The 114192-nt window shown below is 34.9% G+C and overlaps 3 protein-coding genes and 1 pseudogene across 3 annotated transcripts; all 4 read left to right on the plus strand.

Moving 5' to 3' along the window:
* Positions 1–38147: 38147 nt before the first annotated feature.
* LOC109156611 lies at positions 38148–39618 on the plus strand (annotated as a pseudogene).
* A 2208-nt stretch (positions 39619–41826) lies between these two features.
* LOC109156616 (F-box/FBD/LRR-repeat protein At1g13570-like) lies at positions 41827–80730 on the plus strand. Its single transcript, XM_019304469.1, has 5 exons — positions 41827–41906; positions 42686–43230; positions 43314–43478; positions 43571–43873; positions 80594–80730. Exons 1-4 carry the CDS (start codon positions 41867–41869, stop codon positions 43847–43849), a joined length of 1029 nt encoding a protein of 342 aa, XP_019160014.1. The 5' UTR covers positions 41827–41866; the 3' UTR covers positions 43850–43873; positions 80594–80730.
* On the plus strand, positions 62737–64072 carry LOC109156593. The gene is made up of 3 exons (XM_019304445.1): positions 62737–63444; positions 63528–63620; positions 63794–64072. The coding sequence occupies exons 1-3, from the start codon at positions 62737–62739 to the stop codon at positions 64070–64072; spliced, it is 1080 nt and encodes a 359-aa protein (XP_019159990.1).
* An 18872-nt stretch (positions 80731–99602) lies between the features above and the next one.
* Positions 99603–104143, plus strand: LOC109156594. The gene is made up of 3 exons (XM_019304446.1): positions 99603–99948; positions 100414–102471; positions 104064–104143. The coding sequence occupies exons 1-3, from the start codon at positions 99603–99605 to the stop codon at positions 104141–104143; spliced, it is 2484 nt and encodes an 827-aa protein (XP_019159991.1).
* The last annotated feature ends 10049 nt before the right edge of the window (positions 104144–114192 follow it).

Below are 114192 nucleotides of genomic sequence, written 5' to 3' on the forward strand. Positions count from 1 at the left end.
TATCCATCCATCACTTAGCCGTTAGTTTTGAGGGTAAAATGGTCTTTTTTGTCCAAATCCCTCACCTACCACTGGATTCAATCAGGTAGATACTTCGTTGGAAAGGAGAAGCTGCAAAATCCTCATTTCTTCCTCAACAAACCTCCTATATAGTTGCTGCTCATAGTTATGCAACTCCATAAACAAATCCCTTAACTGCTGGGCGCATTTGTAAGCTTCAGTTCCAGAACAGACCACCTTTAGTTCAATATCAAGGTAAATGTACTCGTGTTTTTCCTAAGGAAGAAGCCACATGAAAAGCCTGAACAGCGAAAATCCAAATAAGTTTTGCACAAGGGTATGAGAGGTGTTCAGTTACTAAGAAACCATGTCAATGCAGACAAATCATATTTCATCACATATTCACATAAACAATAAATGGTTGGAGCTTACCTGAATTTTGCGGACTCCACTCCCGAGTGAGGTCAGATGCATTCCATGCTTTGAAACACTTTCAATTACAACCCATGGCATGCAAAAACAGTTGAACAAACAGAAGATAATCACAGACAGTCGGGATGACTATGATTCTATGAATGTGCAAGGTAATTTGGCATCTAAATGGTGGCATGATCAGCAAAGATTTAGAAGAAAGTAAGTAGTCCAGGTCTTGAAATCCTTCGTATTACAAAGGAATTCAAAACAACATTCGCACTAATTAAGACAGAAGTAGCCATTAGCTTTAACAATACCGTACAATTTTTTCAAAACAAATACAATTCGAACTTTTTATTCAAATGATTAATATACAGAACCAAATTTCAACATCAAAAACTTTACAAGACGCAATTAACATTAAACAAATTTAGGCACATGTGCAACTACCATCTACAAGACTATACGGCCAGTCTCACACACATGCCAACATATTTAGAAGATTGTGGCTTAAAACAAATTGCAATGTTCAGGCACTAATGGTGGTACTGTAGTACAGCAACACTTCAGTTTCTCCCTATTAGATCTGTCTATTCATTCAAACCACTCATTGTTCACTGGAGAGAGAGACAGAATGAGCGGCGGAGCTAAGAAAGCGGTGTGGATAGTGACGGCGAGCATGGCCGCGGTGGAGGCGCTGATGACCAGGGCTTCGCGCGGCATGAGGACGCTGCACCAGCATGCGAAGAGCAAGGTGGAAGCGTCCTACTAGGCCTGGAGATCCTCGTTGGCGCTACCGTCATCGACGGTGGTGTCCGGGAAGGTGATGCGAGAGGTGAAGATGAGAAAAACTGAGAGGAATTTCAACAGAGTCATGGACGTTAGCTGCTTGGGTCCTAGTACTGTTAGATTCTAGTTCCTGGCCGGCGATCATACGCAGATTAATGTATGAACATCCGATGAAAATTATTTCAGCTTCTCAACGGTATCATGCACACTGTCGGAATCTTCCTCTGCGACTTGAAGCCCGGCAACGTTCTCGTCTTCCTTGGAAAGTACAATGGCGGGCACCGCCTCAAGCTCTGCGACCTCGGGCTCGCCATGTTTCCCGGCGAGGAGAATGTTTACCGCGATTCCCATCGCTGGACGTTGCCGTACGCGCCGCCGGAGTCTTTAACCTGGAAATTGTACACGGAACAAATGATATCCGGGCGATGGGCTGCATCTTCGTCGAGATGCTCACCGGGAAACCCATGTGGCAAGGCGCCAACAAACACGAGTTAGCCATGAAAATAGCGCTAACCAGCCCGGAAATACAAAACCATCTCTCCCCTGCGGCCAAGAATTTCTTGAAAATGTGTTTAGTGAGAGACCCACGACAAATATGGACTGCGGAGAAGCTAGGCAAGGGAGGAAAAGAAAGCTAGCTAATGAAAAGACTATTTTGCCCCCTAAACTAACAGTTAAGTGACAGATAGATAACAAAAGGACCATTAATAGAATTAATTAGAAAGACAAGTGTCTTTATTGTCCAAATTAAAAGTCAATGACTAATTTTGAAAAATTGCAATGGTTGGAGGACCATTGCTGGAATTAACTCTATATTTATTACTATAATTAATATCCACACATAAATAACTCAAATTAAGGGCAATATGTTAAAATAGATCGTTCGGAATCAATGCTTGTCCAATAACGAGTAAAAAATTTAATTCTTTCAAGACATAGAATACGTTATTCGGAGTTAGCTCTTTCCTGGAGATCATTTTCAGAATCACTTTGCCACATACTTTCCACAATAGACTAAGGAGAACTTCTCATCCACACCTTTTCTCCATCAATGGTCTTGAAGGTGCTAAATTGCTAAACAACTCTCGTTTAGAGCAGATGTGCCTTATTGCATTGGTGTTGATGAACTATTCAAGTTGGTTTGAGCCCACCAGCTTCACCTCAGTCACCATGAGCAAGAGGATGATTTTGGCTTCCTCTTGATCTCTTTGTTTCACCATGCTAGCTTGAGAATTCTTATTCTTCTTCTTTAGAGCCTTGCAATCAGATGGCTTGTGGCCCATCTTGCGACAACTGAAGCATTTCTCATGAAACTTGTTCTTAGAAACGTCTCCCTTAGAAGAGGTTTTTGCTTGTCCTTTTTGGTATTTTTGGAGCTTTTACTGTGCTTTACAATGTTGGACTTATCGTCACCCATAACAGGAACTTTCCATCACTCCTTATGTTGTCCTCCTCAACCTTGAGCCGAAGGATCATCTGCTCAAGATTCATTTCCTTTTGCTTGCACTTTGGTAGTTCTTAAAGTCCTTCTAACTTGGAGGTGATAAGTATATTTGCCCCAAATCCTGAAGATTATGCCTTGAGGGCTTATGATTGTACTCTTTTTCCCTTAACTACGTTTTTCCCATAGGATTTTCTTAAGTTGAGTTTTTAATGAGGCAATCAGTATAATATATGATTTTACATGATTGAACTTTCCATCACTCCTTATGTTGTCCTCCTCAACCTTGAGTCGAAGGATCAACTGCTCAAGATTCATTTCCTTTTTATTGCGCTTTGGTAGTTCTTAAAGTCCTTCTAACTTCGAGGTGATAAGTATATTAGCCCCAAAATCTTGAAGATTATGCCTTGAAGGCTTATGGTTGTACTCTTTTTCCCTTAACTAAGTTTTCCCCATAGGATTTTCTTAAGTTAGATTTTTAATGAGGCGATCAGTACCAAGATCGTGGTGTGATGTCCAAGGGGGAGTGTTATAAATATAGTTCGGGTTAAATCCGAACCGAACCGGAAAACCGCTGCTTTTTTTTTTTATATTTTATAATAATAGATATATATTATATTAAATGTTTAAGGTGAGGTTTGAAACCTACTCATTTGGTTATAAACTAAGAGCTTTAACCACTAAACTATAACCACATTTATGTCTATATTCACATCTGTATGGTAATAAAGGTATACATTTTTCATTAAATGTTGCACACTTCAAATATAATGAATAAAATTGTCCGTACTACATTCTTGTTAGACTAAAATACCATTATACCGTTATTACACCGTTGCTATTTAATTCTAAAAATTTCATAATTCTATCATTATTATCATACACCCATATATATATATATATATATATATATATATATATATATATATATATATATATATATATATATATATATATATATATATATATATATATATATATATATATATATATATAATTAACTATGATATCTTTTTCCTATTCTTTAATTATCATTTTATTAAAATCATTATATAATTACTTTAATTGTTGATTATATTTTAATTAAATTTCTATGAATAGTAAATCATATATGTGTGAATATATATAAAGATACACACACGTACCAATATATGTGACCAGGTACTAGATTAGAATTATAGATATATTATTTAATTATTGTAAAAACAAAATATAAATTATATCAAAATTGTTTATATTATTAATAAAAAAATATAAATTTTGTTCATCTCTATAATTTTCAAATACGATGATTAAAATTTACTACTTTAAGGAATTGCGAAATATAATTTGAACTATAATTTGTAATTATTTGCATTTATCAATTTTGTAATGTTAGACATAAATTTTTGTGCATCACGCGTACAAAATGCTGGTATTATATATATTTTATAATAATTAATAATTTTAACTCCTCAAGTCTTCAAATCTCAACTCCAAGTTGTAAGTCCCAACATTTGGTGTTTTAATAATTTTTATTTTTCAAATATTAACTATAGATGAATGATTCTTCATCTTGTCATCAACAAAACACTTCAAGTGGCACTCCAAGTGAGCCAACTGAACAATCAGTTAGGCAAAAAAAGAAACGTTCAAATAGTAGACTTTCACCAAAACCGAACCGAATACCGAACCGAAACCGAAACGGAAACCGAATTGAACTTTTCAAACCGAAACCGAAACCGAAACCGAACTCTATTTTAAACCGAATGGTTTAATTTTTTAAAAACCGAAAAAACGAAACCGAAAAAAATCGAACCGAAACCCGAAGTGCCCATCCATATATATATATATATATATATATATATGTATTGCTGTAATATGTAATAAGATCGGAATGATGAAAATTTTTTCCTCTCCCCTTTTTCTCTTCTTATCTGATATGTATTGTTTTGAATAATCATTAGTTTACAGCAGTATTGTTTTGAGTAATCATTAGTTAAAGGCTTCAGAAACCATCATGCTTTTGTCACAGATCTTGTTGAAGATCAATGGGTGAACCTATTTAACTTGAATCAGCATATTTTTTGAATCCACCATCTTAAAGTCGAGAAATCATCCAACTACAAATTTCTTTGCACCAACATCCTTGCTTGTGTACTTGTGATCTATGGATTCCAACCTATATCTCCTTAGTTATAACATATTTATTACACATATCGTACAATGTATCGTGCAAATAGTTGAGCATGTAGTTTCGACAAAGGAAGTTTCAATGTTTCCAAGCCTCAATGGAACTCACAGATTACACATCCATATCCTGTTCCTTCACACAAGGAGCTTTCTCGGTCAAAAACCTTGCCAAGCCGAGAGCAGTCAGGTAGAATAACACCATTTCCAGCCATCTCTTGAAGTTCGATCTGTTGAAATTTTTCGCTTTTCCAACCGAACCACTTGGTATCGACATTGGTACCTGCATTGTAGGGAGACACCATTGGATGCCACCAACGGTTTGTGAACTATTGTTCACTATTGTCCTAGAACGTGTAACATCATTAGAAACATTGTTTCCTTCATTGCCATTGATTAGTTTGAGAACATTATTATCCCCAATGTTATCAATTGGAAATACGGGAGAAGAAATTGATCAAGTCAGTTTTAAACTACTAAGAGTTTTTATTTAAGTACAAGTGAACAAAACGGTCAATTCAAAGAATGAAATCCATGTTGTGTGTCACACACAGTTTTCATAAAATTGATTCACTAACTCCCAAGGATGCTAAGAGCGTTGTAGCGTCAGTCTCCCAAGATAAAATATAGATTACCAACAATATAGTTGAGCACTAAAGCTATATTGTTCTCTGCAAATGTGAACAAAGGTGTTAAATTGTGAGTCTTGAGTGCAGGGAAAATCCTAACTGATTGCTACTTGGATTTTAATCAAATTAATTATCTGTGTTAAGATCAATGTTAAAACATAATAAATAATAAAATCAATGCAGAAAAATAAAGGAACCAGGATATGTTTACGCAGTTCAGAGAACTTCTCATACGTTTGCAGGGTCACTCAAAAGTGAAACCCAACTCCCCTAGATGATCACATATATTACACGGTTGAACAAATTTCCATACTACATTTATGGCATAATCTTTCACACCAACCAATTTTTATCATCTTCTGAGTTGGCAGGAATGCAGGAATCAATGTTCCTCAAATTCTTCACTTTTCTGGACCAATAAACAAAGCTTCCACTTCTCCAAAGAATAACATATTACTTCAAACAGTTATACTAGATCACCGTCTGATCACTAACAAATTCTTGTTTCAATAAAACTCCAACCACTTCTTTGACTTCAGGCCAACATAATTAATATGAGACCTCAAACATAATTAATATGATGTATTGTTATGAATAAATTGTAATAGATTTTGATAAGCCAAATTGTATTTTATAGAACTCCCCAATTTTATTTGGTTAAAGTCTAGTTATGTCATAGACCATGAAAAGGAAATTATTAAATAGAATTAAAAGAGGAAAATAGAAGAGGAAGATGTATGCATATGAAAACAGAAGAGGAAGATGTATGCATATGGAAAACAAAAGAGGAAGATGTATGCATACGATATGTATACTCAAAATCTCATCTACTCTCCTATTCAAAGAAGAAGATTACGTGAATCGAAGTTTGCATGAAATTGTCTTGGAGATCAAGAATCTGTGGAAAGAAAGAAGTACATCAAGAATAATGGAATAGTCACAAAAGAGCTGTACAAATGAAATGGTAGATGCTGAAATATTACCCACAATTTTACAAGGTAAATAAGATGAAATATGGGCGATGGTATTGGGATACAATTTCAATGAGAAGTTGCAACAAGATTTCAGGCGAGATTTTGATACAATTGCAACGAGAAATTGCAACAAGATTTCAGGCGAGATTTTCATTAGACAAAATTTGAGGAGCAGATATGACACAATGTCAAAAGATAAGATAAGATGGCTACAAGATTTTAAATTTGAGATTGTCTTTTTCCAACGGACAAATTCTCAAAACAACTATAAATGGATGAAGATTTGAAGCAAAGATACAGAGAGCTGAACACGAAAAAAATTTAAAAAGTTTTGAACGACTCTATGAAAGTCAATCAAAGTTTATTTTGTTTTAAAAGTTTTTAAAAGTCTACAAAAGTCATGATTAAATACACCCCCTTAAATAATTTTGTTTTCCTAAACTTATGTGGCTTTGAAAATATCAATTTTATTTTTGAAAACCAAAAACTGTAATCATATATTAGAGTAGAGTAGAAATAAGGGGGATAGGTTCCGACATACGTTCTATCCACGCGAATCCCCTTAAGGGCATATACTAAATTGAGACAATCAGATTCCACATGAACCACTTCAACACCTTTAGACCGAATCCATGAAGGAGCTTCCTTAAAGGCTAAAGCCTCTGCCATAAGTATGGGTCCTAAACACAAACCATTGGGCCATTCATTGCTGCTACAAAACCACATGTATGGTCAATTAAACAAGCCCCATATGACGCTGCTCCATTTGCCAGCGAGAGTCTAATGTCAAAACGGAAAATGAGACATGTGAAGGAGGAAGGACTAGGCGCTACTGTATGGATGGCTGGGGGAACACTACACACCGTCTGCCAAGCTTGGACTGCCACCATAGCCTTCTGCAAAACCAATCTTGACTATTCTCCATGCTAACATCTTGTATTTGGGGGGGGGGGTGGGGGGGGGGGGCTTAGATCCTCCATATAACATTCTAGTTCATAGCCCCAACATGCTCATAAGTAGGTACAGCAATAACTGACAACAACCTGTAACCTTGTTATACCGAGTACAACCCCCGTGAATCTCTTGACCAATACCAAGCATCTTCAAAGTCTGGATAGATTGGGACTTTCTTTATGAGGTCCACATCTCTTGGCTCAAACAAATCTGCTAGAATGTCCAAGTCCCAACCAGTACCCTCAATATTCATAAGGCCTGCTGTGACAACTCAAAATTTAATTTTCTAAATTCTATTTTAAGGAATTCCAAAATAGCCATTTTTCACTCTTCCAAAATTTTTTATGATAAAAACGGTGTTGAAATAAATTATTTTGAGCTACTTTTTAAGTAAATCCAATAACAGGACTTATTCTATTTCAAAAATCCTAAATTCTCGGATACATTGCGTACCAAGTTTTTGACCCAAAAGTCAATCTGAGTGAAACCGGGAGAGATCTGAGAAACCTAATTAAACTAAGTGGTTATCTAGAAAGTATTTTTGGAAAAAAATATATTTTGACCCCCAAACTATTTAAAACCATAATTCTAGACTTTGGTCCATGATGATTGGTGAACCACAAACTTCCAACCCTTGTATGATATTTTTGAGAATCAAGCCAATTTACCATCCCACGCTCAACCAATCATTTTAGAATCTCCTAGGGTTTTGTACCCTATATATTCATCCTTATTCCATTGTGTTTCCCTGATTTCCTTCTTTGTCTCCTCACTCTCTAAGTCTGCCAAGAGAAAGAAGAAAACACAGTAAGGATTTCTAGCTCTCTTCTCCACCATTCATTCATCCCCCCTTAAGGTTTCATCTCTTAATCTTCTATCTCTGATGTTGTCTTAAGCTTAGAATGTACCTATATTTGTTTGAGGAAATAGGTGGTGAAGGTGTTAGCATCTGAGAAAGAAAGGAAAGGGAACCACACGAAGAAGAAGAAGAAAGCGGTATAACCCATGGACTCCCACCTCCTTATATAGACTCTATCTTGACAGTTGTTATTTTGACAGGGGAAGTGGATCTTCAATCATATTCTCACCTTAATTCATCCCAGAGAGCAAAAGGTTAAGCTTCCTTATCCCAATCTTATTTATGGTGTGGTAACATCCCAGGGTCTGATTGCGATGCCTAGTGAGGTCATTACTCCTTCTCTGTCATATACCGTGGATCCACGCCTACTGATTGGCAAACACATCAAGGATGTTAGACCTGGTGATGCTCCAGGAAGCTCTGCTGCAGATGTTGATGACAATACCCCATACGGTCGTTATTTGAAGTTGTCCTTACGGTTGAAAGCCCGTGTGTCTGAGCTACAGACTGTTAGTAATATTATCTCGAATCAGCTCAACATTGCTCGCACAGAACTGGGGACTGTTTTACTCCGAATGAGTCTATCTGAGTCTGCTGCTGGTGAAGCTCCTAAATCTGACAGTAGAGGTCCTTCTGCAGCTTAAGTGTCATTTGCCTATAATTTGCAAAAAGAGGGAGTACTATACTCAGGGAGAGTATTGGTAGTGTTGTTTGTTTGGTTGTTGGAAGTATCATCTGGCCCTGTCTGGGTGTTTTTATGAAGAAAGGTGGTCTATTCTCTGACTTTTCCAGCACGGGTTGTGTGCTGATGTTTTCATGGATTGTAATCAAACAATATTTCTTTTTGTTATAAATTGCTGCCAGTCCTGGCCTTTTAATTACGTTTTTTCTATCATATCTTTAGTTGAGTTGTTTTTCCAAATAATAGCCAAAGGGGGAGTTTGTTAGTGTTTTATTTCTTTAAGAAAACCCCAACATATAATTGCCAATATTATTATGGCAAATTAAGATAGGGTTTAGCTTGGTGTTTGACCGTCCCTAAAGAAGACTGATTGATCAGTTAAATCAATAGAAGCATCTCTGGATCAGTTAAAGGAAAGTTTCTAAAAGCTGGCAGACGCGGTTATGAGATGATTGTTTTGGAAAGAATATCAGCGCATCATCTTGTGAGGTATAGACCGAATCTCAAGATCTTTTCCTTCATGAAAAGTCCTACCTTTTACAACCAGAGATATATTTGGAGAGTATCCAAATCAAGAAGTATATATATACATATACTTTCAGAAGTTAGGGTTGCATTGATTGAAGTTGCAACACTCTATACTAAAAAGATACACATCTCTAGTTGCTATGCCTCTTCTCAAGACAATGAGTTCATGGTGATTACGAAGATGAACTTGAGAAGAATCAACATTGCTTAAACAATTGGACGCGAAGATCACTCAGTTGTGGAAACAACGTGGGACTGCGTCATTGAAGCGGACTGCATCAGAGGTAGCTCTCCATTGAAGGGATTTCATTGGACTTCTAAATGTGTGGCTCTCCGACTTCAACAATCCACTAAATCTTTGTAGACTGGGTACTGACCTTGTGTGGGGCACTTGGGTGAGATTGTTCTTCTCTACCTTTGTACATTGGATTCTGAGTTAGTGAATTGGACGCATCGGTGATCGTCCCCAAGATGTAGATACACAATGTATCAAACTGGGTAAACAAACATATGTGTTGATTTACTTTCTGCCTTAGTCTTCTGCATTACGCTATATCTGTATATCTATCTGTATGACTGTCTGATTGAGAATCTGTGTTAATCAGTCCTCTATTCATTTTGCAAGAAAGTAAATCAATAATCCTAGATTAAGAGAATATGCAAAATTACAGTTGGATTAAGAAACATGATCATTATTTGCCAAGTTGCTTAATTAGCATGTGTAAATAACCATTGTGAGTTATTTAAAATTTTGTCAAGAATATGAGATATTTGTTTGTACAGTACATGAGATTATTTGAACACAGTGAAGTGAACTACATAAGCATGAAATATAAGTTGAGTTTATGAAGTGTATTTCAAGTTGAAAGAGCATGATCAATACTTCTTATGTATTTGCTAGGAAGCTTTGTTAAGTATGAAGTGGTATATTGTATGCTTGACTTATAGTCAAAGAGAATTTGAGATATTCTTTATAGTAAAGGGCATGTTTAGCATATCATGAATTAAAGTGCATAGTGGCTCTAAGTAAGCCTAAGTAAAGAGCATGATTTCATATTGTTGCTTGTTTATTGAGTTATATGATAGCATGAGATTGCTTAATGAGTTATATGATAGCATGAGATTGCTTATTGAGTTATATGATAGCATGAGATTGCTTATTGAGTTATATGATAGCATGGGATTGCTTATTGAGTTATATGATAGCATGAGATTGCTTAATGAGTTATATGATAACATGAGATTGCTTATTGAGTTATATGATAGCATGAGATTGCTTATTGAGTTATATGATAGCATGAGATTGTTTATTGAGTTATATGATAGCATGAGATTGCTTATTGAGATATATGATAGCATGGGATTGCTTATTGAGTTATATGGTAGCATGAGATTGCTTATTGAGTTATATGATAGCATGAGATTGCTTGTTAAAGTTTAAGTATATTACTACCCATCAGCTTGAGCATGATTAGTGTATTTCTTCATGATAAGATATGTATGTGAAAGCATGAGATTATTGATGAGTTAAATGATTGAGAAAGTATGCCTATTCGATAATTAGGTTTCAAGCATATAGAATTACTGTTCGGTATGATTAAGTGTTGTTTAAAGTGATTAAGAATACTTGATCTAAGTGTGTGAAACAAATGTTTTCCAAAAGTATATTTTATAGTACTTTACAGGGTTGAGTGGCGTTATACTTAGCTTCGTGCTAATGGGTTGTTTTCTACTTGCTTGTTTGTTAACACCTTTTAGGTGGGCCCAGTTCTTGAGAGCGACCGAGTTAGACTAGATTAGCTTAGTGTGCTAGATGTAGTCCAAACTCTTATTCAGTTATGTTTATTTTGAGACTTGGTTGTAGACTTATCTAGTTTTTTTGAAGGTGCTGGACACTGGGGTTCATTCCCTAAGTTTGTTTAAAGAAGTAAGCTTGTTGATGTTTAGATTCTTTCTCTGCCTGTGCAATCACCGTGTATGGTGATTGTGGCGGTGATACCTCTTAATGATGATTAGTAAGTTTATTATGATTGTTTAGTATCCCTTTCTAAGTTAAGTATGATTACAAGGTTTTAGAAAAGTGGGGTATTACACCTGCCACAACAGTATCAATCAGAGAGGGAGGAACCTCAGTCATAACCCATGGGTTAACCTTGTTGGGTAACCACGGATGACCCCATACTTTGGTGGTCAAGTCATTGCCAACACGCCTTCTAACCCTAGATTTTAATAAACCAGCAGTATCTAGGACTAGCAGTAGCTAGGCCTATTCCCCAAGGGTGCGCCCAAGAAGTTAGCCCTCGGGTAATATCTAGCTTGAAAGACACGAGAAACAAGATAATAGGATAAGTTAAAAAATGCCAGCCCTGCTTACTAAGCAGAGCCAGATTAAAAGAATATAGATGTTAAACCCTAGACCTCTTGCACGTTTTGATATGCTTAACTTGTCACATGCCAACCAATGAATACCTCCCCTATCATTCCCATTATTCCACAAAAAAAAAAAAAAAAACGTTCATACAACGTTCCAAACTCTCACACATGTACTAAGGGAACAAATAAATGAAAGTAGGCATAACCTGAGTAACCAGTTTCAACGTATCAATTTTTGGATGTTTCACATTTTTGGACATGGCTTTCAACCTACTAAGGCACCAATGGATCAAACTAGTTTTACATGTGTATTGCGCGACTGATTTAATGTCCAATGTTTGAATTTAAAAAAGTAATTCAAAGTATATCAATGCAATACTACATAGGAAAAATTCATTATAGTTGGTATTCAACTTTGAATGCTATGTATATAGTCTTGCTAATTAATTGACCAAAGTTCATTTAAATTTTATGTTGTATTTTTTTAATACACTAACATATACATCATATATGTTCAACAATTATTCCAACTCTAATTGAAATGTGATTCGAACCTAAAATCTTCCTTATGGAAATCAATGAGTAAGTTAAGAATGATAAATAGTTGACGAAATATTTCGTTACTAAAGTTTACACAGACGGAATGTGGGGGTATTTAAAAAAATAAATAATATACTACATAATAGAGAAGAAAGTAAAAAAAATAATAAAAAAATAATATTAAAATCAAAATAATAATATAAATTATGTATTTCAACAAATAACCGGACCAACATTTTTTTAACTTCTCTTATAGGTCTAACTTGAAGTAGATATGATATCTTATTTAATCGAGGGATTAAATCAAAAGATTGTCAATTTGAGCCCATTTACGTAGTTAGATGACTAACAAACTGTGGTTTTTTTTTTATTTTTTAAAGCAAACTGTGGATAATATATATATATATATATATATATATATATATATATATATATATATATATATATATATAGGGTCAGGTTCCTGTGAGGTCAGGTCTTCCCGTGCGGTCAGTGCGGCATACACCATTAGGTATGCATAAATGCACCATACGATGTTCGAAAATACACCAAAATGAAATGTCAAAAAATACAACACAAAAAAAAAATACACCACACATAATGGTGTATTTACGAACACTGTGTGGTGCATTTATGCATACCTAATGGTGTATGCCGCACTAACTGCACGGGAAGACCTGACCTCATAGGAACCTGACCCTATATATATATATATATATATATATATATATATATATATATATATATATATATATATATATATATATATATATATATATATATATATATATATATATATATATATATATATATATATATATATATATATATATATCGGATCCAATGAGACCCCTAGTTAAGTGAGATCATGAGATTCGATCCTGAGCATTCATTTTTTTTTTAATTTAACGGTTCAGGTTTCAGAATTTTTTATTTGTAAATGGCTGATCTGTAATATACTTAGGGTAGTTGAGTAATTTTGCACACACATTTATTTCTTTCCTTATCAAAATAGTGATATTTTATTTGTTTCCTTGTGCGTATATTTTTCTTCAAAGCCGATGCTATGCCTTTCTTCTCGGTTTTTCTTATTCCCCCAGAGTCGCAGCTGCTCCCTCTGCCTCGCCACCGCCCTCTGCGCCTGTGCCTCTACCTCGCCACCGGCCACTAGCTTCCCGGTCTCCATCTTCACTCTCATCCCGCCTCAGTCGCCGATCATGAGCCGCCCCCGTCTTCACCACTGTCCAATCACCGCCTCGCCTCAGGTTCGTAGTCTCGTTCTCAACTTCTCGTTCATACTGGATTGGCTAGAGAGCAAACAAGGAGATCAATTCTGTCGGCGATGAGATCAATGTAAGTTACTTCGTGTTTTGCTCCGATACTTCGGTCTCTTAGTTTTACTTTCTTTAATTTGCTTTTTCTGGAAGTCAATTTTGCTTAATTACGTTTTCTTGTTGGAGTTTTAGTTCTGGGGATCTATTGATTGCGAAGATGAATTACTAATTATTTTTTATGTTATATTAGCTTGCATGATTTTCTACGAAAGTAACGATCTCGTGTTGTCGGTGAGTCAGTCGGTCATGGCTGATCTTAGCCTTATCAGTGACCTAGGCAGTTTGAGCCTTTTTCTGTTTCACGTTTAGGTTTTGAGGTTATTATCTGAATAAAATTAAAGAATTTTTCATAAAGAAGATTAAAATCTGTTGATTAATTTCAATTATGTTAAGAAAACAAAGAGATAAGTGAGAAACAGGAATATCTCGTATTCATTCATCTGTTTTCTTCATCCAACATACAATATATGACAATACATATATAATACAAAAGTCATAATGATGGTATTAATAATGACCGTTACATCCGTTATAGAAATAATGTCCACTTGTGATATATTTATAACACTCCCCCTTGGACATTATTTGACCACAATTTTGTCTCATCAAAAACTTGCTAGGAAAACCCTGTGGGAAAAACCTAGAGACAAGAAAAGAGTACAATAGAAAATATATTCATGCCTCATTAAAAACTTCACTAGGAAAATCACGTAGGAAAAACCTATTTGAAGAAAAGAGTTCATGATATATGTAAACACATATGTTGTATTTGTCGCCTCATTAAAAACCTTAACTTAAGAAAACCCTGTGGGAAAAACTTAGTTAAGGGAAAAAGACTACAACCATAAGCCTTCATGGCGCAAACTGCATAATCTTCATGATTTTGGGGTTTATCCATTTAAGTACTTATTTTGCAACATTTTCCCATTTACATCATTATATCATACTCATGCCTCATTAAAAACCACACTAGAAAAACCCAATGGGAGAAAACTAGTGAGGAAAAGAGTACATGATGTGTTGCAAATAGTGCGCAACTGTTAGTCTTTTATGACTTAATCTTCAGGATTTTACGTCCAATCTTCCGGATTGATACGAGTAAATGTACTTCTCGTCTACCCCTGAAGATAACAATCTTCAAGTTCTACATATATTTCAAAAATTTGAGAAAATGGATTAGACAAATCTTCTGGATTGTCACTAAAGTAAATATCTAATAATCTTATGGCTCTTCTAGAGCTCACATAACATTTGTGCAACACAAGTGTTATTGTCCTCATTTTGAACATTTAGGGAAATTCATTGTATAACTAGTTTGGACTTGGCATTGCAGGGATGAAACAAAATAGCCAGTACCCAAGTAGCCTATTAAAACCGTATCATAGTTTCTTACATAAATGTCATGTCTTTGTATCTCGAAGATACCGGAGGATATATGTTAATCATTATTCAAGTATTTCATTTGTAGGGGGGAGCACTAGATTTTGCTAGCAATTTCATCGCAAATATCATGCCTGTTGCGATTATAGAACTTCTGGTTCTAAAATGGTGATCCAACGATAATGAAGTAAGGGACTTCGAGTCCAAAAAGGCTCCTTATCTGCTTCAAGAGATTATTAGGCAACCTTTAGTTTGATAAAAACATGACACTTATGCATCTAGACATGTGAAAAAACATTTTTAGATGTAGGCTGACTGGTGTATATAAAAAATCTTCAAAGAAAAACTCGATCTTCAAGTCAAGATAATACTTATAGCTTTCACAAGCTTTTTATTTCAAAAGTCTCAGCCTTTAAACATGAACTGACATTATCAAGCTCTTTATATATTTCATTGATGTTTACACCATCAATTTTGACTGAGATAATAAATAATAAATAAGTTCATTATCAACCCTTTATCAAGCACACAATGGTACATATTATTCCTTCAATGAGGATATTAACTCCATTCGCAACCCTTTAAAGAGTAAATAATGACACATAATAATACTTAAAAAAATTCTCATTTCGAGAATTATGAATCCATCCAGGATTTCTCAAAATAAATTTAACTGCATATCTAAATTTATTATTCTGCCAATTGTATTATGTAGCGGAACTTAATGTCATTTACCGTGGGAGAGTATATTTGATTAAAATCAATTAAGGGTCTCTGTGTGAACCCATAGGCTACAAACTCACTTCATATCTCATCACCTTGTTATTCTTACTTCTCTTTCATGCACACACCCATTTGTACCCTTCAGGGTTAACGCTTAATGGTGTATTGTTATAAAGAGAATTTATTCATTTTAGCGAGTCGAGCTATGCGTTAATTGCTCCTTTATATATTAAATAGTCATGGCACTTCTGGTGCCTAACTCTAGATCCAGATTATCATATAACGAGCAATTTGTAATGGCAATTGTGTTGTCGACAATTATAACCTTTTTGTAAAACTCTCATATTTGTAAAAGTAATGGCAATCTCTAAAACAACCAGATTCTAGACATTTCCCAAAGATATTTTGATCTGGTCGTTCTGCATCCCTAGTATTACGTTTGTTTGGTGCACCTATAAATTTTACTAGGGTTTTTCGTCATCTTGACAAACGTCTGCAGGACATAATTGTTCAAGCTATTTCAAGAGTGACAATATTTCTTTAATAGATCTAGTATTATGATCTATATCTCTTACACTTCTAGTGTCAATGAGTATCGATAGATATGTTTGGTCCAAGGATATAGGACCTAGTCACTTCATTTATGATCATTATGATCAATAGATTTATTTGGCATATTATTTGCTAAAATCGCAAATAGATTATCTTTTGAACTTCCAGTTCAATCTAACTAGTACATGGATTTAAATAATGAAGATGTTTTTATTCTTATGAAATTTCTTGGCATTCCAAAAAGCTACGAAGTAGTATATTATCTCCCCCTAATGCCAAGAAACAATCTTCATTAGGAATGCAGTCAACGTACCCGATTATATGTATTAATCCCCTATCATGGGCTTTCGGTATTTAATCAATAGACGAACGTTTCTTTGATAGCCCTTTTAGAGGTACGTTGTGGTGGTGATATAAAATAGACTGCGCAAATAAAATAACACAGATAGGGAAATGTTACTTCTGAAACCATGTACTAGGTGAAAAAATGGGGTATAGCAATCCTTGAGGGATTGATTTGTGATATGCAGTGAGTTAGACTTAAAAAAACTTGACTCATAGTAACGCCAAGCAATCCTTCGGGGATTAATGGGACAGGTTGACCATTTTTTGTCAAGATTCATCCTAAAAGGATGACTTAGAGAATTAAAATCCTTAATCTACCTTCTGGGCAAATAAATATACAAAACAATGAGGGCTATAAATTTAAATATCATATGCCCAAATCTCATGTCAAAAAGTTCCTATAGCAGAAACTAGCACTGTAAACATGTCATAGCCTTTAACTATTATCACAATGCAAGCTAAGGTTTATTAGCAACGACAGGTGCAACCTAACCATATTGAGAATTCATGTTATTGCCACACTTATAAGTTGGGTGATGAATTTCAATAGTTATGGCCTATAGCAAATAATTAATTGCCAACAAGAAATAACAAAAGCTCTTATATGAGCCGAATCAAGAAATTATATGCTAAAAGTTGTCAATTAAAGAGAAGCATGCAATAGCATGTGATATAATTGTCCCTTATGTCTTGGACACCAAACTCTCAATTGAGTCATGCACATCCATTAAATAAAGAGTATCATGTTTGGTACACACAAGGCATGACATGACAAGAGATATTGTTTATTAATTCATAAATTAGAAAAATGAGAGAAGTACCGTTCGTCGAAGAATAATGAGCACATGTTCGCTGCCGGGCCCATTCATTCCTATTTCGGGGAGTCAAAAACAGCACTTTTCCAAGCAAGCTCTCATTTTATCTCATTGTTTCATACAAGCATGAAAACATCACAAAATAGCAAGATATACAAGCTGAAAACGACAGAAAATTTCCAGAATTTTGACCTGGATTGCAGAATTTTCTGGGGAAAAGGGTAACACATTTTGACACAAAATTTTGCAGATATGTAGTTCAGCAAGTCTAGAACGTACATAAAAATTTTCATGTCAATCCAAGGTGTGGAAGTATTTTTCCAAAAATTTTCCCAACATTGCTCCAGGCAGAAAAATAATTGGCAGCACACTGCCAAAAGTTTACAAATTTTTCTGGAATAACCAAAGCATATTTTTAACAAAATATTTTTACAGACATCAAATATCACGAGTCGAGGTTCTCCAGAAAAAAAATTCATGCCAAAAGGAGTTCAAGAAGTATTTTTCACGAATTTAATTTTCAAACTGCGCCGGTCAGAATTTTCAAGCAGTAATTGCTGTGTAAAAAAAATTCACAATTTGTTTGCTTCAGGCAAACCAGCATGAAGTGAGTCAATTTTGACTTTTGGAGAGTACCATAGCATTAGAAATAGAAATTGCAAACTTCATTCATGAGCCATTAGGTACCTTAAAGATCAATCCCATTTGAGGTCTTCCAGACCTTATTAGAAAGTAGCCCAGTAATGATCAAATACTTTGTCAAGTAGGGAAGATTTAAAAAAACTCAGAGATTATATTCCCACAAAAAAAAAAAAAAAAAAAAAAAAAAAAAAAAAAAAAACTATGTTGTTGGTTTCTTATAAAAAACATTCAAAATAATTAGTATAATATTTTATGTACTGGAGTACAATATGACCATCATAGTTGACCATGAGACCTGCATACACCAAATATCCTTCAGGGATTGACTTAGGGTCTATAGATCCTTTTAGATCAAATATTCATAACCGATGGTTTAGACCAAAAGGTGTCAAAAAAGAATATTAGTGCTCTAAGTGTTTGCCTTCTGGGCAAAACTACATTGAAAATATGCACTATTATTTTGTTTTGATACTCAGATTTGAGATATTCAAGATTCAAGACTCATGCCATATAATTTTATGATAAAAACTAGCACCATCAATATATATGAATTTGGACAAATAATCATTGACTTCCAAATCAGAATTACGTCAATTTGACATTAGCCATAGAAATTGTCATAGTGCTATTATCATATAATTAGTGCTATGAATTCACGTTCTGGGCAATGCTATGTTTAAGATTTAAGATATGAGATAAATCTCTACATCTATGGCCTATAGCAAATGATTAGTATCATCGATGAACAATAACCATAGTAAAAGAAAACCATAGAGGTAATCACCCATTTTAGCTCAATTATATTCCATAAAGATTGTTTTCAGAAAATTCTGGCCAATTGCATATATAGGTCTAATAACATCCATCACATCAATATATGTATAGATATTTTCTTACTCAGGATATGGATGTACATATCATACACATCACAAAGGGCCATATGCATTAACTATTAATATATCTCTTGAGAGTATTAAAAATGGAGTATGAGTACTTGGGCCTCAGTGACATAGATAATCACATGTTGTGTACTGTAAATTTTACACATACGGCAAAACTAGCAATATTGAAATAGCCAGCAATAACAGAAGAATTCCAAGGCATTGCTTTCTATGTGGAGCTTCTATTCATGCACTGCAAGCTAGTACTCATTCTACAAAGCCAAATTTCTTTCTTGCTCGCATTTAACCATTAACTTTGCACTCATCCAACATATTAACTTTGTACGTAGGTGTAATAGGCAAAAGGAATATGAAGCTATGCAATATTCAGAATCAGGCCCCAGAATTTATGCAAATAATTTTAACCCACAATGGCCACAAATTTAACTGGATAATCACATACTCAAGTAATAAGTAGAATTCATAAGAAATACCGTTTACCAATTTGCTGATCTTTTCGCCGTGTATTCAATGATCTTATCGCCAGAGAAAGATCTTTTGGCCGTGTATATAGTCTGCCTCGGATCTCCAGCCTACATCGAATGCAAATCGCCAGCCAATAGCCGGCGGCGGTTGATGGGTCGTGACGCCTTCTGGGCGTGACCGATGGGAAGCAGGGAGAGAGGAAGGAACGATCGTCCTCGATCTGGTCACCGGACTGCAAAACCAGCCGCCCTCAGTCTTCATCCCCGAAAACCAACTTGTTCTCGATTGTCGGTCGGTTCTAGAGCGGAGAGAACGAGGATCACGCGGGGAAACCGGCCTCACGCGGTGCTCTCCGATCGATGGGGTCGACGATTTGATCTGGTCAAGATCGCCGCGAAGGGAGATCCACGAACGGGGAGAAGCCGTGACGCTTCCTCGGGCGAGACCGGACTGCCGCGATGGACACACCGGTCGCCCTTCTCAAGCGGAGAGAAGATCGATTTGCCGGTGTCAGGAAGGAAGAAGCTGACTGCGTCTGCGGAATCCGACCGTCGTCTGCGGAAACCGATCGCTACGATCGCCGTCTGCCACCTCTCGCCGTAGCCTTGCGGGAAGGAAAACAAAGACGCAGTTACAGAGTAATAGAGGACAGATTTTAAATATAGTAAATTTCCTTTTCTATAAAAAGAATTGCACATAATATTTCTCTGGGGTGATTTTGGTTTTGGGTTGAGGCTCGCCGGCGCCGGAGGCCGTGCGTGTTTTCCCAGAGAGAGGCGAGAGGATTTTGGTTAGAGCAAAGCGCTGATAACGTGTTAAGCAAAACAAAGAGATAAAGGAGAAAGAGGAATATCTTGTATTCATTCATCTGTTTTCTTCATCCAGCATACAATATATGACAATACATATATAATACAAAAGCCATAATGATGGTATTAATAATGTCCGTTACATCCGTTATAGAAATAATGTCCACTTATGATATATTTATAACACATTCCATATTTTCATTAATTATTGGTAAACTGTTTCAATAGGGAATATGAGAAATTATTTGCTGCATACTTTGAACTATAGAAGTATTGTAATACAATTGGGATGGTGTGACACCCCGAAATCCAAATCCAATTAAGGGATTAATTGAGTAATTAATCCTATTTCAATTTGTAATTTAATTCTTTAAATTCCTGAAATTCAATAGTTGGGGGACTAGTATTTGACTAGTCAACTCCAAAGTCAAGTTGTACCTTGAGCTTTGAAGGGAGTTCCCTTGTTCCTTACACTTTCTAAAGTTAGTAAGGGTATTCTTGACCTTTCACCAAGTGTTAGTATTGTAACCTAACCTAAAAGACATCTTCATTTCACCCCTTTACACTTTCTAAAATATTAGCTCTACCTTCTCTCTAGAAAGGTGAGTAGCTTTTCCTTCAAGCTAAGTTGAGACCTTGTCAAGACTTCAAGATTTGCTTCCAAGATTCAACCTTTCACCTATTTGGGCATCTAGGAGGGTAAGATCTAAGTCCATCTTGTGTTTTTAGTTCCATCTTAGATGTCTTTTTCTTAAAAGTAGGATCTTTATGATCTTTTGATTTGTTCTTGAAGTGGGTTTGGAAGGGGAGCCTAGTGAGGACCTTGTTGAGGTGTAAAGTGAAGTCCTTTAGTCTACAAGAGGTAACCCATGCTCTACAAAACCTATTTTGCTTACCTATATGTGATTTCTTGGATTCTACATGTGTTTTGCTATGAAATGTGAGTGTTGATGCATGATCTTGTGAAAATGCATATCTAGAGCTTGTGTTTAGGTTTCTTGTGTGTCATTGCTTGGCATTTCCTTTGATTCAAGTCATTTTGTTGTATTTGGTGAGATTTTGCATGTCTTGGACTTCAACTTGAGTTGGAGATGAAAAATCCGCAAAGTGTATTTTTGGTGGTACAGGTGGTACCCGCGGGCGGAACGGCGGGTAGGGGGCCCACCCGCCGCCCACTCGCGGGGTACAATGTCAGTATAGGCATGTACCCGCGGGCAGGACCACGGGTAGGGGCCTACCCGTGGGCCCACCCACGGGTACGTGATGTTGGTTGTTCGAGATTTGTTCCCCGTGATTCTTTTGACTCGGTATTTGGTCTTTTGACTTCCCGTTGTTCTTTTGTGGGACTATTTGAGTGTCCTTTTTTTTATGTTTCATATGTCTAGAACTATGTGGTAGGTATCCATGTAGGACTTTGGTGTCTTGAATCCTGCTAAGTGTTCAACATTGTGTTTCGTTGAACCGTGGTGAGTCTTGTGTGTTCTTCGGAACTACGTTTGGTTTACCCGTTTGATAAGCATGCTAGTTTGTTGTTTAAATGCTAGCGTGTGTGTTGTTTGTACTTTCCGTTTGGTTGATGATAACTTTTGTTATTCATCGTTGTTGTTGGGGCTGTGACCCATTCCTTGATTGAGTATAGTTTCATATCTTCGTTGTGATCCGTTGATTGATTCCTGTTGTGGTGTGATGCGTGTGTGGCTTAACTGGATTGCACGATTAGTGGTATGGGACACTAGTCACCAAGGTATTGCAGTAGTCCTCGTGGTGGCCGTGACGTGATTATGGAGTTGTGGCCTTTGTGTAAGGTTCACGTTTTATGGGGGATAACATGTGTTATCCGGGCATGTGTGCCATGTTTGTACGGTACCTTGTGTACTATGAATTGGTGGTCTCGTTGGTGGTCGTTGGTGGGGGACGACGGTCCCGGGGGAATAAGGTTGGACTTGGTTGTACAGGGGTCCTGGAGGTAATGGTTGGAAGAAGATATAAGGTTGGGGGTAGCCATAAGGTTGGAACAGGGCATAAGGAAGGCATATCAACTCGTGATGGGTGATGTCACGAGGGCTTGTGTAGCCGTTGTTGTGAGTTCTCTTTCTTGTGACGTGTGTAGTCAAAAGGGCATGTGTTGCTGTCAATAATGTTATATTATTAGCTTTTAATAATGTTAGTATTTGTATAGTACTAGTTGAATAGTCTAGTCAAAGCTGATAATTAGAAGAGGTTTACGTTGTTCATACCTCTTTTAAATATGTAATTGTTATCTGATTAACTCAAGTTTGAAGTATACTTCTCATCTGGTATCAGTAACGCCTTACGTTCGATCCTCCTCTTTTCTCTCCCCTCACCCAAAAATGTCGACAAATTCGTCGGAAAGAACCATCACCACCTCCAACCCCAATTCGACCACCGCGTCGAACTCCTTGGCCTCGGCACATCATTTTGTGTCTATCAAACTCACGTCGCGCAATTTTTTGTTCTGGCGCACCCAATTAGTCCCGTTTCTCAAGGGACAAGAGCTACTCGGATTCGTCACTGGAGAAACGCCCTGCCCGACTCCAACTGTGGCCAGTCCGACACCCACTGGTTCATCCTCCGGTGTGGCCTCGACACAAATTCCGAATCCGGAATACAAGAATTGGGTTCGTCAGGATGCGTCAATTCTCTCGTTGCTGGTGTCCTCCATGGCCGACGAAGTCCTACATCTTGCAGTCGGTCGAAATACCTCCAAAGAGGTTTGGGACTCCATAACCACCGCTCTCGGCTCCAGCTCCCGTGCCCAATGCTTGAACCTTCTCGGGCAATTCCAGTCCCTACGGCAAGGGAATATGACGGCGGCGGATTACATAGGCCAGGCGCAACTCCTCGTAGAAGCCCTCTCTTTGGCCGGCCGGCCTCTTTCATTGGATGAGCAGAACCTCTGGGTTTTCCGAGGTCTCCGCCCCGAATTCCGGAGTATGGCGTCGTCACTTACGGTTTCCGGCAATCCAGTGACGTTGCCCCAGCTTGCCGATTTCTTGATGGCTCAAGAATTCATCGCGGCTGATGATATATCACCTGGAACACCAGCAGCTCTGTATGTTGCGCAGGGCAGTCCACAATCCGGAGGCGGCTCAGGTGGCAGGCGCGGCAATCGGGGCAATCGCGGCGACCAATGGCATGGTGGCGGACGTAGTGGTGGGCAGATTCGTTGCCAGATCTGCAGGGCACATGGACATGGAGCACTTACATGTAACAAACGTTACAGTACACAGCCGGCTCCCCAGGCGAACTTGACGGCCACCGGCGATGATGTGGTCTCGGCTGCCGGTTCATGGTTTCCAGATACCGGAGCATCGGCCCACGCGACACCGGATGCGTCTATGCTTTCCCATGCATCTGAATATAGTGGTGGAGATGTCCTGCGCGTCGGTAATGGCACAGGTTTGCTTATTTCGCATGTTGGATCCGCATCTATTCCTTCCGTGTCTAAACAATTAAATATGTCAAATGTATTGCATGTCCCAAATTTGTCAGTTCCGTTGTTGTCAGTTCAAAGATTTACTAATGAGAATGATGTTTTCTTTGAATTTCATAAACACTGTTTCGTTGTGAAGGATTCGAAAACACAGGAAATTCTACTTAAAGGCCCCACCTCGGGAGGACTATACAAGCTTCCGCTATCCCAGTCTCATTTCGCGTTTCTTAGTGCCCGGACTACTCCAGTGATGTGGCATCGTCGGTTGGGCCATCCTCACAGTCAAGTCCTCAATAAAGTTTTACAAGTGTGTCCTGTCCTTCGCAATAAAACCGAGTCCTTTGGATCATGCGCTGCCTGTCATATGGGAAAATCATCACGGTTTCCTTTAGATAGAGTAGTCAATTCTAGTCGAAATGTACTTGATTTGTTATATACGGATATTTGGGGACCTGCCCCGATCCATTCAAGTAGTGGTTTTAGATATTTCGTTCTATTTGTAGATGACTGTACTCGATACTGCTGGTTTTATCCCTTACGGGTGAAATCAGACATTTATAAAGTGTTTGAGTCCTTTAGAGTCATGGTAGAACGCCAATTCATGCGTTCTATCAAATCTATTCAGTCCGACTTAGGCAAAGAATATCAAAAATTACACAACACCTTTCAAACCCTCGGGATTAACCATAGACAATCGTGCGCTTACACGTATGAGCAGAATGGCAAAGTTGAGCGCCGGAATAGACATGTTGTTGAAACCGGTTTGGCTTTACTTGCCGAAGGGTCGGTACCCTTACAATATTGGGATTACGCCTTTGAAACTGCTACGTGTCTCATAAATTACCTTCCCTCGTCAGTCCTAAATTTTGAAAGTCCCTACTACCGTCTACATAAAGCATCACCCCCATACACGTTTCTACGGGTCTTCGGGTGCAGGTGTTACCCTTATCTTCGCCCGTATAACAGGCACAAGATAGAGTATCGCTCAAGCCCATGTGTCTTCCTAGGTTACCCTCCTAGCTATAGAGGATATAGATGTTTGGATCTAACAAGTGGAAAAGTATACATCTGTCGTCATGTCCGATTTGACGAAACCACTTTCCCTTTTTCAGATTCTACACTGCAGGATAAACAGGAACTGGCATCACCACCAGCTCCGTGGGCAACCGGGCCCATAATAACACCACCCGAACTTCCCATATCAGTTGCCCCGCCCTTGTCAGGGCCCTCACCTCCTGCTTCGGATTCAGCGCCTTTAGCAATAGAAGGCCCATCCAGAACTGCCCCGGTTAAGACTCGTAAAACTAAACGCCAAGCAGCTCCGGTCCAGGAGCATACAATGCAACTGCGGCACATGACTCGGGGCACAAACGAGCAATTTCAAGCTCTAACCACGACAACTGAGCCCACATGTTATTCACAGGCCGTAGGGCATTCCGAGTGGCGGGATGCTATGGACCAGGAGTTCAATGCTCTCCTGCACAACGGCACTTGGAAGCTTGTACCTCCTAAAGCTGACATGAACATCATAGGGTGCAAGGGGTGTTCCGCACCAAACGCACTGCGGATGGCTCTATAGAGCGCTACAAGGCTCGCCTAGTGGCCAAGGGCTTTAACCAGGTAGCCGGAGAAGATTTTTTTGACACTTTCAGTCCGGTAGTCAAACCTACCACGGTGCGACTACTTCTGTCTCTAGCGGTGTCCAATAGTTGGACTCTCAGGCAGTTAGATGTACACAATGCCTTCCTCAATGGCCGCCTAGCCGAGACTGTGTACATGAAACAGCCACCAGGGTACGAGGATTCCTCACACCCCGACTATGTCTGTCATCTTCAGCGCTCACTTTACGGTCTCAAACAGGCTCCACGGGCCTGGTTCAAGAGACTACATGACTTTCTGGTTTTTACAGGTTTTCAGCCATCCAAAACTGATGTGTCGCTTTTTCACTACACGGCTGGATCGTCTCGAGTCTTCTTACTCGTCTATGTTGACGACATAATTATGATGGGAAATGATACAACTCTATTAGATGAATTGCTGCGTCGTCTCTCCACAGCGTTCAAAATCAGGGATCTCGGCACTCCGGGCTTCTTTCTTGGCATCGAAACTCTGGCTCTTAACGGCGGTTATCTACTCTCACAGAAGCGGTACATGGTAGATATCCTAAACCGGGCCGGTATGTCAGATTGCAAGCCGCTCACAACCCCAGCAGCAGTGTCTCACAGTACCACTTCCGCATCACAACCATATGACAATCCGACGCAGTACCGTCGCATTGTTGGGGCCCTACAGTATCTCACTATCACACGCCCCGATCTGTCATTTGCAGTTAATCGACTATGTCAGTTTATGCATTCACCTACTGACGAGCACTGGGGTCTGGTCAAACGTGTCCTGCGATATGTTAAGGGTACTCTGCATTTTGGGCTGCGTCTATCGCCCTCTGCTTCCTCAGCAATTCATGCCTACTCCGACTCCGATTGGGCAGGATGTCCCCTAGATCGGAAGAGCACCAGCGGCTATGCAGTCTTTCTCGGTGACAATCTCATTTCCTGGCTCTCACGGAAGCAACGCACAGTCGCCCGCTCGTCAACTGAGGCAGAGTGTAAAGCCTTAGCCGATGTCTCGGCCGAGGTCACGTGGATTGTTTCTCTTCTTCGGGAGCTGGGGTTACATTCGGGGCAGCCTTCGACCCTGTGGTGTGACAATCTTGGTGCCACTTATCTCTGCGCCAACCCAGTGTTTCACGCCCGAACCAAACACGTTGAGATTGATTTCAATTTTGTCCGAGACAAGGTTACCTCCGGAGAATTTGTTGTTAACTTTGTTTCCACTAAGGACCAGCTGGCTGACATCTTCACCAAACCACTGCCAGGGCCCCGGTTTACAGCTCTTCGCACCAAGCTCAATGTAGTTGCGCACTCACCTTGAGCTTGAGGGGGTGTGTCAATAATGATATATTATTAGCTTTTAATAATGTTAGTATTTGTATAGTACTAGTTGAATAGTCTAGTCAAAGCTGATAATTAGGAGAGGTTTACGTTGTTCAAACCTCTTTTAAATATGTAATTGTTATCTGATTAATTCAAGTTTGAATTATACTTCTCATCGTTGCCATCGGTCTTGTCTTTATCCTTTGTGTTGTGGTTATCCTTTATGGCTTTGGGATGTGTTCCCGTATCTTTGTTGAGAGTGTTGAGTCTTGTGTTGACTATTGCTCTTGGTTTTGTACTTATATACTTATGTATTCCATTTCGAAAATGGCTTTACAACTTATATTTTATCTATGTATGATATTTCACATGTATTGGTGGGTTACCAACATCATTCGCTGACCGGGCGTCGTCTCATGTTTATCTTTGTGATCTTTCAGGTGATGTTTAGACGAGCGCGATGTCTAGTGCCTGGTAGTTTAGTGTTTTTCCTTTGTTTTGGCCTGCGAGGCGATGTAGTGATAGACTTATGGCTTTTGGGATAGTTGTGTACACAATGCAGATTTGACCGTCGTAGCGTTTATCATTGTTGGTAAACGTGGCGTAACACCCCTGTTTGGATTTGCTTTTATCCAGTTACCTTTTATCTTCCGCTGTGCTAGTGTTTTGTTGTGTTATCTGTATGTGTTAAGGCTGTTGTTTTAGCTTGTTTTAGGGGGGGGTGTTACAGTTGGTATCAGAGCCTAGGTTTGAGCCTAGGAAGGAGTTAAGTTTAGACTTTCTATGGGGCTAAGTGTGGTTTGAGACCTTTAAGCGACCTTAAGAATCTAAGTGTTAAGCTTAGGACTCTAGGTTGCGCGGTGAGCTGAGTGTTGCTTCCTGTTCTTTGCTTGTTTGCGATCTTTTGGTAACCGAGTTGTTGTTGTAGAAGTTTGTGATGCCTCCTCGCTCCCGAGCTCGCACCCCGGAGACCCCGACGAACGAGCAGCTCGCTCAGAATCTCCATCAGCTGACGCAGACGATGCAGACGCTCAGTGAAGCCTTGCTGAACAACAACCAAGCTGTGCCGCCTCCTCAACCTGCTGGGCACGGCGATATGGGTCGCTTGGTGTCGGGACATAGGCCGCCAACCTTCGCGGGTGAGGAAAACCAGGTGGTTTTGGAAGAATGGATGAGGGTGTTCGACAAGATCTTCGCGGTTGTAGGTTGTCCCGATGAGAGAAGAGTAGAACTGGCAACGTTCTACTTTTGCCAAGAAGCTGATCTGTGGTGGGTCCACAAAGGTCCGACCTTCCTTGAAGAGTCTGAGTTTGGTTGGTCCGCGCTTAAGGATAGGATGCGCGAGAGGTTCTACCCAGCGCATGTGCGAGCAGCCGTGTTTGATGAGTTCCTTCACCTGCAACAAGGATCCCTGTCTGTGGTTGAGTACCACAAGAAGTTCTTGGAGTTGGTGCGCTTTGCTCGAATGCTTGTGCCTACGGAGCTTGCTAAGGTTGAGAGATTCGTTGCTGGTCTGAATTATGAAGCACGAAAAGCGTTGACGGTGAGTAGGCCAAGGTCCCTTAAGGATGCGTATCTGAGTGCTGCGGATCTGTATCGTGTTCAGCAGCTTCAGAAAGGATCGTATGAGCTAGCTAGGAAGAGGGTTGAGAGTGGAGGTTCTTCCACCTTCAAGAAGCCAAGACAGTGTCATCCTCATCTCAAGGACCTAACCGGATGGAGCAAGGGAATCAAGCTAAGACGGTTGTTTGCCGAAGATGTGGGAAGGTGCACGCAGGCCAAGATTGTCATGGCCAAGTGCTTCGGTGTTTCCGATGTGGAGATCATGGTCACAAGGTCGCGGAGTGCCCCCAGCTAGCCGGTCAAAGAGCGTTGCCGCCACCCCCGGGAGCCGGAAGAGCATCGGGAGGTAGTTCGGTCGTGGAGCAGTTGGAGCTAGGCCACCAGGGAGAGTCTTCATGATGGGGCGTTCGCAGGCAGAGTCTGAGGGTTTGGTGGAGGAGGAGTTGGTAGCTAATCCTATCCTAGCCCATCCTTTTTTTTTGTAAATATCGTGTTCCTTGTTGTCTTGAGTGTTACTTTGTGTTTCGTTGTTGTCTATTTGAGTTACTTGGCAAGCTTTTCTTTGGTATTGATTCTCTTAGAGTTAGGCGTAAGCTCTTCTTGTTAAGTGACTTCTTTAGTTTGGTATATAAGTTTCGTTGTGAAAGTTAGCTATTCTTTTGTGAATCCTTTAAATTTTTCCAAGTATTCTTTGAAATTGAAATTAGGAAATCCATACCAAAAAGTCTCTCTTGTGTAGCTTAAAATTCAAGCCAAAATGTTTAATTGTAGTCTTTAAGTTTCAAACCCAAGCCTATTCTTTGCTAACCTAACCTCTAAACCACTTGAGCTAATTGTCTTCCTTAAAACCTATTCAATTTTAATTCCATTTGGACCATAAATCTTCATCTTTACCCAAATCCCCAAATTTAATCATCTTTTCTCCAATTTTTCCCACAATCCCTAATTCCCCAATTTTTCCCACAATCCCTAATTCCCCAATTTTTCCTTTCTTCTTCTTCCCTAACGTGAACCCCCGAGAACCCACCCCCATACCATCCAACCGCTGACGCACCACCTGCCGCACCACCACCGTCCGCCGCTGTGACGCACCGCCGGAGCTACCCCCACCGTGCCGCCTGGTTCGCCGGAACCAAGAGAGGAAAGCAGCGAGAAGAGAGAAAGAAGAAAAAAAAAAAAAAAGAGAGAAAGAATCTTGGGTCCTTTTGTTGAGCTTTGGGTCATCTTCAATCATGCCTAGAAGGTCAAGTTTGGCAAGAAAAGCGGAATGGGTGGATGTCCATTACCTCGTTCTTGAAGGTAAAGCTTTTGATCCGAAATCTTTTCCTAATTCCTTGTTGGATATGCTTAGATATCAAGGTTTTTGGATGGGTTTCTCACCATAAGGGCCGAGACTTACCCGAGTTTGGTTAAGGAATTCTATAGTCACATGGTTGTGACAAAGGAGGGTGATAAGCTTGAGATCACTTCTAAAGTGAGAGGTGTGAAGGTTGTGTTATCTGAAAAGAGGTTGGCTCAGCTTTTGAGTTTGATTGCTTCAGGAGTTGCTCAGTACAGTGGTCATTCTTGGATTAGTACGGATACCATGGGGTACCGGGACTATTTGAGTTATTTGTTGGGCCGTACGAGTGGTTTCACTCAAGCTTCAAGGCAGGAGAAAAAGTGGTTGTCTGCGGAACAGAGGATCTTGGTTATGTTGGTATCGGATTGTTTGTTGCCTAATAATAACAAAAGCAGTTTGTTGGGTAAGTTGGAGTGCACCTTTGCCTTTTGCCTCAAGAACATGGTTAAGTTCAACTTGCCAGCTTTGATGTTACAGCATATGGTTTTCTGTCGGGATCATAACCGGAAAAGCCTACCGTATGGGATGGTGTTGAGCTGGATTTTGGTTAGGAAAGGTGTAAGCGTGGATGGTTATCTTCCAAAGGCCGTGGGAAAGATGGTGTTGGATGCCACCAATCTTCGGAGTTGTAATCTGTTCCAACTGGATGATAGTGATTACATCACGTTGGAAGAAGTGGCAAGGAAAGCACCATGAGAAAGGGCAGAGTTGGCAACGGAGCTTGGGATTCATGCCGGGAAGTTGAGCCTCGCAGTCCAGAGTTTGGGCGGTGACGAAGAAGTTGAGGAGGAAGCAGACCAAGAAGAAGAAGTGGGAGCACCGGAGGCTGCCGAAGCTGAAGAAAGTGATTCGTACAGTGAGGAAAATCGGAGAAGGAAAGAAGCTCGCACGAAGAGGGAGCATGACGTCATGGCGCATGAGGAGCGCGTTGTCACCTTGCTTCGTCAGCAGAACAGCATGATCGCAGAAGGCTTCACGTTTATGAAGGCGCAGTTCGTCGCAGTGCATCAGAGGCTGGATCAGATTGAAGCCAGTTCGAGCCGCAGAGACGAAGACAAAGAGGAGTCTGAGGAGGCCGAGGAGTCGGAGAGTGAGAAGTTCTAGCTTGTGTTGTGGTAATCCCGTTCGCCTTTTTTTTCCTTGTTGTTTCCTTCTTAGCCGTTGTTAGTTTGGTGGTAGGTTGTTGCTTGCTTTGTGTGCTTGCTTGTTTTTGCTTGTTGCCTTGTTGTTTAGCTAGCCTAGTAGTTGGTGTTTGGGGTTAGTTGTCTAGTTCTTGGTTGTTGTCTAGAAGTCGGTGGTTGTGTTGAGACTAGAGTTCTTGATGCTCAATCTATCCGTTTGTTAAACTCTTGCCAATCCTTGAATTTAAATGCCTTCTTTCTTGCTTTGGAATACTTCTTTGCTTTGGAATCCTTGTGAGTTCTTTTGGATTCTTTGACCAAAAGAGTTTGTTCTAGAACCTCTTGTCACAATGTTGTTTCTTTTCACCGTTTGCTTTGAATTCGTCGTACCCAAGCTTCGGGGACGAAGCTTCTTTGAAGGGAGAGAGGATGTGACACCCCGAAATCCAAATCCAATTAAGGGAGTAATTGAGTAATTAATCCTATTTCAATTTGTAATTTAATTCCTTAAATTCCTGAAATTCAATAGTTGGGGGACTAGTATTTAACAAGTCAACTCCAAAGTCAAGTTGTACCTTGAGCTTTGAAGGGAGTTCCCTTGTTCCTTACACTTTCTAAAGTTAGTAAGGGTATTCTTGACCTTTCACCAAGTGTTAGTATTGTAACCTAACCTAAAGGACATCTTCATTTCACCCCTTTACACTTTCTAAAATATTAGCTCTACCTTCTCTCTAGAAAGGTGAGTAGCTTTTCCTTCAAGCTAAGTTGAGACCTTGTCAAGACTTCAAGATTTGCTTCCAAGATTCAACCTTTCACCTATTTGGGCATCTAGGAGGGTAAGATCTAAGTCCATCTTGTGTTTTTAGTTCCATCTTAGATGTCTTTTTCTTAAAAGTAGGATCTTTATGATCTTTTGATTTGTTCTTGAAGTGGGTTTGGAAGGGGAGCCTAGTGAGGAGCTTGTTGAGGTGTAAAGTGAAGTCCTTTAGTCTACAAGAGGTAACCCATGCTCTACAAAACCTATTTTGCTTACCTATATGTGATTTCTTGGATTCTACATGTGTTTTGCTATGAAATATGAGTGTTAATGCATGATCTTGTGAAAATGCATATCTAGAGCTTGTGTTTAGGGTTCTTGTGTGCCATTACTTGGCATTTCCTTTGATTCAAGTCATTTTGTTGTATTTGGTGAGATTTGGCATGTCTTGGACTTGAACTTGAGTTGGAGATGAAAAATCCGCGAAGTGTATTTTTGGTGGTACAGGTGGTACCCGCGGGCGGAACGGCGGGTAAGAGGCCCACCCGCGGGGTACAATGTCAGTATAGGCCTGTACCCGCGGGCAGGACCACGGGTAGGGGCCTACCCGTGGGCCCACCCACGGGTACGTGATGTTGGTTGTTCGGGATTTGTTCCCCGTGATTCTTTTGACTCGGTATTTGGTCTTTTGACTTCCCGTTGTTCTTTTGTGGGACTATTTGAGTGTCCTTTTTTTATGTTTTGTATGTCTAGAACTATGTGGTAGGTATCCATGTAGGACTTTGGTGTCTTGAATCGTGCTAAGTGTTCAACATTGTGTTTCGTTGAACCGTGGTGAGTCTTGTGTGTTCTTCGGAACTACGTTTGGTTTACCCGTTTGATAAGCATGCTAGTTTGTTGTTTAAATGCTAGCATGTGTGTTGTTTGTACCTTCCGTTTGGTTGATGATAACTTGTGTTATTCATCGTTGTTGTTGGGGTTGTGACCCATTCCTTGATTGAGTATGGTTTCATATCTTTGTTGTGATCCGTTGATTGATTCCTGTTGTGGTGTGATGCGTGTGTGGCTTTACCTGGATTGTACGATTAGTGGTATGGGACACTAGTCACCAAGGTATTTCAGCGGTCCTCGTGGTGGCCGTGACGTGATTATGGAGTTGTGGCCTTTGTGTAAGGTTCACGTTTTATGGGGGATAACATGTGTTATCCGGGCATGTGTGCCATGTGTGTACGGTACCTTGTGTACTATGAATTGGTGGTCTCGTTGGTGGTCGTTGGTGGGGGACGACGGTCCCGGGGGAATAAGGTTGGACTTGGTTGTACAAGGGTCCTGGAGGTAATGGTTGGAAGAAGATATAAGGTTGGAAGTAGCCATAAGGTTGGAACAGGGCATAAGGAAGGCATATCAACTCGTGATGGGTGATGTCACGAGGGCTTGTGTAGCCGTTGTTGTGAGTTCTCTTTCTTGTGACGTGTGTAGTCACAAGGGCATGTGTTGCCATCGGTCTTGTCTTTATCCTTTGTGTTGTGGTTATCCTTTGTGGCTTTGGGATGTGTTCCCGTATCTTTGTTGAGAGTGTTGAGTCTTGTGTTGACTATTGCTCTTGGTTTTGTACTTATATACTTATGTATTACGTTTCGAAAATGGCTTTACAACTTATATTTTATCTATGTATGATATTTCACATGTATTGGTGGGTTACCAGCATCATTCGCTGACCGGGCGTCGTCCCATGTTTATCTTTGTGATCTTTCAGGTGATGTTTAGACGAGCGCGATGTCTAGTGCCTGGTAGTTTAGTGCCTTTCCTTTGTTTTGGCCTGCGAGCCGATGTAGTGATAGACTTATGACTTTTGGGATAGTTGTGTACACAATGCAGATTTGACCGCCGTAGCGTTTATCATTGTTGGTAAACGTGGCATAACACCCCTGTTTGGATTTGCTTTTATCCAGTTACCTTTTATCTTCCGCTCTGCTAGTGTTTTGTTGTGTTATCTGCATGTGTTAAGGCTGTTGTTTTAGCTTGTTTTAGGGGGGGTGTTACAGATGGTGTGAGGTCAGGGTACCAAAACACACACAGCTAGTCATGTGTAAAATCGAATGCAATGTTTCGGAATTCTGATTTGAAAAATTAATATATTCCAAATGAACAGTGGTTCATCTATAGTAGTTTTGCAGTTCTGCTATGCTTTGAAGGATATTACAATTGTGGGGCTGCTGTTTGAAATATAATATTATGATGGTGTGTGCGTAGACAAACATCAGTTTGTGCATTGTACTTGAACGAGTGGTTTTGGCTTGAGGATGGTGTTATAATGTATCTGTTTTTGTGTTTGGTTATGGATCTTTGTTACTTAGAGTGATCATGAGTTTTAATCGTATTTCCAGATTTATTTTATCTCAGGGATCAAATGTTTAGATTCTTTTGTTTCCGAAATGCAAATTTAAAAAAAAAAAAAATTTTAAAAATTTTAAATTCCAAAAAAATAAATATTATTTAAATACTTTACTTATTTTTTTAATATTTTGAATTCAAAAAAAAAAAAAAAAAAAGGGCCCCGCAACCCACATGGGGCTGGCTATGGTTGCATGAACCCTAGTCCATGGGCTTGGTGGGCCGACATGCAAAAGACCGTAAAAAATTAAGCCCAAAAAATTTTGCATGTGCATCTCTTGGAAAAATGACTTTCCAAAAAAAAAGAAAGTCATTTTCCCCCCAAAACATACCTATTTTCTTTGATTAATGCATCATTTTTCATTGATCTCATTTTCCCCCCTCTTGCCAAACACTGAAAACTCAAAACATTTTCCAGATGTCATTTTTCGGATTTCGAAATTACAATTACAACAAAACTACATCCGATGAAACGCCATATATGCTGTAAAGAATTCGTTTTATTACTCAGTATACTAGTATTTACATTCGTGCAATGCACGGCCATATATATAATATATAGAATATACCGTATAATATAATAAGAAGATAATTTTTCTTAGGCCATATATATAATATATAGAATATACAGTATAATATAATAAGAAGATAATTTTTCTTAGGGTAATAAGAAGAGAATATAATATATGAAAATCTAAAAAATTTGAAACGGTAAAAATTACAATTTTATTACACATTACTAAAAATTTATTTGTACATAACATTTTTAATTGTACTTAGAATTGGTACATTTTCGCCACAAATCAAATATGAGTATAGAAAGTTATCCGGTAATATATCGCTTTGTCCTGTTGATATTGCGGTCTATAAATCTCGTAATCTAAAATGCTTGAAATTGTTTGAGCCTTTAGTTTGTGGCTTGTTACCGCTACTCAAAGGGTATACTAAAAGTACATTCATTAACTGTAAATAATAATTGATATTAATTGAAATTATAAGTGAATCATTACATAATTTAGATAATTATATAATAGACAAAAACAAAAACAAAATACCTTCTTTAGTGTATTATTTTTTGTAGAAACCTCTAATCGAGTATCTTCTAGAAATGTTAGAACTATCATATTCTGAGAGTTCAGTTGCAATATTTGTTAATGATGAATTGTCTCCATCATCTGCAATCATAAATCCACCAAATGATCTTTATTTATTATGGTACTAAAACTTAGACACAATAAAATTACATACTTTACACAATAAAATTACATACTTTATTTACATATTGCTACCCAGGTGTCTTCATTCCTTGCACCTACTTCATTCCTTGCACCTACTTTACTAATGTGTCTTCAATATTTTTTATGCTCCATGCCTGTTTTTCGTGCTTGAATTACCTGAAATAACATATAAGCAAACTGCAACACAGGTATTCTAAGCAATATGACATAGGAATAGACTAATATCAACACACAAATCAAAACATAGAAAATAATATAAACACATGTAAAAGAAGTAACCAATATAAATTTAGAGTAATAGAAGTTTTAATGTGAAATATGAGTTTTAAATTGACACTTAAGCCAATATCAAAATAGAAAGCATGAGTAGAATTGATAGCAATGTAATAGTGATACCAATTAAATACATCCAAAATCCATGGAAAACAACATTACAGTTCTAAAACTTTGTCCACACACACACAAACTTCAAATTTGCTTCGTTTCACAGTGTCATTCTTGGACTTCTTATGTTTGTTAGATGAAAAGAACTGGTCCAGAATGCATATGTCTTAAAGATGAAGAGAATTGGTCCAGAATGCATATTTTTACAGTGTCTGAATTTTCAGTCCCATTTAGTTTAGGATTCTGCTGAGTCTGTGTCACTGGACTATTGACTTCATCACCTTTAATTAGACCCTTCTTGAAAAAATTAGATAGTGAATACAATTTAAGTGTTTCAAAATAGAATGTAAATTAACAAACAGAAATATAAAATAATTATCCAACTTACTTTGTATCAGCTATTAGGAAGTCAATCAAATTCGAATATAGGCTTTCTAGCAATGATTTTGTGCCATGTCGAGCAGATTTCGACCACTCTCACTAATGTCCCTGACCAGTACATATTGAAAGGCATTGTTTATTTTGGCAGACTTATGTCCAGTTGTTTTATAGGTGTAGCACCACATGATAAAGAGCAAAGTAACCTATTATAGTACAGATTATATAACTGCAAACAAAAACATAGCTCTTTTAGATAAATCTACTATTCGTATGATAGAAAAATATTATTCGTATGATAAAAAAAAAAAAAAAACATGGTATAAATCTGCTATTCGTATGATAGAAAAATATTATTCGTATGATAAAAAAAATAGAAACATGGCTCTTTTATATAAATCTGTTATTCGTATGATAGAAAAATATTATTCGTATGATATATAAAAAAAAAAAAAAAAAAAAAAAAAAAAAAAAAAAAAAAAAAAAAACATGGCTCTTTTATATAAATCTGCTATTCGTATGATAGAAAAATATTAAAAAGATTGCTTTCTAAATTATTTTTACCTCATCATCCTTGAAATATACATTCTTTACTCTTCATGATTTGGCCACCTCTTATTGCTCGCTTGTGTGCAGACTAATGTCCTTGACCAGTACATATTGAGAAGACATTGTTTATTTTGGCAGAGTATTACGTATGTATTGTATAGAAGTCAGATTGAACTTCTTCATCTCGTCGACCTCTATATATAGAGATGGAATGCTATCAGAATTGTTCTCTTAGAGAAATGAAGAGTCCTATTATTTATGTTATTTCAAATTTCAAATTACTTTTTTTCAAAAATAGAACATATGTATTAGTTGTAAATATTAGTTCTAGAGTGTAAAATGTAAACTGTAAATTCAATTTCATTTTTCCCTTTTCGAGTTCCCAGGTAGTTTGAATATTGTGCACCGGCCATCTTTAATACTCGTAAGTTTCAAAGCAATAAATTAGCTAACTCGTCGACCTCTATATATAGAGATGGAATGCTATCAGAATTGTTCTCTTAGAGAAATGAAGAGTCCTATTATTTATGTTATTTCAAATTTCAAATTACTTTTTTTCAAAAATAGAACATATGTATTAGTTGTAAATATTAGTTCTAGAGTGTAAAATGTAAACTGTAAATTCAATTTCATTTTTCCCTTTTCGAGTTTCCAGGTAGTTTGAATATTGTGCACCGGCCATCTTTAATACTCGTAAGTTTCAAAGCAATAAATTAGCTAACTAATTACGTAATTACCTATGTTAAATCCGAGACTTCCATATGGAATGTTATGCGTGTTATTGACTCTTTGTGTTTCAATAGACTCTTTGTGCTTCAGTAGATTGAGAAAGTAGTTATGAACATATACTACATTCTAATAGAGTATCGTGTGAATAGGCAATTAAATCAGATCAGTAATTTATGTACATAGAACGATACAATATTGAATGGGCGGGAAAATGAAAATTGCAAGAAGTTCTTGCAGTAGCTGGTAGAGATGGAACACACGACCTTGACAAGGCAATGCTATCTCCTGCTATGCCATCTGTCTACCTATGTAAATGTTATACGGAGTATTTGTTTACTCCTCATCCTGATGTTGTAAAATTGATTTTTACCCACGACACGACGTGGAGTGTTGGAAGACATTATTAGGGTTACCAAGGACTTGCCTTGTGCTCCGTCGAAGATCCCACCGCCTCTGTTCAGGTGTTTCCAGCATTATTCGTATTTAATACTTCAATACAAGCTGTTCTTGTGTTTATTTTCTTTGCTATTACTAAAAATTTTCAGTTTTTTTGTTTACTTCAGCTTCAATTTGATCTCCTTTAAAGCCCTTTGTTTAGAAATACTCTGTCCCTGAGACTGAGAGGTTGGCCCTAACCAGTTTCTATTTTCATTTTTTTTTTTTTTTTGGTTTACTTCAGCTTCAATTTGATATATTTGCTTCAATTCACTATGTGTTATTCTTTTTCCATTTTGTATATATTTGCTTTGAGATGAATAGTTTGGGTTTTCATGTAGTAGTATTCATTGGATACGATAGTTTGCAGATAAAAAAATGTCACTGTCAGTATTATTATTATATTATCAAATGGTTAAGGTTAAGTATCATAGAAGGATTTAGGCACAAGAGATAGGGGATTTGGGTGATGAAAAGAAAACTAAAACAAATATTGTAAATTATTCTTTTATAATTGGATTTTCTAATGTTGGTTTCTCTGTTTAATAGAAATGGAAATCTCAGGAAATAGCAAACGGAGGGCCATGGATGATAGATTTATTAACTTGCCAACGGATGCTTTAAACTGCATCCTAGATCACTTGCCTGCTTGAGATGCAGCAAGAACAAGTATTTTGTCTAAAAAATGGAGATACATATGGGCTGGTCACCCGAATCTTGTACTTGATCCCCGGGATATAGCCACTGTCACCAAAAATGATTTTTTTGGAATAGGCAATCTAATTCTCTTACAGCATATTGGGCCCATTCTAACTTTTGATGTCAACCTTTCAGATGTACACATGTCACAGTACCCAAACATTGATCTATGGATACTATACATGTCAAGAAATGGATTGAGGGAACTCATACTGGAGAATTCCAGTAGTGATCTCTATGCACTTCCCTCTTATGTATTCTTGTGTCAAGAACTTACGTATCTGTATATGGCTAACTGTATCTTCAAACAACCATGTGGTACTATAAGAAGCTTTCCAAATCTTAAGGTGCTTTTTTTGACTCAAGTTGCTTTCAAGCCAGAGGTTTCTGCTTCTATCTTTGCTGCATCAAAGCTTGAACATTTGAACTTAGAAAACTGTAGTGGTATGGATCACTTGAAGTTTGATGGCTGTTCACAATCACTTTCCTCCTTAGAACTTAACAAGAATCATGGGGTTAAACTGAGTTGTTTTATGCACTGCAAAAGTATAACCTTTGCATATCTTGGATTGCCAATGGAAGTTGAATCTCTTCACCGTAATGAAAGAATCAATTTAACAAGCCTTTTTGAGCACTGGACTCAAATTTCAAAGCTTACTTTGGATGGACACTATCTCAAGGTGCATTTCCTTTTAAGATTATCTGTGTTTATTTCCCAAATGATATATATATATATATATATATATATATATATATATATATATATATAGGTTTGTGTTTTAATTTTTCTCTATGGTGCAAAGCTTTTGGCTGCAGGTTCAGTTATGAGTGCTCTTCCAGTTAAAGTTAATAGCTTAAGGGAACTTACATTGTTTGAAATTAACTTTACTGATCTGGAACAAATATCTTGCATTCTTTGCTTGCTTCATAGCTCTCCTGGGGTGCATAGCCCTCAAATTTGGGCAAAGGTGGGAAAATGATCCAACATTTCCATTTATTTCTTCCAGTTTTTCTTTCAACTTATTTCAATTTTTGTGTTATAGATCCCTGCAGTGACTGCTGGCGACAACCTTGCTGTACAGTATTTGCAAGAACATAGCGGTATGAGCAAAGATATTAACAGTTTGCAGTCATTGGTGATCAAATATTTCCAGGGGTCAAGAGCTGAAATGCTTTTTGTAAAGCTTATACTTTCATGCTGCTCATCACTACAAAGGATCACTTTTGTGGACAATAGAGTATTGCAGTCGAATTTCTCAAATATTTTGAAAGAGCTGTTGCTGTTCCCTCGAGCTTTAAGGAAAGTGCAAATTGTGTTCTGAACCTCTGGTTAATGTTTTTGGTTTCTCAATTTGAAATAGTCTCAATGAGCTATTGAGACATCTTATGATTTTATCAAGTGTTGGTCTTGCCTTTTCACACCACAGCTTTTTGAGGGTTGGTTTGAATAGTTTCTCCAAAGTCAACTGCACTAGAATGCAGTAAGTGATATTTCTTGGTGTAATACTTTAACCGCCTGTTTGATTTATGGAACAATATTTCCTATTCTACTGCAATCATAATGAAATTGCTTTTGTAAACCCAAACCCCTTATTAGTATTTTTGGGGTTTGAAAATAATAAAGAGTGAACGACAACCCTTGACGATTCCATACCACACCCTCATTCACCACCATCTATACCTTTAACACACCCTAGGGCCCAAAACCACAATGGTGGTTTGCAGTAGTTAGCCACCCGCGGTCGTCCCCAACCTCATCCACGGTCTTCTCATAGCTGACAAAAGCTAGTAACCGCTGGTAGGATCACTCTCCCATATCACTCTCCCATGCTTGGCAGTAAGCGGCTCGCAACCTGCTATTTGGAGTGGTGGTGCACCATGTTGCCTTGCCACCAGTCCATCATTCCTTACCGTATCTTTGCATATTATGACCTTAGATTTTATGTCCCTTCTCATTTTTGACCCATTCCTTTGTACCCTTTGTAGTCTCTGTGCCTTCAGACCATATAATTTATGCATTGTCATGCTTTGGCCTCTAAACTTTTCTCCCTTCTTTACTCTATGCCCAATCTCTTCAGCCTTTATGCCCTCATCCCCTTAACTTCGTTCCTTAGCTCAATTTGCACATTTAACTCTCTTCCCTTCTTACATAGGCCTCCCAATCATTGCCCATGGGCTCCAACATCCTCTAAACCTAATTAATTCTTGAGCTTCCACTCCTCAGATTCATTATTGGAGAGTACACTATGCTCTATACATGAAATTCATCTTGTGATTTTAGTCGATAAATAACTATACAAAATTACAAATACTCAAAAATCATACTTAAAGAAGGTAAATTAGTGAATACTCAAAGAAAAATAATATAATATAGGTTTTCAAAATAATAATAATAATAATATAAAGAGTTAATTCTACTAGAGATCCTTTATTTTGGTGATAATTTCAAATTTAGTTCTGATTATCGCTTTTGTCATTTGACATCTAATACTATTATTTTATGGACAATTTTAATCTTTTTTAAAAATTTTCTTATTTTTAGTAATGGTATTTTTGTCTTTGTATATTTTATTTTATTTTTTATATATTGTTCCGGTTTCAACCGGCTTAATTGGTTTAAAACTTTAGGTAATATTTGATTTCTAGTAACCATATTTTTCACCAATTTTTAGTAAAGTCCTAAATCAATTAAACCGATTGAAATAAAATAACAGAAGAAAAATATGAAAAGACAAAAATGTCCATACTAAAAATAAGAAAAGCCATGAAAAGGACTAAAACTATCCATAAAATAATAATCTAAAATGTTAAATGGTAAAAATAATAATATGAGACTAAATTTGAAAATGCCTTGTCCTGAAACTTCTGGTATAATTAATTCTAGGAAAAAGAGTCAAATAGGCCCTCGAACTTTAGCTTAAAAGTCAATTAGATCCCTAAACTTTTTAAAAGTGCAATTACACTCATCAACAATTCATTTAGGTGCAATGAAACCCAAAAATAAGTTAATGACATGCTATCACAGGTCATTAGGGTTCACACCACCTTTCGGCAGAAAAAAAAAAAAAAAGTGACCGCCTACCGACCAGCGAAATTTCCAGCAAAAAGAAAAGTGACTGGCGCAAATGCTTGTTTTACCTAAATTGAATTGTTGATGAGTGTAATTGCACCTTCAAAAAGTTTAGAGACCTAATTAACTTTTAAGTTAAAATTCGAGAGCCTACCCTTTCCTCTTAATTCTAATATAAAATTTAGAGTTAATTCCAGCAATGGTCCCCTGACTATAATGATTTTCCAAATTTAGTCATCGTCTTTTAATTTGGACGAATTAAACCCTTGACTATCAAAATCGTTCCACCATTAGTCCTTATGTTAATTTAGTGTTAATTAGACGTTAAAACCAGGGGTAAAAGTGTCAATTAGACGTTAAAACCAGCAAGTGTCACGGAGTACAAAATTAAATTTTACCCAAAGACCACATGATCAACAAAATGTAGTTAAAAGCGTAAAATTGATTTTTACCCACGACACGACGTGGAGTCTTGGAAGACATTATTAGGCTTACCAAGCTATGCTCCGTCGAAGATCCGACCGTCTCCGTCTCCGTTCAGGTCCAGCATTATTCGTATTTAGTAGCATTAATACTTCAATACAAGCTATTCTTGTGTTTATTTTCTTTGCTGTTAGTAAAAATTTTCAGTTTTTTTGTTTACTTCAGCTTCAATTTGATCTTCCAGACGTTAAAGCCCTTTGTTTAGAAAAACTCTAACTCTGAGACTGATAGGTTCGCCCTAACCAGTTTCTATTGGTTTATTTTTCACCATGTAGAAGGGAGAAGCTAGTGATATAGTTCAATTCACTCTGTCTTGTTCTTTTTCCATTTTGTATATATTTACTTTGAGAGTTTGAGGTGAATAGTTTGGGTTTTGATGTAGTAGTATTCATTGGATACGATAGTATTATTATTATTATTATTATATTATCAAATGGTTAACTTTTCAAGGTTAAGTATTATACAAGGATTAAGGCACAAGAGATAGGGATTGTAAATTATTCTTTTACAATTGGATTTTCTAATTTCTAATGCTGGTTTCTCCTTTTATTAGAAATGGAAATCTCAGGAAATAGCAAACGGAGGGCCATGATTGATAGATTTATTGACTTCCAACGGATGTTTTACATTGCATCCTAGATCACTTGCCTGTTCGAGATGCAGCAAGAACAAGTGTTTTGTCTAGAAAATGGAGATACATATGGGCTGGTCACCCGAATCTTGTACTTGATCCCAAGAATATAGTCACTGTCACCAAAAATGATTTTGTTGGAATAGGCAATCGAATTCTCTTACAGCATATTGGGCCCATTCTAACTTTTCGTGTCAACCTTTCAGATGTACACATGTCACAGTACCCAAACATTGATCCATGGATACTATATTTGTCAAGAAATGGATTGAGGGAACTCACTCTGAAGAATTCCAGTCGTGATCTCTATGCACTTCCCTCTTATGTATTCTTGTGTCAACAACTTACGTATCTGAATCTGTCTAACTGTATCTTCAAACAACCATGTGGTACTATAAGAAGCTTTCAAAATCTTAAGGTGCTTATTTTGACTAAAGTTGCTTTCAAGCCAGAGGTTTCTGCTTCTGTCTTTGCTGCATCAAAGCTTGAACGTTTGATCTTAGAAAAGTGCAGTGGTATGGATCACTTGGACTTTGATGGCTGTTTACCATCACTTCGCGCCTTGGTACTTTACAAGAATCACGGGATTAAACTGAGTTGTTTTATGAACTGCAAAAGTATTGTATATGCATGTCTTGTATTGCCAGTGGAAGTTAAATCTTTTGGCACTGGTGAAAGGATAAATTTAGCAAGCTTGTTTGAACACTGGCCTCTAATTTCAAACCTTTTTGTGGATGGATACCATCTCAAGGTACAATCTTTTTAAGATTTTCGATTCTTATTTCCCGAACAATGTGTTTAGGTTGCATTATCATTTTTCTCTGTGCTGGTAAGCTTTTGGCTGCAGACTCTATTACGAGTGCACTTCCAGTTAAAATCAACTATTTGAGGGATCTTACACTATTTCAAATTAACTTTACCGATCTGGTACAAGTCTCCAACACCCTTTGCTTGCTTCACAGCTCTCCTAGGGTGCATAGCCTTCAAATTATGATGGACGTGAGAAACTTATGGTCTACTTACATTTATTTATTTCTACCCTACTCTCACTGTTGTGGTTTGAACTTATTTCTGTTTTGTTGTATGTATAGGTTCCGACGGTGACTGCTGACAACAACCTCGTTTTACAGTATTTGCAAGAACATAGCTGCATGAGCAAGGAGATTAACAGTTTGCGGGCTTTGAAGATGAAAAATTTCCAGGGGTCAAGAGCTGAAATGCTTTTTGTAAAGCTAATACTTGCTTTCTGCCCAGCCTTAGAAAGGGTTAGTTTTGTGGACAAGAAAGTAGAGGCATCAGAGGTCTCTAATATTTTGAAAGAGTTAGTAATATTCACTCGAGCTTCTAGAAAAGCACAAATCATATTCTGAACTTGTGACTAAAATTATGTGGTTAAAGTTTTCAATTTCGCAGTTTGAAAATATGTTAGATTAGTTCCAAATAGGTACCATCCCATGTATGAAGTCCCTTATGTTCTTCAAAGAATACCTATTTGGACTTCCTAGCTTCCCCAGACTACATTGTCCTCTGCTGAATGATCTAGAGAAATCCTAATAATTACTCTTGAATTATTAGTGTCCTTCAAATGAGAGGTCTCAACTTCAAACCGCACTGTAGGGCATTGACTCTTTGTTCTTCAGTAGGTTGAGAAAATATGTATGAACAGATATTACATTGTCATAGAGTCAATAGTATTCAAAAAAAAAAAAGGAATAAGGTTCAAATTGGCCACTGAACGTAACCTGAAAGTGCAATTAAGCCACTGAACGAAAAAAAAGTGCAATTAGGCCACTGAACACTCCAAAAATGTGCAATTTCACCTGATAGCAGGTTACTCTCAATTTTAGCAGGCTATCTGCTTACGTGGCAGCTGAGTTGGCATTTTTAATAAATTTTAATTAATTTTTAATAAATTTTAATAATAACTTTTTATTAAAAAAAATTTTAAAAAAATAAAAACGACTTTATTTTATTTTTTATTTAATTTTTTCAATTTTTTATAAAATTTATTATTAAAATTAATTATTAAAAATTATTAAAAATGCCAACTCAGCTGCCACGTAAGCAGGTAACCTGCTAAAATTGATGGTAACCTGCTATCCGGTAAAATTGCATACGTTTGGAGAGTTCAGTGGCCTAATTGCACATTTTTTTAGTGTTCAATGGCCTAATTGCACTTTTTTTTCGTTCAATTGCCTAATTGCATTTTCAGGTTACGTTCAGTGGCCAATTTGAACCTTATTCCAAAAAAAAAAAAAAAGAATTATTAGTGTCCCTCTGCTGTAAATATGTCTCTCCATAATATTTCAATTATTAATGTCACTTTTGAATTATTAGTGATGTAAATGTTGCATATTCAATTTTCAAAATAGTACATAAATTGCCCCACTTGTATTATGCGGCAGGAAAATTTAGGGACAATATTTAAACTATGTGAGGGGTAATATATGTTCGTTTTGAAAATTGAGGGATAACATTTACACTATTAATAATTTAAGAGTGACATTGATAATTGACATATTATGGAAGGATTAAATTACAATTTTCCTTTACTTTGATATTGATATTCGTTGTTGTCTTTTTAACTGGCACTCTGGTTTTAATAGAAATAAATGTAATGTTTAATAACCCAATTTTAATCCTTTATTACATAATTAATATTTTTCTCGTGAGATGCACAGAATAAACTATATTATCATGAATTTAATTAAAAAAAGTTTAAAAATAAAAAAATATTAAAATATACAATATAATAACATAATTAGGTTTTCATATATCTGGCAAGGTAGGTACATTCATAACGTATTTGGTTTATAGGTAAAATAAGTGTAGTGTAATTAATATATACTTTTATAGAATGTCAATACCACAATCAATGTTGAGAAAGACGTTAGGCACTTAGGCACTCGATTTATTTGCTTTTTTTATTTTTTTTAAATTTTTGTAGTGAGACGGTGCGTGAAGAAGTGTAGAGTAGAGGCGGACAGACGGTAATGATGTTCCCAAATCCCAATTGCCTTAGGGCATCCTTAAAAAGGGTTCTTTGCCAAATTTTGGAACAATAAAATGTGATTGGGTTAAATTTTTACAAATGGGAACACAACATTTTATGGAGACTTTCTTCCTGCAAAATGGAGATTTTGACAGGTTTGGTGGGTCCCCCAACAAAGTAGAGAGTCTCGCGCCCAGGCGGGCGCGTGCACCTGGGCGGGTAATTTAATTTTTTTTTGTTTTGTTTTGTTTTATTTTTTTCTTTTCTTTTTTCCTTTTCTTCCATTTTCTCTTTCCTAATCATTTCAACAAAATCCCTTCAAAATTTTCAATAAAAGAGGATGCCCTAAAACTGCTGAATCCCAAATGCCTTGAGACTGCTGTACAGCCAGTCCACTGCTGTTCCCACTTATCTCTCTCAACACTCAACCTCTGTAATTTATCTCTCTCAACACTCAATCTCTATTCTTTATCTCTCTCAACACTCAACCTCTTTTCATCTCTCTAATTCTCTCAGCACTCAAAGTCGCAGACTTCAACACTCAAGCTCTATTCATCTCTTTAATTATCTCAGCACTCAAACTATGTCGACGCTTCGGAGGTGGTGAGTCGCCTCTAATTCTCTCAACCACTTGGTCGACGCTTCAGAGGTGGCCGGAGTCGCCTCTAACACTCTCAACACTCAGACCCAACAACTTGGTTGCGTAGGTGATGCTTCGGAGGTAGAGGCGTGGTCGGCGATTGACGAACAAAGGCGACGACTGGTGAAGGGGCAGGGTCGCGTGGGGTGGCGGAGGCGCTTCGCCGGGCTTCTGAGTTCTGGGTTTTGCTAAACAAAAAAAAAAATGGTTGAGACAGGGTGGCCGACTAGGCGGTCTAGGCGTCACCTAAATCGCCTAGCTGGCCGGCTGCGGAGGAGGCCGATTACGGCCTTCCCCAACGCGGCCAATGCCAAAATGGGGATCAACCAAAATGCAAACACTTAAAATAGCTTACAAATGTCATATTGCATAAAATATGCTAACGTATTTTATACCTTAAAGGATATTGCATTATGGAAACCACCAAATATTGCAAGAAAACTTATCGCAAATATAGTATAAGGTCTTATGTGATTAAGGAGCTTTGGTTCCAAAAATGGTGTTCAGAATGACGTTTTTGAAGCATGGACTTTTGGTCCTTAAATTATGAGTAAAAGACATTTTTGGTCCTAGACTTATAGTGGCTTGGACAATTTTAGTCCTTTATAAAAAAATTTGCCATTTTATGGACAGAGTTATTGTGGCGAGGACATTTTTGGTCCTCCGTCTATATTTTTGTTAGATAACCGTCTGAGAGAGGGGTAATTACGTCAATTTAGGCTATCTCCTTCTATCTATTATATCTATGTGTGTTTTGTTTTCTTCTCGGTCATAATTCGAAGGAGTCAGAGAGTCCAAGTTGCAATAAAGGCATGGTTGTGGGCAAAGCATTTCGTAGTGCAAAACTACAAATAAATGAGGGTCAGAGTAAAGGCATGGTTGTGGGACCAAAATCGTCCATCTCACAAGAAAGAGATAGCCTAAATTGACTTAATTGCCCCTCTCTCATACGGTTATCTAACAGAAATATAGACGGAGGACCAAAAATGTCCTCGCCACAATAACTCTGTCCATAAAATGGCAAATTTTTTTTGTAAAGGACTAAAATTGTCCAAGCCACTATAAGTTTAGGACCAAAAATGTCTTTTACTCTTAAATTATCCTTTAAGGTTTAAATGAATGTATCTACTTCAAGATATTAGACATCAATTAATATGCTAAAAGAGCGAAAAATATATAAGATATTCAGGACATTTTCATGTAAGCTTATTGGTGTATAGAATTTGATTTATGGGTTGAGACAATACTTGAGTTTCCTAATCACCCTTACCACCTCTAGGCATGTGCATATAATATAATGTTTCATACATGTCCTAATAATATGAAACATTGATAATACATTTTTGTTATCTATACTTTCTTCTTTAGAAAAAAACACTTAGCCAATCATTGATTATTATGGTGAAGTCATAAGAGGATCATAGTAATTTTACACTATTCATGTTGCAATTTTTGCCTATCGCATTTTGAAAACTTTAAATTCATCAGGGATTCTTTAAAAAAAAAAAAAAAACACACACACACACACACACACACACACACACACACACATATATATATATATATATATATATATATATATATATATATATATAAGTGACCCGTGACCCATATAATTATGTGATGACTGTGTCTATTAACTACATATCTAAATATATTATTTACTGCTAGTTTTTTTTTAAATAATGGAACACAATGTCATAGAAGGATATCCTTCTATTATGATCAATATTGGGTCTCTGCGTATACCCTTTAACTTCTCAACTCGCTTTATATTTCATCACCTGCATTTTCATAACATCTTCGGGTGTAGATATTTCTTTTAGCAAGTTGAATTGTATGCATTAATTGGTCTTTTCTATCAAAAATAGTTAGCACGCTTTGGGCGCTATACTACTGTTTTAGCTTCTAGATCCAAATTTAAATAATGTGAGCAATTATAGAGGCAAATATGTTGTCGACAACTGTAATAGTTTTATTATAAATATCTTTCATACTCGTGGTAATTTTTATATCAACAAAATATATGTTATTTCCCAAAAGCATTTGAATTCGGTTGTTCTCCTTATACAATATTTTGATTATTCGGTGTACCAATAATTTTACAGGGGGTTTCACCTTCTAGGCGAACGTCTTCAGGATGAAAATCTTTAAATTTCAGGAGTGACGAAATTTCAATAGTAGATCTAGTTTTCACAAATTCTTATTTTTATACTAATAGATTTCCTATGCTTCCGACATATAAAAAATGATAGATATATTTCGTCTTTGATCGGGAATATTCCCCGTCTTTGACCTCCCTATACGTCCGTGCTCCCGTTTTGTAATCGAGTCGGGGTTAAACGGTTCGGGTCATGGTCAAAGTCAACGGGTCAAAGTCAAACCCTCCACACTTGGGCCTATATAAAGGGCCTTAGCCCTTCATTTTAGGGGTTCCTCCCTTCCCTCTCCTGGACTCTTCTCTCTCTAGTCTACTACTCTCCCTCTGCATTTAGAGTCCCTCTCTACTCCCTCTAGAATTGAAGAACATCAATGAATAAAAGAGTCATTTTGAGCCATATTCTCCATCTTCTCTCTACAAATTACATATGTATTATATACATACTACAACACACGGGTGAATACACCTTATCAATCTTAGTTGGGGATTTCAATTCATAAAATTTATATAGACTTAGTCACTCTTTGACATTTCTAACAGATTATTTGTTCAATTTCTGAACTCTTGATTTAGTAAAACTAGTACATTGGTTTGGAGATCTTTTCATTTCTTGAAATTTTCTCGGCATTCTATAAAATTTGGGCTCAAATCCCCCCCTAATGTCGAGAAATGATCTTATAACAGAATATGCAGTCAACGTATCTTTCGATCCCTTATTATGGGCTTCTAGATATTTGATAGTCCTTAGCGATACGCTACGTTGGTGATATAATAAAAAGGAAAATGTCTGCATACTAATACTTAAAAGTTTAACATAGATAGGGAAATGTACTATTCTAAACACATACTAGGTGTTTGTGATATGTAGTGAGCCGTATTTTGATAAGTATAGTAGTATCTAAAATTGGAGGTCCCCAAATAGATAAGTCTTCCTCCATAAATACTTAATTTACCTTCCGGGCAAAACTCTGTTTACGTTTAAAGCTTATCTTAATTAACAAAATATGATGTATAACAAAAGAGTTAATTACAGCATTGGTCCTATAACTATAGTGATTTTTCAAATTTAGTCATCGTCTTTTAATTTGGACGAATTAAACCCTTAACTATCAAAATCATTCCACCAAGGCAGAGTTTGAGTTCTTAGTATTTGAAGGCAGCACAAGGGCTCCTTAAGGAGGTAGTTAATGTCTGTAAAGGAATAAAAATCAGCGCTAAATCAGCCAAATGTGCTAATTCTCGAGCCAAAGTATCGCCGGCGACTCATCCAATGTTCGAAACCGCCAGCGAGGGACAAACCGAAGTCGAAAGTAGCAGCAATAACCGCAACACCGAGTTAACTATTGCAGAGAGGTAGGAAATTCAAATGAGGAAAGTAAAGCTCATAAACATGCTTGAGTAAAGATAAGATCCAAAAAATGAAGGACACGACTGCAAATAGAGATGATATCCCCCAAGATATCAACATCAGGGTCAGAAAATCCGGTGCCAGAGCCATCACAAAAAGTCAAAAACCAGACATTACATCTGCATACCCAACATCACTAATCTCATTCCTTAAGTTCAGAAAGGTTAGCATTAATCATTGTCCTGAATCCTTGTGTTTGGGAAATTTCAAGCGAAGCTTTATCCCGTGAGAAGTGAGTGCATCCATCTCTGAAAACTGCCTCACCCTAGCCCAAGCATCCACCTCTTTTACTAGCCCAAGCATCCCAACTTCAATGCATGGCTCAACTGTAGCTCTCTGAACTTGTTGTGGTTGTTGATGTACCTGAGAGTGGGATGGTTTTCTCCTGCCTATAGTCTTTCGGAGATGCTTATCACCTCTCAAAAATCCCTTGTCCAGTTCAGAGTAGTGTTGAAACTCCAGACTGGGCCGGCGAAGACGCCGGAGAAATTTGAGTTTTTTTTTTTATGAAGGTGAGGGGAAGAGAAATGGAGGGCGATGGGTTTTTGTCCTCCTTGGAGTCGGAGAAGCATGTCACGTTTGGCATCGCCTCGCCGGAAGTTGTCGTTGTCTGAGATACTTCCATTAACGCCGACAGACTCACCCCCTTGGTCAGCCTAGAAATAGGGATCTTGTGCCCGCCGGAAGTCTTCTTGAACACTCTACAGAAAAACACACATAACAGAACCTTTTCACTTTTTTAGAGGATTAAGATCACTTTCTATCACCAAAAATATTATTTAATAACTTACCAATTTGCTTCAACCTCTTAAAAACTAAAACAATACATATACATTTTGGGTTAATCTTTCCCAAACCCCCTAATAAATTAAAACAATTTAAAAAAAAAAAACTAAAATAACAAACCACTAAGATAAGTTTCATTAAATAAGAGCCTTTTGACTCGTTGAGCTCAATAGGTTGAGAAAGTTTATATGAACAGATATTATATGTAACAGGGTCAATCGAATAGTCATGCTGTGGAACTGTGTCCACCTTGCAAGGTAGACACAATTCTATGTTAATAATTACTGAACATATGTTCATAATTATAAAGCTATATATTCATAATCTTTGAACCTCATATTTATAATTATTGAACTCTATATTCACAATTACAAAACTATATGTTCATAATTACTGAATTATATGTTAATAATTATAAAGCTATATATTCATAATTTTTGAACTTCATATTCACAATTATTGAATCTCTATATTCATAATTACATAACTATATGTTCATAATTATGTTCACAACACTATGTTCATAATTATAGAACTATATATTCATAATTATGAACAATTTTGGAACCGTATCTACCATGCAAGGTAGACACAGTTTCACAACATAATTTGTCGGGTCAGTAGTACTCAAAAATAAAATAGGAGCCTTTGGACTTCTCAATACTTGCCCATATTGATGGTCAAACAATTATATTTGTAAGAGGAGCATTGCTCCTATTATATAGAGGAGCTCAAGAGCCCACCAGCTCTTTCCAAACATTTTCAATGTGAATCAAAATGATCCAACATCATTTACAAAGGGAGTCCGTGGCTCCCTTTTGTCTTCTTCTTATTAATTGTAATTTTATTTTGTATATTGTTTTGTTTGGGTGATGATGATGATGATGATGATGATGATGATGATGATGATGATGATGATGATGATGATGATGATGATGATGATGATGATGATGATGATGATGATGATGATGATGATGATGATGATGATGATGATGATGATGATGATGATGATGATGATGATGATGATGATGATGATGATGATGATGATGATGATGATGATGATGATGATGATGATGATGATGATGATGATGATGATGATGATGATGATGATGATGATGATGATGATGATGATGATGATGATGATGATGATGATGATATGATGATTATTATTATTATTATTATTATTATTATTATTTGATTATTGATCAATTCGCCAAAATTTTAATAAATTTAGTCATTTTAACATTTTACCTTTAATCGAAACACCAAAATATATTATATAATAACTCAGTAATTTACTCCAAACTGCTAAAAATTAATACAACACATACATTTTGGGTTAATTTTCCACAACCCCCACTAATAATAAATAAATAAATAAAAACTAAAATAAGAAGACAAAGTTAAACCTTCTTAAATAAGAACCTTTTGACTTCTCAATACTTGCATACAATGATTGGCAGCAATTATGTTTATAAGAGGATCATTGTTCCTTTTATATAGATGAGCTCTCTCTTTAATTATTTCGTGCCATTTTCAATCAAGTATTAATTATCATTTATTTTTTCAATTAGCCTAACTTTCATTCCATTTTTATTTTCAATCAATGATACTTTTCTAATATATAATAATTAGTTAATTATTAATAAAATATTTTATATATTTCCAGTAATATATTCTGTATCATTTTTAATCAAGTATTAATTATCATTTCCCGTTTTATATATATATATATATATATATATATATATATATATATATATATATATATATATATATATATATCATTTCCTTTTCCAACCATGCCATTTTTTCTCATTCAAAAAATTTTTTTATACATATTAATTAGTTAATTATTTATAACAGATTTTTTTATATATTTCTAGTAAATTATTAATAACAGATACCTTTTTCAATTTACATATACAATAGTTAATCCGTTTCCTTTCCTACATAGTTAATATGGGGATTATTTTTTTTCTTAAAAAATATTATACCATAATTTATGTATACTGTGTCATTTTTAATATCAGTGAATTATTTTTCTAATTAACAAATACATTTTTCAATTGTGGTAATTTCCATGTCATTTCTATTCTTAGTCAAATATTATTTTTATACATATCAATTAGTTTATACTATAAATATTAATAAAATTACCGATATATATTTATAATTTATATATGGGAAAATGACACATTTTCTCCCTAAGTTATATACTTATAGCATTTTTTCCCCCTCAATTATTTATGTAAGCACATTAGTCCTCTCAATTATTTTAAAAGTGGTGGTTTTTCCCCCTGATATATTAAATTGACATTTCTACCCTTAAAGTAAACACTTTATTTATTTTACTTCTCCAACAAATTATTGTGTATATGTAGCAATGACCACGGTTCGGTTCGAACTAAACCGGACACTATAGCAATCGAATTAAAACTTTTCGGTTATGATTCAGATCTAGAACCCAATATTTGAATTTCAATTTATTAAATTTATGAACCAAAAAAACTGGATCATGAACCGTTTACCGGTGGTTCTGGATCCGGTTCGCGATTTTGAACCGTCTTTATTTTAAAATTTTATTTTATTTTTTATTTTAAAATAGTCTTAATTCAACAATAAATGTATTTTATTTTTTCAGTTCGGAACATGAACCGACCATTCCGGTTTGCGATTTTAATAAACTCTAAATATCGCGTTTTGATTCTAAATTGTAATTGGAATATTTTGATTTGGTTGCTATAGTATCTGTTTGGTTTGAACCAAATTATAGTAATAATTTGTTGGAGAAGAAAAATAAATAAAATATTTATTTTAAGGGTAAATATGTCCATTTAACATTTTAGGGGGGAAAAGAGCCACTTAAATAATTTAGGGGGGAAAAGTGCTATAAGTATATAACTCAATGGGAAAAAGTGCCATTTTCCCTTTATATATTGCATGACATTTCCAATCAAATATTAATTATTATTTCCTTTTGTAATTGGACTAATTTTCATTCCATTTTTATTTTCAATCAATGATTCTTTTTTATTACATATTAAGTAGTTATTTATTAATAACACATTTCTTTATTTTCAGTAATATATTCTGATCTATTTTAATCAAGTATTAATTATCATTTTATTTTTTAATTAGCCTAATTTTCATGTCATTTTTATTACCAACGAATAATTCTTTTTAATATATATTAATTATATTAGATAATTATTAATATAATGTTTTTTATTTCCAGTAAATTATTAATAACAGATACTTTTTTCCAATTTACATATACAATAGTTAATCCGTTTCCTTTCCTACATAGTTAATATGGGGATCATTTTTTTTCTTAAATATATATTATACCATAATTTATGTATTTTGTGGCATTTTTAATCACAGTCAATTATTTTTTCAATTTACCTATACTATTGTTTGGGCTGTCTAGCCATTTTTCTTTTTCATTTGAGTTAATTTGAAATTATTTTTAATTTTTAATTAAGTATTAATAATCATTACATTTTTCAATTGTGCTAATTTTCATGTCATTTCTATTCTTAGTCAAATATTGTTTTAATACATATCAATTAGTTTATACTATAAACATTAATACAATTGTCGATATATATTTTGGATTTATATATTTCATGTCATTTTCAATCAAATATTAATTATTATTTTCTTTTCTAATTGGAGTAATTTTCATTCCATTTTTATTTTCAATCAATGATTCTTTTTTATTGCATATTAATTAGTTATTTATTAATAACATATTTCTTTATTTCCAGTAATATATTGTAATCCATTTTAATCAAGTATTAATTATCATTTCCTTTTCCAATTGGCCTAATTTTCATGTCATTTTTATTACCAATCAATAATTCTTTTTTAATACATATTAATTAGATAATTATTAATATAATTTTTTTTATTTCCGTTTCATTTTCGACATTGTTAATTTGGAAATCTTTTTTTAAAAATATATCATAATTTGTATATTTCGTGTCATTTTTAATATCAGTCAATTATTTTATACTTTCTCAACTTATTGAAACACAAAGAACCAATAACACCTCCATTAAGGCTCAAACTTACAACCTTCCAAATGGAAGTCCAACCCAGATACTATTAGACCACATAGTCTTGGTACATATCAATTAATTTATACTATAATTATTAATATAATTGTCGATATATATTTAAAATTTATATATTTTATGTCATTTTTAATCAAATATTAATTATCATTTTCTTTTTCAATTGGTCTAATTTGCATGCCATTTTTATTCTCAGTCAATGATTTTTTAATACATATTAATTAGTTAATTATTAATAACATATTTATATATATATATATTTTTATTTCCAGTAATATATTCTGTGTCATTTTTAATCAAGTATTAATTATCATTTCCTTTTCAAATTGATCTACTTTTCATGCCATTTTTATTCTCAGTCAATGATTCTTTTAAATACATATTAATTAGTTAATTATTAATAACAAATTTTTTTAATATTTCTATGTTGAAGTGATTTTATGATACTAACAACTATTATTGTAAATAAGTTTCATGTGTAAATACGATATGTAACCTTTATTCATTTTAAAGTTTTGTTGTGTAATAACTATATAGGAAACATTGCGATATTACAATTGAAAAAAAAATACTATTATTTTATTAATTTCCAAAAACATACTATCAATTAAATAAGATTTGATATTTAAAATGGGTAATTAGCTAAAATAATAAACTTTTAATACACTGTTTTAAAATAACAAATTATTACAAACATCTTAGTAAACAACAAAAGAAAATCTATATTCTCATTTATCAGTAATTCTGATTACAGTAAGATTAATTAATCTATATACTAATTGTGCAAGTTAGGTGTTGCCACATCCTTTACTAACATCCATGTTAATTTGTCCAATGTCTAAACTCACGACTCATCTGTATAATCTTCATCACAATTAAATTAAAAAGAATATGATAGTTGTTAATCCATCCCATGTCTAAACTCATAAATACAATCTTCATCACAATAAAATAAAAAAGAATATTATGATAAAGAATTGGATATGATACATCTACAATTCAATTTTCATGCATGAAATATATTCACAAAATAAAAAAAAAATAAAGTAATTAATAAATATAATATACAAACAACTTGCTAAAGTGCTTACTTGAAATAGTTGCGAAATATTGCATTTTTTAAAAAATAAAACTACCAATAAAATATACTTTATTAAATTTATATACTACTTTTTTAATATATGCAATTGCATGTATATTAATAAGAACTAAATATGAAACTTTTAATTTTCATTTACATGATTGTATAGTAAATTCTGTATGGTACTACACAACAAAGGAATAATCGTTATTCACAGAGATTGAACAATGTTATTGATACATCAACAAACTAAGCTTAAAATTATTCAAGAAAAAAATACAGTATTAATATATATATATATATATATATATATATATATATATATATATATATATATATATATATGAATCTTAAAAATATAATGGTAGTGAATATAAACATGGAAAAAAAATTAATACACATATATTTACGATTCGCACTCTTTTGAGTTGTTATCCCCACAATTAAAATTAGGCATGTCTAATTATGCCTAATATATTGAATGTTAATGGTCATAATTAAAATTAAATATTCACCATAATTAAATTAAACTAATATAATAATATATTCTGCACGGTAAATGTTATTAGGCATGTCTAATTATGCCTGATATATTGAAGTCCTATAATACACGAAAATAGGAATAGTGGAATACTATTAGGATGTAAATGGAGATGAATATAAAATTACTATAATTTGATTTGATTTGAGTCGGATTATGCCTAATATATTGAAGTCCTATAATACACGGAAATAGGAATATATCTAATATAAATGGAGATGAATATAAAATTACTATAATTTGATTTGAATATAATGGCATATAATAATATCTATATATAAATAATGGATGATATTACATAAATGTCTCTAAGTTTTGAGGGAAAAATTTATAGATTAGGATTATTGTTATGCGTATACATACATATATTTGATTTGGACTTGTGTACCAAGGCTTAATATAATGAAATGGGCTATGAAGATATCATGTCAAAATTGTAGCTTAAAGAATATAATATAAATTAGGCAAAATAATTTATTTATTTAAGGTAGAAAATACTAATTTAAAAGGAAATAATAATAATTTAGTTATTTATTTAAGTTAATAGCATTATTATTATTATATTATATTATAGTACGAATATATATATATATATATATATATATATATATATATATATATATATATATTAATTATAAAAAATGCTGTAAAATGAACTATGCTTGTTAAAAAAAACATAGAAACTTGAATGGCATGTACAAATCTCGAAAATAACATACTAACTCTAAGTTTCAGAAAATCTTACAAAATCATCAAAATTACCGTCTTTATCATCCTCGATCGCATCTCTACAATCTTCCATAAAAACTAAACCAATATGGTTCTGTTACAAATGCTTTTCCTCATCAATTTCCTTTTGTTGAAGCAGAGCCTCCTTAAATATCTTCAAACTCATACCAGACGATATAAACTGCAAAACATATTGAAGTACGTGAGAATATAGTTAGAAAAATGTAAAAAATTCATACAAAAAGAAAGCAGAGAGATGATTCTGAGATTCTTTGATTGAAGAAGCCCTTGTATTTATAGGTAGAAAATACTAATTCAAAAGAAAAGTATAATAATTTATTTATTTAAGGTAATAAAATTATTATTATTATTATTATTATTATTATTATTATTATTATTTAATTTAATTTCCATTTGACATTTACTTACCAAATAAGTTTTACTACAAAAGTTTTGGGGGGAAAATTTGTTAGGAGGATTTTACTTATATATATATATATATATATATATATATATATATATATATATATATATAGATATAGATAGATATAGATATAGATATGGTTATTTTCCTTTAAAAGGGAAAATGTAAAAGAATCGGTAGTATCAAGAATTTATAAGATTGTACAAAAATAATAAAACCAAATTGGATATTAATAATTAATCGCCCAAATTTAAAAATAATAAGCTTATTATAACAATCTGTAATCTATACTATATATACAAACAAAATTCTCCATTTTAACTTTCCGATCAAAAGACTCCTACACTATTAAGGTTTGCGTAATATTGTAAAATATGGTAATACAATTCCTAATACAATATATTCTTTCCTACTTTCCTATTTCTACGATTAAAATTAATAATAATAATAATAATAATAATAATAATAATAATAATAATTATAATTATAATAATAATAATAATAATAATAATAATCTATATCTATTTATATACGCAGTATATAAAAGTAAAATTCTCCTATTTTATTTTTCCGCCCAAACTTTTGTAGTCAATTAATTAAATATTTGTATTAGCCTATTAGGTAAAAGTTAATTAGGAATATTAATATGATAAATTGATTAGGAATATCAATATAATGAATTGATTAGGAATATCAATATAATGAATTGATTAGGTAATACCTTAAATAAATAAATACACTTTTCTTTTGAAAAATCTTACAAATTTATAATTCTCATATTTTTTTTGATTTAATTTATAATTCTCATATGTCTCACCTATGAATACAATAAGTTGATAACTAAATAAATTATAAGTCTTCATTTTACATTGCATCCTTCTTTACCCTTGTATGTGACTCTCTTATTCCCTTCTTTCACCGACTGTTAAAAAATCATATTACAACTTTATAATTCACATGTAATGAATATTAATACTTGAATATTAATAAGTTACTAAAAATATAAAAATTACTGATATAAAATGTATTAATACAAATGTAAAATGAAGTTTGCATCTCAACGTTTAGCCGAGATGGAAAGAAATATTAATCTCGGTTATATATTTTATAAAATGTAAAGTTACTGGAAATATAAAAAAAATTGTTATTAATAATTAATTAATTAATATGTATTAAAAAAAATATAATTGACTGAGAATAAAAATGACACAAAATTTATGCCAATTGAAATAGGAAATGACTATTAACAATTGACTAAAAATGAAAAATGCTAAAACTGACTCAGTACATGGAAAGAATAGTAATCTCGGTTATATATTTTAGAGTTAATACTCAAAATAGTCCCTCGACTATGTCGTAATTACTAATTTGGTCCTCGACTATCATTCTTACACAATTAAGTCCTCAACTATACAATTTTTACCCAATTTAGTCCTTTGTCAATTTGACTGTTTGTTGACTGTCAAAAGTGGAAATAAAGTTGTAATTTTACAAGTTTTCTCCTTCCTCCTCATTTAGCAGCGCCAAACCATATAGCAATAAGCTCCGGTTGGGTTCTAAACCTGTCAGCATCGAAGTAGTGGTTATGCATCGGATAGCCCATGAATTTGATTTCCAACGTTTTTTTGACGATCGAAATCTGATCAGAGTGTATTGCTGCATGGTTTGGCGCTGCTAAATGGAGAGGAAGGGGAAATCTTGTAAAATTATAATTTTATCCCGACTTTTAACAGTCAACAAACAGTCAAATTAATACAGAGGACTAAATTGGGTAAGAATTGTATAGTTGAGGACTAAATTGGGTAAGAATTGTATAGTTGAGGACTTAATTGAGTAAAAGTTACATAGTTGAGGACTTAATTGGGTAAGAATGGTAGTTGAGGACCAAATTAGTAATTATGGCATAGTCGAGGGACCATTTTGGGTATTAACTCTATATTTTATAATAAATATAAGGTTTAGCTGAGATGGAAAGAATATTAATTGGGATAGAAATTTTTAATTTTTACACCAAATGTTATTTTATACTAGGAATATAAGGATTGTGTAATTATAAGGTTTAGCCGAGTATGTAAAAAAAAAAAAAGAAGTTAAGCCGAGATGGAAAAAAAAATACTAATATCGACTATATATTTTATAAAATGTAAAGTTATTGGAAATATTAAAAAAAATCTGTATATATATGTTAATGGAAATATAGCTATGTAAAGATATATATTTACAAATGGAAAATTGAATAAAATCGTTTAGTATCCACAATTTATAAGGAAATTTGTGTAATTAAAGATGAAAATGTTCTTGCAATACGTATGAATGATTCAAAATAAATTAATTATGACTGATTTTGTCGCACACTTTTATCTAAAATTATGGGACCCATTGTAATACGTATATATAAAAATGTGTAATTATGTATATAATGTGTAAGGAAGATTTTGCTTAAAGATGGAAAACAAATTAGGCCAATTGGAAAAGGGAATGAATATTAATAATTCACTCAAAATTAAATATGATTCCTAGATATAATTCACATATTTAAAATCTCTAAAGTTTCAGCATGCGTACATCTACACATTGACTATTAATTGGACAATTATTTGCTCGAATTCAAGCAATGATAACATTGAAAAATGCAATCAATCCAACTCAATTCTTCAATTGCATTATATAATATTCGATGTAATCTACTATACTAATAAGAGCCCAAGAGAGTTAGGCCTATAATGGGTAGAAAAAATGACGGTCACAGATTTTAATCAAATGAATGACTCAGATTGATTAAAAGATTGATAAGATTTAAATTTTACATTAAAATTTCCTAAAATACCCACACACCGTTACTAATTCCGTTAAAATTTTAAGAATTGCCCTTAGTTCACCGTTAACTTACTCATTGATTTCAATAAAAAAAAAAAAGGTCTTAGGTTCGAACCTCATCCCAAACAAAGTTGGCATAATTAGTACTCTATTTTACTCTTATTAAATTATATAAATAATAACTTAGTAGCTACAACAAAAAATTATAGATATGCATTTCTTTAATTTAGAATTATGTGTCCACAATGTCTTTATTCAAAAAAAAAAATATTCATTATCAATAAATTAAATAAGAGAAATAATTTGCATTCAAAAAATAAGAGAAATAATTTTATTAGTTATATTGTCTTTATTTTTCTACAATATAAAAATTCTTTATATTCAAATTTATTAATTGATTATATTCACTACATTGTCCTTAAAATGTCTTATTTCAGTGAAAAAAAATTATTCATTATCAACAAATTAATTAAGATAAATATTTTCATTAATTATATTGTCCTTATTTTTCTCAAATGTAAAAATTTTTACATTCAAATTCATCAATTGATTATATTCACTACATTGTCTATTATCTTTTTTGTGCACTATTTTTCTAATTAAATATCAAAGTTATAATACAAAATAATTCTATATATTTATTTACCAAGTATTTTATTAATACCATGAAAAAATTAAAAAAAAATATAATTAATAAAGCCAACCATATTAACTAGAGAGATTTTGTGACAAAGAGTGTATTCAAATCACACAACAAATTGAAGTGAGAACTACCTTACAATGTCCTTGTTTGACAATTAGCCGTTAGCGGTTAGCGTTAGTGGATTATATTAGCGGATTTGACCAACGAATTTATTTAATTATTAACATTGGGTAGAAAAAATGACCGCCAAATTATTAAATCAAATGAATGGTTCAGATTGTTCAGGTTTTAATTTTTTTCTTTTAAGTTTTTCTAATTTATCCTTAATTATATGATTATCCATTTAACTTTTCAGTTAAATACCGTTAATTCACCGTTAGTCTAATTCTAATATTAAAGTCTAATATAGAATTATAACTACACCATCAATCTAATTCTAATATTAAAGTCTTAATAAAACTTAACCACAAATCCTAATGTCGAAATCTCCTCAAACAATATTAGTATATATTTAATATTTTATGCCCTAATTTTTATTTGTTCTTCCTTATGTCCCGTATTTGGTTTCAACCATACCTATACAATTATTTTATTGACAATTATAATCAATCTTGACTATATTATCTTGCATTTGTAAACTTAGAATTACCTATTTAACCCGCACGTGCTTAGCTCAATGGTTAATTTAGTGGGCAGTATTTGGGAGAAGAGACCAAGGTTTGAACCTCGGCGGCGACAGTGCGGGAATTATGTCCAAAGTGGGCAGATTGCTTGTGCGCACCTGCATTTGGTCCTGTCTGCTAAATCATTGAGTCACCGTGATTTACAACTTCCCACAATGCTCTGTCGGGTCGGAGTGTGGGGACCCTTGGGGTTGGGGACTCAACCTTTGGGAGAAGAATTACCTATTTAAATACGCAAATTCAACCTTCAATTATCTATGCATGAACAATTTCAATATAATCTTACCTTAATATACTTTAAAGTACTTATTTAAAAAAAAAAAAAACAAACAAACATTGGGCATTATCCCAATCGCGCAATGCGCATAAAAAACTAGTAATTTATATAATTGACATGTATATCGATCTAAATATTCTAAAAATATTTTAACAAAATCATTCCGTGCATCGCACGGATGAAAATACTAGTTTTTAATAAGAACAACATGATTAACAAAATGTATTTAAAAGCGTAAAATTGATTTTTACCCACGACACGAAGACATTATTAGGGTTACCAAGGACCACCCGCCTTGTGCTCTGTCGAAGATCCGACCGCCTCCGTTCAGGTGTTTCTAGCATTATTCGTATTTAGTAGCGTTAATACTTCAATACAAGCTATTCTTGTGTTTATTTTTTTTGCTGTTAGTAAAAATTTTCAGTTTTTTTTTTTTTTTTTTTTTGTTTTTTTTTTTTGTTTTTTTTTGTTTACTTCAGCTTCAATTTGATCTTCCAGACGTTAAAGCCCTTTGTTTAGAAATACTCTAACTCTGAGACTGATAGGTTCGCCCTAACCAGTTTCTATTTGTTTACTTTCCACCGTGTAGAAGGAAGAAGCTAATGATATAGTTCAAATCACTCTGTGTTATTCTTTTTCCACTTTGTGTATATCTGCTTTGAGGTGAATAGTTTGGGTTTTCATGTAGTAATGTATTCATTGGATACGATAGTTTGCAGATATAAATGTCACTGTCATTATTATTATATTATCAAATGGTTAACTTTTCAAGGTTAAGTATTATAGGCACAAGAGATAGGGAATTTGGGTTGAAAAGAAAACTAAAACAAATATTGTAAACTATTCTTTTACAATTGGATTTTCTAATGCTGGTTTCTCCTTTATTACGAATGGAAATCTCAGGAAATAGCAAACGGAGGGCCATGGATGATAGATTTATTAACTTGCCAACGGATGTTTTAAACTGCATCCTAGATCACTTGCCTGCTCGAGATGCAGCAAGAACAAGTATTTTGTGTAGAAAATGGAGATACATATGGGCTACTTGATCCCAAGGATATAGTCACTGTCACCAAAAATGATTTTGTTGGAATAGGCAATCGAATTCTCTTTCAGCATATTGGACCCATTCTAACTTTTGATGTCAACCTTTCAGATGTACAAGTGTCACAGTACCCAAACATTGATCCATGGATACTATACTTGTCAAGCCATGGATTGAGGGAACTCACAGTGAGGAATTCCAGTAGTCATTTCTATAAACTTCCCTCTTATATATTCTTGTGTCAACAACTTACGTATCTGAATCTCACTAACTGTATCTTCAAACAACCATGTGGTACTATAAGAAGCTTTCAAAACCTTAAGGAGCTTTTTTTGTATCAAGTTGCTTTCAAGCCAGAGGTTTCTGCTTCTATCTTTGCTGCATCAAAGCTTGAATGTTTGAACGTAGAAATGTGCAGTGGTATGGATCACTTGAACTTTGATTGCTGTTCACCATCACTTTCCTCCTTGGTACTTTACAAGAATCACGGGGTTAAACTGAGTTGTTTTATGAACTGCAAAAGTATTCAATGTGCATACCTTGTATTGCCAATGGAAGTTATATCTTTTAGTCCTGGTGAGAGGATCAATTTAGCAAGCTTTTTTGAACATTGGCCTATAATTTCAAGCCTTTCTCTGGATGGATACCTTCTCGAGGTACAATCTCTTTTAAGATTTCGATTCTTATTTCCCGAACAATGTGTTTAGGTTGCATTATCATTTTTCTCTGTGCTGGTAAGCTTTTGGCTGCAGGCTCTATTATGAGTGCACTTCCACTTAAAATCAACTACCTGAGGGATCTTACACTATTTCAAGTTGAATTTACCGAATTGGTACAAGTCTCCAGCATCCTTTGCTTGCTTCACAGCTCTCCTAGGGTGCATAACCTTGAAATTTGGATGGACGTGAGAAACTTATGGCGTACTTACATTTATTTATTTATTTCAATTCTACCTTACTCTCAGTGTTGTGCTTTGAACTTATTTCAGTTTTGTTGTATGTATAGGTTCCAACAGCGACTGCTGACAACAACCTCGTTTTACAGTATTTGCAAGAACGTAGCTGCATGAGCGAGGAGATTAACAGTTTGCGGTTTTTGAAGATAAAATTTTTCCAGGGGTCAAGAGCTGAAATGCTATTTGTAAAGATAATACTTGCGTGCTGCCCGGCCTTAGAAAGGGTTAGTTTTGAGGATAAGGAAGTAGAGGCATCGGAGGTCTCTAATATCTTGAAAGAGTTAGTGGTATTCCCTCGAGCTTCAAGGAAAGCACAAATCATATTCTGAACTTGTGACAAAAATTATTTGGTTAAAGTTTTCAGTTTCGCAGTTTGAAATCATGTTGGATTAGTTCCATATAGGTACCATCCCATGTAGGCGTTGCTTCGGTTTAGTTCTTTTTTTTTTTTTTTTTTTTTTTTTTTTTTTTTTTTCGGATTTTCAGTTTTAAAAAAATTAATCTTTCTGTTTAATATTAGTGTTCAGTTTCTATTTGGTTTTGTTTCGGATTTAAAAATAATGTCCAATGGTGGAGTGTTAAAAATACTAGTATTTTTATCTGTGCGATGCATAGAATGAATATGTTGTAAGATATTAAGAATATTGAATAGATATATAATTATTTAAATTAGAACATCAAATATATAGTGTAATTAAAGATATAGTTTGGATCGTTTATGTATTTTTATGTTATCATTGCTTGAATTTGTGCAAATAATTGCTCAAATTAATAGTTAATGCATGTCTAGATGTACACAAGCGGTGCTATAACTTTGATGATTTTATTTATCATTGTTTAGTATATATCATTGTCTGTAAAATGTTTTTTTTTTTTAAAAAAAAAAAAAACTAAAATAAAAAGTCATTAAGCTAAACCAGTCTTTTGGCTTCTCAAGACTTTGTCAACATTGATGCGCAAGCAATATGTTTGGAAGAAGAGCATTGCTCAAAGCTCCTCTTTCCAAACATTTTCGATGTGGGATCAAAATGATCCCACATCATTTACAAAGGGGAGCTCGTGGTTCCGCATTGTCTTTTTTTTTTTTTTTTTTTTTTTTTTTTTTTTTAAATTTAAATTTTATTTTGTATATAGTTTTGTTTTGATTATTATTATATTATTAATATTAATATTAATGTAATTTTATTTTATTATTACATTATTACATAATAATAACAATAATAATATAAACAATTAATTCCATTTTTTGTCCTAGATTTATAGGTGACAATCCACTTTTAGTCCTTTTTTATTAGAACATCCTCATTTAGTCCTAGTATTATTGTGGCATGACCATTTTTAGTCCTCATTCAACAAAATTGTTGAAATATCATTAAATATAAAGACATCTCAATATATATATATATATATATATATATATATATATATATATATATATATATATATATATATATAGTTAATTAGGCGGGAAGTTAAAGTTCATGATTTTGTTTTTATATATAGTATAGATATAGATTAGAATAGGAATTGTATTACACTATTTTATAATATTATAATAGAAATTTTAACCTAGAACTATAGTACGAATATGAAAGAAGAAAACAAATTCTCATATTCAATTTGGAGAGGCGATGGAGGGTAGACAATATAAAAGGGAGGCTGATTCATTCTCCTGATCATCGATTTTACTCCGGACAGCAATTCCGGCCGGAGGTAATTTTCCAGTAAGCGGCGGTGGTGCGGCAGTTCTGGTGGAGTTCACAGGTACGACTGTAAGCAGTGAAAAATTTAGATAATATTGTTGGACCGTGGTGGATAATTGATTGTTAAATTAATTACTTTAATTAGGCTAATTGAACTAATATTTATTTAATTGGGTTAATTAAATGGCCAATTGAATAATTAATTAGTTTAATTACTTAATTAAATGTAATTGGATGTTGGATTGTTCGGCCCGAGATGACGAAATATTTAATCGAGTTGGACCAGGCTGCTTGGATTAATTGGGTTGCATATAGCGGGTTTGACTTGGTCTTGGCCCACTAAAATTATATGTGGATTATATAATTTTGAGGAATTTGGATATTTGATATTATTTGGAAATTTGATGAAATCATGAACCTGGACGCAATGGTGTCCCGATACGTTCCTTAATTTAATTAAAATAATTAAATTAAGTAAGGAATTAAGAGTTGGTTGGAGATTTTCCCTCACCCTCACCACTATAAATAGTGGTTTCATTTTCAAGAATGGGAGCTTTGAAAATCTGCATACTGAAGCTCTGCCGAAGTCTCGCCAGGATATCGTCTGGAACACGCCCGCAGTTGTGCTGCGTATACCGTGCTGAGGAACACGCCACTTGAACACCAGAAGCCCTTCTTTGAAGATCAAGCTGCATATTAGCCCTTCATTGAGGAACAAGCTACCAACTCCGGAGGCCCTTCAGCAAGGAACTACTCCAGTTCGGCCATACTCCCGAACTTGGCATACTTCCAGTTCAACATACTTTGAACTCGGCACACTTCCAATTCGGCATACTCCGGATTCGGCATACTTCAAGTTCAGCATACTCTGAACTCAGCACACTTCCAATTTGGCATATTCCAAATTTGACACACTTCTAACAGGTATACTTGTAGTAGAGAATCAGAAGACTTCTCATATACAGAGATTGTACCCCTTCCCGTTTGATATATACTTGATACTACTTGTAACCGATACTTTGAATTTTGAATATATACAATTCAAGTTTTTCGCGTTTACAACGACGATCCACATGAGTTCCGTTCGACCACTGCGAATTCCTCTTCGGCACAACAGAATCCTTCGCTGGTTTAAATTCTCTTTGCAACAGCAATTAATCCTAGACTAAAGCTTGGAGTTCACAACTTGCTTATTTATTTAATTCATTAGTCTATTCAATTTTTTTTTTTCACAGAAAAACAAACAAATTTTGAAAACCTTCTACTTTTTGGAAAAATGTATGAAGTTAATTCTAATATGGATTTGGCTTTTCAAATGTCTGAGTTAGCAAAACAAATGGAAAATATGTGTTCTATGTAGGGATGGCAACGGGGCGGGGCGGGGGCGGGGAATGGGGTCCCCGTCCCCGTCCCCGAAATGTCCCCCCATTCCCCGTCCCCGCCCCGTTCCCCGGCGGGGATGGGGAATTATTCCCCATCCCCGTCCCCGCGGGGATTTTTCGGGGACGGGGAATCCCCGCCCCGTTTTGATTCATGCTTACTTTTTTTTTTTTTTTTTTTTTTATTTTAAAAAACACACATAATATAATATGCATTCTTAACAAAACTAGAGAAACACAGTTTTGTTAAGGAAAAATCTTAAATCGCTAAGATGAAAAAAAAAATCATCTACTAATACCATGAGAATATGCAGAGATAGAGAATGAAGAATATAATACATTGATGTTCAATAATAATTTAAACAAATAAACATAGCCTATTTATACAAGATATATGTACGGTATTACGGTAACAATGAACATAAAATGTATGTACCTAAACTAGAATACTAATTACATGGAAATTCAAGAATATGATTAAATATATACAAGAGAGATATTAATTTATATATAATATTAATATTATTAGTCAGGGATTCGGCGACGGGGCGGGGATCGGGGATCGGGGTCGGGGCCGGGGCGGGGAATGCCCTCCCCGTCCCCGTCCCCGTCCCCGGCGGGGATTGAAAAATTCCCCCCATCCCCGCCCCCGTTCCCCGAAATAAATCCCCGAACCCATCCCCGTCGGGGCGGGGAACGGTTTTCCCCATCGGGGGCGGGTTCAATTGCCATCCCTAGTTCTATGTTAGGTATGCATCAAGATAATTCATTTAGAAATAATAATGATTTTGGACTGGCTAATTCAATGCATGTTTTTAATCAACGGCCTATGCACGACCCGTTTTATAATTCTCATAATTCGGGTTGGGAAAATCACCCTAATTTTGGGGATGATAATCAAGATGATTTTCAACCAAATCATCTTGATTCTTCCTGGGGTAATAATCAAAATGACTTTCAACCAATTGACCCACCCCAACCTAAAAAAACATCTTTGGAGGATATTTTACAAGAGTTCATGCAGGTTTGCAATATTCATTATTTCCAACCTAAAAAAACAATATTTGGAAGATTCGCTGCAGGAGTATATACAGACTTGCAATATGGGGCAAGAAGAACATGATCAATGGTTCCAGATGCAACAAGAAGCTTATAAGCACCAAATGCAACAAGAAGCTTATGAGCACCAGATGCAACAAGAAGAGTTGAAGATGAACAACGATTCCAAGAAAATGAAGTTTGCTTTAAAAGATTGGAAGCACATTTAGAGCAAATTGCTAAATTTGTGCAAGGGCATGTGCCAGGTAAGTTACCTAGTCAACTTGAAGAGGCTAAGACTATGAGAAGTGGTGAAATGATTGAAAACAAGTTACACGATAATACCGACTTTATATGATAATTGAAAATTTGCATAATGATGTTGATGATATTATTGTTGAAAAAGATGAGGCTCAATTGCATATATCTGATAATTCTTATGTGCCTCCCAAGCTTTATGTGCCCCCAATCCCTGTTGATGAAAATATTGAAAATACAAGTGGAGGCAAATTCTTCCCAGAGAGTCTTGATCTTGATGACTCCGACGGGATCAAACCCAGATGTTCTGATCGATGATCACGTGGGTGATCTGATGGCAGATTGCATCCATTTTCCATAAATTGCTCCGTAGTTTATCAAAATTTTCAGATCGGTGAATCTGGAGCGAGACTAAGAGATGATCGAAGGAAGCCGATTCTGGTTCTCAAGATGGACACCGGACTAGAGCTCCAATAGAGACACGCCATTAGCACTGGTATGGTTTCAATTACCAAATTTGTCATTTCATTTGTTCAATTTCGAGAGTATATCATGCATCTGTGCGCCGGTAGGAAGGGCGGTAACCCTAGACTCGACGACGAGTCGACGATCTAGGCCAAATCTGGCCAAAGTGAGAATTGAATTAGATGTATTGAAACCTAAAATTGATAGAATATGGGTGGAATTTGTGGATGGTGGAGGCAATTTGAGAGGTTTTTTGCAGCAAATCGTGAGGGAGAAGGTGCCGGCGTACTGTGTCTGTTATAGTAGGTTTGGACATTTTGTGGGGAGTTGCTGATCAATTGAAGAGAGGAACGAAGAGGAAAATGGAACCCAATCAATGAAAGGACAACTTTAACCCTGAACTTGACGCTTAACTAACGCTAAGATGACAGAAGGACTAACATTGGAAAGATTTCGAAAGTCAAGTATCTAAATTGTCCAAATTAAAAGTCGGGATCTAATTGTGGAAACCAACATAGTCAGAGAACCATTGCTGAAATTACCTCTTCTAATAAAAAAGAACTTAAACTGGATTGATACCTATAAATCTAGGACCAAAAATAGAATTAACTCATAATTAAATAACAAAAAATTATAAAAGAATAAACCTCATATTTCCTTTTTATATACTCCGTATAAAATTTAATTTAATATTATTAATAGTTTATTATATTAATAATATAATATAAGCCAAGATGGCATGTAGTGACTTCTCCCATGTGAGAGGTCATGAGATCGAGCCTCAATGTGGAGGTTGGCCTTAACCACAAAAAACACACTTTTAACGTTGGTTATTTTAAGCATACGAGGTCAGTTATTTTTCGACGTGGATCCAAGGGACGTTATAAATTATATGACGTTTCAGACTCAACCAAACATTTCAGACTTCACCATATCCTCACGTTTCAGACTCCACCATTTCAGACTCTCAAATCGCAGGTCTCCTTCCCTCCCGCCGACAAGCTCTCTTCAATGTCGAATATGGCCTCTCCCTGCTTCGCTCACCGGTTGTAACACCTTCATTATTGACGATGCCACCGCTCGGAAGCTCTCCTACTACGAACATGCCATCTTTTCTTGTTCTTTCTTCATCTTCATCTTCTTCTTTTTCTTTTTTGTTGTTCATCTCTTTCTTCTTCATCTCCTACTACGGCACGCCGAATATGTCATCTCCTACTATGATCCACTACTCCGTCACCGCCTACTTCTTCTTCTTCTCCTCTTCCATACCACCGCCGTTGCCGTCCACCACCGTAGTCACTCCGCCTCTGCCACCACCACAATGAGAAAAAGACTAGAATGTGTAGAAATGGTTGAGAATTAGCCAAAATGTGTGCTGACTTTTTTTTGACAGAAATATGCAAAACTCTATTGAGAGTTGCGTTTTTGAATGTATTTAATCCGTATTTTTTTTTGTTAAATACGAAAAACGCATCTCCCAGTTGCGTTTTCACAATACGTATGGAATACGCTAAAACGCAATTGGGAAATGCGTTTTACGTATTATACTTGTAAATATGTAAAACGCAAGACCCAAATGCGTTTTCTTTACCGCCGTACGTCGCCGGAAAATTGTACAAAAACGCATTAACGAATTGAGTTTTTTGAATAATACGTAAAACGCTATTAGCACTTGCGTTTTACCGGGGGTCCGGCACCAGGTACTGTTCATCGTCTAAACGGTTCAGGAAGAATCGCACATTTCTCCGGCGGCCATTTCTAGAAATGGCAATCCAGGGGGGTTCATCCCCACCATTCAGTACTCAGACGCGGAATTTGTGGGGATGGGATTTAACAATAGTGTGGCTATGATGGCCGGGAGGGTCCCACAGCACGTCATGCTCCCAACACAGATGGGTGGTGGGATTGGATCGGATCATGGGAGTGGTAGATCACAGAGTGCATCTGGGCATGGTACTGATGAAGGTGGGGAGGATTCGGTATCGTCGGGCAAGAAAGTGAAACTACACACAACGCAACTCTCAATTGCGTTTTAGGTTGCTTCGCCCGGAAAGTGGCCAGAAAAATTTAACATTTCAAAAACGCATTTACAACTTGCGTTTAACCTATTCGAAGCAAAAACTCACTTGCGAATTGCGTTTTGTGTATCTCGCCGGCCTTCAACTTCGCCGGCGACGGCGAGTACAAATAATTGACAAAAACGCAACTTGGTTTTGCGTTTTACGTATAATACATAAAACGCAAAACAAAGTTGCGTTTTGTGGAATACGGTATTGCCGCAAAAACGCAAGAGCATATTGCATTTTACGTATACAAATACGTAAACGCAACTGCCTCTTGCGTTTTCCTCAAATACAAGAAAAATACGAAATACATCAAAAACGCAACTACGAAAGGTGTTTTGCATATTTTTGTCCAAAAAAAATACGACACATTTTGGGAATTTTGCCTTGTTGACCGCATATTTTAGTCTTTTTCCCCCACCACAACACCCTTCATTCTTCCTAGTCAGTTTAAAATTATTTTGAAGTATTATTTTAATTTGTGAATTGAAAACAATAATTTTATTTTATTTTGATTTTTTTTTAAAATTTATTGAATTGTTATAAATATTTTAAATTATTTAGATTTATTTATTTATAATAGGTGACAATTTTGTATTTTCTGTGAATATATTAGAAGTATTTGTTGTATATATTTTTTTATTTTTTTGTATTATATTAAAATATGTTTCGATTTTTTTTTAATTTAAAAAATAGATACGACGTCGGTTGTTTTCTAAAAAACCAACGTGTTAATATATTTTTTATTAAAATTTAGAAGATACAACGTCGGTTTGATTATAAAATCGACGTTAAATCTTTTAAATTCTTTTGTAGTAGTGAGTATTCATTGGATACGATAGTTTGATATAAATTTTGTTGAAAAAAATAGCTTAAAATGGCATGTTAAGTGGCTATTTTGTGGTACAATTATCAGTGGGGTCCACTTCCGATTTAGGTCGGGTCAAAGTGGATTCGGATACTTCGTAGTGAGACGAAGAGATTGATATATTGTACGCTCAAAACGGATAATGGGTGAATGAGATATTGATTCTTAAAGTAGACTCATTTGAGTTAGAAAATGAAGGAAAAAAGTGGCTTTAGTCCCACATTGCTTCGGGGGGGGGGGGGGGGGGTGCAAATCAAATTCCAACTACACGAGATAGAAAAAAGGCTTGATTCAAGCTCGACCGAAGTTATGCCAAACTTCGGTATCATTTTCCCAACATGCCACTTGTAGTTTCGGCTCAGGGAGCCATTCGGGCTAAGTTATGCCAAACTTCGGTATCATTTTCCCAACATGCCACTTGTAGTTTCGGCTCAGGGAGCCGAAACTGAACAGCAGCAGCAAGTTTCGGCCATATATGGCCGAAACATGTCCAGTCGGTCTTGTGGCCGAAATGTCCTGAACAGGCTGAAAGTTTTGGCCCAAAGTTGAGACCGAACCCTGTACGCCAACGGTCTGGAACCCGAAAGTTCTGACTGTTATGGGGATTGAATTCATCTGTTACAGAATTAATATCCTATTAACTCCAATTTTGAATTATGAATTCAATTCTCAGGTAGTGGCATGCTGTTATAGCTATTGGAGAGCCAGCTTTAAAGTGCCCTAATAAAAGCTATTTAATCCTTCAACCCTATATAAGAGAGGGTAGAGGCAATAGAGTTTTACACAGAAAAATAGAACACGAAAGTTCATCTTTTTTAGCCTTAAAACCTCTCTGCTTCTACTCCTTCAAGCCTTACTGTGTTCATAACCGTGTCTTGCTCGCTCGCCGGATTCTTTGTTTGAGTGCTCAAACATTGAATCACTAGCAAGTTTTATCCTGAGAAGCCTAGGCCACAACGCTCCTAGCATCTTTGGAAGGTGGCAAATAAGGTTTTAAGGAAAGAGTGCCCACTTGACTCTTGCAAAAACTCAACACCAAACACTAGCCAATTTTCTTCATCTTTTCTTCCCTTCTTTCCAGAAAAATAATAGTCATATTTTATTTGATTATTATTTGTTTTCTACCAACGGTTCCAACAAATTTCACTGTCATTATTATTATGTTACCGAATGGTTAACTTTTCAAGGTTAAGTATAATAGAAGGATATAGGCACAGAGATGGGGAATTTAGGTGATATAAAGAAAACTAAAACAAATATTATAAATTATTCTTTTATAATTGGATTTCGTAATGCTGGTTTCTCCTTTTATTAGAAACTAGTATTGTCTGGTGCAATGCAAAGCTAAATATTATAAATAATTATAAAAATTATTTCCAATTGATTAGGATAAAGGAATTTAAAGTACACTAAATATATACCTGAATTACAAATACATTTTAAAAAACAAAACTTTGTATTCAATATTATGTAAAAAATAAAATATTACACATTATATACACTTTCATGGTAAATCACATATTATAACTACTTTTAAGTTTAATTTTAGTACCACTATTATTATTTTGTATGTATTTATTTTTTTGAAAATAATTTTGTATTTATTTTTGAAAACACAATTAATAATATTGATACAAATATTATTTTGTCTACTATTATTATTTTTGTTAGTCTTAATAATAACTACTACTAATAATAATAATAAGCATTGTTGTTAATTTTATTATTATTATTATTATCCGGAGTATATAGTATCATTATTGTTGTTTTTTTTTACTATTATTATCATAATGAATTCTAATAATTATTATTATTATAATTATATTATATTATTATTAAAAAAGGCCAAGGATTAGATGAAGACTACGGTTATGCTCTGTCTCTAGAACTTTCCTGTCGTTTTCCGACATCTCTCACTCAAAGCACCACCAGTGTTCGTCTTAGCTAGATTTGTGTTTCCTAGGTTAGTCTGTTATTATTATTTTTTTCTAACCGTGATCTTGCAGACGCACATGTCACCGCCTAAGGTACTGGAAAGAGCTCTCCATCAGATTATCAAATCCAGTTGAGTCTTCGTTAGACCATCAAATGCGGTTTAGTCTCCGATCATTGATAACTGATAGATTTACACCTCAAATCTTCTACTGATTTAAAGATTTTATTTCAGTATGTTCAATTTAGTGTAAGATTTCATTCAAAAAAAAATTAGTGTAAGAATTTATCATGCATGCATGTACAGGGGATACATTGTGTTTGAGAGATATGTATTCTGTGATTTGTTGGAATCAATTTGTACTTCGTCCAACAATATGTGGTTGAATGCACGGTTCAACAATGAATTCACATATTTATACAAATTTGGAAGCACTGATTTGTTGAGACTTTAAGTGGTAATACAAAACATTTTCTCGGAAATAAGTAGCCGAAATGTAAATTTAATAGTGTTTTCTACATTTAATGAGAGCATCCACAATGGTTGGGGAGAATTGGGGATGATGTAAGAGTGATTAGGAAAGAAAAAGTGGGAAGGGGAGAAAAAGAAATAAAAAAAATAACAAGACTGATTTTTAAAATAAAAAAATTAAAAAAAAAAACATGGTCAGGCGCGCCTGACGCGCCGGTGTGGATGGGTGCCTTCGCGCACAGCAGCCTGTTTTGTCTGATATAGAGAATGCATTGGGAAGAGAAATATCTTTGTATTTGCAGGAGAAATAACTCTACAATTAACCCCATATTATCCACTGGCGTGAATGCTCTAAGCTTTTAAATAAATATTTGTATATTTTTTGAATTTGTAAATCTGTATACTTGAGAAGGCACCATTATTATTTGTATTAATTTCCAACTGTTCGTATTCCCAAACCGTACATTCACAGAAGGCGTGTCGTGTACTGCATAATAAATTCCCATTAGTTCCGCCATAACAGGGCGGGAACTTTTTCTATTTTTAATTATCAAAAAGGTTCTGCTTTGCTATAATAGAGGAATAGAGGATGTAAATCTCAGGAAATAGCAAACGGAAGGCCATGGATGATAAACTTATTAACTTGCCAACGGATGTTTTAACCTGCATCCTAGATCGCTTGCCTGCTCGAGATGCAGCAAGAACAAGTATTTTGTCTAGAAAATGGAGATACATATGGGCTGGTCATCCAAATCTTGTACTTGATCCCAAGAATATAGTCACTGTCACCAAAAATGATTTTGTTGGAATAGGCAATCAAATTCTCTTACAGCATATTGGGCCCATTCTATGTCGACCTTTCAGATGTACACATGCATGTCACAGTATCCATGCATGGATCCATGGATATTATACTTGTCAAGAAATGGATTGAGGAAACTCACAGTGAAGAATTCCAGTCGTGATCTCTATGCACTTCCCTTTTATGTATTCTTGTGTCAACAACTTACGTATCTGGATCTGTCTAACTGTATCTTCAAACAACCATGTGGTACTATAAGAAGCTTTCTAAATCTTAAGCTGCTTTCTTTGACTAAAGTTGCTTTCAAGCCAGAGGTTTCTGCTTCTATATTTACTGCATCAAAGCTTGAAACTGTGGGAGAGTGAATTGAATGAATGTTATTGAGAAAGAACAGAGAGAATAAATAGGGAGTGAACCCACAGAAGAAGGAACCAACACCCAAGACCAAAAGACTAGGTATGGATCACTTGAACTTTGATGGATGTTCACCATCACTTTCCTCCTTGGAACTTTACAAGAATCACGGGGTTAAACTCAGTTGTTTTATGAACTGCAAAAGTATTACATATGCATACCTTCTATTGCCAATCGAAGTTAAATCTTTTGGCCCTGGTGAGACGATCAATTTAACAAGCTGGTTTGAAAACTGGCGTCTAATTTCAAACCTAATTCTTGAAGGATACTATCTCAAGGTAGAATCTCTTTTAAGATTTTCCATTCTTATTTCCTGAACAATGCGTTTAGGTTGCATTATCATTTTTCTCTGTGCTGGTTAGCTTTTGGCTGCAGGCTCTATTATGAGTGCACTTCCAGTTAAAATCAACTACCTGAGGGATCTTACACTGTGTCTAATTAACTTTTCCGATCTGGTACAAATCTCCAGCATCCTTTGCTTGCTTCACAGCTCTACTCACTACTACACAGCAGGCTTTTAACGTCGGTTAAATAGCACTTTTAACGTCGGCTAAGTTCCGAAGTTGTTCTGGGCGACGTTGTATATTCTCTATAACGTCGGCTATTTAGGTAATTAGCCGACGTTGTAGGTATTTTATCTTTTTTTTTTTTAAAATACTATACAACATTGGCTAAATGCTATTAGCCGATGTTGTAGGTATTTTATTTTATTTTTTTTTTAAATATATACAACATCGGCTAATACTAATTAGCCGACGTTGTATGTTTTTTTTTTTTAATATACAGTTTATTTGTCCATTTCTACCCAAAAACCTGCTCAAATTACTCACATCCACAACCACAACCTAAACCTGCTCAATTTCTCACAACCACAACCAAAACCTGCTCAATTATTACACCACAACCACAGCAAAATATGTAGAATCTAATATTTATAATGAAACAAGTAATAAAAGTAATAAATCTCACAATTTGATACTAATTAATAATACAAGTTAACATTATCAAAACCTAATATCAAATTGTTCAATTTACATACTTAACCATACATCAACACATTAAAGAAGTCGGCTCATACGTCTCTTACTTGATCAATTTCTTGTTGAGTGTAGCTCGATCCACGAACTCTCTCAACAATCTACAAAGTTGATAATTATTAAATAATTAGTAAGCTAGCATTTTTAAAATTAGAAAGAGAAAGGTATTATATTAAATTACATGCCTTATCCATTCCCACACATGCTTCTTTGGAAAGAATTTCAAGCATGTATTTCATCACATAATATCCACATGCCGTACTTCCAACTTGTTGAGCACACTACATTTGAATTAAATTACATTTAAAATTTTATTTAATAAAAAACAATAAAATATATGTAGTTTTACAAATGTATAAAATACTTACCAAAACCTTAGTCCATTTTGGTGAACGAGTGGATCCATTGCTTCTCAACAACTTTGCTGAATTGACACACCTAAAATTATAAGAGATTAGTATACATAAATACTTTATGACATCATACATACTTTATTAATTATACATATTAATACTTATAAGTTCACATACTTTTCAACAATCTCTTTGATGTCATCACGTGGCTGGCCTCCAATTGAATCAAACCAATAGATTTCATTAAGTTGAGGACAAATTGCCATCAACATCCAATGGTCACTACAAATCAATAATGTATTAGTTGTAAGTAAATATTATATATAATAAAAGTGTATTATATATAAGTTATTTTATTTGAAACAATTAAAACTTACTTTAAAATATATGACGCTAGATAGCATTGTTTTTGGCCATATTGCATGGTGACGTTGATATACCCTGTCCGTTAATCTATAGTATTCGAAACTGGTTGAATGAAATGTGGATCTAAGAAGCCATATGTGATTTTGATGCCAAATCAAATTTGTCATAAAGACCCCTATTCAAAAATACAATCAATCATATATATTAGTAATATAATAGATGAAATGAAAAATATTATATAAACAAATATAAGTAAAGAACTTAATTATTACCTTATAAAGAACTGCAATATGGAAACATCTAACGTCTCAATCCTTAAGAAACGCATAATCTCCAACGAGTCAAGTTGTAAGGGATAGTCAACATCGCCCACAATACCACGCTCCATCTTTATCACAACATTTTCATCAAGTTTGCGAACAATTTTATATACCTTTAGACATCGAGGACTCAAAGAAGTCGGATCAGCTATAGTCAGATCAACAAAAGGTCGTTGCACACCGAAATCATAAGTCATTTGTACATGTTCAATATAAGTAACAATTACTATTTTTAAAAAGTAAATTAAACACTATTTTAAAATCCAAAAATTTTTAAAATACATACCTCATCAGCTTCGGTATACAACTCAACCAACTTCTTTGGCCAAATAATAAAGTTGTGCAATGCATCCCTTAACAGTTGAACCTCATCAGTTACCGGGTTGTTTTGGGCCAGAAATCATCAAGGACAGTAATATATATTTGCGTTTCATACACTATCAAGGAGGTAGATTATAAATCACTAACATAACTGACCACAAGTCTAAGATTTCTGGACTCATTGCCAAATTCAGGAAAAACATTATCAAAGGTTTTCCATTGAGTAGAATCAGTTGGGTGTCGAAGCTTGCCATCAGAAATTTTTTGATCTGCATGCCATGTTAAGTTTTTCGCGTCGCTTGGATTTGCAAACATACGCTTAAATCTTGGAAGAATTGGGAGATACCACATAACTTTAGCTGGTGGCCCTTTCGAACTTGCCTTACCAACAACATGCTCTCTTATTTTGTACCGAGATGCCCCACAGATTGGACATGCATTCAATTCTTTGTAATCATTCCTAAACAATATGCAATCGTTAGGACAAGCATGTATCTTTTCATACTCCATACCCATGGGACACATAATCTTCTTTGCATCATATGTACTCTTCGGGAGTCCATTATCTTCTGGAAGCATATCGTTTATTAAATCAAGTAAAGCAATAAAGCTCTTGTCGCTCCATCCATTCCCAGCTTTTAAGTTGAATAATTTCAAAACAGCAGATAAGCGAGTATATTTACTACACCCGGGCCATAAAGGCTGTTTTGAATCATTTAATAATTCATCCAACTCATTTGATCGATTTGTGAACTCTTCTCCAACATCACGGAACATTTCGTCCAACCTATCTTCAGACTCATCATCTTCATTTGCTTCGCTGTCAACATACATGTTAGATGTACTAGCCTCTGATCTCTTCCTCCTTCACTGTGCCATATCCATTTTGTATAATTTAGATTAATTCCATCACAAATTAGATGATCATATATGTCCTTGTCACTTAATAGTTTTAGATTACAACACTTCTTACAAGGACACCAAAACGTTGCATCATTATTTGGAAGATGACGTTTTGCAAACTCTATAAATTCTCTAACTCCGGCATCATATTCCGTACTCAACCGAGAAGCTTTCATCCAACTTTTATCCATCACAAGTCAATCTAGGATAATATTAATTCCAATTAAACTTTTGTTAACATTGATTCAACTCTATCTAAAATAATTGGTGAAAATAGACTAGTAATTACAAATATATACAAATAAACCCTAAAATGCAAATAAATTGACTAAAATGTGAAATTAATCAATAATAATTACAAATATATATAAATAAACCCTAAAATGCAAATAAATTGACTAAAATTCGAAATTAATCAATAATAATTACAAATATATACAAATAAACCCTAAAATGAAAATAAATTGAATAAAATTCGAAATTAATCAATAATAATTACAAATATATACAAATAAACCCTAAAATGCAAATGAATTGACTAAAATTCGAAATTAATCAATAATAACTACAAATATATACAAATAAACCCTAAAATGTAAATGAATGGACTAAAATTCGAAATTAATCAATAATAATTACAAATATATACAAATAAACCCTAAAATGCAAATAAATTGACTAAAATTAGAAATTAATCAATAATAATTACAAATATATACAAATAAACCCTAAAATGCAAATAAATTGACTAAAATTCGAAATTAATCAATAAAAATTACAAATATATACAAATAAACCCTAAAATGCAAATAAATTGACTAAAATTCGAAATTAATTAATAATAATTACAAATATATACAAATAAAGCCTAAAATGCAAATGAATTGACTAAAATTCGAAATTAATCAATAAAAATTACAAATATATACAAATAAACCCTAAAATGCAAATAAATTGACTAAAATTAGAAATTAATCAATAAAACTTACAAATATATACAAACAAACCCTAAATTGCAAATAAATTTAATAAAATTCGAAATTAATTAATAATAATTAAAAAAAATTATAAAACTTACCGGAGATGGCTCCGTCAATGGCTGGCGGCGGCGGCGGAGGGCAGGGCCGGTTTGCGTCGATGGCTGGCGGCGGGGAGGAGAGGGTGAAGCGGCGGCGGCGGGGTTGAAGTTGCAGCGGCGGGGAAGGAGTTGCAGCGACAGCGTCGGCGATGTGGACGATGCAGCGGGGTGGAGGACGTCGGCGAGTTGCAGCAGCGGCGGCGGAGGCGGTGGGAAGAAGATGGATGGAAGAGATGGATGCGGTGGGGAGGAGAAGATGTGGTGGTGCGTCTGACCGTAAGTCTCAGATCTGGGCTTATTTATAAACTTTATAACGTCAGCTAAATTATTTAGCTGACGTTATAAAGTAAAAAAATTAAAAAAAAAATTTAAAAAGAATACGATGTCGGCTAGATAGTTAGCCGACGTCGTATTATATTTATTTCTTTTTTTATTTTTATTTTTTAGTATATAACGTCGGCTAAAAGAAATTAGCCGACGTTATATATAAATAATTTTTTAAAAAAAATAATTAACAACCTACGACGTCGGCTATTAATACAGCCGACGTCGTAGGTTATGTATTTTTTTTATATTATTATTTTTTGTTTATAACGTCATTATAAACTTAATTATAAAAAAAAATTTAAATGTTTTTAATGTTGGCTATATGTATATAGCCGACGTTAAACACCCGACGTTGTATGTGAATTCTGTAGTAGTGCCTAGGGTGCATAACCTTGAAATTTGGATGAACGTGAGAAACCTATGGTCTACTTACATTTATTTATTTCTACCCTACTCTCACTGTTGTGGTTTGAACTTATTTCAGTTTTGTTGTAAGTATAGGTTCCGATAGTGACTGTGGACAACAACCTCGTTTTACAGTATTTGCAAGAACGTAGCTGCATGAGCGAGGAGATTAACTGTTTGCGGACTTTGAAGATGAAATTTTTCCATGGGTCAAGAGCTCAAATGCTTTTTGTAAAACTAATACTTGCGTGCTGCCCGGCCTTAGAAAGGGTTAGTTTTGTGGACAAGAAAGTGGAGGCATCGGAGGTCTCTAGTATTTTGAAAGAGTTAGTGGTAATCCCTCGAGCTTCAAGGAAAGCACAAATCATATTCTGAACTTGTGACTAAAATTATGTGGTTAAAATTTTCAATTTCGCAGTTTGAAATTATGTTGGATTAGTTCCAAATAGGTATCATCTCATGTATTAAGTTCCTTATTTTCTTCAAAGAATACCTATATGGATTTCCTAGCTTCCCCTTTCAGTACACTACATTGTCCTCTGCTAAATTATATTGATATTCCCTGTTGTCTTTTTAGCCGGCACTCCGGTCTTAATAGAAATAAATGTGATTTTTAATGACTCAATTTTAATCATTTATTACATAACTAGTGATTTACCCATGAGATACACAAAATAAATTATATTATCATGAAATTAAATAAAAAAAAAATTAAAAATCAAAAGATATTAAAAGTCAGAAGTTACCTAAAATTCTAAACCAATTAAACTGGTTGAAATCAGAAAATTATAAATGTATTTTTTTTTTTTTTGAATGTTACTGGCCCTATTAGTGTATAAATGTATAATTGCACATATATTATTGTAATGACAATCCACTTTTAGTCATTCTTTTTCAGAAAATCCCTATTTGATCCTAGTATTATTATGGCATGATCATTTTTGGTCCCCCACCAACAAAATCGTTGAAATGTCATTAAATACAAGGACATTCCGAAAATGTCAATACAAAGTGGGTTGACCCGCTATAATTTTTATTTTCAATTTTTAAAAAGAAATTCATAATTGGAGACATAAATGTCCTTGTATTTTACGAAATTTAAATAGTTTTATTGATGGAGGACAAAAAATTGTCATGACACAATAATACTAGGACCAAATGATAATCTTTACAAAAAAATGACTAAAAGTGGATTGACACCTATAAATGTAGGACTAAAAATGGAATTAACTCTAATAATTATTATGGTAATTAAGCTAAACATGGACCGTTGGATTTATTTTTATAATAACTATACTAGTATTTTCACTCATGTGTTGCACAAAATAGATTTGTTATATAATTAACAACGAATATTATATAGTGCAATTGATAAATTGGGTTGGATCGATTATATTTTTTGATGTTATCCTTACTTGAATTCGACCAAATAATTTCCCAATTACTCGTGCGATGCACAAATAATTTTTTATTATATATTTAGATTATAAAATTAAAGATGAAATTATACACAATTCTAATATTTAAAAGTGTACATTTATTTGATTATAAGTTTAGTGCAAAAGTATCACTCAATTAATTGAATAATATATGACTCGTTTGTGTGCAATTATCTTTAAAAAAATCGATATGTAATACTCCGTATGATTTATGTAATTATACTAATACTAAAATAAATATGGAAAAAATAGAAATAATTTAATTGTAATTATTATACAAATAAATCCAACAACTCATGTTTAGCTTAATTATCATAATAATTATTATGCAATTATACTAATATCTATGCAGTTATACTTTTATACCTTAAATATATTCCTTTTAACCATATCGCTTTCACTTTTTTCTTCCTTCTCTATATCTGAATGAATTAATTGTAATTATTACAAAAAAAAAAGAAAAAAAAACCAACAACACATGTTTAATTGTAATTATACTTTTTTAAAGGAATTGTAATTTTACTAATATCCATGTAATTATTAGTTTAATTAACATAATAATTATTAGTCAATGATAATAATATATGTGAAATTAATTTCTTAATTAGGTAATTATACCAATATTGTGCAATTATACTTCTATACGCTAGGCGGTCGGCTACCTAGGCGCCGATTAATCGCTCTAGGTGCCCTAAGCGGTCCCCAGGATGAGAGAGCGCCTATAGATTTTTTTAACCTTGATATATATATATATATATATATATATATATATATATATATATATATATATATATATATATATATATATATATATATATATATATATATATATGGTTGCATTCAAATACAAATCCCCTTAAAATACAAACCCCCTTAAAATACAAACTTGAGCTCGTGCACACATTAACATACTTACATGCACACAGGGCGCACTGCCAACAATTTCTGGGATTAGCTCGTGCACACATTAACATACTTACAAGCACACAACGCGTAGGAGGAAAAATCACAATCATCCATCAAAGCTCGTACACACATTAACATACTTACATGCACACTGGGGACATTACCAACAATATCTGCAATTAGCTCATGCGCACATTAACATACATACATGCACACAGTTTGTATTTTAAGAGGGGTTTGTATTTGAAAATAATCATATATATATATATATATATATATATATATATATATATATATATATATATTGGTATGATTTAGGTCGTTATGGTATTAATATTTTTTGTATGTATTTTTATAATAGTACAATTGTACATTACTTTACAAATATTATACTATCATTTTTTTATCAGACAAAATTGTTCTCACATCATTGTCAGACCTGTACGACCTAACTACAAAGTTGTTGATTATAAATACAATTACATCTGGACTCTAAAACAGTAGGACAATACTTCAAAGAATTGACAATGTTGACATCCAACTGGCTCCAATTGAACAAGTTTACACATTAGAATTTTATCAATGCATTAAAACTTCAAAAGAAATTTGTAAGTTAATTTTTACTATATATAATGAGAATAAACTAAATATTGTAACTATATATTTTGAATTATTGATTATCATCCTCTATTGACAGTAATTGTAACAATTGTCATTGATAAACTCTCAAAATAATTTGTCTCAACAACGAGTGTAAATTTAAAAAAAAATCAATGATTTCATTATTGTTGATGAAAAGTATGTACCTCAATTTATTACTCTTATTAAATTAAATAAATTAGTAGCTACAACAAAAATAATACATATGCATTTAATTAATTTAGAATTAGATGTCTATAATGTCTTTATTTAAAAAAAATTATTCATTATAAAAAAAATTTAAAAAGATATATAATTTCATTAGTTATATATATTATCTTTATTTTCTATAATTCAAACATTTCATCATATACACAACAAAGCAAATCTAAAGCTTCATACACCATAATCTCATTGCACGACGAATCCATCTATGCTACCACCAGTAACCCAGTTGCACATGACACACTACCAATATCATGTTTAGTTTATGCTCTGTTTGAGAATTAATATTAGATTTGCCTTTATTCCATAAGTTTTAAAAGTTTAAAAATTTATGGGTGTTACACTGTGAAGCTTGATTTCTTGACTTGTGCAAATCTTATGGATTTGACCTTCTTGGACTGTTAATTCTGAGGTTTATCAGTAACCCATGAGCGAAAGATGTTGAATCTCTATATATTCCCCAGATTCCCTTAAAGGAAATTTGTAAAAACCCCTGAAACTGCTTAGATTACTCTCTAATGAGGTTTTGTGGGGATATTTTGCAATTCTTGTTGAGACACTAAGTTAGAATTTGTAAAGGTGCTTTTGGGGAAGAGTTTAGTGAAAAAAAATGACTGTGAGGGTTTTGTGAAAGAAAGGAAGCAAGAAAGAACACTTGAATTAGTCATCAGTGAACTTTGGCTTTGTAAATATGCATGCTAATGCTAGGCATCGTAGTCCAGCGACTGCATATAATAGTTCTAACAATAAAACAATTTATATATGATATAATCTTAACAGTGACAACTCTTGCAAGATGAAAGTAATTGTTGACACACTACAACAGAGATCTTCTTCAGACCTACAAATGAAATCAAATATATCTTCTCAAGCTACTACACTTGAAGATGTATGAAACAACAAGAACACTGATCATAGAGTTCAACAATATTTTATAACTGGGGATTTTGCCAGAAAACAACAGAATGGAAACTTCATTTTTCTAGGGAGAAAAGACAGCACTATCAGTCTTAAGATTGTTTTCCCTCTATTGACTAATGCCTGCCCATATTTTCTTCTTTCACTCTTTCGAAGCAGAAAGAGGTTTAATTTTAATTTTTAATATTCTGTTCAGCTTAGACTATTTCATACAAAGGGCAGTCTGTTAAACTGAGAGATGAAAATGATAACACGGTTGTTATAGGTCGAAATATTGTATTGAAGAGTAATGAAGCCACGATGCTTTGAATTTTGAAAGCTTTATAATTGTAGTTGGGACCTATCAGTTTGCTGAATGTTGAAATATGTATTCCAATGTAGAAATGTTTGGGAGAGTTTCTATGAAGAAAAATCCAGAGAGAAATGTTTTAGAAAATTGGTCCTTGATTTGCTAACAAGATTTAGACTGATTTTTGTTTTCTACCTATGTATAAATACCTTGAAGGGACATGTAAAGAGGCAATTTTTAAAGTATTGTCTTGCTTTAAATCCTTGCTTACGTTCTTGTTACTTAGCTTGTTCTTTATATACAACAATTTGTTTCGTTCAAACAAGGAATTGTGCTTGCAGATCGAAAGCCAGTTAAAAGTGATAAAACCAACAATACTATCATGTAAGCATAACCAGTCTGCATGAAAACAACTACATATAGGCCTTGTTTGGTAAAAAATTGGCCTATAGGCCAATTTTGGCTTATTTGACCAATATTAATTGTTTGATTTAGTTAAAACATCAATATAAATATTTGGTTAATTAGCTTTTTGCAACTCCAAAAGGTTAAAATTCAAAAAGCTACTCCAAGCAACTTTTTCAATTAGCTTTTTAAGAAAATAAATTATACAAAACAGCTATCAGCTAACAGCTAATTTACCAAACACTTTTCTATAATCAACTAATGTTATCAATCAGCTAACAGGGCCATAGTCTGTATTTTCCAGTTGAATGACTTTGTTTGTCCCAATCCTTCATTCCCCCTGTAAATTATTTAACATTTTTCCCAAATATATATGAATCATAATAAAATATTAGAACTTTGAACGTAATGAGAAGCGAAGTGAACCAAATAATGTATCTGTCCAAATTTTCCTAGAGAAGCGAAAAAAGCAAAAAAAAAAAAATATATATATATATATATATTGACTTTATAGCCAGAGGCATCTGTAATGTTCAGCTTCAATCAGCTAAGCTCCCTCAAAAATAAGGTAATTAAGTTCTAACGATAAAGGCACATGACTAAGGCAAAAGTGCATCTCTTTCTATGTAAGGTTGGCCATCAATTGATTTAAGCTAGATTATATATAATCTCAGCCCTTTAAGGGGTTATCTTGCAAAAATATGCCTCTATTAGTGGCCCAAGAACTCCATGAAACGGAAATAACAAAAATAAGCAACGTTGAGAAGAAACAAAACGGGATTTAACCAATACACATTGTTCAGTAATGACTACACGTTTTCCTCATCACTCAAAAAGAAACAAGAATAATGACTATATATACATGGGCATTTTATGAATTTGTGTACTGTTACATCAAGGATTAGTTTTGTAGACCATTAGCAGTTTAGCACAAGTAATTCCACACTAAAAGAGGGAAGGGAACCAGTCAATTTATAGACCATTTTCAATGGATTTACAATAGTCATCATGTAATTTATCAACAGTAGTTTAACTTGCAAGATAATTGTGGATTCATACCGAAGATTTTAATATACCCATTGCACTAATATGTCTACTATAATTAAATAAAGCATTTGTGTACTGTTATATCAAGAATCAATTTTGTAGACCATTAGCACAAGTAATTTCAAAACTATAAAGAGGGAAGGGAACCAGATAACCAGTTGGTTTATAGACCATTTTTAAGCGAGTAACAAAAGCCATTAAATTTAGCACAAGCAATTTGAAAGTAGTTTAATACAATGCGAAAAATTTTAAAAACCAACAACTCTCAATTTTAAAAAACTACAAATCTTTATAGAATTCTAAATCACAAATCCTTATAGAATTGAAACTCACAAATCCAGAGAAGTGACAGAATGTGACTAATTACCTTTTTATTTTTTTCTAAAATCTCTCTGCTTGTACGATATGCAGCTGCCACACAAAAATTCTGCAATAACAAAGGACACACAATATTAGCATCCAAAAGAACAAAGAATTCACAGTACAAACAGAAAATAGTAATTACCGCATTACCTTAAGAACAAAGAATTCACAGTACAGGAAGAATTTAAAAAACCAACTCTCATTTTTAAAAAAAACTACAAATCCTTATAGAATTTTAACTCACAAATCCTTATAGAATTATAATTCACCATTAGTCTACCCAATTGTTCTTTATTTATAGTAGATATTAAACCCTAATCTTTATTTATTTATATATTTATTTATTTTGCAGACAATACCAAACTCAAAAAATCAAATATTTATAAATTCCTGCTTAATCTATGAATTCCTATTACTCTTTACTCTATAATTTTTAGACCAAATATTGTATTTATTTACACTATTATTTTTAGACTAGCATTATTTAGACTATTATTTTTAGACTACGTATTTATAAAATTACCATCAATTATTTTAGTGACAATTATAATCAATCATAATTGCATTATCTTACATTCGTAAACTTAGAATTATCTATTTAAATAAGCAAATTCAACATTCGATTATCTATGCATGACCAACTCCAATATAATCTTGCATTGATATACTTTAAAGTACTTATATAAAAATATAAAAATATAAAAATTGGACATTATCTCAATCGAGTAATGCGCTTGAAAAACTAGTGTTAAAATAAATCGTTTGAAATTTCTGTGCACTTTACAGGGCGTTTGGTTGGAGGGATTTTAAATTCCCTTCCCACTTAATTCCCACCTAATTCCAAAGACCATTAAATTCCGTAGTTTGGTTGAAGGGAATTACAATTCCATGGAATTGCAATTCCCCAATTTTCATAGAATTAAAATCCCGTGTCCCCCCTGGTATTTTAATTCCTGGGAAAAACAGATAGTGATGAGTCAAAATTACCCCTTCCTTTTTTAACCTAAAATTAATGTCTAACAACAATAATGGACATTTTTGACTTTATACTACTTATTCCCTTTCAATTTCCATGTATACCAAACATTGGAATTGAAATTCCCAGTAATTTTATTTCTGTCAACCAAACACTGGAATTTAAATTCCCACTTTATTCCCAGTAATTCAACTCCCATAGAATTATAATTCCTTTCCCACATAATTCCCTCCCTCCAACCAAACGCCCTGTTAGAGATATACAGTAGTTGTTCAGAGTTAGCTCCTTCCTGGACCCCTATTTTGATTCTATTTGGCCATGCGGGGAACCATGCTGCCTTTCCCCCATCCATCCTTCCTTTTCCTACCTTTGAACTTTATGACCTCAAATTTTATATCCATTCTCACTTTTAACTCATTCCTTCGTCTCCTTCGCAGTCTTTGTACCTTGAGACCTGTTAGATATATTAAATATAATATATTTAATATAATATATATTAAATATAATATAATATATCTATAATATATATTAAATATAATATATCTATATATTATATTTATATATATTGAGAAGAGAGAGAGAGAGGAATAGATAATTTTATTGATGATTAGAAATGCTTGAATAACAAATCTATTTATACTAGATAAGATAATTCAAATGCTAAAATAAAGGAGTTAATGCTCCATGTAAAGCTAACATCATGGCCATGTACTGCACCTATAATTACTCCCATTATTTTTAACCAATTAACTAACTACTTGGTTTAATATTACTAATAATAATAATAATAATAATAATAATAATAATAATAATAATAATAATAATATTATTATTATTATTATTATTATTATTATTATTATTATTATTATTATTATTATTATTATTATTATTATTATTATTATTATTATTATTATTATAACATTGCCTCCTTTAAACCAAGTTGAATATATTGGTCATCCCAATATCCTTCTTCAATTTAAGAAATGTCTCTGTCTTCAACGGCTTCGTAAAAATATCTGCAACTTGACACTCACTCGAACAATACTCAATGTTGATTTGTTTTTCAGCAACCAGTTCTCTGATTTTGTGATACTTGATATCAATGTGTTTACTGCGACCATGAAAGACAGGATTCTTGGACAACGAAATTGCTGACTTGTTGTCACAAAAAATAGTTGTTGGTGCTTCCTGCTTGTGTTGTAAGAACTCCAAAATTCTCCTCAGCCAAACTGCTTGAGTAGCACAGTTTGCTGCTGCAATATATTCTGCTTCTGCTGTTGAAAGTGCTACAATCTGCTGCTTCTTTGACGACCAAGAAAATATGGCTGAACCAAGATAGAAGGCATATCCTGATGTGTTTTTTCTGGTCTCCATATCTCCAGCCCAATCACTGTCTGTGTACCCAACAAGTTCCACAGCTTCATTAGTAGAGTTAAAAAGTCCATCATTACTCGTACCTTTCACATATCTCAGAATTCGCTTTGCTGCAGCCCAATGTGATTCTTTTGGCTCCTCCATGAATCTGCTAAGTATCCCAACTCCAAAAGAAATATCTGGCCTTGTTGCCACCAGATACCTCAGACTTCCAATTAAGCTTTTATAAGACGTAACATTCACATTCTTACCACACTCATCTTTGGACACCTTTAACTTTTCAGCTACCGGAGTTGAAGCTGGTTTGGAGTTTTCCATTTTGAACTTTTTCAAAATATCAGCAGCATACTTCTTTTGTGAAATAAAGATTCCACCATCCATCTGAACAACCTCAAGGCCAAGAAAGTAAGACATAAGGCCCATATCGGTCATTTCAAACCTCTTAATGAGTGCCACCCTGAATTCTGAGATTAGCTTCAAGTTGTTTCCAGTAAAAACCAGATCATCAACATACAGACAGATTAAAACAATATCACCAGAATCAGTGCATTTGACATACAAAGTGTGTTCATGAGGACATCTCATAAAACCACTTTCAACAAAATATGAGTCAATGCAACCATACCACGCCCTAGGCGCTTGCTTTAAGCCATACAAGGCTTTTCTCAACCTGTACACTTTATTTTCCTCCCCTTTCTTCAGAAAACCTGCAGGTTGCTCAACATATATTTCTTCTTCAAGAAAACCATTCAAAAAAGCAGACTTGACATCCATTTGATGCAATTTCCAATCATTTTGAGCAGCAAGAGAAATAACCATTCGAACTGTATCAAGTCTACTTACAGGAGCAAAAACCTCAAAATAATCAATACCTGGTTTCTGTTTGTAACCCTTTGCTACTAACCGTGCCTTAAAACGGTCAATTTCTCCATTTGACTTGTACTTCGTTCTGTAAACCCACTTCACTCCAATTGGCTTCTTTCCAGGAGGTAAATCTGTTAACTCCCAGGTACCATTCTTTTCAATGGCACGTATCTCCTCATCCATCGCCTTAAGCCAATGAGTTTCTGTAGCAGCCTCCTCAAAAGTTAAAGGATCACAATCTGCAAAGAGAGCAAATTGAATAATCTCTTCATCAGACAGGTCACTATCATGACCCAAAACATAATCTTGCAAGCGAGCCGGTAAGTAGCGCTCGCGCTGAGATCGCCGAACTGACGACTCTGGCTGTGAAGGAGACTGGACATGATTTGGAATCGGTTGCTCATCAACAATATTTTCAACAACAGGAATAACAACTGAACTTTCATCTTTAGCTAACCAATCCCAGGCACCATATTCATCAAAAGTGACATCACGACTTATAACAACCTTTTTAGTTTCAGGATTGTAGAGTTTATAAGCCTTTGAAGCGTCACTATAACCAATGAATATGCACTTCTCACCTTTATCATCCAACTTCTTTCTCAATGGATCTGGCACATGTGCATATGCCAAACATCCAAAAACCTTGAGATATTTGATAGAGGGTTTTCTCCCACTCCAAGCTTCTTCGGGTGTCTTATCACGGACACTTTTAGTTGGACACCTATTCAACACATAGACAGCACAAGCAACAGCTTCTGCCCAAAAAGGCTTAGGCAGATTCTTGGATTTCAACATGCACCTTACCATATCCATGATAGACCTATTCTTCATCTCAGCCACTCCGTTTTGTTGTGGAGTGTATCTAGCTGTCATTTGATGCTGAATACCCTTCTTTTTCAGAAAATCATCACAGGCAATATATTCTGTACCTCTATCAGTTCTCAAGATTTTAATTTCATAACCACTCTGCTTTTCAACAAAAGCCTTAAATTGTTTGAAAACATCACATGCTTCAGACTTTTGCTTCAGAAAGTAAACCTATGTTTTTCTACTGAAATCATCAATGAAAGTAATAAAGTACTTACAACCTCCATGTGAGGGAACCTCCAATGAACATAGGTCTGAGTGAATAATCTCCAACTGTTTTGTAGCTCTCCTTGACTTGCCCACAGGGAAGGGATCTCTATGCTTCTTCCCATTCACACAAATCTCACATATACGATCAGGGACATTCACAACAGGTAAATCAGAAACAAGTTCCTTTCTCGCAAGATAGTTTAATCCAGAGAAATGAAAATGCCCAAACCGCATATGCCATAACCAATTATCATCACAAACTTCAGAATTAAAGCAATCAAGGAGAGTATGCTTAATTTTCAAAGAAAATAGTCGATTTTGGGACATATTTACCTTTGCAATCAAAACTCCTTTAGCATCTTCAATGGTACAACACCCCTGAGCAATATGTATCTTATATCCTTTTTCTGACAACTGACCCAAACTCAACAAATTTTGGTGTAGTTCAGGAACATAGAACACATCGGATATAAAATTGTGAGTACCATCCTTCAACTGAATAGAGATTTTACCTTTTCCCAAAATTGGCACCTTTGACTTATTGCCAAACGTTACTTCAGATCGGACTGATTCGTCTAGTTCGGAAAACAATTCTTTCTTCCCACACATATGGTTACTACACCCAGTGTCCAAGAACCATATGTTCTTATCAGCAGAAAAACTATCACTGGTCAAAAGTAAGGTTTCAGAATTCTCACCAGACTTTTCAGCAGTATTTTCAGCAATGTTTGCTTGATTTCCACGATTGTTGTCCTCATTATACCAACAATCTGCAATCTTGTGCCCATACTTGCCACAAATGTAGCAATGAAATGAAAATTTACCTTGTTTGGTATTACCTCCACCTCTTCCTTGGTTGGAGTTACCACGTCCTCCTCCTTGGTTGAAGTTACCACGACCTCTTCCACCAGAACCTCCTCTTCCTCTTCCACGACCTCTACCAGATCCTCCACCTCTTTGATTAGTGCCAGTCACATTAAGGGTGACTTGACTCTTCAAAGCTTCTTCTGCTAGTGGTTCCGATTTTGACGCAATCCTGTCAATATGACTTTCTACCATACCTTTCAGCTCTGCAATTGATAAGAGCTCGGTTTTGTGTGACTCTGTTATTGAAGCCACCACATGGTCATACTTCATCGGCATAGTTCGAAGAACTTTTTCAACCACTGCACCATCTTCAATCGTATCTCCATATAGCCTCATCTTATTCACCATATCAATAAGACGAGTGAAATACGCATCTACTGTTTCTGTAGAGGTCATCTCACAATTATCGTACAACCTTCTCAACGACTGCAACTTAGACTTCTGCGCCCGATCGACTCCTTTGTGTGACACCTTTAAGATGTCCCAAGCTTGTTTTGCTGTTTGAGCACGAGCTAATTGCCCAAAAATGGAATAATGAACACCTTGGTGAATCTGACCCAAGGCCAATTTATCTCGTCGTATAGCGCCTGCATCAGCTCCTTCGGGTAGACCGGGATCAACAAAGTTCCAAAGATTTTGAGCTTGCAAATGTGTGGACATCATAATTTGCCAATAATTGTAATCGAGGTTCCCGTCCAATTTGGGACCCGACCATACAATATTGAAATTTGTGGCCATAATTCACTATGAAAAATACCTCGGGGTTGAAAGGTTGACTGGCTCTGATACCAAATGTTAGATATATTAAATATAATATATTTAATATAAAATATATATTAAATATAATATAATATATCTATAATATATATTAAATATAATATATCTATATATTATATTTATATATATTGAGAAGAGAGAGAGAGGAATAGATAATTTTATTGATGATTAGAAATGCTTGAATAACAAATCTATTATTATAACGACGTCGCATTGACGTCCGACTTAAAAAAAAAATCAGTTTCGATTGCCGTTAATGACGTTATGTTGTGCATAATTTGAACTATACATCCATAACTTCATAACTATACATTCATAATTGCATAACTACACATCCATAACTTCATAACTATACATTCAGAATTGCATAACTACACATCCATTAACTTTATAACTATACATTCAGAATTGCATAACTATACATCCATTAACTTCATAACTATACATTCAGAATTGCATAACTACACATCTATAACTTTATAATTATACATTCATAATTGCATGCACAACTACACATTCATAACTTCATAACTATACATTCAGAATTACATAACTACACATCCATAACTTCATAACTATACATTCAGAATGTGAAATTATAACTTCATAACTATACATTCAGAATTGCATGCATAACCACACATCCATAACTTCATAACTATACATTCAGAATTGCATAACTACGCATCCATAACTTCATAACTATATATTCAGAATGTGAAATTATAACTTCATAACTATACATTCAGAATCGCATGCATAACTACACATCCATAAATTCATAACTATACATTCAGAATTGCATAACTACACATCCATAACTTCATAACTATACATTCAGAAACTGAAAAGCTATAAACTAGAAGCTGAAAACTGAAGAACTGTTAACTAGCTGATTATGCTTAAAAGTGTTCGATAAAATTAGCTTTTTGATAAGCTGATAAATGTAAAAAGACTAAAAATGGAATTTTCATAAAATTTAAATGATGTGATTATTATATTGTTTTTATATTATTACATATATGAGATATATTTAATTTATATAAAAAAAATTTGTTTTTATAATATATATGAGATATATATTAAATTAAAACAAAAGCTTTTTTTTTTAATTGGTAAAGGTAAATGATGCCATTTATTTATGAATGGACGATAGATTGGAGTTAAAAGTTGTGAAGAGTTGTGCAAGAGGATGAATAAAAATATAGGAGAAGAAAAAAAGCTATAAGGATTTTAATTGGGAAGGGTATAAAAAATGTAATTTATTTAAAATAATAAGAATAAAGAAAAAAAAAGTTAAAAAACTACTAGCTTATTTTTGAAACGCTACCTATCATCAAATGCCTCTGCCTCCTCAGACACGGTTATCCTTCTGAGACGCTTTATAGCTTCATTTGGTAGGATAGTCTCGTGTTCAGACCACTTCTATCCTGTTGAATGATCCCAGTAGTTTGCTACTATGTTGAAGAGATCTAAAGGCGGGATCTGACTTCATGCATCATCTTTCAAGGGGTGATTACAGATTTCAACTGCAGGCTACATTATTCCTAATTGTATTTTATACATATATTATAATTCCGATCCAGTAAAATGAATACTCCATCCGTCCCATTTTATGTGTCTGGTTCGGTTAACGAGGCTTGAGCGAAGTTATTTTTAATTCAAATTTTCATAATATTAAGGGTGTGTTTGGTTGATGGGCTTTGTCCATAGGAATGTGTATGAAAGTGATGGTTATTGTTTGGTTGATAGGTTTTTAGAACACTACTATGGGTTTCGAATACCCCATGAATTGAAAAACTCATACCCAAATAAAATAAGGGTTTCATTCCTTTATTCATTTTCAAACACTACTATTGGTAACCATTCTCATTCCATCCTACTACCAAACATGTAAAATAATTTCACCAAAACCCATTGCCATTACCAAGTATTATATACCCATTCCGATTCCTATTCCCATGTGCGAACCAAACACACCCTAAATTTATTATTCGTATACAAAAGTTATATATTTAGAAACTACAGTAAAAGTACTATAAAACATAAAAAAATAAAATTTAAAAATAAGTAAAAATACTAAAGAAAATAAACAATGAATAAAGAGTTTGTTTGACCAATAAATAGTAAGTATGACAGATAAAATGGGACAAATGGAGTAATAATTAAGGAAATTATATTCAAAAAATCAAAAGATGTAAAAGTTAAATTTTAAATGAATATATTTAGATCATAATTGAATGTATTTCCTTATATGATTGTATAATGTTTTGTATGAACACATAATATTTATTAATGTGTGTAAGCATTGAAAATTTAAATAATGTTGTTGGACCGTGGTGGATAATTGATAGATAAGTAAATTACTTTAATTAAACTAATTGGACTAGTATTTATTTAATTGGGTTAATTAAATGGCCCATTGAATAATTAATTGGTCTAATTGCTTAATTAAATGTAATTGAATGTTGGATTGTTCGGCCCAAGTTGATTGAATATTTAATTAAGTCGGACCAGGCTGCTTGGATTAATTAGGTTGCATATAGTGGGTTTGACTTGGTCTTGGCCCACTAAAATTATATGTGGATTATATAATTTTGAAGAAATTGGAATATTTGAATATTTAATGAAATCATGAACCTGGACGCAATGGTGTCCCGATACATTCCTTAATTTAATTAAAGAAATTAAATTAAATTAGGAATTAAGAGTTGGTTGGAGATTTTTCCTCACACTCACCACCATAAATAGTGGTTTCATTTTCAAGAATTAGAGCTCTGAAAATCTGCATACTGAAGCTCTGCCGAAGTCTCGCCAGGATATCGTCTGGAACACGCCCGCAGTTGTACTGCGTATACCGCGCTGAGGAACACGCCACTTGAACACCGGAAGCCCTTCTTTGAAGATCAAGCTGCATATTAGCCCTTCATTGAGGAACAAGCTACTAACTCCGGAGGCCCTTCAGCAAGGAACTACTCTAGTTCGGCATACTCCCGAACTCGGCATACTTCCAGTTCGGCCATACTCCCGAACTTGGCATACTTCCAATTCAGCATACTCTGAACTCAGCACACTTCCAACAAGGAACTCGGCATACTTCCAGTTCCGCCATACTCCCGAACTCGGCATACTTCAAGTTCAGCATACTCTGAACTCGGCACACTTCCGATTTGGCATATTCCAAATTTGGCACACTTCCAATAGGCTTACCTGTAGTAGAGAATCAGAGGACTTCTCATATATAGAGATTGTACCCCTTCCCGTTTGATATATACTTGATACTACTTGTAACCGATACTTTGAATTTTGAATATATACAATTCGAGTTTTTCGCGTTTACATATTTTGGCACGCCCGATGGGACAGCTCTGCCTCTCATCTCTCTACTACTTCCATACCTCTACCTGTGCATCAAATGGCATCAAACAATTCCATATTCAGGAGAACTTATGCCCAAGCTGCCAAGTCCAAGTCTACGCCTGTAGCTAGCCCTGGCACAACCCAGAAAACGCAAGGTCTGCTGACAAGGAACTGCACAAAGGATTTGGGGGTCCAAGTGCCTGAACCTCAGTCCATGGCACGACGTGTGGTTCGAAGGCTCGACAAGGCCCCTGCTGCCTCAAAGGCAATTGCTTTTGTTGGAAGTCCACCCTCTCCCAAGGGAGCTACCGATGGTGGTAGTCCAACTTCTATACAAGGGAACGCTAGCAGCGGGAGCACTTCCCCCGTAACTCCGCCACATCCATTATGGAAGGCTGCACCTGAGTGGTCGCATGTCTACAACGTCATGCCGGCCATGGCGACAAACACAGAGTCTGTGGAGGAGCAATTAGCTAGAATTGCTAAGTCTCTGGAAGGAATGGCTGTCACTCTCCAAAATCAAGAAAAACGGCTTAACACCCTCGATAATAGGGTAGGACGCATCATGGAGGAGCAAGGAAGCCGTGCTCCAGGAAAACAACCCGAAGGGCAAGAAGAGGTTGGTCAGCAATCACCACCACCTCCTGTTAGCCATGCGGCAGGAGAAGCTGCTTCCCACTTACCTGCAACTGAGAAAACTATTCCAGTTACCGAAGGCATGATACCGGTGGATCAGTTAAAGGACTACATAATGGGGGCCATCAAAGGTAAGTTGGATGAAGGCCAACCTTCATATTCCTATGCTAAGCCCTACACACAAAGAATTGAGGAGTTGAAAATGCCCTACGGTTATCAACCTCCTAAGTTCCAGCAATTCGATGGCAAGGGAAATCCCCGACAGCACATTGCCCACTTTGTGGAAACATGCAATGATGCAGGGACTTATGGCGATCTGTTGGTAAAGCAGTTTGTCCGTTCATTAAAGGGAACTGCGTTTGATTGGTACACTGACCTCGCGTCCGGCTGCATTGATAGCTGGCATGATATGGAACGTGAGTTCTTAACTCGTTTCTATAGCACAAGGAGAATGGTCAGCTTCTTTGAACTCACCACTACTCGCCAATGGAAGGGTGAACGCGCGGGTGCCTACATCGAAAGGTGGAGGGAACTATGCCTGAATTGCAAAGAAAGAATATCTCAAAGTTCTGCAATTGAGATGTGCATCCAAGGCATGCACTTTGAACTCTCCTATATCCTACAAGGGATTAAGCCCAAGTCCTTTGAGGAGTTATCCAGTCGTGCTCACGACATGGAATTGAGCATCGAAGCCAGCGGAGGGCTCAACATATTGAACTTACCTAGCTCCTCCAATGCACCTGGAAAACAAGAAGTTAAAAAGTGGAACAAACTTTTTCCAAAGCAGGAAAAGAAAGAAGTGATGAATGTGAAGCTACTCCTATGACAGTCTTCACTAAGGCAACTGAAAGACCTAGGTCAAGATCATTTTCTGGCCCGTCAAGGGGTGGTAGAAGGCCGACAATTGAAGAAAGGCAGGAGAAGACTTATCCTTTCATGAATTCCGATGTATCTCCCATGTTTGATGAGCTACTCAAACTTAGGCTCATTGAGTTTCCTGAAATGAAACGTCCCGATGAAGCTACAAGGGTGGATGACCCATATTACTGCAAGTACCACCGTCTTCTTGGTCATCCGATTGAGAAGTGTTTTATCTTCAAAGATAAAGTCATGGCACTGGCCAGGGATGGGAAAATTGAGCTCGCTGATGCTAACGCGAGCTCGAATCAAATCTCGATCACACCCGGACGGTTCGCTCCGCTGTGCGCTGAAAAGGAAGATGGGAAACAACGGAAGCGTCCACTCCCCTTCATTGTTAAGCACGCTGTCGGTCAAAGTTCAGAACCACGGCGGAACGATAACACATCCGAAGGAAAATGGGTGATTGTCACTCATAGAAAGAAGAAAGTTGAGCCTGTGAAGCATCAAAAGCACATAGTGAAAAGTTGGCTTGAGAAAACCTCAAAAAATACTCATGCCCGCAAATCAAAGACGAAGGGCCATGTCAAACAGCCACGTGCACCAATTCCTTTAGCTCAATATATGCCAAAGGGATTTGATCTTCAAGGGGCAGGCACTTCTAGCTCCTGCCTAAATACAAATGACAAGCCAGAAGATGGAGGTGAATGTTCATCTCCTAAACACATCGAGGATGAGGAAGTGTTAATGCATAAGGCTACTTCCTACTCCACGAAAATTACTTTCAAGGATGAAGACTTGTTACTTGGAGGCACGCCACACAATCGCCCATTATTTGTTGAAGGCTACACCCGTGGGCAAAAACTCAAAAGAATTATGGTTGATCAAGGCTCAGCTGTCAACATCTTATCCCTCCGAGCTGTGAAGGACCTTGGTATATCTACAGATGAGCTTGCCCAAAGTCTTCTAATGATACAAGGCTTCAACCAGGGAGGGCAAAGAGCAATCGGCATCATCAGACTTGACTTAAGAATTGGAAGCCTAAGTTCAGGTGTCCTCTGTCATGTCATAGATGCGAGGACATCTTATAACTTGTTACTTGGAAGACCGTGGATACATGAAAATGGGGTGGTACCCTCTTCTTGACATCAATGCCTTATGTTTGAAAGGAACGGCGTAGTTGAAAAGGTTGTCGCCGATGAAAGCCCTTTCACAGAGGCTGAGTCTTACTTTGCAGACTCAAAGTTCTACATTAAAAGACAAGTTATTGTTGAAGATATCGAGGAAAGCAATGACGATCCACCTTCCCGATCGAAGTCAGAGGGAAAACAAGTTGTAGAGGGAGATCAACACAACACGAAACTCATATTCCCGCTTGCAAGGATTGATACACTCAAAGCAAATGCAGCAAAATCATATGAAGAAAAAAGTGGTGATAAAGTGGGCCAAATATTCCCCGCAAAGCGTACTGAGGGTTTCGACCCTAACCGCTTATAAGCTTCTAGCCAAGGTTGGCTATAACCCCAACGAGCCACAGAAGTTGGGAAAGCTTATCCCAGAAGCCGGTGGTAAAGGCAAGGTGAGTCACCAATAACCTCAAACGCACAAAGGGTTGGGCTATGTTCCCCCTAAACCAGTGCGAATTCTTATAAACAGGGCTGCAAGTAATTGTATCTCCGCGGAGGGAAGCGAGTATGACCCAAAGCTCACTCCTACCAATGATAATGGGCAAGACAAAAAGAAGTCAGTCTTCGACCGAATCGGTAAGGCGGATTCTCAACGCTCAGTCTTTGATAGACTGGGGTCAAGTTCTAAAGCCCTAATGAGAAAGTCAATGCATGATCGACTCGGAGCTGTCTAAGTTGTTAAAGACAGTGCCAATGTTCCTGCTGAAGTGGAACCTCCCAAAAGGCTTAGATGCATGATTCCTTCTCGGATGAGACGAGAAACATATATTCATGTTTCATGCGGTGAAGTGTTGAAAGTCTAACCGAAGACCATTATACACACTCGTGTACATAAAGAGGAAAATGAGGAAAGCGTAGGTTCAAGTGATGACGTACCACCAACCACTCAGGGAGAGGTTGCATCGTCGTCCCATATCACTTTGTGTGATGAGACTCCGATTGAGGGAGAAGATGCAGAAGAGGCACCCCATGAGTTAGAAGAAGGGGTACGAGCCGCAGTGGATGAATTAAAAGAAGTTGATCTGGGAACTCCTGGAAATCCTCGTCCTATCTTCATTAGCGCACTCCTATCTGATGAAGATGAGGAAATCTATGTCACATTGCAGAAAGAATATATTGATGTCTTTACATGGACATACAAGGAGATGCCAGGGTTAGACCCAAAGGTAGCTGTGCACCGCTTAGCTGTGAAGAAGGGGTGTCGCCCGGTTAAGCAAGCTCAACGACGCTTCCGCCCCGAGCTCATTCCCTCGATTGAAACAGAAGTTAATAAGCTTATTGAAGCTGGCTTCATTCGTGAAGTTAAATATCCAACCTGGATATCCAGTATTGTGCCTGTGTGCAAGAAGAATGACCAGATCCGCGTCTGCGTAGATTTTCAGGACCTCAATGTGGCATGCCCGAAAGATGACTTCCCACTTCCTATCACGGAGTTAATGGTAGATGCCGTGACTGGGCATGAGATCCTGTCATTCATGGATGGCTCCTCCGGTTACAATCAAATCCGCATGGCGCCGGAAGATGAAGACTTAACTGCATTCCGAACGCCGAAAGGCATTTACTGTTACAAAGTAATGCCCTTTGGTTTGAAAAATGCTGGTGCTACATACCAACGGGCTATGCAGACAATATTTGATGATATGCTGCACAAAATGGTTGAATGCTATGTAGACGACCTAGTTGTGAAGTCGAAATTGCGCACAAATCACTTGGTGCATTTAAGGCAAGTCTTCGACCGCCTACGGAAGTTCCAACTCAAAATGAATCCCTTGAAATGCGCTTTTGGGGTTGCTGCTGGAAAGTTCCTCGGGTTTACTGTTCGACACAGGGGCATCGAGATTGAGCAAGCCAAAATTGACGCCATAATGAAGATGCCTGAGCCGAGAAACCTTCATGAGCTTAAAAGCTTACAAGGGAATTTGGCTTACATCCGAAGGTTCATATCAAACCTGGCAGGAAGATGTCAACCTTTTAGTCGGTTGATGAAAAAGGGCATCCCATTCATATGGGACGAGGCATGCAAGAACGCATTTGAGAGTATCAAGTCATACTTGATGAAGCCGCCTGTGCTAACCGCTCCTGTTCACGGTCGCCCACTAATCCTCTATATCTCCGCCCAAGAAAGTTCTGTGGGCGCCTTGCTTGCTCAGGAAAATGACAAGGGGAAGGAGAATGCTCTCTACTATCTTAGTAGAATGATGACCCCGAACGAGTTAAAGTACTCCCCAATTGAAAATCTATGTTTGGCACTTGTGTTCGCCATAAAAAAACTTAAGCACTACTTCGAGGCTCATACCATCCGACTTGTTTCCAAAGCGAACCCGGTGAAATATGTTATGGCGAAGGTCGTTCTCTCCGACCGCCTCGCAAGGTGGTACTTATTGTTTCAACAATTTGAAATCATCTATGTGCCGCAGAAGTCTGTCAAGGGGCAAGCCTTGGCCGATTTCCTCGCAGATCACCCAATACCTGCTGAATGGGACTTGTCTGACGATTTGCCTGATGAAGATGTGCTTGTCATTGAAGTCCTACCCCCATGGAAGATGTACTTTGATGGAGCTTTGCATAGAGAAGGGGCAGGTGCTGGAGTCGTCTTCGTCACTCCAGAAGGCGAGGTGTTGCCATATTCATTCACCTTGACTAAGCAATGTTCAAACAACGTTGCTGAGTACCAAGCACTGATACTTGGGCTCGAGATAGCGGCTGACATGAAACAACTAAGAATTAACATTTATGGGGATTCAAAGTTGGTCATAAACCAAGTGTTGGGTCTATATGAAGTGAAAAAGGCGGAGTTAGTCCCATATAACAACTATGCAAAGATACTCATGCAATGGTTAGGGGACGTCACAATTGAACATGTACCGAGGAAAGAAAACAAGCAAGCTGATGCCTTAGCCGCATTGGCTTCAACTATTGCTCATCCTGCAGCCCGAATACAAGTATGTCAAAGGTGGGTGGTTCCACCAATCTTTAATGAAGACGACTCAGTTGATGAAACCGTTGAACTCCCTACTGCCTCAGTGTATGATATAGGTAAGGACGACTGGAGGCAACCACTGGTTGACTACCTCACTGATGGAAAATTACCCGAGGATCCACGTAAGAGTGTGGATATAAAGCGTCGAGCTCCTCGCTTCATCTACTATAAAGAGACATTGTATCGTCGTTCATTTGAGGGAGTCTTTCTCCGATGTTTAGGGGAAGAGGAAGCTTTACAAGCTATGCAAGAAGCTCATTCTGGGGTTTGCGGTGCACATCAATCCGGTCCCAAGTTGCACTTCCACATTAAGCGAATGGGATATTATTGGCCTACAATGGTAAAGGATTGCATAGACTATGCTCGAAGGTGTCAAGCTTGTCAATATCATGCAAACTTTATTCATCAGCCACCAGAACCTCTACACCCAACAGTTGCATCTTGGCCATTTGATGCTTGGGGACTTGATGTGGTTGGCCCAATTACGCCTAAGTCATCTGCAGGGCACGCATATATACTAGCTGCCACCGATTACTTTTCAAAATGGGCTGAAGCCGTGGCATTGAAGGAGGTGAAGAAAGAAAATGTTGCAGACTTTCTCCGTGTCCACATCGTCTATCGATTTGGTATCCCGCGATATATCTTAACAGATAACGAGAAGCCCTTTGACAACAAGTTGATGGACAAGATCTGCAAGCTTTTTGACTTTAAGCAGCAAAACTCATCAGCTTACTATGCAGCTGCGAATGGGCTTGCTGAAGCCTTTAACAAGACCCTATGCAATTTGTTGAAGAAAGTGGTTTCAAAATCGAAAAGGGACTGGCATGACAGAATGGAAGAAGCTTTGTGGGCGTATAGAACCACATACCGCACACCTACTCAAAGCACTCCATACTCTTTGGTGTATGGTGTAGAAGCGGTCTTGCCTCTAGAGCGCCAAATACCTTCCTTAAGGTTGGCTATACAAGAGGGCCTTAATGATGAAGAAAATGCTAAGCTACGCTTGGCTGAGCTAGAAGCCTTGGATGAAAAACGTCTGCAGGCGCAACAAAGCTTGGAGTGCTATCAAGCTCGCATGTCTAGAGCTTTTAACAAAAGGGTAAGGACCCGTTCCTTTCAAATTGGGGACAAAGTCCTAGCTGTTCGCAGGCCCATCATCGTCACGAGAAAAACTGGTTACAAGTTCACTTCAAGGTGGGATGGTCCCTACGTGATTCTAGAAGTTTACACCGGTGGGGCTGTAGACACTTAAATTTTGATAAATATTGATTATTTATCAATATTAGTATATTTGAATATATTTGAAATATTTTGGATAATATTGATATTATCTAATTTGTTAATTAGATAATATCAAAAGAGTTTGAGCTTATCAAAACTCTCTATCCTACAGCTATAAATAGGAGCTCTCATTTCTATGTAATCACACACATCCTAGGAAAAGTGATGTAAACATCTAGAAAAATATTATTCAGGATCACAATAAAAATGTGATACTGAAAGTAGAAGTCTCTCCTCCATAATGATCATGCCTATGCCTATTGATCCAAACCTCCATTGAAGATCAAGCCATTTGAACCCGGAGGCCCTTCAAGAAGAACAAGCTATATATACAAGCCCTTCTTTGAAGATCAAGCCACTTGAAACCCGGAGGCCCTTCAATGGTGGAGTGTTCAAGGAACCAATTGAAGAATCAGAGGATCATCCAGAGACATGTACCCTCACCGCATTGATACTTGATATGTAAATCAGAATTTTGAATTTCTAAATATTTATTCAATTTTCTTTGTTTACAAATTGGCACGCCCAGTGGGACAGCTCTGCCTCTCATCTCTTCATAGGGACTTTCAACCGGTATGGGGGCAAACCCCATATGAAATTTGAAATAGAGGAGGCTAAATGATACTCCTTGGCACGAGTTAAAACGGCCTCATATCTTTCAAGGCTCCTTGGCACGAGTTGAAACGGCCTTATATCTTTAAGTTGTAGTGTCGAGACTTTCTTGCACTACATACTTTCAAGTTTTATATGCTCTCAAGTGGTGTACAAGCAAGTCTCGAGGGGGCATTTGTAGACACTTAAATTTTGATAAATATTGATTATTTATCAATATTAGTATATTTGAATATATTTGAAATATTTTGGATAATATTGATATTATCTAATTTGTTAATTAGATAATATCAAAAGAGTTTGAGCTTATCAAAACTCTCTATCCTACAACTATAAATAGGAGCTCTCATTTCTATGTAATCACACACATCCTAGGAAAAGTGATGTAAACATCTAGAAAAATATTATTCAGGATCACAATAAAAATGTGATACTGAAAGTAGAAGTCTCTCCTCCATAATGATCATGCCTATGCCTATTGATCCAAACCTCCATTGAAGATCAAGCCATTTGAACCCGGAGGCCCTTCAAGAAGAACAAGCTATATATACAAGCCCTTCTTTGAAGATCAAGCCACTTGAAACCCGGAGGCCCTTCAATGGTGGAGTGTTCAAGGCACCAATTGAAAAATCAGAGGATCATCCAGAGACATGTACCCTCACCGCATTGATACTTGATATGTAAATCAGAATTTTGAATTTCTAAATATTTATTCAATTTTCTTTGTTTACAGGGGCTTACAAGTTGATTAGTGAAGATGGTTTGAAGATCGGTCCAATCAATGGAAGGTTCCTAAAGCTTTACCACCCTTAAACTTGGGGTGTCAACACAAGTCGTGGAAATATGATGAACAACTCATCCACCAAAAATGCAGCACGTGGTCAAACTGCTAATGCATCTCGCTTCGTCTATGGGTGGGCCCAAATCATAGACGCTCCTGGCCCGCATGAGTCTAAACTGTGAACGGCTCAACTTTTAAAAAAAATCATTTGAACTACGTTTGACTTGATCTCCTTCATAGGAGTACGTAGGCAGCTTAGAAATCAAACTATCTAAGTTCAGTCATAACAAAAACAAATCCAATTCATGTTGCAAGAGTGGTTTATCAAGACAATCATTCGACAAGTTAAAGCAAAGATGTACGAGTAATTGCTAAAAGTCAAGCACAAAAATGAGAAGCATTCCATTACCAAGAGTTGAGGGAAAAAACAACAACAGTCTTGCAACCAAAAAGAAGAAAACGACTAAAGGAAAAATAACATCACTCAATGAAAAACCTAAAGCTAAGCATGTCATCTTTACATGCCTCCAAGCTTCTCTTGGCCTCATTCAAGCTCTCCCCATCTCCTGGAGTCAACAGAGTCAACCCTTGGATGAGAGAGACTTCTACCTTGGCCTTTGAGACTGAATTCTCAATAGCCTCAGAAGCGATAGAAGTGTCATAATCACAGCCATAGGGGCAAACCCTTCATGAAATTTTAAAGGGAAGAAGCGACAGGATACTCCCTGGCACGAGTCGAAACGGCCTCATCTTTCATGACTCCCCGGCTCGAGTCGAAACTGCCTCATATCTTTTTGATACTCCTTGGCATGAGTCGAAACTGCCTCATATCTTTTCGATACTCATTGGCATAAGTCGAAACTGCCTCATATCTTTTCGATACTCATTGGCACAAGTCGAAACTGCCTCATATCTTTTCGACACTCCTTGGCATGAGTCGAAATTGCCTCATATCTTTCAAGACTCTCTGACACGAGTGAAAACTGCCTCATGGTGGCCTCCAAAAGGTCATGGTACATACTGAGTACGGCCTCAGTTTGTTCCCTTGCAAGGATACTAGTTACAAGAAGTTTCACCTACAAGTATCCATCCCCCAAAAGTCGAGAGCATGTCCAGAAATTGCACATGATGTATGCTGGATTGTAGAGTCCATGTCTTTAGGGACTCGAATTAAAAAAAAGTCCGATTCTCCACTCAAAGTTAAGTCAAGCCGTGCTTAAAAAGTTTACCACCTAAAGGCTAAGACTCAAAGAAAATTGCCATAAATGTACACAAGGCAACTCATATAATATGTATTATATGTATACATACCACGTGTCTATATCATATATTATATGCGTGTGTACATATATTATATGGTAAGGCAATTATACACCCACAACTTATATAATGGAAGCATGGGTTATATATTATATACCCTCACATACCAGTGGCCCACACGACATATACATACCCACACTATAAAACATACATATATAATATACGGCTTATATATGAATAGTGGACCATGTTACTATGTATTATATATAAACCCATTCTGGCAGAAGGGTGAAAAGAAAAAAAAAAGCGAAAAAAAAAAAGCAAGAGCCTCCCATGTTACATATACGTGTATGTTCATACACAATTGCACACTACCCAAAACTACCTTATATAAATGTATTATATATAGGTAATATAGCCACACTACATGCATACTAGTGGACCGTGTGTTTATATTGCATATATGTAATTCGAGCAATGCAACGCAAGCCAGTGCATTACATCAGTGAACATGCAAAGGGACGTGTGGAAGCTCAGTAACCAAAGTTACGGCTCTTGGTGGTTGATATCCAGCATATCTAATCAGTTCCATTCAGTCGTGGTTAAACAGCAAAGAAATTTCTCTTGCTATTTTGGAGCTCCTGTTGACAGTGTCACCGGCGACCTCTGTAGCGGTCTCCTCTGGCGACATGGCTCACTGGCGACCTCTATTTCATGGACGAATGCAGCAACAACAACCTGCCGGGGCAGGTGCTCGGCGACATCCTGGTTGCTTTCTACTCCGGTGATGGTAGCTGAACGCGTGAGTCAGGGCAAAGGTACAAAACAAGCTGGAAAGTCGATTTCCAGGTGTTTCTTCGTCGACATCGCAACGGGAACAAAGAAGTATAGATGAGCGGCGGCGACCTTACGGCGGCTACGGCAGCGTGCCGGACCAACGTCCTGAGGCGACATCCCAGCAGTGGCCTTCTCCGATGCGGTGGCAACAGCGACAACACGCCGGAGCATGTGTCCGGTGACGTGCCAGCAGTTTTCCGTCCCCAATGACGGTGGCCGGTGGCTGGCGGCGTGAACCCAAACAGTGGTGGAGGTCATTCCGGAAAAATCAATTTCCAAAAGGTTCCGGTCCGCTGATGGGGAGCTCAAGAAGAGGCATAGCAAATGTCCGATGCGATATTAGATCGCTAGCATGATTCCGTTCCCTTCATCGCCAAGTACGATGAGAATGGAGAGGCACTATCTGCTGACAAGAGAAGATCCAAACAATGGTGAAAACAACCGGGAAATCAATTCGCGGGAAGCTCCGGTCCAAATGTTTGTGACAATGGCGAGTCCAACACTGGCGAGAAAGCAACGGGATAGTTAATTCCCAGGGAGTCCCATCAAGTGCTATCAATCCTCTTTGTTTGGTTTCTCGAATTTCCATTGTAGATGGAAGCTGCAAAAATTAAATACATACATATATATATATATGGGCAAAAATTAAATTTACATGTGTTATCTCTCCGCTCGTTGAAGGTCTCGCTGAAGATTGAAGATGCAGAATAAACGAAAGGGTATTTATAGTGTTGTTTGGGTGGAAATGGTTCATGTGCTCACCGAAACTATCTCAAATTTGCATTCAATTTGCAGACAGTCTGTTACGTTTGCATTATCAGCAATACATGCATGGTTTAGGAAGACTCCGTTTCCATTTGGGATTCTAATGCTGGGTTGTGAGCAGTTGGCAAATTCCTGGTAGGAGAAGGAAGCTGCGAGCCTAAGCTGTGATTCAAATTTCAGGATTCTTTGAAGAAAAATTAAATTTGATTAGAATTAAAGAAAAAAGAAATGGGCCTTTAATGTTATGTTTGGATACACTATGCACTTCGGATATTGGAATGCTATAAAATATGAATGTTGGGTTACTGTCAAATTGGGCACCTGCAGCCAGTAAGTAGTTAATTGGGCTTCTGTGTGCAAATATGGGCTTTTTAAAAAAAAAGTCAAAATAGCATTTATTGGGTTGCTACAAATATGGACTCTTGGATTACTACGGTTAATTTCGAGACTACCTTCCCTTTGCATTTGAGGCACGTCAAGCAAGTCTCGAAGGGGCAATTTGTAAGCATTGAAAATTTAAATAATGTTGTTGGACCGTGGTGGATAATTGATTGATAAGTTAATTACTTTAATTAAACTAATTGGACTAATATTTATTTAATTGGGTTAATTAAATGGCCCATTGAATAATTAATTGGTCTAATTACTTAATTAAATGTAATTGAATGTTGGATTGTTCGGCCCAAGTTGATGGAATATTTAATTAAGTCGGATCAGGCTGCTTGGATTAATTAGGTTGCATATAGCGGGTTTGACTTGGTCTTGGCCCACTAAAATTATATGTGGATTATATAATTTTGAAGAAATTGGAATATTTGAAAATTTAATGAAATCATGAACCTGGACGCAATGGTGTCCCGATACTGAAAATTTAATGAAATCATGAACCTGGACGCAATGGTGTCCCGATACATTCCTTAATTTAATTAAAGAAATTAAATTAAATTAGGAATTAAGAGTTGGTTGGAGATTTTCCCTCACACTCACCACTATAAATAATTAAATAGTGGTTTCATTTTCAAGAATTAGAGCTCTGAAAATCTGCATACTGAAGCTCTGCCGAAGTCTCGCCAGGATATCGTCTGGAACACGCCCGCAGTTGTACTGCGTATACCGCGCTGAGGAATACGCCACTTGAACACCGGAAGCCCTTCTTTGAAGATCAAGCAGCATATTAGCCCTTCATTGAGGAACAAGCTACTAACTCCGGAGGCCCTTCAGCAAGGAACTACTCCAGTTCGGCATACTCCCGAACTCGGCATACTTCCAGTTCGGCCATACTCCGAACTTGGCATACTTCCAGTTCAGCATACTTTGAACTCAGCACACTTCCAACAAGGAACTCGGCATACTTTCAGTTCGGCCATACTCCCGATCTCGGCATACTTCAAGTTCAGCATACTCTGAACTCGGCACACTTCCGATTTGGCATATTCCAAATTTGGCACACTTCCAATAGGCATACCTGTAGTAGAGAATTAGAGGACTTCTTATATACAGAGATTGTACCCCTTCCCGTTTGATATATACTTGATACTACTTGTAACCGATACTTTGAATTTTGAATATATACAATTCGAGTTTTTCGCGCTTACAATGTGTATTTTGAAAAAAATTTAAAGTATAATTCTATTAATTATAATTTATATTATCATATTTATAATTAAGATAATTGTATTTAAAAATTTAAAAATTAATATTTTAATTTTGTATGATTAATATGATAGATAAGTATATTTATGTATTTAAGCCGATTTCTAAATATTTATGAATGCACATTTATTTAATTTTATAATTATATTTACTTACTTATATTTCATATTATCTTAAGTAACTGCGTTTAGAAATTAATAGAATTTAATTTTTAAATTTATTGTTAATTTAGTTAATTAATAACTATATGTACATAGTTAGACATATTTCTAAGTTTATAAATTTTTTTAATTAAAAGTATGAGTTTAGGAGAATTTCAAAATGAATTTTTCTTTAATGATTAGTCATGGTATCTATCAATGTCTATAATTATAATAATAATCACAATTCTACAATATATATATATATATATATATATATATATATATATATATATATTAAAAACATAATAATTACCAGTATGAGGATAGAGGATCAGAACATTCAATATGGCTTACCAGTACAACCACCACGCCCCAGCAGCCCGTCATTGATACATGCAACAATAGTTCAATCGGTATGTTTTTTTTTTTTGAATGCAGTTCAATCGGTATGTATTATCTCTAAATCTCTAAAAGCATAATAAGTGTGAATGAAAATTATACCCTTCATTTATGTCATTTTTTTCCATTAAATTTTTATATACATTATGGTATTAAAGTTGTGCTTTACAATATTTTGGACAAACATACCCTTACCATTATAACTTCCGTTATCTTTTCCACTATTGTTACCATGCACATGCATCCACCATATATTTTCTTATAATTTTCAATAATAATAATAATAATATATACACATTATATATTGGAGTTATATGTTAGTTATTTTCTAAACTATAAATATTAATTTTATAAAAATGTTTTACATTATTATTATTATTATTATTATTATTATTATTATTATTATTATTATTTACAATAATTTAAATATCTAAAATTTAAATAAATTTAAAATTTTTAATATAAAGTACTAATATTGAGAACCTATTTTTTGCGCACCGTGCATAAAATATACTAGTAGTTATATATAAATGATAAATTTTACAAATATAAAAAATATATGTAAATAATCATAACTGGAAAAAAAAAAGACGGTCAAAAGTTAGAAATATAATAGAACAAATTTTAAAATAAAATGTAAAATGTAAAACTTATTAAAATAGAAAACTATATGCATGAAATCTCATAGATAAACTAATATTAATTACAATATTTCACTGATATATCTCCTCTTAATACAAGATACGTGCTTAGACACAAAAATATAATATTTATAATATGTAAATACTTATTTTGTGTAAAATTCATTTGCAATATGTATAGCATTTAGTTATGCACTTTTGTAATAACTAGCAATTGTCACATGCGATGCACGAATTATTATTTATTTAATAAATTTACTAATTAAATTTTTGACATTCTCTGAATTAGGAAAGAAAGTAATGGTTGTGAAAACAGAAAAACGTACTTGAGTTCTTGAGCTCAGAATTAGTTTGATTAAAAATGTAAGTATATATAACTATACAATGTAATATTTAATATTTTTAAAAGTTTAATTATGCTATTATTATGTTGATTTTAAAGTTTATTGTTAGTTGTATTATTTTTTGAATTTGATTTTTTTTTGAAAGGAATTTGAATTTGAAATAACTACTCTAATTATATAACTAACGTATTTATTAAATAAAACTTGTAAACAAAATAACAGGCGATATTTGTCGAAAATCTCCACAAAAAACTTATTCATTTGAAAAAAGATTATTAATGTAAGAACTATATTTATTTTATATCTAATTTCTTCTCTTTATATATGTGGAGTGAAATAAATTATATTTGAGGTTTAAATGAATATATACCCAAATTATATTAAATATAAAACTTTACCAATAAATTCGAACACAATAAACTTTTTTCCATACTTCATTACGCTTTAATGTATATAGAGATAGATATAAATATAGAGATAGAGCTATAATAATAAAATATAATTTATAAAATATAAATACACATAATAACTTCAAAAAAATATGTATAAATACATCTACCCACACAATTAATGCATTCATACTTGCAAATCTTGTTTCTATCAAAAACTAGTATTTTCACTCGTGCGATGCACGGGATGGATTTGTTATAATATTTTAATAATATTTTGATTGATATACAATTATATAAATTATAACATCGAATATTATATAATGCAATTGAAGAATTGAGTTGTATCGACTGTATTTTTTGATGTTACCATTGCTTGAATTCGAGTAAATAATTGCCCAATTAATAGCCAATGTGTAGATGTACGCATCCGGTGCTCAAACTTTAGAGATTTTATGTATCAGTGTTTGTGATTTGTATTAAGTGGTAAATTTGCTCGTTGTCTAGCAACTCAGTTATATAAATCATTTGTTATCCAAATTTATTTGTATGGAAGATTATATTTTTTATGTAGATATATATCAAATTTTGTCATCTTTGCATAAAAATAAAGCATAATATCACTGATTGGAATTACACATTATTGAAATGTCTTTGTAGACGACATTGGTAGTAGCAACAAAATCTTGTCCATCCTCGTTTAGAGCTAACACCTTCAGGCCATCAGGATGGGCGACTCAGGGAAAAGCCACATACAATTGACTATTGCCCATTGTATTACTATTTTCTCTGGGAAATCAATGAGTTTGGATCCTAATGTATCCTATATAATACATATACTATAGTTAATCCATTTTCTTTTTGAAATAGTTAATCGAGAATCATTTAGAATTTTGAGTCAAATAGTAATATTCATTTCCTTTTTCAATTGACCTAATTTATGTGCCATTTTTAATCATAGTCAATTATTTTTTTAATACATATCAATTAGTTAATTATTAATAACAAATTTTTTTTTAATATTTCCAGTCAATTATTAATAATAGATTCTTTTTCCAATTTACCTATACTATTGTTAATCCGTTTCCTTTTCGAAATAGTTAATCGGGATCATTTTTTATTTTCACTCAATTATTAATATTCATTTCCTTTTCTAATTGCCATATAATTAACATAGTCATGCAATAGCGTAGTAACAATCTTCTCTGTGCAAAGTATTCTCAAAATAGTTTGCCCTTGCATGACTATTTCCTCTGGAAACCAATGAGTTCAGATCCATATGTATCCCATATAATACATATATTATAGTTAATCCGTTTCCTGTTCGAAATAGTTAATCAGGGATCATTTTTAATTTCCAACAAATTTTTAATATTCATTTCCTTTTTCAATTGACATAATTTCTGTACCATTTTTTAATCTCAGTCAATTATTATTGTTAGTACATATCAATTAATTAATTATTATTAATAGATTTTTTTAATATTTTCAGACAATTATTAATAACAAATTCATTTTCCAATTTATCTATACAATTGTTTGGGCAATCTGGCCATTTTTTTTTTCATTTGATCAATTTGTGATCATTTTAAATTTTAATCAAGTATTAATATTCATTTCACTTTGCAATTGGCCTAATTTACGTGTCATTTTTATTCTCAGTCAATTATTCTTTTTCTAATACATATTAATTAGTTAACTATTAATAACATATTTATTTTTAATATTTCCAGTCAATTATTAATAACAGATATGTTTTTCCAATTTACCTATACTATAGTTAATTCGTTTCCTTTTAGAAATAGTTAATATGAGGATCATTTTTAATTTTCAGACAGTTATTAATATTCATTTCCTTTTTCAATTGGCCTAATTTTCATGTCATTTATATTCTCGGTCAATTATTGTTTTTAATACATATCAATTAGTTAATTATGAATAACATATTTTTTAAATATTTTCAGTCAAATATTAATAATAGATTCCTTTTCTAATTTACATATACTATTATTTAGGCGGTCTGACCATTTCCTTTTCCATTTTGATTAATTTGGGATCATTTTTAATTTTTAGTCAATTATTAATATTCACTTCATCTTTCAATTGACCTAATTTCTGTGTAATTTTTATTCTCAGTTAATTATTCTTTTTAAATACATATCAATTAGTCAATTAGTTAATTATTAATAACAAATTCTTTTTTAAATATTTCCAGTAAATTATTAATAACAAAATACTTTACCATTTCCTTTTTTTTTTTAGTGAGTTTGGAATCATTATTAATTTTCAGTCAATTATTAATATTCATTTCCTATTTTTTTTTGTAATATTCTTTTTTTAACTATAATTTCACATATGAACATGGTGTGAATAAACAAATAAAACAAATGCATATTCAAAGTAATGTAAAACGAACCATGCAATCTTACAATTTAAACAAAATACACAAATTTAAAATTATAAAATATAACATACAAAAATATTGAAGATTGTATGGTTCGTTTTACAATACTGTAAAATGTCAACCATCAATCATAGGAACAAAGTTTAATGCCCAAAGATATAAATGGCTATGCTCTTAACAGAAAAATATTTTATTAATAATTTTAATCCAACTTCTCAACATTCACAACTCTTAAAGATCAACCATCATTTGCATCACATTGCTTGTTTTGCTCCAAAGTTCCAATAGGAGTTTCAGCAACCTCTCCATCCAGAAAGTTCTAAAAGACAGAAAAAGTCAAATAACTAAATAAAGTTACAGAAAAAAAAAAACAAAAAATGTTATTGACAAATAAGTAATCAAAAATGTAAACAATAATACACCTCATCAAAGAAATCTTCATCTTCTTTGTCACAAATATGCCTAGGAAAAATGGCATCATTGAATTCTCTCACAACTGTGTTAAAACAGAACTTCAAAAAATTAGCAATCACCAAAAAAAAAAAAATTATACAAAAAACTCGGCCTTCTTTAAATCTCTTCGAATACTATTGAACATAATCTTTAGGAATATGTGCATGAAGAAAAGTTCCTTGAAATTGAAGTGTTACAAAAAAATATAGTAAAAAATCATTGCATAAACACAACATTTTGAGTTAAAAAATATTCAAACGATAGCACAAAAAATACAATGCCTCTTCAATCTTTATCATGGAATACACACTCTAGACTTCACTATTTCAACACCTCTTCTCTCTGAATCTTATAGGTACACACCACTCCAACCTTTATTGCATTCCTTTGTTCTTAGGAGAAATTTCACTCCCAACAATGTCAATTGAAGTTGAAGCCATGCGCATTTGGTGTAATAAGATTTCTATGCTGATTTGTACTCTGTTAAGATTCAAATGTTTATAATTGAGAGAAAGTTTACAGCTATACGATTAACATAATGAAGTGTATAAATAGGACTCTACATCTATACATTTTGCAAAATCTTCTGTTTAATTACACAAATTCTAGAAGAAATGGTATTCTTGCTTTATTTGTTTTCCATCTTCATGCAAAATCTTCCTTATAAATTCTATATATTACTGATTGTTTTAATAAGCTTATTAGTATTAAATTTGGACGGTTAATTATTAATCTCCAATTTGGTCCCATTATTTTCGCACAATCTTCCTTATAAATTTTTTATACAGCCGAT

The sequence above is a fragment of the Ipomoea nil genome, unplaced genomic scaffold (genome assembly GCF_001879475.1).
Source record: "Ipomoea nil cultivar Tokyo-kokei standard unplaced genomic scaffold, Asagao_1.1 scaffold2742, whole genome shotgun sequence".
NCBI classification, from domain to species: Eukaryota; Viridiplantae; Streptophyta; class Magnoliopsida; order Solanales; family Convolvulaceae; genus Ipomoea; species Ipomoea nil.

What these genes read in the sequence shown, in the direction of transcription:
- LOC109156616 (XM_019304469.1), top strand. Translation starts at nt 41,867, where the DNA reads ATGCTCCGTCGAAGATCCGACCGTCTCCGTCTCCGTTCAG. An exon ending in CCGTCTCCGTCTCCGTTCAG is followed by an intron (nt 41,907 to 42,685) that starts GTCCAGCATTAT and finishes TCAACCTTTCAG; the next exon opens with ATGTACACATGTCACAGTAC. An exon ending in TGGATGGATACCATCTCAAG is followed by an intron (nt 43,231 to 43,313) that starts GTACAATCTTTT and finishes TGTGCTGGTAAG; the next exon opens with CTTTTGGCTGCAGACTCTAT.
- LOC109156593 (XM_019304445.1), top strand. Translation starts at nt 62,737, where the DNA reads ATGCAGCAAGAACAAGTATTTTGTGTAGAAAATGGAGATACATATGGG. An exon ending in TGGATGGATACCTTCTCGAG is followed by an intron (nt 63,445 to 63,527) that starts GTACAATCTCTT and finishes TGTGCTGGTAAG; the next exon opens with CTTTTGGCTGCAGGCTCTAT. An exon ending in AAGTTGAATTTACCGAATTG is followed by an intron (nt 63,621 to 63,793) that starts GTACAAGTCTCC and finishes TTGTATGTATAG; the next exon opens with GTTCCAACAGCGACTGCTGA.
- LOC109156594 (XM_019304446.1), top strand. Translation starts at nt 99,603, where the DNA reads ATGCCAGGGTTAGACCCAAAGGTAGCTGTGCACCGCTTAGCTGTGAAG. An exon ending in ATTCATGGATGGCTCCTCCG is followed by an intron (nt 99,949 to 100,413) that starts GTTACAATCAAA and finishes CAAACCTGGCAG; the next exon opens with GAAGATGTCAACCTTTTAGT. An exon ending in AGAAGCCTTGGATGAAAAAC is followed by an intron (nt 102,472 to 104,063) that starts GTCTGCAGGCGC and finishes CTTTGTTTACAG; the next exon opens with GGGCTTACAAGTTGATTAGT.